The sequence below is a fragment of the Muntiacus reevesi genome, chromosome 9, assembly GCF_963930625.1.
Source record: "Muntiacus reevesi chromosome 9, mMunRee1.1, whole genome shotgun sequence".
Classification (NCBI taxonomy): domain Eukaryota; kingdom Metazoa; phylum Chordata; class Mammalia; order Artiodactyla; family Cervidae; genus Muntiacus; species Muntiacus reevesi.
The window spans coordinates 1,811,249-1,954,529 of NC_089257.1; the positions used below are offsets into that span (position 1 = coordinate 1,811,249).

General features: G+C 48.4%; 3 protein-coding genes and 3 pseudogenes across 7 annotated transcripts; 4 read left to right on the forward strand and 2 right to left on the reverse strand.

Annotated features, from left to right (window-relative positions):
• Positions 1-9,899: 9,899 nt before the first annotated feature.
• LOC136174561 (olfactory receptor 5A1-like) lies at positions 9,900-17,249 on the forward strand (annotated as a pseudogene).
• A 21,331-nt stretch (positions 17,250-38,580) lies between these two features.
• On the forward strand, positions 38,581-42,900 carry LOC136174400 (macrophage-expressed gene 1 protein). Its single transcript, XM_065944565.1, has one exon. The coding sequence runs from the start codon at positions 38,633-38,635 to the stop codon at positions 40,784-40,786; it is 2,154 nt and encodes a 717-aa protein (XP_065800637.1). The 5' UTR covers positions 38,581-38,632; the 3' UTR covers positions 40,787-42,900.
• A 3,646-nt stretch (positions 42,901-46,546) lies between these two features.
• Positions 46,547-84,496, reverse strand: DTX4 (deltex E3 ubiquitin ligase 4). The gene is made up of 9 exons (XM_065944566.1): positions 84,159-84,496; positions 74,366-75,089; positions 68,285-68,346; positions 64,708-64,869; positions 62,614-62,675; positions 61,312-61,464; positions 59,131-59,292; positions 52,680-52,769; positions 46,547-46,831 (listed from the first exon to the last, which is right to left on the reverse strand). The coding sequence occupies exons 1-9, from the start codon at positions 84,367-84,369 to the stop codon at positions 46,598-46,600; spliced, it is 1,860 nt and encodes a 619-aa protein (XP_065800638.1). The 5' UTR covers positions 84,370-84,496; the 3' UTR covers positions 46,547-46,597.
• A 27,344-nt stretch (positions 84,497-111,840) lies between these two features.
• Positions 111,841-114,093, forward strand: LOC136174562 (serine protease FAM111A-like; annotated as a pseudogene).
• An 8-nt stretch (positions 114,094-114,101) lies between these two features.
• Positions 114,102-115,215, forward strand: LOC136174563 (serine protease FAM111A-like; annotated as a pseudogene).
• Positions 115,216-116,110: 895 nt separating this feature from the next.
• FAM111B (FAM111 trypsin like peptidase B) lies at positions 116,111-133,084 on the reverse strand. Of its 5 annotated transcripts, none has more exons than XM_065944958.1 (3): positions 133,002-133,084; positions 131,192-131,307; positions 116,111-122,271 (listed from the first exon to the last, which is right to left on the reverse strand). In XM_065944958.1, the coding sequence occupies exons 2-3, from the start codon at positions 131,270-131,272 to the stop codon at positions 120,148-120,150; spliced, it is 2,205 nt and encodes a 734-aa protein (XP_065801030.1). In that variant the 5' UTR covers positions 131,273-131,307; positions 133,002-133,084; the 3' UTR covers positions 116,111-120,147. The 5 variants fall into 5 exon arrangements, with proteins under 5 accessions (XP_065801030.1, XP_065801032.1, XP_065801029.1 ...); XM_065944960.1 differs by having other exon boundaries at positions 131,192-131,280; positions 133,002-133,070; XM_065944957.1 differs by having other exon boundaries at positions 131,192-131,304; positions 132,944-133,069.
• Between the last annotated feature and the right edge of the window lie 10,197 nt (positions 133,085-143,281).

The window sequence follows — 143,281 nt, forward strand, 5'->3', positions numbered from 1 at the left end:
CCTAAAGAAAATCAGCCCTAAATATTCATTGGAAGGACTGATGCTGAAGCTTAACTCCAATTCTTTGGCCATCTGATGTAAAGAGCTGACTCATTAGAAAATATCCTGATGCTGGGAGAGATTGAGGGCAGGAGGAGAAGGGGACGACAGAGGATGAGAGGGTTGGATGGAATCATCGACTCGATGGACATGAGTTTGAGTAAACTCCGGGTGTTGGTGATGGACAGGGAGGCCTGGCGCGCTGCATTCCATGGGGGTCACAAAGGTCATACACAACTGGCCAAATGAACTAAACTGTACTCATTTAAATAGCTGATCTCATCAGCAAGCTACGACTGAGAACAGTACAGGGGAAAAAAGTAGAAAACCACAAGGGGTGGTTGTAGGAGCAACTCAGAGCCAGAGTGATGGACTGGAGAACCTGGGAGGGTTTGAGGAACAAGAAGTCACCACGAATAGGTTCACTGAGAGCTGCCCAGTAGAAAAACAGGAAGTTTTGGTCAAGGGGAATTTAGGGTTTGAGATTAGAAAACTTAGCGGTCTCCCATTATGGTGAGGTCTAGGTTGGGGCTGCCACATGGTGCTACTGGGGTAGCCTAGAGGTTGAAGTTGGTGGAGATCTAGAGGTCAAAGAGTGCAGCTAGGGAATGTGAAGACATCAACCTGGAAACCATCTGATTTATCTTTCTGGTTGTCCTTGATCAGTTCAGTTCAGTCACTCAGTTGTGTCAGATTCTTTGCGACCCCATGGACCACAGCACGCCAGGCCTCCCTGTCCATCACCAGCTCCTGGAGTTTACTGAAACCCATGCCCATTGAGTCCGTGATGCCATCCAACCATCTCACCCTCTGTCGTCCCCTTCTCCTCCTGCCTTCACTCTTTCCCAGCATCAGGATCTTTTCCAATGAGTCAGTTCTTCGAATCAGGTGGCCAAAGTATTGGAGTTTCAGCTACAGCATCAGTCCTTCCAGTGAATATTCAGGACTGACTTCCTTTAGGATGGACTGGTTGGATCTCCTTGCAGTCCAAGGGACTCTCAAGGGTCTTTGCCAACACCACAGTTCGAAGGCATCAGTTCTTCGGTGCTTAGACTTCTTTAACGGTCCACCTCTCACATCCATATGTGACTACTGGAAAAACCACAGTTTTGACTAGATGGACCTTTGTCAGCAAAGTGATGTCTCTGCTTTTTAATAGGCTCTCTAGGTTCTGATAGAGAGAATGAAGACCAATTTTAGATTTTCAAGACCAAGGAATGATTCAGCAAAATAAATAGATACTTGATGTCCTCCTGGCTCCTCTTTTCCTCTCTCACCTCTTCAAACCATCAACATCCACGTAGACTAAAATGTTCGTTATTCATCTGGCTTTCTTATGGCCTCATAGACGAGGCCTTTCCCACCATCTGGGCTCCAGCTGGAGAGCCCTCTCCAGAGAACATCTATCACCCAGACTGCCTGAATCCAATCCCAGCTGTCTTTGCTCCTTGGAATTCAGCCCACTGACAAACTGCTACTTTTAAGCTCAAGCAAATTCAGAGAGGTTGTACGTTTGCCAAGCGACATCAGCTCTGGGTCATTTTAAGGTCTGTTTTTAAGGGACAACTCCACGTGGCAATACACAGTTAACTGGGTGCATGATTTCTAGTAGCTCCGTGCTTGCACAAGTTCTGTGTCCCAGAGAAACTTCTTTAGGGAAGCCTGGAGGTGGGCTGTCTCAGCAGGGGATACCACAGCAATGTGGCTTCCCAGAAGAGCCTCCATCCTTGCCAGCACTCCAAACAGGACCGAAGGATTGGAGTCTCTAAAAGAATAGACAATAGCTGCTGTGTGTGTCTGAAGGGCCACATCTGCCTGACACATGGAGTTGGGCAACTATTTTCTACATTTTGCCAAGCTGGTTTATAGATCTGTTCTAAGATTGCATAATGGATTTCAGAAAATAATTTCTCCCTTTACCCTGGATCCCCTGAAAATAAACTTCTGTGTTATTTTGGGGGCTTTCTGGTGGCTCAGCTGCTAAAGAGCCTGCCTGCCAATGAATGAGATGCAAGAGACTGCAGGTTCCATCCCTGGGCCCAGAAGAGCCCCTAGAGAAGGAAATGGGGACCTCCTCCAGTGTTCTTACCTGGAAATTTCCATGGACAGAGGAGCCTGGCAAGCTATAGTTCATGGGGTCTCAAAGAGTTGGGCACAGCTGAGGAGGCACGCATGCACACATGCATGTTATTTTCAATGAGCTAAAACAGCTACTGGCAAAGGTTGACAAGGCCAGTTTTAAGCAAAAGCATCAAGTCCTATCACAGTGTCCTCTGAACTGCCTCTTCCCTGTTTAAGCTCCTCCCTTCCTCATTCTGGGTTCCCTGTTCCTCCCATTGCCTCTGTGGTTCTCATCCAACCTTTCTGCGTCTCTCGTGACAGGAGGCACAGGCTTATATTTTGGTTCTGTCCATGACTAGCTGTTCTGTGAGCAGCCATGACTGAGGACCACTGCTGGGGAGAATTCCTCTCCAAGGTCTTCCTTCGGTCTGCAAATCTGTTCCAGTTTCCCCACCTTGAGGATTCTCTCCCTTGACATTGTCAGCTGTGGCTCCTGCCTTCCCATTCCCTTCTCTTCTTTTGCTGCTAAACTGGGATCTCATTCGTTTCCACAAATGGCTTTACTCAAAGCCTCTCTGGGACCCCACTCTAGACACCCCATCTGGGATTGATGGGCTCCTATTGAGACTGTGCCTGGAAGATCACCACTTTCTTCTTGCTCCATCTAAAGGCCTTTCATTAATATTTTTTTCTTTGTCTTCCAGGACAGGTTCCCCAAGCATCACTGGATGGTAAGGGCTTTGAGGATCAGGCTAAGAAACTTGAATGTCATCACGCTATTAGTGAACAGCAGTACTAATGAATATTTTCGGGCAAGACATGACATGACTGGACCTGTGTTTAGGGAGGTCCTTCTTCAGGTTAAGGAGGAAAGGGTGAACTAGAGAGAGTCTGAAGGGAAAAAGAATGCAGTTGGAAAACTTTGGTAAACCGTGAACAATCAGGTTGAAATGGCCTGACAAAAAGGGGCTGGTACGGAGACGCCTTGAAAGAAGGATTTGATTCTATTGATGATCTTCTTATTCTGCAAGTATCAAAAAAAGAGAGTCCTTTCTGAAATTTTGCCTTGAGAAGGAAGGAGGGAGATAGGGAGGAATTTTTTAAAAACACCACAGTCTTCCAGTATTTCATTCTTATACCCTTCACTCTGTGATGAGGAGTAAGAAGCTAGAGGGGTTTGGGGATTTTATTCACATATCTTTTTAATCTAGAAAAGAGTAACTACATACAAACTACTGCATTGGCCATGGTGGTCCTTGCCCCAGTATTAAGCCTTAGAGGGTCCCCAAGAATGTACGTCATAGGCCAAGAGCTGGGAATGTGAGGAAGGGGTATGTTTTTTTTAGCTTCACAGTGGGAGGTTTTGACCCTGAGAAAAGAGCAGCGGGTGGGGTTTGGGAGTGGAGAAAGGAAAAGAGCAGATTTTTCTCCTCTGGATGCAGCTTGAAGAGCTGCCAACAGAAGCAGGGTGCGGCTGCCGTCTCACACACACCCTCGGAAGAAGCCACAGGTCCCATGGGTTTGCACAGTACCCACTTCCTTCGGGGTTGTTTTTTTTTTTTTTTTTTTTTTGCCTGTCCTTTTACCAGACACACAAATAGATTTCAGATCTTTCCAAGTGGGACATTCAATAAACCATAAACGAAACATAGACATGAAGGAAATCTGGTCTTAGTCAAACACCAAAATGTTATTTTTGCATTAAACTCCCTGCATATAGATTTTATTTTTAATGAAGTCTATCAGGTGATTTTCCCCATTGCCATCCTTTTCTCATGTCCTCATGCTGGCAGGGCAGGGATGGCGGGGAACCGTGGGGTATGGAGGGCTGAACATGGATGTTGGATTCTGGAAGACTTTAGTACAAATTTCAGCTTTACCACAACCTCTCTGCATGACTTTGTCAGGCACTTCTCCAAAATTCCATTTTCACATATGAAAGTGCATTTAAGAATCTTTTTCATTGGAAGCTACTATGAGAATGTTACAAAATAAAGGATATAAAAGGTGCCATCCACACAGCCAAAAATGGTAATACCTGTTGGTCTTCTTTCCTCTTCCTCCTTATTGTACAAAATCACAGAGTTTAGAATTTTAAAGAACCAATAAGGTCAACTAATTCAGATCCACTCTGTCCCTCTCACTGGTGGTGTTCAGTTCCTAAGTTATGTCTAACTCTTTGCAACCCCATGGACTGCAACATGCCAGGCTCTTCTGTCCTCCATTACTCCTGGAGTTTGCTCAGATTCATGTCCCTTGAGTCAGTGATGCTATCTAGCGTCTCATCCTCTGTCGTCCCCTTCTCCGTTTGCTTTCAGTCTTTTCCAGCATCAGGGTCTTTTCCAGTGAGTTGGCTCATCAGGTGGCCAAAGTATTGGAGCTTCAGCATCAGTTCTTCCAATGAATAATCTGGAATATACTCTCTCTCATAGCCTATTCATTTTACTATTTTCCAATTTTATTAAGATACAAATGACATATAACTTTGTATTGGTTTAAGGTGTACAACATAATGGGTTAGTATATGTATATACTGTGAATTGATTACCACGTAGGTTTATGTAGTTAGGATACATCGCTTCACATAGTTACACAATTTTTCTCACGAGGAGAACTTTTAAGATCCACTGTCCTAGCAACTGTTAAATATGTGATGCAGTTTCGTTAGCTTTAGTCACCATGATGTACATCTCCAGAAATCATTTCTCTTATTCCTGGAAGTTTGTACCCCTTGGTCACCTCCACCCATTGACTCTGGTGGCCACCAATCTGATTTGTGTTTCTGAGTCTGTCTGTTTTTAGATTCTGCATGTAAGTGAGATCATCGCTGTCTTTTTCTCACTTACTTCTCACGCACATCTAGTGATGGAGAATTTCCTCCATTCCAAAGCTTCCATTCTACCTTTCGACTATCCTGTTGTTTCCTTTTAATCTCTCTGTCTCTTTCTCTCCTTGAGTTTTACCCATTCAGTCCTAACTCCAGCCCTTGGAGTCATCCAAAAGATATTTTTACATTGAAGAAGTTCTGTAAAATATTTGGTGCTGCACAAAGGTGAGTGTGGTTGATGATATAGTTACCTATTTTTGAAGCCAAAAGCCACTCTTGGCTTCCCTACCTCTAGGGAAACCTTATTGGACCCAGATCAGGGACTAGAAATATAATGGAAACAGGGCCAATGGAAATCAATTCCACCCAACCAAAGCTGGCATTCTTTTTTCCTCTGAGCCCAGATGGGCAGCCAAGTGGCTAATCAGTTCTCTCGGGGACCTGTCACACCCCATAATTAGAGACCCAATGGTACCTTGGAGAGTATGGGTCTTGCTTTAGAGTCCTGTTGAGTCCTTCCCTTGGTGGCCAATTTAAAGTAGCTACACCCAAATTTTATTTATCTTTTTGACCAACACCACAGTGCTCCAGGGGCCAGCAGAGATGGGTTTTATCCTCGCTACAAGCTTCCGGTCTTCGCTATCTGACTGAAACTCAGAGTTTAAGGAGTTTTAGGTGAGTCTGCTCTTTGCCTTTCTTTAGAAATGGTTCACAGTGAATCCTCGAGTCTCAGAATAGGAGGGCTGGAAACACCCTTGAAAACAGGCAAGGTGGAGGGGTGCTCTTCCCTGCTGCTCAGACTTTAACTAGAGGAGCTGGGCTTGAACTATTTTACAAACCTGAATTCTACAGATCTCATTTTGGAAAAGTTTCTGCTACTTACTAATGGAAATTAAGACAGGAAGAAGGAAGGAAGGGAAGTGCAGTAGAAAACAATGATCTGAGTTAATTTCTTGTATATGCAGGGGGTAAGAAGATTAAGATCCAGAAAGGCAAATATCTTTTCCCAAGGTCACACAGCCAAAAGGTAGGAGCAACAAGACTCGAATGAGCAATTTTGTTTCTAGCCTATTCTAGACTCATGAATGTGTGCATGTGTATGCCCACAATGTAAAAATATCATCTAGTTTCCTTGGGTTCTCTCCAGGGATCACTGAAACTCCAGGTTTTAATCACTCTCAGACCACACAAACTAATGTGTGTGTGTATATATGTATAAATACTGTGTGTATATATATGCATATTAGTCATATAATTATAAGGCAATTTAATGTATGTCATGTACTCTCTTTCTTTACCTTCACCTTCAGATAATTCAGGTCACAGTAACCAGGTTATCAATATAACAATCCTATAAAAAATTGACAGTCAACATGTATCCCACTCTAAAAATGTAATAGACTAGATATCATAGAACCTTGAGGCTGAAGTAGCATGAATCAGGAAGAAACTTGCTAAAACATAGCTTTGACAATGGCTGTAAGTTGAGACATGAAGCAGGCAGACTAGTTGTCTGGCTAGATGTGGTTTCTTACTGCAGAACAAATGACATCGTTACATCTCCAGGGGTTTGGTTCTCCATCCACCTGTTTAATTCAAATCATCATCAGTTTTCTTGCTGGCCTTGGAGGCAACTTTCCAGTCTTCCTTCGCAGCCTCTTTCACTTTCATCCACCTTCTCCACTGTCTTGGCTCTGCTCTCAGTTATATTGTTAAATATGTATTTGACATCTAGTTCCCTGTATTATAAAGTAATTAGCCTCCAACTAATAAAAATAAATAAAAAAATAAAACAATAAAAAAGTAAAATTTGAAAGAAAAGCAAAAATAAAATGTTCATGCTTTCTATTTTGGCCATAGGGGAAAGGTCAAACTCCTTATCATGATAGTTATTCAAAGAATATGTATTGATGGAGAAGGAAATGGCAGCCCATTCCAATATGCTTGCCTGGAAAATCCCGTGGACAGAGGAGCCTGGTGGGCTTCAGTCTAGGGTGTCGCAAAAGGGTCTGGCACGACTTAGGGACTAAACAACAACAATCCTATATGTGGAAGCTGGGAGTTGAGTGGAAACATTTTCTAGATGTAAAATAACGGCAAATCCTCAAGAACTCATTTATAGAGTGGAAACAAAAACTATAAAACATATTAGTCTAAAGCCACTTGAGAGAAAAGAAAAAAAATCATGCCACTCAGGAATAGTTAAGTAAGTCACTAAATGATTGGCATTCACAATGATTTTTAGTTATCAAGGGTTTCATTGTGTTCAGCATACTCAATTTTAGTAGATGATAAACATTTTTACAAAATTTTAATGAAAGTGATTAAAGTGAAAATAATTTTGGCACTTGAAAGAAGTCAGACTCATTTATAACATACATATTTACAAAGAATACCTCCTCTTATGCTAGGGCAATATAGACACTACTATAATTTTTAAACATTGTTTATTCTTTTGGAGTTACCTAGATTATATGAATTGGTATTATGCTACTTTAAGAACATAATTTTTTATAATATGTATTTTTCACAATTTATAATGATTTTTAAGTTTGTAATTTGGTTATTTTTTTGTACATAATTGAATATATGTCTTAAAATTTAACATTTGAATTTTCTTAATTGTAGGAAATACAAATGTAAAACCTTTACATATGGAAAGAACTGTACAATTGTTTACCTCTGTAAATTGGAAGAAAATGCAAATAAAATTTTAGCTCTATTTTTTCAATCTTTATTATAAATAATTATGTAAAATTTATATATTTTAAAATATCAATATGTTTGTACTTGTTTAAGTGTTTGATCTTATTAAAGTCACAGATTAAAAAAAAAAAAAAAAAAGAATATGTATTGAATACGTACTATGTGCCAAGCACTGGTCTAGGTGCTTGTGATACTTCAATGAACAAAACAGACAAAAATGCCAAAAAATCTTAATCTTCACTGAGTTTACATTCTTGTGGAGGGAGAGAGACCATAGGTAATCAAAAAAGGAATGAAGTATATGCAACATAGAGGGCGATGTATGTGTATGTGCTTAGTCGCTCAGTCGGGTCTGACTCTTTGCGACCCCATGCACTGTAGCCGGCTAGGCTCCTCTGTCCATGGGATTCTCCAGGCAAGAATACTGGAGTGGGTTGCCATGTCCTCCTCCGGGGGATATTCCCAACCCATGTCTCCAGCATTGCAGGCAGATTCTTTACCATCTGAGCCACCAGGGAAGCCCAGTAGAGGTGATAAATTGTATCAAAAGAACAGGGCAGGGCAAAGGTGACAGAAGTCCAGAAATGGAGAGAAGGTTGAAATTAAACATGGACATATGAACCCATATATGCAATAATATATATGTCTACAGTATGTGCTATTATATATGCAATAGGTGCCATTATATATGCAATAAATGCAATTATATATGAAACACTTCAACATATGTCCCCATAATCTTCACTTTTGAAGCCCTTTCACAGTTTGTTCAGCCCCTGCCATCTCTCAAAGGTAGACTTAAATCTCCTCCATTCTGATTACCCTGTGCTCCGGCCATGCTAACATTTTAAAGGTTCCTTAAACGCTATGTTCCCCCATGCTTTTGCAAATGCTTTTTTTCATTTTTAACACAAAGCTCTTGAGTGAACCACCTGTCAACCACTCATACACAAAATTTTCATTCTGGTAACTCCTCCCTCATTGCTGGAACCCTCAAATGCATTTCCTCTGAGAAGCTGTGCCCCAGACCCAGGGCGCTGTAGAAATACTGCTCTTGGCAGGTCTGACACACTGGGGTGTGGCTTGTTTATTTCCTGACTATCTCGTGGAATATGCTGACTATTTTGAACTTAACAGCAATGTTTTATTACTTTCTACATCATCTTCATTTCTCTGTCAAACACACGGTACAAGGTCAGTTGATAACATTGGGTGTAAACATTTCACAGCACTGAACTTTTTTTCCTTACCCTTTCTTTAATTTCTAAAGAGGAAGCCAGTTTTTCATATCCCTAAGTGCTTCATTACTCTGCTTTAGGGAAAAAGAACATCTTGACTCCATAAAGACGGGTTGGAACAGACAATGATGATAAGAAATGCAAAACTGCCTCTCTAGGAATTTCTTTTCAAAACAGAAAAAAATCTAGTATAAATCTGAGTGGCTCAATAATCAAATCACAAAGTTTGTTGTTCAGTCACTCAGTCGTGTCTAACTCTTCGTGACCCCATAGACTGCAGCACACCGGGCTTCCCTGACCCTCACTGACTCCCAGAGCTTGCTCAAACTCATGTCCATTGAGTTGGTGATGCCATCCAACCATCTCATCCTCTGTCGTCCCCTTCTCCTCCTGCGTTCAATCTTTCCCAGCAGCAGGGTCTTTTACAATGAGTCAGTTCTTTGAATTAGGTGGCCAAAGTATTGGAGCTTCAGTTTCAGCATCAGTCCTTCCAGTGAACATTCAGGACTGATTTCCTTTAGGATGGACTGGTTGGATCTCCTTGCAGTTCAAGGAATTCTCAAGAGTCTCCTCCACCATCACAGTTCAAAAGCATCCATTCTTCGGTGCTCAGCTTTCTTTATAGTCCAACTCTCACATCCATACATGACTACTAGAAAAACCATAGCTTTGAGTATACTGACCTTTGTCAGTAAAGTAATGTCTCTACTTTTTAAAGTGTTGTCTAAATTTATCATAGCGTTGCTTACAACTGAATAAAAGGGGAGGGGGTGGTATTTAATCCCAGTGCTATGAATAACTGCCTGTGATAAAGCTGTGATGTGGACAGTGAAGGTGATGATCCAGATAATGTAAGCATGCCAGTCTATTCTGGAGGCGGTCACTTTTGCATAAACAAATGAGATCAGAGTGATGATAATCTTTTGGAAAAACCCAACAAATGCTGTAGAGGGGATTTCTGCATTGGGTGGAGGTAAGACATTTGTCTTTCACTGTCTCTTTGGGCTAGGATTCCATGATAGAACCAAATGGTTTCTTTACCTGGATTTTCATTGCCTCAGGAATCGCATTTTGGGGCTCTGAAGGCAGCAGAGAGAAGAGATGGCACTGGGCTGAACATCAGCCTGATGACCAATTTCATCCTTTTAGGATTTTCAGAGCACCCAGAGCTTCAGGTTATCCTCTTCATTCTGTTTCTGGGGATCTTCTTCATGTCTCTGGCGTGGAACCTGGGCCTTATGGTCCGGATCGCCGTGGAGTCACCCTCCACTCCCCCATGTATATCTTCCTCGGCAACTTGTCCTTCATTGACCTCTCATATACCTCCTCCATAGCCCCTAAGACGCTCTGTGACTTCTTCAAGGAGCAGAAGACCGTCTCCTTCGCGGGCTGTGCCGCCCAGCTCTTCCTGTTGCTCGGGATGGGAGCAGCCATGGCGTCCCATCGGCTCGCCGCCATGTTCCCCTCTGCGCTACGCAGTCCTCGTGACCCCGCGTCTGCGTGCGCATGGCGTCTGCGTGCGCATGGCCGCCGCGGCGTACACCGAGGCCGCCTCACCCGACCGGGCCAGGCCGGCTCCGTACTCCGGCTCCGCTGCTGCGGGCCAGGGTCATTCGCCGCTTCCGTGACCGGCGCCCCGCGCTGGTCTCGTCCTGCTCCGGCCCCTTCCTCAGCCGGGGAGCGAACTGGCTGCTTGTGTGTGGCTGGCGGGACATCAGCCCTTGCTGTCCTGGTTTCCTGTGGATGCACCATCGCTGCGGGCACCAGGATCCGCTCAGCCCCAGGGCGGGCAACAGCGTTCAACACCCGCGCCTCTCGCTTGAGCACAGTGACTCTCTTCCACGGCTCTGGTCTCTTCGGTATCTCCACTCCGGTGTTGGCTACTCACCGGGCCAAAACATGGCGGTGTCCTTCTTCTGTGGCGTTGTCAGTCCCGTGCTGAACCCCGTCATATACAGTTTGAGGAACAAGGAGATAAAAGATGCCTTGAAAAAACTCAAGGAAAAAAGCCGACGTCCACTCTGTGTCTTACAGTTCCCTGAATTAAAAAACAATTCAAGTTTTCCTATATGTACCTTGGCATAATAATAAGCGGTGCTATTATTAGTCATAATAGCAATCTGAGTAATAAGTTAAAGAAGCTATTTCAGATAAGAACCTCCAACCTCCATTTCTGCTGCACAGTTAGGCTCCACAAAGATTTGTTTATTGCTTTTACTCTTCTTGTCATAGACTGATGGGGTTTCCATTTTGATCATTTGCAATAGAAAGTAATGTATTTTTTACTTCAGAAGTTTATTTGTATCATTTCTTTTTAGAGTCCACATATAAGGGGTGTCATACAATATTTATCCTTCTCTGTCTGACTTACTTCACTCAGTATGACACTCTGTAGGTCCATCCATGTGGCTGGATGCAAATGGCATTATTTCATTCTTTTTGATGGCTGAGTAATCTATGTACCACATCTTCTTTATCCATTCCTCTGTCAATGGACAATTAGGTTGCTTCCATGTATCTCTGATGATGCCCCTTAGCTTTATGGCCTTAGGCGTTGCGTGGCTGACACCTTAGAGCCAGCTGCAGCATGGCCTTAGGACCACAAACATTCATTAGAGACCTCTTTTCAAAGTACAACTCATACCAACCCATTCACGACTTGGGAAAATGTTTTGCTCCCCTTGCCTTGGGTACTGATCTATCCAAAGGTTGATCCTGACCAGGAAGGCTGACTCCAGATTAGGAACCTGAGAGCCTCACTGAGTTGGATTTAGCAATGGTTACTCAGAGCCAGCAAAGCAATAAGATACATGTAGGCTGTGTGTGAAAAGAGATTAAGGTCACATCTGTGGGGTCATGGGGTTCCCGTGGGGCTAGAAATAGGGATCTAAACCAGCAGATCCAAAGCTGTGAGCACGTCACAGTGAGCAAAGAGCAAAGATAAAGCAGAAGCTCTGAAGGAGAGCAGAGTGCCATGTGGTTGATGCTCATGGCTGGAACCACCGAGTGACTGGGTGGGACCTGATTTAAGAAACAGTCAGAGGAGAGAGACTGCCTCCGGGAGCTCTGATTCCATGTCTGTTCCCTGGACCAGTTCTCACTCTTGACCTTGTATAGATGTTTGGTTTATCCTCTGTTCTTACCTCATCTCCAGCTGAATTTCCCTGCATGTACTAGAGTTTGTATCTTTTCTATTGTTTCTCTGGAGTTTGACCACAGCCCGGAACATGAATCTGATAACCCTCCTGTCATTTTCATGAATTGCTTCAGAAGGGGCCGTGTGCTATGACGTGGTCTGAGATAGGAAAGCCAACTCAGTGAGTCTGCAGCAGAACTGAAGTGGATTTTAATTTGTCTTTGATCCTATTTTACAAGATGATTCTTGAGCAAAGGACAAATGTTCATGAAGTCTTGCTTCTTTAGTGGTTGTGTGTACAGATCGTGGTGAACTATGACAGTCATCCTTAAGCTCCTTTAACTTTGTCTATAACTCTTCTGCCTCAGCCCTTCTTTTAATTCATGCTGGGATTTGATCCATTCTCTGACCCCTTGGGTTATTAGCAGTTTATACACAGGAGGTGGCTTCCCTGGGTGCTCAGCCGTAGAGAATCTGGCTGCCAATGCAAGAGACGGGGCTTTGATCCTTGGTTCAAGCATATGCCCTGGAGAAGGAAGGGGCAACTCACTCCAGTATTCTTGCCTGGGAAATCCCTAGTACAGCAGAGCCTGGTGGGCTACAGTGCATGGGGTCATAAGAGTCAGACACAATTTAGCGAGTAAATAGCAACAACATAGACAGGAGAGGCTATGACTTTGAAGTTCCTCTGTGAAGCCTTCCTTGGTCCCTGACTCCTTCAGATGAAGTTACGAGTTATATTCCCATAGCGTCCTCTATTTCATCTATCAGCTCCTGTGAGACTGCAGTTTTTTCTTTTTTACTTATCTGTCTTCTACCCAAGTTGTAAACGTCTCTCTACTGTTTCCCTGAAGCATAGGATGTGACTGGGATAAGCTCTGTGTTAATAAGTATTTGCTTAATTAATGAATAAATCTCAACTAACTTGGCAGATGATTTAAAAATTTTATGTCAAAGGAAGGAATTAACACTTATTAGAAGCTTATTATATGCCAGGCTTTGTTCCCAAAGCTATTAAAGATTGTATTCCAACTCTATGACATATGCAAAGATTGTCCATTTAAAAATATTAGAACACCATAGGTAAGAGAATGTTTCTTTTATTTTTTAATTTTTAAGGAAATATGTTTTGATATGGACCATTCTTTGGTAGAGCCTCTATTTAATCTATTACAATATTGTTTCTGTTCTATGCTTTTTGGTCTTTTGGCCAGGAGGTATGTGGGATCCCAGCTCCCCAACCAGGGGTCAAACTGGTACCACCTTCATTGGAAGGCAGTCTTAACCACTGAACCACGAGGGAAGTCCCAGGTGTTTCTTCTAAGCCATAACCCTCAATTTCAATCCCTTCCTGCACTCCCCAAGAGGTAATTATGGCTTATGTTGGCATGTAAATTTATTCTTTTTCTGCTTACTAATATTCATATATGTACCAATCAAAAATTTATAATGCTGTTTTATGTGGCTCTATATGTATTCACATAAGTGAAATTCATATTGAATGATTTTTCAATATGCTGATTTTTAAAAATTCAATCATTACTTCCTGGACCTCTTTCCATGTTATACATATAATTCTACCTCAGTCTTTTCCACTGTTTTGTAGAACTGACATGCCAAAATCTATATACCTATTCCTCCCTGGACATTTAGGGAGTTTCCAGTTTTGGCTAATTTATTACAAAGAGTGTTGCAACATACACGTTTGTATACACCCTTCCTGCTAATATGCACTTTTTTGGTAAAACTGAGAAGTTGAATTGCTGCCTATAGGACATGCATATTTAAAAGTTTTTATAGACACTGCCAAGTTCTCTCTAGAGTGGCTACAAACGGAGCCTCCCACCAGCAATGTAATAGGACAGCTATGTCATACCCTGGACAAAGGGTGACCACTATCAATATCACACTGACTTTTCCCTCCCCAATGTTTCTTCAAGTGTACTCTTTTAGTCCTTGAAATGGCCCTGTTAGACAGGATTGTTTATTGCCCCCATTTACATGCTATAGAAAGTCTCTAGTATACACAATTTTTTTTTTAAGTTCTCACAACCAAACTATGAGACAGTGGTTCTAATCGTCTTTATCTAAGAGAGAAAGTATGTAAGGCTCAGGAAGGAGGTTATATAACATATCTGAAAACACGCAAGCTAAGATCTTAAGTGTATGTCCACATGATACCAAGTCCATTAATTGAAAATACATATTCTCACACGTATGCTTGGCATCATCCAGAGATGAAGAAAATATTAAAACAAATTCTGTTAAAAAAAGAAAATACTAATTTCTCAAGTCAGGTATGATTTCAGTGCATAAAGAGAAAGGAGGACTGACTGGCTTCTGTTAAATAGCTAGGATTAGTTTCAATAAGATCACCATTAAGTTCTGTACAAGGAGTTCTAGACCAGGAACTTTATTTTAAAACAGCAATTCAAAAAGTATTATTCAAAAGTGGATTTGTTAATGGAACAATCTTATAAATGGTTTTATTCCCAAATAACTGTGAAACAAGGAGAAATCAAAGTGTTAAAACCAAAATTGAAATAATATGAATGAATAACGCTCCTCAAAGATAACAGTAGTAGTGAAGTTCCAACCCAAGCTTCCTGGTGGTTTAGAAGGTAAAGAATCTGCCTGCAATGTAGGTAAGCCCAGGTTCAATCCCTGGGTTGGGAAGATTCCCCTGGAGAAGGAAATGGCAACCCACTCCAGTATTCTTGCCTGGAGAATTTCAGGGACAGAGGAGCCTGACAAGCTATAGTCCATTGGGTTGCAAAGAGTTGTACGCGACTCAGTGACTAAGACTTTAGCTTTCTATATTCAGGTGAAGCAAGGACCAGCTGTGCTGCAGGCTCTGAAGTAGGAGAACAGTCTAAAGAGCAATGTATCAGGATATCAGGGTTAGGGGCATAATATTATGGCAAGCAGGGCTGCTGGTGGTGATGCTTTTAAGTCTCCCACTGGATTAAGTCAGACAAAAAAGAGTGATTAAAAAAGAGTTTACAGACAACATTGTATCAACATCCAGAATGAATGGTTTATATTGGAGGACCCCAGAGGAATTTTACACTCTGATGGCTTTCCTATCAGTGATTTTACTGTGATGATTCTATTAACATTGTGAACATGTAAACACGAGTTTTTTCTATTTTGATCGCTGAGAAGTTTTGAGTTAAATCTGTGACGTCTGTAGCCAGAATTTAGGTCACTGTGATGAGCGCTTTTATTCTTATTCCTGACTCTGATCTCTCTTTTTCTTCCACCATTCTTTTAATCTGCTATTTCGTGTTATTTTGTGCAAGCTGCTTGCTCAAACATTTTGGAGCCAAGTAGATTAGAAAGATGACCTAAGAGTTTGCTTTGCCCACAGGTTGGTGCATTAGGCAGTGTCTGGGCCATTTATAGCTCTAACCTCAGCTAAAATCACATCGCTCTCCCCAGTCTGCAGTCATCTCAGATGCCCCGTGCATCACTGTCCTCTTTCTCTTTATGTCTCTGCTTCTCTTCTGTCTCTTGTCTGTCTCTTTCTACCTGCGTGTCTCACTGTGACTCTGTCTCTATCTCTCTCTGTCTTGGAAGACCACCCTGACCCTCTGGTCCAAGTTGGGATGTTCCTCTCTGGTTACTTGTCACTGGTACTTTCTTTTTCACATAATGCATCATTGTTTGGTGCCTGTCCTCCTGTTATGCTGTAATCCCCATGCAGAGCATGTGGTGCCTGAAACATAGCACTTGAACACACAATTTTTGTGAACATATTAATAATTTTCTCCATCTCAGGACAGTTTTAGCCATCAGTAAGCTCCTAGGACTAACTTGTTCCACTCCCCTCTTTTCACAAAGAATTGAGGCTCTAAGGGGTGAAATAATTTGCAGATGAGTCACAGCTGGCTATTGAGAACGCTACTTTACAGCCCGGCAATCTTCCCACGTCTACACAACAGCTGGCCAGTGCTGTCAACTGTTCACCCAGAAGGAGGTGAAAGGTTCTTTAAGAAAGAATGTGGTATGGTCTAAAAGCCCTGGCCTCACAGTTTGGCGGCTCTGACTTCCTGTTTTCAGGAAAATCACGCCGCTTCAGCTCGCCTTGTGAACTTTCCCCCTTCTAATCGTAGTTATAAAACCTCAGCTGGGAGACACTGAAGAGCTTGTACACAGACTGGCAGTTTCCAGACTGTGTTCCAGGGACCCCATGAAGCAAACGAAGCTGCTGGGCCTGGAGGCTAGTCCTCGCTTGTCGGAGGCGGCGGCTCTCTTACACGTTCTGCGGACTGGTGTCCATGAAGGCCTGCACTGGAAAGTAGGCGTTCCACCACTAAAATCACGTTTACCATCTACAAACCTGATGCAGTCCTCTAACTTGGAGAATTAGAATTAGGAAACGGGAGTCCAGAGAGGAGAATCAACTTGCCAGAAGAGAGGCTAGGATTCCACCTGAGTTCTCCCGACACCGTGTGACTTGACCATGCACCTGTCTCTACACAGGCACACACACTCACACACACACTCACAAACACACACACACTAACGCATATACACATCCACACACACACGTACACACACTAACACAGGTACACACAACCACACACTAACTCATCCACACTCACACATACACACATATACACACTAACTCGTCCACACACACATACTCACACATGCACACATAGATACACACTGATAAACACACACTAACACATACACATTCACACACACACTAACACATACACACATAGATACACACACACACAAACACACATACACTGACACAGATACACACTCACACACTCACTAACACATATACGCATTCACATCCACACTCACACACACACTAACACAGGTACACAGAATCACACACAGTAACACACACACTCATACTCACACATACACACACAGGTACAGGGTCACAAACACTCACATACATACACACACAACTCACACATGCGCACAGACAAGCTCACACCCGCACACTCACAGACACACTCGCCCTCACACGCACCACACGCCACGGCGTGTGAAATGAAGGGCAGGCTGGGACGGCAGCCCGGCGTGCTGCGGTCCTTGGGGTCACAGAGAGCCGGACACGGCGGAACGGCAGCAGCATCCTACTGCCTGTGAGCTGGCTAGCCCTTCTCCCCCAGGACCCCAGCTTTCTCCCTCTCGCCCCCTCTCCTAGTCAGCTGGACCGCCCCCCGCCCCAGCCCCCGCCCGCTCTCAGGAGACAGTCGTTCTCGCCGCTTCGTGAGCAAGCTGTTTTCCATCTTTCTCCAAGGGCTGCAGGGAGAGAGAAAGCAGGTCTCACTGGAAGCCCAACTCGCCCTGTGGAAGCAGGGCTGCCAGCTCTGGAGAAGCGTCTCAGGTTCAGGGGAGGGGGTCTCTTCCTGGGGTAAGGGGTGGGAGAGCGGGAAAGTTTGCCTCCCAAGCCCCCCTGCCACACTGTACGCGCCACGGCCCCGCTGGATCTATGGAAGAGGCAGCTGGACCCAACGGGCACAGCAGGAGAGGACTGGGCTGACCGAGCCCACCCAGCGAGGCTCCCCTTCCCCGGAGGCACGGGTGCTTTTCTGCAAACACAAAGACTGAAGCTGAAAACCCAGAAAAGGTGATCCATGGGTGCTGGAAAGAGAGAACTCAAAATCAGAGCAGTGAGAGCGTGCGGAAGCCTTGTGGTGGCGGGACGTTCTGAGCCAGATGCGGACCTCAGAGCAGGGGTTTGGAGTTTGGGGGGCTCTGGGAGGTCATCTCGGCCACTGGTCCTGAGTGCAGTGTTCATGGGGGTCAGGAAGGGCTGCCTGCACCTGTGGGTGAGGAAACCTCCACCCACACGCCCGTGGAAAATGACAAGGATGCCTGCCTCTTCCCAGAGATCAGAAAACCCCACGAGCTGATCTGTGGCAACAGGCTTATGTTGACACAGATGTGAGGTCTGAGGTCACAGAGACTCTGAACCAAGCAACTAACACAAACACTGGCCCTGGGGTTATAAGGCCTCAGCAGGACACAGTTAAGACCGTCTTGGAGGGGCAACTGAGCAAACCGGGCAAACCAGCCTCCCACAGCAAGCCCCCATGGAAAAGGAGCTCAGGAGTCACAGATGACCAACCGCACAGGGAAGTAAGTCACCAAGAGGAAGCATCGGCAGGGGCAACCTGTGGGCGAATGTACATGCCTTGGCCAGCACGAAACAGAACCTTAAACTTTTCCAGCTGAAGATCACAGCCACGGCTTTCAAGTTGAGGCAGGTTGGGACTGGATTGCAGACTCACACAGACGCTGGAAAGGAGTTCAACACACCCTCTTATTTTACAGATCGGGAAACAGTGGCTCAGAGAGGGGACCTGACTTGTCTGTGGTTGCCAGCACAGGTTAGGTCAGAATGAGGAATAGAATCCAAATCTCCAGATTTCTAACTCTGGGCTACTTTTACTGCCCCATGTTGCCCTAATTCCCCAAGGTAGAAATGAAAGGGACTTCCCTGGGGGTCTAGTGTTAAGAATCCACACGCCGATGCAGGGGACACAGGTTCGAGTCCTGGTCTGTGAACATGCTGCAGTGCAACTAAGCCCGTGGGCCCCAAGTACTGAGTCCATGCACCCTAGAGTCCATGATCTGCCTCCAAGAGATGCTACGACAATGAGAAGCTGCAGCCACAACCAGAGGAAGTCCATGCATAGCAACAAGAGACCCAGAGTGGTCAAAAATTTTTAAAAATTATAAATAAATAACAAACTAAATCCTAGTTTTAAGAGAAGGCCAGGAGGAAAGGAGGACAAAAAGGCCTACTTAAGACCAAGGAAGGGAATTCTGTGGTGGTCCAGTGGCTAGGACAATGCCACACTTCTGCTGCGGTGGGTGCAGGTTCCATCCCTGGTTGGGGAGCTAAGATCCCTCATGCAATACAGCTAGGAAAAAAGGGAAAAAAAGACCCAGGAAAACCCCAAATCAGGGCTCTGACCTATATTAGCAAGACTCAAGTTTGGTGTTTTTATAATGAGAATTTTTCAATAAGCCCCTCCTATCTCCACTTTACATTACACTGACTTTTTTTTTTTTTTTTTCCTATTCTTTGCCTATTTTCCTTAGTCCTTCTCTTGACTGTCAGCTGGTGGACCTGTTATCAGACGGGGCAAGTCAGCTCTGTGATCCTGGCTCCTCCTCTCTCAACCTCTGCCCCACCCTTTAGGCAAGCTGCTGTTTGCGCACAGTGTAAGAGGATTAGGCTCGATCCCTGGATCGGGAAGATCCCCTGAAGAAGGAAATCGCAACCCACTCCAGCATCCTTGCCTGGAGAATCTCATGGGCACAGGAGCCTGGTGGGCTGCAGTCCATGGGGTCGCAAGGAGCCGGGTATGACTGAGCGACTAACACTTAGTCTGGATGAAAACCCAGAATCTTAGCCACCAGACCAGCAGAAGCAAGAGGCTATTTTCTCCTGGATCTTTGCCCCCACTGACAAATCCTTTTATCACAGAGGCAGAAACTGTAAACTGTTAGAAACATAGCGTCACAACAAATGGGAGCACGCACAGAGAAATGGTTTCTTTAGTTGAGACAGAAGCAAGGCAGAGATACACACCCAGAGAGAACGAGTGTGGGTGTCCCCCCAGTAGGAGTGCAGTAAAGAGGCGCCTTTGTTTACCATTAGCCAGTTATCTGGTTTCTTTTTCCACACTGACCTACCTGGGGACCCTCCCCTGGGTGTGCACAAATCCCCCAGCCAAGGTGGGTCTTGGAGTGAAAGCTTCTGGGAGGAGCAAGACTCATTGTGGCCTGGGGTCATCCCCGGACAGTGGCCCACAGGAGCCTTTCTGCACAAGTGTGGTCTCCTTTTCCCAGAAAGGGTGGGGGGAGTGGAAATCCCTTAATCCTTTACTCTTGGTCCTTGCCTTGACTATTGCCATGACTATTAACTTCAGGTGTTGATAAGAGACAAGGACTAGCTAATTACCCCGTGTCTGTTACTTCCCTTTCAGACGGCAAACAGGAGGCTGGTTGTCAAAGCCTTAACGGGACCCCACCTAACTCTTGCCTCAGGAAATGCTAAGGTTGTAAGTATCCAGGCTGAAGTCCACCTCTGCACGCCCCATGAAATGTGGACAGGAGGCCAGCTGTAAATGTCTGATTGGGAGCCCATGTATCTCCTGACTCAGATTCCTGAGCTGAAAGACAGACAATTGCTGAGTCACCTATGTGTCTTCCGACAGAGCAGAGGAAACCACCAGTCTTCACCGTAGTCCGCTGGAGGAGAAAGGAGGAACAGATCAGGTGCCAGCTCCTCCTGTCTGTCAGTGTTCACCAGGACACAAGCCCTCTGTATTTCTGGGTTGTGTTCGCCAGCGTTCTCTGACCAACTACTGGAGGAGCCACGGCCCACATGTGGTGGCCTGGGGCTTCGCTTGAGTTCAAAAGTGAGGAAGGGGCCAGAGTCTCTTCAGATCCAGTTGTGTTTATTTTTTAAAAATATATGTTCATCTACTTTCGGCTGTGTGGGTCTTTGCAGCTGCTCTCGGACACTCTCTAGTTGCAGTAGGTGGAAGCTACTCTCCAGTTGTAGTGGGTGAGATTCTCTTGCTGTGCCCACAGGCTCTAGGGTTCATGGGCTCAGTAGCTGTGGCTCATGGGCTTAGATGTCCCTGGCCTGTGGCATCTTCCTAGACCAGTGATCGAACCTACATCCCCTGCACTGGTAGGTGGAATCTTAAACGCTGGGCCACCAGAGAAGTCCTCCATAGTGTTCAGAGTCTCCAGACACAATAGGGTACTCAATTAAATTCGGATGTCATTTATTGTTTTTTTAAGTAATTGATTTATTTGGCCACGTGGCTTGTGGGGTCTTTGTTGCCCGACCAGAGTTTGAATCTCAGGCTTATGGCAGTGAAGGCACCGGGTCTTAACCCTTGGATCGCCAGTGAAATCCCAAATTTGAATGTGAGATGAACAGTGAATATTTTTCTTGGTATAAGTATGTCCCCAATGGTGCAGGGGACATACTTCTACTAGAAAATTATTTGTTTACCTGAAATTTAAATGCAGTTAGGCATCCCGTATTTTCATCTGCCAAGTCATGCAACCTTCCTCTTGTGGGGCAGGTGGAGACCACGTCAGAGTCTAGACCCCCTCCTGGGAGAGGTAGAGTACCCTTGGAAGTGAGGGGTTGGAGGACGACTCAGCACTCTTCACAGGGGAAGCGGTGGAGGGCTGGGGTGGCTGACGCAGCTGGAGATACCTAGAGAGGCAATAGATTCACCTGGTACAACCTGAGCCTGTGGGTTCCGGGAGGCCTTCAGAAGGAAATCATGTTTAAGCTGAACTATGAAGAACTGGCAAGAATTCGCCTGGAGAATTTGCGGAGCAGTTCCATCTGAATAAATAGCACCCACCATCCAACCAGTCCATCCTAAAGAAAATCAGTCCTGGCTGTTCATTGGAAGCATTGATGCTGAAACTCCAGTACTTTGGCCACCTTATGCAAAGAACTGACTATTTAGAAAAGACACCGATGCCGGGAAAGATTGAAGGCAGGAGGAGAAGGGGACAACAGAGGATAAGATGGCCGGATGGCATCACCAACTCGATGGACATGAGTTTGAGTAAACTCCGGGAGTTGGTGATGGACAGGGAGGCCTGGCGTGCTGTAACTCATGGGGTCGCAAAGAGTTGGACACGACTGAATGACTGAACTGATCTTGAAGAAGGAATTCATAGGGCCTGGACTCCATCTCAGGCCTGTCCGTGCTGATCGTGCTCGGCTGCCTCTCCAGTGGACTCTGAACTCTCTGTTTAGTGCCTGTGGGAACGACAATGGAAGGATAAGACCCCCTTCGGACAGGGGAACCTTGAAGATCATATCCAGGTTACTCATCGCCTAAGAGAAAACAGACACTAATCACCCCTGCCTCCGGACACTATCTATCAGAATGTAAGCACAGGCTTATCGGTTATTAACTGTTTGGAATGTAACTGCGGGCTGATTGATTATTGACTGTTTGAACACAAAACACGGGAATGATGGGGTTATTGTAGTTGTATTTACCCTGCCTTTGTTTATGTAAGTCTCAAGGGAATTGAGGTGGTGGGTTTGGACACGTACACATGGGGTATAAAAGATTTTCACAAATGCTGGATGGGGTCCTTGGCTAAGAGGAGACTCTGCCTTGGGCCCGCCGGTGTAATAAACTGCACTCCACTATCTGCATTGTCCTTCTGAGTGAGTCTGTTTCCCGGAAAGCGTGGCTATAACATTTGGTGCATTGGCCGGGAAACTCCTCGCTTTGAGGAGACAGGTCTCATTTGAGGCCACCCCGAGGCTTTGTAGCTTGAATCTCCTAGAGGGGGGAAGGCACCTCGCCCCTCTGGAAGGATTCTGCTTTTCAACGCCCGGACCTTTCACGTCAGCAGGTAGTGGACGGCAGCAGGGAAACTGAGCGCTCAGGTGAGGAGGAACCCACCCAGCAGGGTGGAAGAGGGGGCCTGATCACCCCCCTGGGAGGGACTAGAAGGAGCGGGGACCCACAGGAGCCTGGAATAGGCAGGTGGCGATTGCTTGGTACACAGGTCGACGAGCGTGCTAGGGTTTAGGAAGGAAATTTTTGAAGGACATTTAGGAGGTGTGTCCATGCCGTCTCGGGGAAAATTATTACTAAGCAATCGCCAGGGGATTCTTAGGATAAGAAGCTGGTCCTTGTATGCTCGTATTCTGCCCTCCCCCAGGAGGTGTCCCGTCTGCTGTGAAATTCTTGACCCCCTCGGAATTGTTAGGCTAGAAGGAGGGGGATACAGAAGTGAGTATGAATTGGTTTTTCCGGAGATGGCCTGGGACATGAGATATTTAACCCATCTGTGTTTTCATCCGCACCTGATCAAGCCCACCAAGGCAGAATGGACTTTAAGGGAGAAACAGTCTCGGACCATGTGATGTTCTGGTTCAGCTGTGCTGACCGGCAGGTGAAGACACGCCGATCCCCCTTCTCCCTCTGAGGTCTGGCAGGTAAGGCTCTTCTCTTCCCAATTAGGAAGGAGGCAGAATGGCAATTTAAGTGTCACTGAGTGGAAATATGAGAAGTACATAGGGTACTGAGAACTTCGTAGACAGAACGAAAAGGAAAAGTAGAAGAAGGTCCGAGAAGGTAAGCAAGATGGGGGGAAGTGAATCTAAGGCAACTGTATTGGAGTGCATGATTAAAAATTTAAAGAAGGGATTAGAAGGAGAATATGGGGTGAAGATGAAGCCTAACTGCCTCCACATACTCTGTGAGGTCGAATGGACCCCAATGGGAGCAGGATGGCCACCAGAGAACACCATGAACTTAAAAATAGTGGAAGCAGTCTATACAGTAGTCACAGGAGAGCCAGGACACCTGGATCATATCCATCTATTGACTCATGGCTAGGGTTAGCTAAAGACCCTCCTCCTTGGACAAGATTCTGTATCCAGAAGGGAAAGGGAAAAATATTAATGGCACAAAAATTGACTGATGATAAAAAAGGAAATTCTACAGGATTTGGACGGGGATGACCTGACCCCTCCCCCATGCTGGATAATGACGCGCCTGCCTCCCAGTGCTTCACCAGGACCGGAGGCCGCCTTAATGCCTGATCCAGGGCCAGGTGAAGTTTCTGCAACAGCCACTGCTCCTCCGCCAGCTTTCCTGGAGTTCGTAGAGCCGCCGTTTGGGCAGGCTCCGATCCTGGTAACAGAAGCCTCTTGCCAACACTTCCAGGATCCAGCTCCAACCGAACCGCCCAAGCTATACCCGTCTCTCCCAGTGAGTACTGACAAGAAGGAGAGGGAGACGTTGGAATTAAGCAGAGACTGCGCTCTGCCAGAGAGCCGGAGGGAACAAAAGAGAACAGACAAGAGACTTACAGTGCTAGCTGCTGCTCTGGAAAAGTCTATCTTGGGCCCTCCGGAAAACCTCATCTGCCCCAGGGACAGGACAGTCCTTCAACGGTCCCAAGGGAGGCCCTGGGCCCGTTACAGCCAAACCATTGTGCCCGGTGCATGCTTTTGGCCACTGGAAGGATGAATGCCCTAAGGCAAGGAAGGAAGAGGAAGCTCCCGCAGTTGTGGGGCTTGCTGACTTGGAAATTAACTAGGGCTGCCAGGGCTCAGAGATATCAATCAGGTCCCTGAGAGCCCATGGTAACCGTAAAAGTGGGGGACCAAAACATTGACTTCATGGTGGATACAGGAGCAGAACTGTCGGTAGTAACAAAACCTGTGGCACCACTGTCCAAAAAGACTACCGCTGTAACTGGGGTGTCGGGAGAAGAGATGATTAAATCGTTTTGCCAGCCCAGAAAATGTCAGATGGAGGGGGGACACCAAGTGACATTCCTGAGTGCCCAGTACCCCTGTTGGGAGGAGAGCTCTCCAAACTAGGAGCACAGGTGACTTTCTCCCCTGAGAAGAGGCCCACCTTCTGGACGGACTCTATGACTTATTTGCCCTCTCTCTCAGTGCCAACCCGAGATGAGTGGAGGTTGCATGAGTCCCTGAAGGCAGAGCTGGGTGGGCCGGAAGAGCATGAGAGAGCTAACTCAATTGTTCCCTGAGGTCTGGGTGGAAGACAACCCCCCCTCCCCCAAGGCTGGCTGAACATCACGCCCCAGTGATAATGGAACTCAATCCAGGTACCATCCCGGTTAGAGGGCACCGGTACCCGCTATGGATGGAGCCTGAACCGGCATATTGCCCTACATCAATAGATTGAAACAAGCAGGTATTCTAGTAGAGTGCCAGTCGGCTTGGAATACGCCAATCCTGCCAGTCAAAAGGGAAGGAGGACAGGACTATAGGCCTGTACAAGATCTCAGGCTAGTCAACCAGGCTACTGTGACTTTACACCCCACTGTTCCAAACCCCTATACCTTGCTTAGCCTCCTCCCACCGAGGACTAAAGTTTACACTTGCCTAGATCTCAAGGATGCCTTCTTCTGCGTACACCTCGCCCCAGCATCACAGCCCATTATTGCCTTTGAATGGGAAGATCCAGTCGGGAGCACCAGATAGCAAAGGCTAACTCCACAGCCGTCTTTGGGGAAGCCTTGGCTACGATCTGGACTCATTCCATCCGGAAGAGTATGGATGTCAGCTCCTACAATACGGGGATGAACTGCTGCTGGCTGCCTGAGACCAAGGAAAAATGCTGAAAAGGGACAAATGCACTGCTCCAGCTGTTGATGGAAGCAGGTTACCGGGTGTTGAAAAAGAAGGCACAATCTATAAAGAGGAGGTAAGGTATCTGGGGTTTGTTTTAAAGAAGGGCTCGTATACTGATGGCACTAGCCTGATAAAACAAAGACAACAGCTGTTGGGTTAGCCAGAGCAGAAGGGGCCATCAAGACTGAAAAGAGATGGTGGGAATTGTCAGGTGACAAATTATTGGTACCAGAGGAGCTGGCACACACTCCGGTAAGCCAAACACACCAAGCGACCCACCTAGGCCATGCTGTCTGCTCACAGGTTAATGCTGCCTCTCGGGTATTCAGACAAAATCCTCTGGGTATTCAGCTGAAAGGCATGCTGCCCCTTGAACACCTGGGAGTGGACTTCACTGAAATGAAGCCTCACCGACACTACCATTATCTGCTGGTCATGGTATGTGCATTCTTGAGATAGGTAAAAACTTTTCCTACCTGGACTGAAAGAGCACCAGAAGTAGCCTGGTGGCTGCTTAGGGAAATGGTTCCCAGATTTGGATTTCCTACCAGCATTGGATCAGGCAATGACCCGGCTTTTGCAGCTGATTTAGTACAACAAGTAAGCAAAACTTTAAACATCAAATGGAAACTGCACACTGCATATAGCCCAGAGTTCTGAGATAGTGGAATGAACCAACCAGACACTTAAAGAGACTGACTGCTCCTGAGTGGACTTGCTTCTGACGGCTCTGCTCAGACTCAGGATGACCCCACAGTCCCAAGGCTATTCTCCATACGAAATTGTGTATGGGAGGCCTCCTCCCATAATAAAACAGGTGTCAACAAATTTGCCTCAGGTAAGGGGGGATAGGATTTCACAGCAGATGGAACTGGGTAAGGTAATAAATTTGGTAACTAAGTTTGTACAAGAAAGGGTACCGTTCCCCCTTGGGGAACAGATTCATGAGTTTACACTTGGTGACCAAGCATGGGCCAAAGATTGGGAACATGATTTGCTAGCCCTTTGGTGAAAGGGCCCTTATGTTATTCTAACTACCCCTACTGCAGTTAAAGTTGCAGGTATTGTCCCTTGATCCATCACACCAGAGCAAAGAAGGCATACCACGCTGACCCGGAGGACGCCAAGTGGACCACCCAGAAGGACCCCACCGACCCACGGGAAACCAAGATCATTCTGAGGAGGGAGAAGAAAACGAGGTCCTGGACGAGCCCTCTACAGGATGGAGCTGGGTGAACGACTCCTGCTGCTCGGCCTCACCGATGCAATTCTGAACCTGACCACTGCTCCTGCACAGGACAACGTCTTCATCTCGTGGGCCACAACTCTGCCAACTGTTGGGTGTGTGGGGCTATGCCCCTGTCAGTAATGGACAGACTCCCCTGGTGGGTATCGCCACTCTGTTCCTCTCTCCAACCATAACCTTTCTTTGCTCTCCTGGTGTAAAAAGAAGCCATCAATGGGCCAGGGACATAGGGTTACATTTAACATGAACACCAGCCTTACAGAAGTAACAAAGGCTTATACCTCATATGTGAAAAATAAAAAGGAGAAGCGTTCTTTTACAAAAGGGGGACAGGCCTCCCGGTACCTTGAGCAATACTACTAGGTCTGGGATGAACATTTCTGGATGACTCCTGAGAAAGGACAGTTGATTACCCCTGCTACTATTTGCTGGGAACAAAAAGAACAGAAAGTTGGATTTGGAGACCACCCCCTAGACCCAAAAGAATTAAAATATATGGGTTATTTGCCCCCTGAACAATGTAAACAAATCTTGGAAGTTACCTATCACCCCAATCAGTCTGTTCAGTGGCCTGGTTCTGACTGGAAATATAATCCTGGAATGTGCTGGGTAGCCCCCAATGGGACCCAGTGGCTCTGTGGGCTTAACTTATGGCCATGGTTACCAGTTGGCTGGGTGCGGCATTGCACATTAGGATTTGCTTTCGCCCATGGCAGAATTAAGCCTAGCCTGCACCAGCCTCCAGTAAACCTGCCTTATCTGCATGCAAGATGGACACGATCTGTGTTCCAATGGTATGACTATCTTGCTGCCTTGTTTGTACCCTCTGTAGGGACAACGGATATCATGGTTAAGGTAGAGGCCTTAACTAATTTCACTAAACAGGCCCTCTTAGACAGTACAAAAGCCATTCAAGCTTTGAACGAGGAACAAATTCAGATGAGGAAGGCAGTAATTCAAAATAGGATGGCATTAGACATACTCACAGCAGCCCAAGGAGGGACTTGCACCGTAATTAAAGTTGAATGTTGTGTGTATATCCCTGACCTGTCTGGAAATGTATCTACTGCCTTGAAGGATATGCAAAATCAAGTGAAAACCATGTCTAATGAAAATATTCCCTTTTGGACTTCAGTTCTCTCCTGGGTAAAGGGAGACTGGTGGAAAATCATTGTAACTGTTGTTATAGTAATCTTAATCATACTGCTCTGTGGGCCCTGCTTCCTATAATGTCTTGTGAATTTTGTAACCCAGAGGTTGATAGCATTCTCTCATATGGGTGGCAGGAGGGCTAAGGTACAATATATCTCAATGAATGATGCTCGTTATGGAAACTAAGAGCATCAAGAGGGGGGAATGAAGAAGGAATTCATAGGGCCTGGACTCCATCTCAGGCCTGTCCGTGCTGATCGTGCTCGGCTGCCTCTCCAGTGGACTCTGAACTCTCTGCTTAGTGCCTGTGGGAACGACAATGGAAGGATAAGACCCCCTTCGGACAGGGGAACCTTGAAGATCATATCCAGGTTACTCATCGCCTAAGAGAAAACAGACACTAATCACCCCTGCCTCCGGACACTATCTATCAGAATGTAAGCACAGGCTTATCGGTTATTAACTGTTTGGAATGTAACTGCGGGCTGATTGATTATTGACTGTTTGAACACAAAACACGGGAATGATGGGGTTATTGTAGTTGTATTTACCCTGCCTTTGTTTATGTAAGTCTCAAGGGAATTGAGGTGGTGGGTTTGGACACGTACACATGGGGTATAAAAGATTTTCACAAATGCTGGATGGGGTCCTTGGCTAAGAGGAGACTCTGCCTTGGGCCCGCCGGTGTAATAAACTGCACTCCACTATCTGCATTGTCCTTCTGAGTGAGTCTGTTTCCCGGAAAGCGTGGCTATAACATTCTGAACTGTCCAGCACCCAGACAGTGGACTTCAGGTTTGTATAACTGCCTTTAGCTGTAGTTTGGCCTGCACCTCAAAAGGCAACTCTTCTATTTGAGTTTGTCTCTGCAATAGCCCAAATAAATGCACATTGTCAAGATTTTCTTGTGGCCTCACACCCTCCTTCCTCTCTGCCCCAGTCCCTTTCTACTTTCTATCTTTATGAATTTGCTGCTTCTGCGCATTGATGCCAAAACTCAGCCTCTGAGCTTCGGCGCCAAATTGCATCTCAGAGACAGAGTTTTGGGTGAAGCAGAAAAGAACAGCAAAAAGGGACACAAGGCGTCAATTGCCGGACCAGCCGGGAGATTTCAGCGAGCAACACGGTGCGTTCCTTTAGGCTAAGAAATAAAGACACAGAACAGATGGGGTCGAGAGGATCGCTGCAGTCAGCGATGATTCTTTATTTCTCAGGGTTACATTTATACTACACCAAGAAGAGAATCTTAAGAAGAGAAAATATTTTTTCCATCACTTTGAGATAACAATCACCAGAACTCTCTGATAACGTCAAGGGATAAGAAGGGCATCCCGTTTATCTTAAGGGTGGTCGTGAAAGGCTTATCTATCTGCATCATGTGTGCATTCAAGGCTTACTAGTGTTCTGATTAACTTTGGATTCCAGGAGAAGGGTGGCGGGACAGAGAGCTATGTCCTTGAAGGGACCCTTGATAATCAATCAAGGCAGCTCCCAGAGTCAGCTCTTTCAAGCCGCTCCCCGCAGTCAATGTCCTTCCAACTGAGCGATCCAACCTGGGGGATTTGGTGAGTTTTACAGCAATGAAAACTGACCTTTTCCAGTCCTGTAGCCACTGATGAGTTTTCCAAATTTGCTGGCCTATTGAGTGCAGCACTTTCACAGCATCATCTTTTAGGATTTGAAATAGCCCAACTGGAATTCCATCACCTCCACTAGCTTTGTTTGTAGTGATGCTTCCTAAGGCCCACTTGACTTCGTATTCTGGGATGTCTGGCTCTAGGTGAGTGATCACACCATTGTGATTATCTGGGTCATGAAGATCTTTTTTGTACAGTTCTTCTGTGTATTCTCGCCACCTCTTCTTAATATCCTCTGCTTCTGTTAGGTCCATACCATTTCCATCCTTTATTGAGCCCATCTTTGAATGAAAAGTTCCCTTGGTTTCTCTGATTTTCTTGACGAGATCTCTAGTCTTTCCCATTCTATTGTTTTCCTCTATTTCTTTGCACTGATCGCTGAGGAAGGCTTTCTTATCTCTCCTTGCTATTCTTTGGAACTCTGCATTCAAAGGGGTGTAACTATCCTTTCCTCCTTTGCTTTTCACTTCTCTTCTTTTCACAGCTATGTTTAAGGCCTCCTCAGACAGCCGTTTTGCCTTTTTGCATCTCTTTTTCTTGGGGACGGTTTAAGGGCAAGATTGCTGATAAGGAGCAGGGTGTGTGCAGGGCCCGCACTCCTCTAATCTGGCCCCAGATGGTCTCCTGACGAGCTTCTGTGGTTCTAGAGGTTATCGAACTGTGACTTTCTCTCTGGAATGAAGAACCCTCCATCAAATAGTTAGCATCTTCCACGTGCTGGGGGCTCTAGTTCTGCAGAGGAGCTCAAAGGCACTGCTGTGTGCAACCCTTGAGTCAGAGCCAGCACCCCGCCCCAGGCTGCACAGCTGCTTCTTGGCTGCTCTTGTCTTGTCTCTCCATCCCCTTGCTTTCTTGATTAGTAACTGCATGAACAGTTTGTTCCTTTGTAACTCAAGGTAGGTCTTGGAGGCCAAAGCCTATTTCCGACAATCAAGAGACAGGGGAACAGAAGATCTGTGGTTCCCAGGATCACCCCCGGGTCTTGCTTGGTTTCAGCACCTCCTGTAAGTGGGAATCTCATAATGTTTGTCCTTTGCCATCTATCTAGCCCCAGTCTTGACAGGCCTCAGGCATAAAACTACTTCTAGAATGTGGATTGTCAGCTTCAAACATAAACTAGGTGCTCTTTCTAAATGAAATGTCTTGTCCTTTTGTTCCTATTACCTTGGGGCTTGAAGCCACTATTGACTATTTTTGAATCTTGCTAACAGAGCTCTAAGATTGCAAAGTTTTTACATCCATCCGTTTCTTCAGTTACTCTTTCCAGCAAATATCTGTTGACTACCTAGTGGGTGCCAGATGCTTTTCTAGGGAAGGCTGGTATTTATGGGGACAAGTTGTAAGAATAATGAAATATTTTCTCCTTATAAGTTAAATGTGCTTTTCCAAGCTCACCAAACTGTGGTACTTTTGAACTGTGGTGTTGGAGAAGACTCTTGAGAGTCCCTTGGACTGCAAGGAGATCCAACCAGTCCACCCTAAAGGAGATCAGTCCTGAATATTCATTGGAAGGACTGATGCTGAAGCTGAAACTCCAATATTTTGGTCACGTGATGTGAAGAGCTGACTCGTTGGAAAAGACCCTGATGCTGGGAAAGATGGAAGGCAGGGGGCGAAGGGGACGACAGAGGATGAGATGGTTGGATGGCATCACCGACTCGATGGACATGAGTTTGAGTAAACTCTGGGCATTGGTGATGGACAGGGAGGCCTACTGTGCTGCAGTCCATGGGTTTGCGAACAGTCGGACATGATTGAGCGACTGAACTGAGCTGAACTGAAGCTCACCAAGGACCCTATCCATCCTGATGCTTGCCCTGGAAATCCCTGAAATTCCCCACAATCCAAAGTTGAAGGAAGCTTTTAAGACCCTTGCACTAAGCATGGTCTTTATCCATTCTCATTTTGTCATTTAAATAAGATAGAAATAGTCACACACCCCCCCCCCCCCCAAGGACCTCTAGGCTGGTGAGTAAGTAAGTCAGCCACCTTCTCTGGCTTGCATCACCGCCAAGATGGCCACATCACAGAAGTATGACCTCAGCCACAGAGATCACAAAGACAACTTGGGCTCAGCTGAAGCAACAGCTTTTTAAGAATCAGAGCTGTCCAGAGACAGTAGGTAGGGAGCCACCCTGCCATGGAAGCATCCAAGCGAAGGGTGGATGACCACCTTTGCAAGACAGTACTGGAAGAGGCTCAAGCGTTGGGCTGAGAGCATGTGTCCTTTCTAATCATGAGATTCCAAAATTCTATGATCCTAAACTAGATGTCAGTAAGCTACAGATCCCAGGAAAATCTAAGCTTCCACCTGTTTTTGTAGAGATTTATTGGAACACAGTCATGCTATGCATTTGTCTATCATCCACACGTAGTTCGCACTCTGATGGCAAAGTTGAGCAGTTATCACAGACACTGCTGCAAAGCCTAAAACATTCACTAGCTGGCCAGTTATAGGAAAAGCTTGTGAATCTCATTCTAAGAGACTCCTGGGATGAATTATTTGATAAAACCTCCAATTATTTCCAATTTGTCTGTGCCATTAATCTATGTGGCAGAGCTACTAGATTGTTTTCCTTAAAGATATGCATGTCTTTGTTTAGGATATTAAAAAATATTCAAGTGCTCCCTCTGAGTCAGTATAACTTCCTTATCAATGCTATCAAATGGATGAGAAGAAAAAAAGGCTCCTGAGATGCTCTAATATGGCTCTTCTTCCACTCCTGTTCTTCGAGAATTGAGCTGCAGAGTCAGCCTGAAGCCTGCAGCAACAAGCTTGGCAAAGCTGAAAGCTGATACACGTTGGGCTTCTAGCTGGGTTGTAAAGAGCTTTACATGGAGAGTTTCAGTCAATCCTCTTAACAACTTCATCTACCGCGTAGAGGAACGTCACAGCTGAGGACATGGAGGCTTAGGGAGACTCCAGAACTTGCCCTGAGTCACATATGGAGCCTGGATGCTGCTTATATTTCAATTCTGAAACCTCTATTTCACATCTACATACATCAATCTAGCTGTTGAGATATTTTGAGTGACTGTACAAAGAACAACAACGTCTAGAGACTGAATAGACTCACAGCCCAGCCCATGTGCTTAATATTTAGATCACAGAAAAGTAGTCATGACAATGGGAATATTTCATCGGAGGACCCGAAGCTCCTGATTCCGCATAATTCCATGGCAGAACCACCTCCCCAACTCACTTGTTTTCATGGTTATTTCAAGCAGAAAGAAAAATGGTGGCGATTTTCACTTCATCTCTGCTTGACGTCTGTCTGAAAATCCTGCAGCTAAAGAGGGAAAGACGGAATGTTAGATGGGTTTTGTGTTATCCAAAAATAAAACAAATATAAAAATATGAACTCCTGCCAGCAGTTAACCCAGATAGGCCAGATGCCACCCAATCACTTCTTTCGTTCAAATCTTCCTCTAAGAGGAATTTACATGACAGGAAAGACTCTGGGACCAAGAGACAAGCGCATAAGAGAAATCCCAGTTTCTGATCCTGTGGTTTACAAGGCCCTCTGTTTGTCTTCAGCTGAACAAGAATGCAAGAGGCGCTCTTCATATTAGACTGGAGTCATTAGGAAACCTAAAAATTGATCGGAGGGGGAATATGGTTGGTCTTAACTACTCAATCCAGTGGAGCTTAGCTTCAGTTCAACTCATTTTAGTTCAGTTCAGACACTCAGTTGTGTCCAACTCTTTTTGACCCCATGGACAGCAGCATGACAGGCCTCCCTGTCCATCACCAACGCCCAGAGTTTACTCAAACTCATGTCCCTTGAGTCAGTGATGCCATCCAACCATCTCATCCTCTGCCATCCCCTTCTCCTCCTGCCCTCAATCTTTCCCACCATCAGGGTCTTTTCCAATGAGTCAGCTCTTCGCATCAGGTGGCCAAAATATTGGAGTTTCAGCTTCAATATCAGTCCTTCCAATGAATATTCAGGACTGATTTCCTTTAGGATGGACTGGTTGTATCCTTAGCTTGGAGAGTAGAAAAAAGGAAGCAGTGATTCCAAGGACTCACCTGGTCAGCTAGACTCTTAAAAAAGCATTAAGTTTCACCTTGGCTACTCCAAAAATGGCATGTACAAAGGGTACTTGATGAATAGATGCTCAATAAGTGATTGTTTAAAAGGTGGATGAGATAGGCTTCCTGTAGAATGTCTTGGGGAACTGTATTGAGAATGATACTTGAGGCAGCCTCAGATCTCAGTGGAAGTTAGTGCTGTGATTGATGAGTGATGATAGCTATGACTGTGTTGTAGGGAAGTGGTGTCCTAAAGATGAGATCTCTGACACAGTATGACTTCCTTCTTCTTTAGGGCAGTGGAGGTATCACTTTAAATCACAGACTTGTGTCCTACAAACCTAAATATGGACACGGTACAGAGGAAAAAAAAAAAAAGAGCAAAATAGGGAAAGTTGATAAGCATAAAAAGAATTAGAAAAATAATGTGAGGGACACATGTTGATAGAGAAAAGAAATTAAATCACCATAAAAAGAAAAGAAATGAAATGGCCAAAGCTACTACTTTCTGGTCTATTTAGTGGGAATCTGCAGAATTTCACACGGTTCTCCTGTTTTTACCCACAAGATGAAAAAGAATCAAGAAACCACTGTGTTTTGGTTCTTGTGGTCAGGACACAAACAGTCCTGATGGAAAGAATGGTCTCTGAGGAGAAGGAGCTGACAAAGCAAGGATCAAAACACCAGGTTAGCCATCAACTGCTCAGAAAAGAAAACACTGTCATGTTGTGACTAATTCCTCCTCGATTTTCCAGAACCAGGTTTATTCCAGAGTCTTTAGAAGTCACAATTCTTTGATACATTTAGACTATTTGACTGTCAGATTTCAGAATCCTGATACATCCATAGACTTCTGCTAAAACTAAGAAAGGGGGTGGTCACTCCAGACACAGCCAAATGTTTGTCTCTATTTCAGACCACAGGTGAAATGCAGAAATAGGGGACACCTGGGTCTGCTCCAAGCCCACACAGAACTGAACCTCAGACGTTGAGTCATGGGGTGGCTCTGCATGAGCTGGTGTCAGAAAGCACGTGTTCACACTGAGGAAGAAAGCGGACCTGGGACTTCCCTCTTGCCTCCTTTTGGAGGAAGTGAAACCACTCTGCTGCAAAGCAGATGCCCAGCTTTTGCAGAAAAGTTGCCTTTTTCTTTTTAGAAACTCAAGTCTAGCTTTCAGGCACAAGCCCTTGAGAGCAGCCTTCTGGAGAGTTTGTGGAGTTGCCTGGGCCTTTCAGTACAAGCCAAAATGGGAGAAATCACTGGTGAGCAGAGTAAAGCAAGAAAGGATCGGGTGAACCGCTCTGGTCAGACCCTTGGAGCTCACCTCCTCCTACCTGATCATCATGAGCAGCAGTTCCTGCTGGTGGCATGCAAATTTCAGTTGAGCTGAAATTCCCAAATTTGCACTTCTTCTTTCATTGTTTCTCCGCGAATTGAGAAGAGAACTTCCTTGAGCATAGCAAACACAGTCATAGGCTTCGGATCATCTCAGGTGTATGGAAATTCCGGAACTACTTGGCTTCGTTTGGCTTATAAATGTATATTTGTTGCTTATTTTTCTGAATATGAAAGCAATGATTACTCATCCTTGCCTTTGGGACTTGGTAGATTCTCAATAAAGTTTTGTTAAATGAGTAAAAACACACTCATTGTTGAAAACTCAAAACATGTAGAAGAGTGGAAAGAAGTAAATAATTCATAAAACCTACCTACTAGATGTAACTACTGTCAGTTGGTGTATATTCCTCATTATATTTGTACATAGTTGAGATCATATTGAACATTTGTCATGGCTTTTCCTCTTAACATTATGGCATAAGAATTTCTTATGTTATTAAAACTGTTTGAAAATATAATTATGATGGATACAAAATATTTTGTCATATGAATGCAATGTAATTTCACTCTTTTGGCTCTTTTAGCTACTTCATTTTTTCTTTTTGCTATAATAAAAATGAAGATGAAGGTGGTAAAAACGTAAATGACAATGACTAGGTGTTTAGAGATGTAGGAATGCCTAAATGTAGAATTATCTATATTCACCTTACTTGTATTCTCATTGAAGAAAAGTGAGATTCCATCAGGATCTATTACAGCCAAAAGAAAAAATAAGAAATTGTCAGCATGTCTTCGAAACAGGGTGAGTGAGTTTTCTGATCCTGATGAACTAGCCCTGAAATAGTTTGAAGAGAAGTATATGGATATTTCTGCAGGCTTATTGGAAATACACAAGGCATTCGGTTTTAACTTTTCCAGCTCTAAATCTGTGACCACTGTATGGAGGCATACATTTGTAGCCCGGGTAGAGGCTTGCTTCTCTAGCCAAGCGGAAACCGGGTGCCCGTTTGCTCAGGCGCTCTCTGCGACCCCAGGGACTGCAGCCCTCCAGGCTCCTTTGTCCGTGGAATTTTCCAGGCAAGAATACGGGAGTGCGGTGCCATTTCCTCCTCCAGAGGATCTTCGTAACCCAGGGATTGAACCCACATCTCCTGTGTCTCCTGCACTAGCAGGCAGATTCTTTACCACTGAACCACCTGGGAGGCCCAGAAACTGGGTACTGGTTCATAAACTAAACCCTCTTGAGTGTAAGTGAATTCCCCAGAGTATGGTAACTGAGGCATTAACAGACCCAGGATGTGATATTTCTGGGTTCACAGGACACCATCAAGGTTTTTTAAATTTTTTTTTATTAAAGAGTGGTTGATTTACAATGTTGTGTTAATTTCTACTATACAGCAAAATGACTCAGATACATATATATGTATTCTTTTTCATATCTTTTCCATTATGATTTATCACAGTATACTGACTATAGTTCCCTGTGCTATACAATCGGGCTTTGTTATTTATCCTTCCTATATATAATAGTTCATATCTGCTAACCCAAGACTCCCAGTCCATCCCTCCCTCACCCGCCTTCCCCCTTGCCAACCACAAGTCTGTTAAGTTCATTTGTATTTTCTTTAGATTCCATAAATAAGTGAAATCATATGATTTTCGTCTCTCTCTGTCTGACTTACTTCACTAAATGGCATTATTTCATTTTTTTTATGACTAGGAAATATGGAGAAGGAAATGGCAACCCACTCCAGTGTTCTTGCCTGGAGAATTCCATGGACAGAGGAGCCTGGTGCTACAGTCCATGGGGTCACAAAGAGTCAGACACAAGTTAGCAATTAGTACACAGTATTCCATTACATCTAAATCTATATGGGCTTCCCTGGTGGCTCAGTGGTAAAGAATCCTCCTGCCAATGCAGGAGATTCGAGTTCAGTCCCTGGATTGGGAAGATCTGCTGGAGGAGGAAATCTCAGTCCACTCCACTATTCTTGCCTGAAAAATCCCACTGACAGGGGAGCCTGAAAAGCCATAGGTCATGCAGTTGCAAAGAGTCGGACATGACTGAGTGACTGAGAATACACACAAAATCCGTATACTTTATCCTTTCATCTGTCGATGGGCACGTATTGCTTCCATGTCTTGCCTATTATAAACAGTGCTGCCATGAACATTGGGATGCATGTATTATTTGAATTAGAATTTTCTCCAGATATATGCCTAAGGGTAGGATTGCAGTATCACATGGCCACATAAAGCAGGCGTTTTGGTTTTTTTTTTTTTTTTATTGTGGCAAAGTGTTGGTTGCTCAGTCATGTCTGACTCATGGCCACCACATGGACTGTATCTTCTGTCCATGGAATTCTCTAGGCAAGAACACTGGAGTGGGTTACCATTCCCTTCTCCAAGGGATCTTCCCAACCCAAGGGTTGAACCCAGGTCTCCTGCACTGCAGGCAGATTCTTTACTGTCTGAGCCACTATGGTGTAGTCACAGAACATGAAGCATACTACTTTAACCATAGTTCCCCGTGCAGTTCAGTGGCACCAAATGCATTTGCATTGCTGTCAGTCTCACCATCATCTATTTCTGGAATGTTTCACCTGCCTAAACTGAAGCTCTGTCCCCAGTAAACACTAACTCCCCACCCCCCTGGCATCTATCAATGTACTTTCTGACTGTGAATTTGACTATTCTAGGTCCCTCATATCAGTGAAATCCAGCAGTATTTTTCTTTATCTAATGTACATTGGAACTCATTTTTAAGGTTAACTTGATACATGTCCTACAAACAGACTGTAACTTTTCTTTTTCCCTGGGCTCTTCAGTTAGTTTTCATTAGTGATCCACTTCATACACACACATGTCAGTCCCAAACTCCCCGTTCACCCCATCCCATTTTCCCTCTTTGGTGCCCATGCATTTGTTTGCTATGTCTGTTCTCTAAGCAAGCAGGTTCATCTGTATCTTTCTTCTAGATTGTGTCAAAGTTTTAACAGCAACTAGTGATGCTCTGCCTGTGAAGCTAGGGAACAGGCCTCATTATTTCTGAAAACACCTGTCAGCTGCCTCAGTAACAATCCTGCGGTAATTCAATTCTTTGAAATTGCCTTTCCAGAATGCAGATGGGCAGCCTGTGAATTGAAACATGGCTTTTGCAATCTCAGTCCTGCATCTGGTTCGTGGTGTAAGGGTGCAGTCGGGAGCCATCAGGGCGACATAAGGGTGCAATTGGGAGTTTCCATGAACTCCTCTGGATTTCCCGGCTTCTACTCAATGTGCTAGTTGTCCCACAGAACCGACAGAGCTGAGCTTCAATCAAGCCTGGTTTTAGGTCAATGGGACTGAAAAGACTACTTTAAATGATGAGGTTTAGTAGACTTAGCATTAGTACACAAATGCAGATTCATGAAGTTATCTTCTCCTTATAACACAACAAATGAATTACTGCTTTAAAAAACTGAGTGGTGAAGACCACATTCATTTTTACACATCTGTCTAAGTTACATGCACTTATCTATGGAGTGAAAAAATTAAAGTTAAAAGAGCAGGTACCAAGTTATTGCTAACTATACACAGAGGAAAAGGACAGTGATATTGAAGTCCCAGCAGAGAGTCGTTAGGGGAAAGCAGAACCATCAAGAGAGTGAGCAAAAAATGAAACCAAAGCTTTCTTTCAAAGCTGGAATGCTCTCATGGGGGTAACGGTAAGGTGTGTGGTTGTATTTTTTCTGAGTGCCCACTGCTGCTGCAGAGTAACCAGCTGGGCACTGGGGGAGGTCAGGGGCAGTTAGGCTAGCTAACTGTTCAGGATACAGGGCTGGGTTTGCTATCTAGGGCCACACAATTTTTTAAAAGTCCTGATGGACATTAGTGTTCAAATCAACTCTCATTTCCCCATTTTGAGATTAGACTAGCCCAAAGAGGAACTGGTGGCTTTAGGAGAACTGCTGAACTTTTGTTTCAGCAACGGCTTTCTTTCCCACCGGCTCAGTCTGCCCCAAGCCTGCTGGCTGCAACTTAGGACCAGTGGGTCAGGCCGGGGCTATCTGAGCCATGAACAGCTTCAGGGGTGCCTTTCTAATCTTGGCAGTGGCAACATGGGCTAAAACGGACACATCTTGGGGAGCGACCGATGAGGCTGGGTTTCAAAATTGCAAGAATGCCTTAAAATTGCCCGTTCTGTCCGTCTTACCTGGAGGCGGCTGGGATAACCTGCGGAATGTGGACATGGGACGGGTGATGGACTTGGCTTACACCCACTGCAGGACCACGGAAGATGGGCAGTACATCATCCCGGATGAGATCTTCACCATTCCCCAGAAGCAGAGCAACCTGGAGATGAACTCCAAAATCTTCGAGTCCTGGGTGAACTACCAGAGCACCACCTCCAACTCCATCAACATGGAACTCTCTCTTTTTTCCAAAGTCAACGGCAAGTTCTCCCCTGAGTTCCAGAGGATAAAGACCCTTCAGGTGAAGGACCAAGCTGTAACTACCCAGGTTCAGGTAAGAAACCTGGTCTACACGGTCAAAATCAACCCAGATGCAGAGCTAAGCTGGGTGTTTAAGAAGGAGCTCATGGACATCTCGGAGCGTCTGGAGAACAACCAGACCCGGATGGCCACCTACTTGGCGGAACTCCTGGTCCTCAACTACGGTACCCATGTCATCACCAGTGTGGATGCAGGGGCCGCGCTCATCCAGGAGGATCACATCAGGTCGTCCTTCCTGCAGGACAGCCAGAGCAGCCGCAGCACCTTAACCACGTCCGCTGGAATCACCTTCCTGAACATTGTCAACTTCAAATTTGAGGAGAACTACACCTCACAGAACGCCTTCACCAAGAGCTACCTCTCCAACCGAACCAACTCCAGAGTTCAGAGCATCGGAGGACTTCCGTTTTACCCAGGCATCACCCTCCAGGCCTGGCAACAGGGCATCACCAACCACCTGGTGGCCATGGACCGAGCTGGCCTGCCTCTGTATTTCTTCATCAACCCCGAACGACTGCCTGACCTGCCGGGGCCCTTGGTGAGAAAGCTGTCGAAGACGGTGGAAGCGGCTGTGCGCAGGTATTATGCGGTCAACACCTACCCCGGCTGCACGGATCTCAACTCACCCAACTTCAACTTCCAAGCCAACACCGACGATGGCTCTTGTGAGGGGAAGATGACCAATTTCTCCTTCGGGGGAGTTTATCAGGAATGCACCCAGTTCTCAGGGAATGAGGTTGTCCAGCTCTGCCAGAAGCTGGAGCAGAAGAATCCGCTGACCGGCAGCGTGTCCTGCCCCTCTGGTTACTCCCCAGTCCAGCTGCTCACCCAGACCCACGAGGAGGGGTACAACCACCTGGAGTGTTCGCGCAAGTGTACCCTCTACATCTTCTGCAAGACGGTGTGTGAAGATGTGTTCCGAGTAGCCAGGGCTGAATTCAGGGCATTTTGGTGTGCAGCCAGTGGGCAAGTACCTGAGAACTCGGGGCTCCTTTTCGGCGGGCTCTTCAGCAGTAAGAGCATAAACCCTCTGACCAATGCCCAGTCATGCCCAGCCGGCTATTTTCAACTGAGACTTTTTGAAAACCTCAAGGTATGTGCCTCTCAGGACTATGAGTTGGGATATAGATTTTCCGTCCCCTTTGGTGGGTTCTTTAGCTGTGTGGTGGGGAACCCCTTGGTGGATTCTGCTACATCCAAAGATCTGGGGGCGCCTTCTCTAAGAAAGTGTCCGGGGGGCTTCAGCCAACACCTAGCCCTCATCAGTGATGGGTGCCAAGTGTCTTACTGCGTCGAAGCCGGGCTTTTTACAGGAGGGTCTCTGCCTCCTGTCAGACTTCCTCCTTACACCCGACCACCGCTCATGAGTCAGGTGGCCACCAACACTGTCCTGGTGACTAACCCCGAGACGGCCAGCTCCTGGATTAAAGATCCCCAGTCCCACCAGTGGCGGCTGGGGGAGCCCCTGGAGCTTCGCAGGGCCATGCGAATCGTCCACGGAGACGGTGGGGGTCTGTCTGGAGGAGCAGCCGCGGGGCTCACCCTGGGGGTGACCATCGCCCTGGCAGGGGTCATTGCCCTGGCCATCTATGGTGCCCGGAAGTCCAGGAAAAAGGGATACCAGGTGCTCCAGGACGAGAAGCAGAGTTTGGCTGCAGGCACTGCCGTGAATGGAGATGCCCTTGACCAAGAGCAGGCACAGAGTCCTGCTTAGACTCTCCCAGGACACCGTTTCTCTCCTCCCTGGTCAGGCCTTCAACTTGTCTTTCGTTTCTTTTCCTCTCCACTTCTGCCCTCCTAAATAATGCTGTGTCAAGTGCAACAGCAGTCCTTGTGGGACTGACTTTCTAAGTCTCTGGGCCAGGAAATAAACAGAGCTCCATGGACAGAGTTGGGAGAGGGATTGGAGGGCAGCTGTGGCTTTATAAGCAAAACTCATCCTAAAACTTGAGGGGGTCGTCTCTTCTCGATGTGTCATTATCTTCACCTGAAAGCTTGTGTGTAATAAGGACAAGGGAGAATGTTCATATTCAGATTTGAAGATGCATTTAATCTGAGGTCAGTCATGGTTTCCAATTCATGAGCTCTAAGGATGTCTTTAAATGTTACCCTCCCACTATTTTGTGTTTTTTTAAAGCAGTCTGGATTTCACACTCCCAGAAGAGCCCCCAGAAGATGCAGGAGGTCCTGCTTGGCTCTCGCATTTCATTTTTGACTGTGTCATCTCCTCTGGACCATCTCAATGTCCTCTGAACCAGGAGAGGGTGCCTAGACCAAACCCACTCTTTTTAAGCTCCCCACAATTAAGACTTAGTGAGATCAGGCCACTCTTGGACTTCAGACTAGCGTCATAAAGTCCTCAGAGAACACTTTAACATTTAAACCTCTCTTAGGAAGGTCAAGGGAGAAGAGATGGTTTAGAGACCAGCAGTGAGTGAAGAAAGGGTGAAAGCTAGAAAAGATTCTGGTGCTCTTGGGGAACTGGAATTCTTACCCACAACCAGCTGCCTGGTTTCATCTTCTCAGCTTATCATAAGTGGGGCAAAGAGAAGAGCTGAAGGTTTGGCTAGATCAAGCATGATGCTCTCATGTTCTGTTACCCAGGTACCATCCCTCCCTCTTCCATAGATGACCATCTCCCCTTTCTATTCTCGAATCATGTGGGAGAATCACACCCCTCTCAATACACACGTACACACACCTCACATTCTAAAAATTTTTTCTGGGGATGGAAGACAAGAAAGATGCAAGAAGTCAAAGTAAACCCACATCAAATTATCACTTCATACCCAAAATCTGAATAAGATAGAAAAACTCCTATTATGTATCCTGTCCTTTTCTTTTCTCCAGCAGAAAGGAGGTTGACATGATCAAATCAATGTGAAATGAAATGAAATGAAAAGACACCCAACATCATTTGTGGCACATTTATTTCAGTCCCACACTGACTCCCCTGGGACACCTCCCAGGATGCATGATTGTCACCTGGCATTTGACGTTTTGCCTAATTTTAATAATGGTCTCACCTAATTGTAATTATTAGGATGACTCTGTTAATATTCAGCACCATTTTTTTAAAGCTATGTATTTCTTCACCAAATCGAATGTCATGGATGAGTTATCTTCTATGAAGGATAATTTGTCCTGTCCTCATTTAACACCTGCAGTCACGAGTTTGGCTTCTACCAGGTCCTTCTTCTGGGAGCTTGAACTGTCCCAGATAGTGGGAAGACAAGAGGGAGGTCATATAGTCACTCCCATTGCAATACAGAGGAGTGACTCAGAACTGGAGCTGTGCTCTCAGTCAGATGAGATTTCTACAACCTCTGTACTAAACCCCTGCTTCTTAAGCATTAAAATGCCTTCCCTCACCTCTGGGGATTTGTGGGTATGTTTCAGCCAAGCTAACCACTTTCCTGCCGATACTGACTTCCCTGTAAGTTCTTTGAAGATCATTGAGTCAGATAAATAAAGTATACCTTTAACCTGTGAGACTTTTAATGTACTAACAGTCCACTGAAATGAAAAGTTCTTCACCAACTCATACTTCTAACAACGTTGCATGTAAATTTATATTAAAATGTGTACTTAAGGAATGTGTACTCCGTTCATCCCCAGGAAATCAGAATGAGACAGCCTGAGGTTTACATTCATCAAGTCACTTTACAAAATCCGAACCCTGATGGGTGCTTCATAGGTTCCACTCTCTGAGGCCTGCTTTCTTGACTGGCTAGCTCAGGCTGGAGTCTGTGGAAACACTGATGCAGACGTCCAAGAAAACCACACTCCATGGACTGTCAGAAACAAGGACACATTTGGGAGGCAAAAGCCCCTTTGCAATTGCATTTTATCTTTGTGTTCTCATCTGAATCAAGATTTGAAAAACTAGAGGAGGAAATGGCAACCCACTCCAGTATTCTTGCCTGTGAAATCTCATGGGCAGAGGATCGTGGTGGGGGAGAGTCCCTGGGGTTGAAGAGTTGGACACCACTTGGCAATTGAGTACATCTGAAAAACACAGCTATTGAAACATACCCGATATTGTGGTCGAGTGAAGGGAACTTTAAGAAGCAAACACTCATGGTTTTTAAGATGGTCTTTCCCCTACTGTTTCACTTATTTCCTCCTGCCAGGTCATCTGTTTCTTTAGAGGAACAAGAAGTCAAAGTAGGTTACTTGGTCAAATGTGTGGGTAAAGAAGACGTAAAAAAGAGCAGAAAAAGGGAGTCTCCCATTCAGTGGAAGGACTTGCGGTTGCTCACGGGCTTGGAGAGGTGCCCCACGTCCTCACCGGTAGGCGCACTAGGGGACAGAAAGCAGGCTGAGACAGTTTGCGGTTGTTGTTTGCCATTTATTGTTCCGCACGTAGACCTCATGAGCACCAGGTGGCGACATCCACTCACAGAGCAACACCAAGGACTTCAAAACACACCAGTTACAGTGATTTACAACAGGACACTCACCTGCTCTCCCCCAGAACCACCCCCGCCCCACCATCAATGTCAGGGGCCACAGACCAGGAGAAGAGGACAGGGCCCTCCCTTGTACCACACAGGACCTCCCCCAAACATCTCATGCCCACACCACCAGGACGAGCACTTTGGACCAGGCGTGAAACCACAGAGAAGTCCAGGCATCAAAAGCGGGATGAAAACACAAAGGCGACTGCACACACACTCACACGATCCACCTTTCAAGGGATGAGCACTAACAGGGTTTGTCTCCAGTCCCACGTGTCCTCCCTGGAGACTCGGGAGGGGAGCAACGAGGCTGCTGGTGCTAAGACGATGAGCGGACAGGCGTGGGGTTCCCTGCACGGGGCAGGGAACCCAGGAGGGCTTCCGGCGGGAGGACTTCTGCGTCCCAGTGATGGATGCGCAGCACCTCTGCCAGCGGGGGCTCTCGCCCGACCCAGGGCTGTACCTTTCCAGGTTGGCATGAGGGAGAGAGCAGAGGCATGCCCCTCCCACCCCCCTCGCCTGGCACAGTGTTATAAGGGACACGAACGGCTCCTTCTGCCCAAAAAGTCCCACTAGAAGAGCAGCAGATGAGGTAGCCCCTACGAGTATCTCGGGAAGAGACACAGGCCATCAGTACTGTCAGCATCCTGAGAGCGGGAGGCTGGAGGGTGTGAAGACGACTCTCAAAGGGTCACCGCCTGCCTGCCTTTCCCCTGCAGCCTCTTCTTTCTGCCCTGGGCCCGGCTCCTTCTCCACCTGCACCTTCTTCCGCCCGACCCAGGGAGATCAGTCTCCCTGCCAGTTACCAGTCTCCCTTATTTCCCCACCTCCCGCCACAGCGCTCTGTCTACCCGCCGACTCTGGGTCTGTTCCCGCGTTCCTGTGAGTGAGGAGCCCGGAGATCCCGGACAAGGATGCCAAAGGAGGGTGGGGGTGTGGCCGGGCTTATGATGAAGCCCGTCTCTGGCCCAGGGTGGTCCGGCAACGGGCTTGGGCTGACAGCAAACGCTAAGGGACGGCTCTCCCGTTGAGTTCGGATATTTCCTTCCCGGCTGCGGCAGGAAACTGCCTGGAAGTGCGGTGGGCTGGGGGCCAGTCTCCTGATCTGCTGGTGAGATAAATGACCGATGGGTGAGGCTGCCAGCGCGGCCTTCGCTGGAGCTAACTAATATCCCCAGAGCAACTTGGCGACTAACACTTTCACGTCTTCCGCCACGTGGAACAGGAGGACGAGCTCAGCACCAGTGCACCCCAGGAACGGGGTGACACCCGAGCGAACCCCCTGGCTGCCCCCCGTCAGAATGTCTGCAGGCCTGAGAGCAGGACACTCAGAGCCGGCTCTCGGAGAAGCTTGGCTGCCGCTTCTAACTTCAGTACCGCGTCTGAAGCCTTTTCCATTTCCATTTCTCCAGCATCAAAAACCTTCCAAATACTATGAAATATATGTGTGTGTGTGTGTGTGTGTATATATATATATATATATATATATATATATATATATATATATATATATATATATGTCAGACCCCCAGACACGAGGTATATAAATTTGAGTCGGGATCCAGAGGAACTTCCCCCAAACACAGAGTTCAAAGAATCCACTTTCAAAGGGGGCAGAATTGGGGTTCCCTTCTTCACCCCCCGTCTCTCCTCCCTGACCCCCAATTGTCTCCTTCATGGGAGCTGAAGGGAATGTGGGGGAGGGGACAGGCAGGGTCTTGGGACATAACCCGGACACAGGTTGGGCTGGACCCCAAGGTGGTCCTGACCCTGCTGGAAAGGGCTGGAGGCTCCCTCCTGCGCTGGGCCAGCCGGTCACTGAAGAGGGAGATGAGGGTCCCCGCACCCCCTCCAGGCTCATTAGACAACGTGCACGGAGACCCGCTGAGGTCCTTGTGGACCGGCTCAGATCCGGCCTGTATATCTGAGAGAGATATACACAGGGGTCCGTCCACCCTGCACCCTACGCATCCCCCAAGCACAGCTCTGTCTCGGTCTGGGTTCACGTTGACTATGGGACGGATGTCAGACGGTGAGTCACGTCCACAGACCGCCGCCTGGCTGTTTCATTCCCATCAGAACTGGGGTCCGACGGTTTGCAGAACCAGAGTGTGAGATCATGATGGGACCCTCCGCCACCCTGGCGGAGCGGCGGAGCCTGGTCAAGCGGTGTGCACAAGTGCATGTGTGCACACACAACGCCCACAGATGGCGCGAAGGCCATCCTGGGCCCCACTCACAGTGACTGGATGAATCACACGGAATCTCTGAGCTGGTCTGGGATGAGTTGGAAGGGCTGGGCTCCTCTCCCTGAGGACTAATTCAGACGCTAAGTGGGACGCAGGCTCTGTTCTGATCAGAGAGGGGCGGGAGACATGGCGCCCCAGAGAGGAATCCCAGAGTCCCTCCGTCTGCATAAGAGAATCGGATGCCTCTTTGGACAGGGCAGAGGGGTGGGCGGGAGGCGGGAGCAGCCAGGACCGCGATGGGAGCTGAGATGCTCCCGGAAGCCCTCGCTGCTCCGACCGTCTTAGCGAGCAGCACTTCCCCGCTGCACATCGAGGCATCGGTTGCCGATGTCGCGGCAGTTCAGCGGTTCACGCCTTTGCCCCCTCAGTCTTGCACAGTGAGAGCTCCTCACCTCCAGGGGAGGAGAGGAAAGTAGAAACTCCGCTCTCCAAGCAGAGTGGAAGCAGCAAGAAGCCGGCCGAGACGGGCGCCTCGGACTTCACAAGGCCAGGGTAAGGGGTGCCCGTACCCCACGTGTGCTGACTGTGCCCCCTGCTGGGGGGGTGAGGGGAGGAGTCGCTGCCTACCCAGCACCGAAGCTCCACGGGAACAGACGGAGGGCGGCCCTCACCCCGTCCCGCGGCCCCTGCATGTTGGATGAGGTTTGTGAATGACATCCCCTTATTCACTCTGGCTCCCCCCTGTGCCCGGAAGGACGGGGCTGGAGCCCGCACAAGGGGCTCGGGAGGGCATGGCACCAGCTTCCACCCTGACTCCCCCCACCTCTTGCCCTGCGGCCCCCACACCCCTGCCACCCCGAAGCCCCGCCCCCCAGCTCAGTCCTTCTCCGGGGCAGCGCTGTCCTCGGAAATGCCCTGGGCGGCCAGCTCGGCCAGCACGTTATCCAGGTAGTTGGCGTCCGGGTAGCCGTGGCCGGTGAGGTTAGAGCCGAATTCTGTCTTGTGATGGACCTCGTTCCAGATGACGGTGTCTGACTCGCCCGTGGTGCTGGACGTCCCGATGGCGAAGATGAGGCGGCGGTCCCAGGCCACGAGCAGCAGCTTCAGGACCTGAGCGAAAACGGGGGAGATCAGCGCCAGACACGCCGCTCTGCTCAAAGACCGTCCGAGGGGAGGACGGGCTCCCCGCCCTGGGGTCCCAGCCCTCCCCGCACGACAGTGCTCCAAGCAGCACAGGGAATGGACAGCAGGTGGGAAGTGGAGCCAGGGACCGGGCCAGTTCAGTCTCGACTGTCGTGGACCAATCGTGAAGCCTTGGACAAGTTACATGATCTCTCTGAGCTTTCAGTGGTACCACTTACCCCCAAACGTTGTGAGCATCTTAAGGGGGCCCTACACACAGAGCAGTTTCACAGCAGTGCCTCATGTATCCACTCAACTAAGGTTAGGGCCCAGAATCACGCATGCTAAGTCACTTCAGTCGTGTCCAACTCTCTGCGACCCCATGGACCTTAGGCCATGGGGCACCTCTGTCCATGGGATTCTCCAGGCAAGAACACCAGAGTGGGTTGCCACGCCCTCCTCCAGGGGATCTTCCCGACCCAGGGATGGAACTCGTGTCCCTTACATCTCCCGCACTGGCAGGTGGGTTCTTTACCGCTGGCACCACCTGAGAAACCAGCATCATAGCTGCATTTTAAAAGCTGGGATCTAGGAATTCGAGGCTCTTAGGAACAACCTGAGATCTTCTGAGCCATGTCCACCACCCCCGGCCATGCCCTCTTACACCAGGAGATGTAAGAGATGTGAGTTTGATCCCTGGGTTGGGAAGATCCCCTGGAGGAGAGCATGGAAACCCATTCTAGTATTCTTGCCTGGAGAATCCCATGGACAGAGGAGCCCCATGGCCTACAGTCCATGGGGTCGCAGAGAGTTGGACATGACTGAAGTGACTTAGCATGCGTGATTCTGGGCCTAACCTTAGTTAGGTGGATACGTCAGGCTACGGTCCATGGAGTCACACACACCAGCGGAGTGTGGCATTAACTGATTCACAGCTAAAGTTGTGCAGTGCTTCTCCAGGGACATGGTAGAAGCGTTTGGCTTCGTCCAGGCCATTTCATAGTTATTTTTTCATCCGATCCTCACAACCACCCTTGGCTGTGAGGGAAATCCTCTCGCGAGGTCTGGCAGGGGCTATCATTACCTCTGAGTTATGGGTGAGGCTCACAGAGGTGCCAGGACTTGCAGAATGTTTTAACTCAGCTACACTGAAAAAGAGTCTTGGTTGGGGAATACAAACGCCTGACACCCTGACCAGTGTGAAGAAGGCACCTGATAAAAATGCAGTGGGTTCTAAACCGAACGACTGCAAACATGGTGTGAGCTGGAGGTGAGGAATCTTAAAAGTGATCAGACTGGCAGGGGCTTCCTAGTGGCTCGGTGGTCAAGAATCTGCCTGCCGGTGCAGGAGATGTGGGTTCGATTCCCGATCCAGGAAGATCTCACAGTCCTCGGAACTCGTGAGCCGTGATCATTGACCCTGTGCTCTAGAGTCCAGGAGCCACAACTACTGATCCCTTGTGCCCCAACAGCAGAAGCTCCTGCACCCCAGAGTCCGTGCTCTGCAATAAGAGAAGGCACCGCAGCTAGAGAAAAGTCTGTGAGGTGTAGAGCCAGCATGAAGACTCAGCACAGTCAAAAAAGAAAGAAAAGACTGGAAGATGCTGAAACTAAGAGCCACCATTTCCTGAGTGCTTACTTACCAGTGCCAGGCTCTGGTTCATCTAATGGTCCTAACAGTTGGCTACAACAGGATGCTCATTATCCCTTCTCTGCGGAAGAGGAAACAGGTTCGGAAGATAACAGATAGGTCTGGGTCATGCAGCTTGAAAGTGCCAGAGCAGGGCCCTGACTTCAGGACTGCCTGCCTTTACATTCTGGTCTCAGTCACAACTATGCTGACCCGCAGGTGGGCGTCAGGATAGAATTCATGGAGGGGATGCTTGTGAGCTGAGTCTCAGAGAGTGGGTAGGATTTGAGGTGTATTAACAGAGAAGAACGTACAGGTGCAGGAAAGACATATCATCCGAAGCATAGCTCACGGCCGCCACCACACTGGGCACTTCACAGATACTTATTGTTGTTATTACTTAGTTGTTAAATTGCATCCGACTCTTCTGTGACCCCACGGACTGCAGTCCGCCTGGCTCCTCTGTCCATGGAATTTCCCAGGCAAGAACACTGGAGTACATTGCCATTTCCTTTTCCAGGGTATCATCCCAAACCAGGGATCAAACCCACGTCTCCTGCCTTGGCCAGTGGATTCTTTACCACTGAGTCACCAAGGAAGCCTTTCATCAATGCTGTATATGCTAGTCGCTCAGCTGTATGCAACTCAGCAACTCCTAGACTGTAGCCTGACAAGCTCCTCTGTCCATGGGATTCTCCAGGCAAGAGTACTGGAGTGGGTTGCCATTTCCTCCTCCAGCAGATCTTCCTGACCCAGGAATTGAACCAGGTCTCCTGCATTGCAGGCAGATTCTTCACAAATGTGAAGAAACTCTTCACACACAAAAAAAATTCTTCATTTAATTCTTACAACATCCTGTCTACAGAGCTAGAAATGGTCACACTCTTTCAAAGACTGGGAGACTGAGACTTATATCAGCTTCATGTCCATTTCCCACATGTGGTAAGCAGCAGGAGTAGGATTTGAAGCCAGGCTGGTCTGGATTCAAAGCTTATGCTCTATCACCTTGCTCTGCAAAGGAGTCCAGAGGGAGGGTCTGAGAACAGCAGGCATGAGGGGATAAAGGCGAGGAATTGGTGGGAAGGGACAATTCAGACCCAAGTTGTGGGAGATCTCGTCTACTGAACTGAGAAAACGATCCTTGTAAAGAAGGAAGGGAAACCATCCTAACAGTTTTGTGTTGTTTTCTCTCACTTTATTTCCATTAAACAAAGGAGACTGACGTGAGAAACTGTGTTTCAGGATCACTATTCTGGTGACAGAATAGTTTGGAGGATTAGGAAAAGATTCAAGTGGTCCGGAGGGCAGTGCAGGGAGGAATGTGTGGCTCAAGGTCAGAATCTATGATGTTCATTCGTCCAACCTGGTTCCAGGGATACAGAACATAGTAAGTCACCTAGATATGAATGAGTTCTGTCCAGATAGCGCATCCATAAGTCCAATGTGTTCATAAATCCAACCCAACTAACACAAACAGCTATATAGTACTGTACCATAATAGTAGTTTATAATACTTTTCACACAAATAATACATGAAGAACAAACAAAAAATAATGAAAACATTTTTAATCTTACAGTACAGTACCTCGGATGTAAGAGTTGGACTATAAAGAAAGCTGAGCACCAAAGAATTGATGCTTTTGAACAGTGGTGTTGGGGAAGACTCTTGAGAATCCCTTGGACTGCAAGGAGATCCAACCAGTCCATCCTAAAGGAGATCAGTCCTGAATATTCATTGGAAGGACTGATGCTGAAGCTGAAGCTCTGATACTCTGGCCACCTGATGGGAAGAACTGACTCATTTGAAAAGACCCTGATGCTGGGAAAGATTGAGGGCAGGAGGAGAAGGGGATGACAGAGGATGAGATGGTTGGATGGCATCACTGACCCCATGGACATGAGTTTGGGTGTGCTCTGGGAGTTGGTGATGGACAAGGAGGCTGGCGTGCTGCGGTTCATGGGGTTGCAAAGTCGGACATGACTGAGCGACTGAACTGAACAGAACAGCACCTTGAAAAGCCTATGGTACGACAGCTGGCACACAGGGGCTGGCATCGAGTGGACAGGCCAGAAGAGTCGCTGATTAGAGGAGGGAGAGGACGTGGGAGGTGGTGAAGCTGAGGGACCGTCAGCAACAGGAGACAGGGGAGCTGCAGCGTCACTCACGCCTGATGCTGGTGGAACGCATGCGCGCGTCTTCGAAAGTTCACAACCTGAAGGTTGGCATGTAGGGGACTTACTGTATGTCATTAACACAAAGAAGGACCTGGTGGAGAAACAGCTCTTCGCAAGAGGATTCCAGTTTTAACCACGGGACTTGATGGTGGGGTCGTTTAGCCAGCAGTTGGGGCGGCAGGTCTCAGGTGTAGAGACTTGTTGGCTCTGGGCAAAGGGGTACCAGGACTGGCCCTGACTCACACTGCACTGGGCACCGCTTCAGGATGACGTGGTTGATGCTCTTGTTGTCCCAGAGTCTCTGCTTCTCCCGCCGTGAGAGACTCTAGGTACACTCTTTGCCAAGGAGCCTCCTGGTAAGCAGGACACCAGCTCCTGGTCTGGCTCACTCGTGACTTGCGGGAGCCTATGAAAGGTACGGGGCTTCCCTGGTGCTGCAGATGGTAAAGAATCTGCATCCCAATGCAGGAGACATGGGTTCAATCCCTGGGTCCGAAAGATCCCCTGAAGGAGGCAATGGCAACCCGCTCCAGTATCCTTGCCTGGGAAACCCCATGGACAGAGGAGGCCGACGGGCCTCCATGGTATCCACGGGGTCACAAAAGAGTCGGACACAACTTAGCACAATGTTGAGCAGCTAAACACCCTGAGCAGAAGTCACAAGCTTCAGGGGGAAGCTCTGGTGGGACTGTACACTCCACTTGGCTTCTCCTCGGTCCTCTGCCCCATTCCACCGGGAGGGGATGGGTCAGGGAAGCAAAACTCTTTCTCCCTGAATTTTAGAACCAGATCCGTGAAAGCTAACCCACAGCAGCCACTGAGCCACAATCAGTAACACGCAAACTGTATGAGAAATAAACGTGGTGGCGGAAGCCACCGAGATTTACAAGCTGTTGTGTTACATGCCACAGCCTAGAGAATGCTAACCAAGACGCATCTCTTGGCCAATAAATCAACAGTTCTTTTCGCTTTCGAGATCAGGAAAGGTTTTTAAAAACCCAGTGATTTTTCTGGACTTACCCACAGAAAAAATGAACATGAAGTTGTAATTTTAACTTTCGAGTTCATGGAACCACTGAAGCCTCCCCAGGAATCACTAGCAATCCAGAAACCCAGCGATTTTCCCTCTGCTGTTTCGGGGAAAGTCACAGTGTTCACTGACTGAGTCCCTAGTAGCTCAGTGGTAAAGAATCTGCCTTCCAATGCCAGCAACTTGGGTTGAATCCCTGGGTCGAGAAGATCCCCTGGAGAAGGAAATGGTAACCCACTCCAGTGGGTTATTATTATTATAATTATTATTACTCTTGCCTGGAAAATCCCATGGACAGGGAAGGTTAGCGGGCTACAGTCCCTGGGGTCACAAAGTCAGCCATGACTTAGCAACTAAATAACAACAAAAATATTCATTACAGAAAAAAGTAAAATGCCACAAATTAAGATCCTTGCCCCAGAGCAGTACTTCCCAAGCATTCAGGTGCTGTCAGGCCACCTGAGATCTGGTTAAAATGAAGTAGGTTCTAAGGTCCTGTATTTACATCGAGCTCCCAGGTGTTGCTACTGCTGCTCTTCCCAGGACCTGCCATTAAGCAGCAAAGCACTAGAGAAAGATTTTTAGAATAGATGAATTATTGCCCGTAAAATCAAGGAGAGAAAAAGGCCAAAAGTCCAGCCCCCACCATCCTACAAAAATAAAATTGTAATCATATCTTTTCACACCTCTAGCTGACTGGACTATGACTTGGGACTTTTTTATTTTGACCCAGACCATTTGTAAAGTCTTTATTGAATTTGTTACAATATTGCTTCTGTTTTCATTTTGGTGATTTGGCTGTAAGGCATCGGGGATCTTAGTTCCCCAACCAGGAACCGAACCTGCACCCTTGCATGGGAAGGCAGAGTTTTGACGCTGGACCATCAGGGAAGTCTCTCTATGGTGACTTGATTACAGGGGCACCTAGAGTTCAGAGACCTGGCTCTGTTCAGCACCACGGGGAGCAGAGCTGGGGCCAGGATGCTGATACCTGCCCTCACCTTTCTCCCTTTCTCGCTGTCCGGGAGGTAACAGTGTCGAGGGAAGCCACGGGCGCTGAAGCTTTTCCCAGGATTTGGGTGTTCTGGTCCCTGAAAGCAAAAAGACAGCAAAGAGCATTTTAAAAAGTCTTTCAGATAAGGGTTGTGATTGACCCAAATACTAATGGATCCAAATATTATTATCGAAATAATAATAGCCATCGGGTCTAGACAGAGAACAGACCCAAAGAGCAATGGGGCTGTGGTTTACCACATACTGGAGTTCTTGGACCTGGGTCAAGACTCAGAGCTGGGGCCTTCCAGCTATGTGAGCTGGAGCTGCCGTCTCTGGGGCTGTCGGTGTCCCAGCCCTCAAGGGAGGAAGACGGGTGATGCTCACCTTGTAGGACGTCATGTTAGGTGAGCCTAGGGCACTCTCAGAGCCCAGGAGCTGTTTATATCATCTTTGTCAGCATCTCTTCCCGCTCTTTTGTTTCACAAAAGAGGAGATCTGCAGCCTCAGAGGTTAAATGACTTCCGTAGTGTTAACAGCTTTGCCAAAGCCTCTGCCCAGGTTTCCTGGCGCGTACTCTGGATTGTTTCACCACTGAACTGCTCAGAATGACCCAAGTGCTTCTGAGCTCTGAGCCAAGGACTGAGAGATCAGAACGATCCGAATGACTCTCGGGGATTTTCTCCTCGGTCCTCATGGGTTTTGCTTTCTTTTCTTATTGAATGATATGCCTTGGCATCTGCATGACTAAAAAGCTCCTAAGATTTCAACTGTCACCACCCAACACCCCTGTGAAGCAAGCTGTCTCAGGCCACCAAGTGGGAAAGAAACTGAATCACAGTTTAGCCAAAAGCCAGTCTTCCTAATCAGGGTTCAGAATGGTCTACAGGCCCATTTGAGAAGCTCATGAAAAATGAGGGATTTCCTCCCAGTATCAATACACATATTTCCCCCCTACACACACATGCTTGTCTATCATTTCTGAGCAGCCCAGCCCCTCCTCAGAGGGGATGAAACTCTGTTTTAAAATCCCTTCTAGACAAAGCCAATATAATATGGATGATTCCACACTGCTCCTGGCACAAGCTCTCACACAGGAGACCAGTATCTCCCGGCTGAACAAATGAATGAGTGAGCAAATGAGTCATAACCAAACTGCAAGAAAACACAGATTTCCCATTTTCCCTTACTATACATGACAGTTCCAAAATGATTTAACAATCATGTGATTAAAACAAACATGAATGGCGTGATTCAGACTGTCTATAATTTTACAAACTGAGCAGTATGTGTCCAGTGAGGCCTCAGGGAAGGAGAGATTACAGGGGTCAGAAAGAGGCAGCAGTGTCTTCTGGGAGGCGCAGGAACAGATGCTTCTAAATTTCACGTTCGCATGAAAGCACATTGACAACACTCCCGCGGCCAAGGCTGTTTCTAAGCCAGGCTGGATGACTGGTGGCCAGTTCTGACCGCGGCTCCGCTCCCCTCCCACCTGGGCATTGCCTGTCGTGTGGTCAACGCAGATGCCTGCCTGGCACCAGCTAAGCTCAGCAGTCACGATATGCCCTGGGCCTGCGCACAGCTTCTCCCCTGGAGAATCATCTCCTGCAGGGAAGGCAAAGCTTACAGGTCCTCACTTCTCATGACAGCCCAAGTCTGCATGGCCCTAGGAGTCTCCAGGGATGGACGTAGCACGGAGGATATAGCCACTGACTCTCGGGGGAGGCCTATGGACTGGTTTTCAGGACAGTGCCCTTCGACACAAGCCTGGGTTTTCCTGGGAGAACCATGGCACCTACAGAGGCGGCAGGTGGGCACCTCTGGGCCCTCATGCGGGCTCTCCACTCTCTGGTCCTGAAGCCCGGAAAAAACCGGAATCCTCCCAGGTGGTTTCCCCACCCCACACTTTGCCCCCTGCAGTCTGTCCTGCTTTCCACCAAGGACACGGGCTGTTTCTCGGGATTCCCATATTTCCGTTCATTTTCCCATCAGCCCCCTCGGCAGCCCCAGAGTCACCCCCGAAGTCTCGTTTGTCCTCATATCCAACTGCATTGCCCTGGTCCAGAGCTCTCCTGGGGTCAAGCAGTGGTCCCCTAAGTGGGCAGTCAGGTCATCTCGACTCTTTGGCCAGACTGGCTTTGCTAAAGTATCATCCCAACCAGGTGACCTCCCATGACCCTAACTACCCACCCAAAGATCTTCAAGGACCAGATGCGCCCCCGGCCTGCTGAGGAGAGTCGGCGGTCCCCGCCCCAGAGGTCAGGGCCTCCCTTGACCGGGTCACTGTCTCCGCCCCCTGCCTGCTCCCTCCTCCTCCCCACCACCCGGGCAACTCAACTCAAATTAAATTTCTTCACAGGCTTCATACAGCCCTCCTGTCTCTCCTCGGAAACCCGCTGTGCCTGCCAGCTAAAACATGGTCCTCCTTCCTGGTCGCCAGAGGGAAGGGCTAGTTCGGGAGTTGGGAGTGGACATGCACACACTGCTGTGTTTAAAATGGACAGCGCAGCAGCTGTTCAGTGCTACGCGGCAGCCTGGAGGGAGGGGAAAACGGATACGTGTGCACGTGTGGCCGAGTCATTGGCTGTTCACCTGCAACCCTCACAGCACTGCTAACCGGCTGTACCCCAGTGTGAACTAAAAAGTCAAGCAAACAATGTAACACTAACAACCTTCTCTTCCATTTCTTCATGTCTTTGTCCTACTACCAAGGGCCCTGCCCCAGAAAGGTTCCTCTGACTATCCCAGACAGACAGACAGACAGACATAGGCCCTCTTCCTTGCCCTGACAAGTAGGATACTCAAAAATGATGGGGGCCAGGTACTGAGCACCTTGGTCCTGTGCCCGGGACCTTCATGTGCACACTCAAATATTATCACCCATCTTTACAAAACCCCTGCATATTGGCTTCCTGGTTGTGCAGGTAAAGAAACACGGCTCAGGAGAGTCAAGCGGTCAAGGTCTAAAATCCCCTGCGAAGGAGAAGATCATCCAAGGATCAGAACCCGGGTCCATCAGACTCTGAAGTCCTTGTCGTATCTCTGTCCTTTTGTCCACCCTGCTTTCCACATCTTTTACCAATGGTGCACATCAGTTTTTACTCTAGAGCTTAGTGACATGTACGTATTTCTTCTTGACTAGTCGCTAAGTCCTTCAAAGAAGAACTGTGTTTTCTATTCAGTTCTTCTGCAGGCTGTTACGTTTCCGTTTTATTTCTTCCTAGCCCCAGTAGAATGGGGACTTGGGAGGAGTAAAGATTGTGTCTGTGTCACTCACCACTCTTCCTCTAGCACCTAGTTTGGCCTACAGTTGACACTCAAATATTTGTTAAATAAAAGATAAAAGGGAAGAAGGCAAGGAGGAAGGAGGAAAGGAGGGTAAACTGATAAATATTTGGTAAATAAAGGAATCCAGGGAGCCCCCAGAACATTTAGAAAAAGCTTCAGTGTGTGAAGGAAGGGGCACATTTGTGTCTGGTGTTGTTCCGCCGCTGGTCCTACTCTTTGCGACCCCGTGGACTGTGGCCCACCAGGCTCCTCTGTCCATGGGACTCTCCAGGCAAGAACACTGGAGTGGGTTGCCACGCCCTTCTCCAGGGGATCTTCCTGGACCAGGAATGGAACCCACATCTCCTGCCTTAGCAGGTGGATTCTTTACCACTAAGCCACCTGGGAAATCCCACATCTGTATTTACTGCCAGGGAAATTGTTCAGTTTCTTCCTCTGGGCTGTCCTTAGAAGAATCCCAAGAAGAAAGACATGCCCACAAAAGTCAAGGACTATCAACTTACACGTGCAAATACCGTCTGACAAAAAAGATTCCACTTCTAGGAAATTATTCTATGGAGATACAGGCGTGAGAGGTTATTCATTATGGCATTATTTGTTAAAGCAAAACATTGGAAACAATCCATACGCCCATCACATGGAGACTGCTGAATACAAATTATGGTCCCTTTATACAAGGGATGATTATGCAAAGCGAAGCAAGATTGCGGAAGTTCTCTCTCTATGGACATGGGAAGATCTACAGTCTATACTGTGCATTGAAAATACAGCTTGCAGAACAATGTGGTGGGTACGTCACCCTTTGTGTGAAGCCAGGAGGAGTGGAAGAAGTCTTTGTTGCAAACGCACAAAGAACCCTGGAAGGATGCTTAAGAAAGTAAGGATGGCGGTGGTGTGGGGGGTGGGTGAGACAGGATTTAGGGGCTCCAGGGTGGGAAGGAGACTCACCACAGCGTAGCATCGTCTTAGCAGCTCAGGCTGCTCTAGAATGACAGCAAAAATAACAGAAATTCATTTTTCACAGTTCTTGAGGCTGAGGAGTTTAAGACCAAGGTGTTGGCAGATTCAGTGTCTGATGAGACTCTACCATGTAAATTGTTTGCTTCCAGAGCTTCACAGCTGGAGACTAAGTGGCCTCAGGATGAATTATACCTTCAGTCTCATCTCGCTGTGGTTTAGATGATATTTAAAAAGACTTTGGACTTAGATTTTGAAGTGCAAGCTGGGGCCCTTCCCTGGAGGTCCTGGGGCTAAGACTCTTCACTGCCAAAGCAGGGGATCCGAGTTTGATCCCTGATCAGGGAACTAGATCCCACATACCACAATTAAGACGCTGAGCAGCCAAATAAATAAACAAACACTTTTAAAAAATAATTAAAGTGGGTGCTGGACTGTGCTAAGACTTTGAGGACTACTGAGATGGGATGAATGAATGTGTTTTGTGGGTAGGAAGGACACAAACTTTCAGAGGCCAGGGGCAAAAAACTATAGATTGAAAGTCTGGGTTCCCACCAAAATTAATATGTGGAAATCTCACCCCCAATGTGATGGCATTAGGAGCTTGGAGTGTCCCTCGGGGGGCGATGAGGTGAAGCCATCATGAATGGGGTTGTGTGTGTGTGTGTGTGAGTCAGTCACTCGTGTCCAACTCTTTGCAACCCCATGGACTGTGGCCCTCCAGGCTTCTCTGTCCATGAGATTCTCCAGGCAAAAAGACTGGAGTGGGTTGCCATTTCCTTCTCTGATGAACGGGGTTAGCACCTTATAAAGTAGACCTTATAAAGTAGACAGCTCCCTCACTCTATGGTCACATGAGGACACAGTGAGAGGATGGTCTATGAACCAGGAAGAGGGTTCTACCAGACCCTGAGTCTGCTGGCACTTTGATCCTGAACATCTCAGCCTCCACAAGTATGGAAAATAAATTTCTGTTGTTTAAAAGCAGGAGATGGGGATTGACATATTGCACCACTATATACAAAGTAGATAATTAATAAGGAACTACTATATAGCACAGGGAACTATACTCAGCACTCTGTAATGACCTATATGGGAAAAGAATCTAAAAAAGAGTGGATATATATAAATATATAACTGCAACCATGAAATTAAAAGACACCTGCTCCTTGGAAGTGTCATAGCTTTTCTAGTTATGAGAAACCTAGACAGCGTATTAAAAAGCAGAGACATCATTTTTGCCAACAAAGGTCCATCTAGTCAAGGCTATGGTTTTTCCAGTAGTCATGTATGGATGTAAGAGTTGGACCATAAAGAAGGCTGAGCGCCAAAGAATTGATGCTTTTGAACTGTGGTGTTGGAGAAGACTCTTGAGAGTCCCTTGGACTGCAAGGAGATGCAACCAGTCCATCCTAAAGGAGATCAGTCCTGGGTATTCATTGCAAGGACTGATGCTCAAGCTGAAACTCCAATACTTTGGCCACCTCATGAAAAGAGCTGAGTCATTTGAAAAAATCCTGATGCTGGGAAAGATTGAAGGCAGGAGGAAAAGGGGACAACAGAGGATGAGATGGTTGGATGTCATCACCGACTCAATGGACATGAGTTTGAGCAAGCTCAGGGAGACAGTGAAGGATAGGGAGGCCTGGCGTGCTGTGGTCCATGGGGTCGCAAAGAGTCGGACACAACTGAGCAAAGAACAACAGCAACAACTGAATCACTCTGTTGTGCACCTGAACCTAACACAACACGGGAAATCAACTGTACTCCAATAATTTTTTTTTAAAGTCTGTGTTTTTTGTTCTCGTTTTAAATTTTATATGGGTGCATGTGTGCTAAGTCACCTCAGTCACGTTCGACTCTTTGTGACGCCATGGACTGTAGCCCATCAGGCTCCTCTGTCAATAGGATTCTCCAGGCAAGAATACTGGAGTGGGTTGTCGTGCCCTCCTCCAGGGCATCTTCCTGACCCAGGGACTGAACTAGGGTCTCCTGCGGCTCCTACACTGCAGGCGGATTCTTCACTGCTGAGCCCCGGGGAATAGTTGGTTAACCATGTTATGTGAGTTTCAGGTGTACAGAAAGATGGGTTGGACATGAACACATTCTGTGTTTTTCCTTGGTTACAGCGGCCTAGGTGAACTAAAGACAAACACCGACCTGCAAACATTTAAACGTGAAGTCATAAAAGCCAGTGGCCAAGGGTGGGCTGACCTGAATGCCGGGGGGGATGCTGTAGATGATCCGGATGGTTCTGCAGTCCGGATGCCCAGGCAGGGAGTGGGGGATGACGTGGTACTCCATTTTCCCTGGAGGCTGGGTGCCCGTCTTCACCCCGTAAATGGTCTTACAGGTCGGACACTGCAAACTCCCATCCTGAAGAGACAAGGCCCGAACTTCTAGTGTGGGAAACAGCTTTGGTCAGGACCACCCCACCCAACTTGGAAAGGTACCAGAGATAAAGGGCTGGTGTGTGAGTCCCTTTGTTGTGTCTGACTCTTTGTGACCCCATGGACTGTAGCCCGCCAGCCTCCTATGTCCATGGGATTCTCCAGGCAAGAAGACTGGAGTGCATTGCCATGCTCCTCTCCAAGGGATCTTCCCAATCCAGGGATGGAACCCCAGGTCTCCTGCATTGCAGGCAGAATCTTTACTGTCTGAGTCACCAGGGAAGCTCCCAAAAGTTGGGGTCAGGGGCAAAATGCACCCACACCAGTACTCGATCTTAGCTGCTCCCCTGCCTGGCCACTGAAAGCTGAAGTTTTCTCCAAAGCAACAGGAGGAGCACTCTATACCAGCCCCATGCTCCATGCTCAGGGACGTATAAGACCTCATCCTTAAGAGGGAGAAGGAAATGGCAACCTACTGCAGAATTCTTGCCTGGAGAATCCTACGGACAGGGGAGCCTGGTGGGCTGCTGTCCATGGGGTCGCGAAGAGTCGGACACGACTGAAGTGACTAAGCAGCAGCAGCCCCATCCTCAAGAAGGGGACCAGGATTTGCCCTGCTCATCAGGGCCCTGGGGGGCTTCCCAGGTGACTGAGCAAGTAACATCTCCACTTTCAGGGCTCTGCTGGGGCAATGGCGGGGGACTCTGGGTTCAGGGAGGTGAGGAGTCCTGCTTTCACAGTGGGACCTGGTGAAGTGCTGCCTGGGGGGACAGCCTGGACAGTAAACCCTATTCCCAGGCTTGAAAACAGACAGGGGGTGAGGAGGAGCCCGTGAGTGGGCAGGGAATGACATGTATGCAATGTGCTGTCACACAGCTGGGACCAGAGCTCTCCAGGACATCCGGGTCTCCTCGGGGAAGACTGGGATCCGCGGCGGGGCTATTTAAGGATGCTTCAACTCCAACTCTACTCAGTTAAAGAAACAGCTTGCATTCAGCTTGTGTTCATGTGATCACAGGGTGGGAAGCCAAGGTCAGGGTCCCACTCTCTGCTCTGGTCTTAACTTGCTTCATGACCTTGGATGAATGACCCCATTTCTCTCTGGGTCCCTCTCACCTCTTTTAAAGAAAATAAAAAAGGCATGCTTCAAAGTGTTTAAGTGCGAAAGAGGATAAAAGATCATATCCGCACCCTTTTTGAAGCACCATGGAAATAAACACAAAGGTATGAGATTATTCTTATATGCAGTTATCAAAAGGAGAATGAAGGTGCTAAGAAACCCCTTTAAATCCAAAATAACCTTTTCAAAGGCCAAGTCCCAGTGAAACCTTTTATTGCTGGGTCAGGAAACTGAGCAGGGAATCCAGAGACACAGTGTCCATCAATAACTGAGCTCTCTGAGACACAGAAAGACCCCAACACTGGCACTTTGGGAATTTCAACCATAGGGCTACATCAGGATGAAGAAATAAAAAAAGTAGTCACAGTACAAAGGAGGTGTCAATTTGAATAAAAAGTGTTGAAAGTATTAGTCACTCAGTCACACTGGACTCTTTGTGACCCTACAGACAGCAGCCCTCCAGGCTCCTCTGACCATAGAGGATTCTCTATGATTCCAGCATCAGGGATACTAGAGTGGGTAGCCTTTCCCTTCTCCAGGGGATCTTCCTGACCCAGGGATCGAACCCGGGTCTACCTGCACTGTAGGTGGATTCTTTACCGTCTGACCCACCAGGGGAGCCCCTTTCCCGTTTTCTTCTCACTTTCAGCATGTTAGGAAGTAGGGATTGTTCTATCTCCATTTTCCAGATGGGAAATGAAGTCTCAGAGACATTGACAGTCTTGCTGCCCGAGGTCATTTGGCTCCTCAGCCAGGGTTTGCGCTTGGGTCGGCCGCCTTTACTCTTTTCCCCCAGCAAGATATGGACAGGGCAGCCCCTGAAGGCCAGACACACTTTTGGATGGATAAGTGGCTGGTAAAGTCACCCCCTGAGCTGGCACCCACCTTGTTGCCGTTGTTGTACATGGCCACCAAGCAGTAGACGTGGTAGACGTGGCCGCACCGGGACAGCTTGCCCACCAGGTCCGGCTTGACCGTCGGCTGGGGGCCCTTGTAGCCCGACGGGGCCGTGAGGCGCTCCATGCAGATGGTGCAGTCCTGGGGCAGGAAAGGGGCAGAGGAGAAAGACCATCAGTTCCCACTCAGGCTGGGAGGCCACAGCACCTCCACGGTCTTCCAGCATGATCTCAGGAGCCAAGGGGGCTGTTATTGCTCCTCTTCCAGAAAGCCCACAAACCAGAGAACACATGCCTCTGGGAATCTAGACAGAATTCTGTTTTCTTTGGCACAGCAGAGTAACTCTTGAACTAATACCTGATGGTGATACATGCTAATTTAGGCTGCCATACAGAATGATAGCCCCACCTTGGGGGCTGTGACTGTCCTTCCGTGGGGTCCCTCAGTGGTCTGTGGAGGAAACCACTTGCTGATTTGACCCACTGACCATTTACTTATTTAAGTGGGACATTTGTAAAGGAACTGTATTTGAAGTGCCCTGGAGAGGCTGCAGCATGTTTTAACATTAGGGGCTGGATAACTCTCTGCTGAGGACTTCCCTGGTGGTTAAGAATTCACCCGCCAGTGAAGGGGACACGGGTTTGATCCTGATCTGGAAAGATTCCATACGCTGCAGGGCAACTAAGCCCGCATATGGCAACTACTGAAGCCCTGTGTTCCAGAGCCTGTGGTCTAGAACAAAGGAGGAGGCGGCAGAGAAAGAGATGGGCAGAGAGATCGCATCACCAGCTCAATGGACATGACTCTGGAGCCTGGCTGGCTCCAGTCCATGTGGCTGCAAAGAGTCAGCCATGACTCAGCGACTGAATAAACAGTTCTTCACTGTGGGTCCTGTCCTGGGCCTTCTGAGCAAGGTGGTGGGTTCAGCAGCATCTTTGGCCTTGGTTTGCTGGATACCACCAGCATCCCCCCTTCCCTCCAGTTCTATAAAATCGCCTCTAGTTGAGAATCTCTGATCGCCATCAAGTCCATTTTTAAGTTGGTTCCCATAACTTATCACACTGCTTTGCTTAAATTCACGGTAAGGTAGTTGAGCATCAGTCAGCAGTTTGCTGAACAGGCAGGTGTGAGAGGTTAAGCCACAGCTGTGGCCCAGGACATCCACTCCGACCAGCTCTGCATCAGTCGGAACCCAGAAAGCAGCGCCAGCCGCCTCCTGCAGAAAACTGGCCGAGGAGATGACTCGGGGGGTGGGGAGGGTGAACCCCGCCCCGGTGGCTCTGGACTCACCTCGTCTGGCGGATGCCGGACTTTCTGCAGATACTTCTTCAACACTTCTTCTGGGGTTTTCCCTGTGGGGACAGGATGGTCAGTGGGTCGCCAAGACAAGTTGGACATGCCAGAGAGAGGGGCGTTGTTAGCCAGGCTCAGAGCTTTCAGAAAAGATGAGGAATCATCTCACAGTTGGATTTAAGAATGGAAACGGGACACAGGGGTGGAGGCGGGAGCTAGGTGGTCTGAGGTGGGAGGTGTTTACGTCTGCCTTATCTCCTGCGGTCACTGCCCTGACACCAGCCTGCCTAATTGCAACAAATCCACTTTTTCACTGTCACGGGCCGCGTGGGCTTCCCTTCCCCACCATCAAAGAGCCTGGACCTGCCCACAGGCTGCATCGAGCTAACAGTAATGAAAGCACTCTGTAAAGAGTTGCACGTTTTCAAACACTGGGCCAGTTTATGGCATTTGCTTCACGATGTGCTAAGGACCGTCTTGATCTGTAACGTGGCGTCAAAGCGCCATCATTTTTATGGGAAACTGGGACTTGACGACTGCAGCTTTCTGACGGTCTTCCTCCTGCCGATGGTGCGGGCGCTCTCTGCCCAGCCGTAGGGAGACGGTGATGCGTCCTGGCAGGGGCAGTGACTCTGGGATCTGGGGGGAGGGGAGTCAGGCCCCTGAGAGGCAGCCTGGACTAGGAGTAGGGGTTGGCATGAGACAGCCGTGCCAAGGGGCAGAGAAGGAATAAAGGGTTGGAGCCCCCTTGGCCTGAATGTCTCTGAGCTAGCTTGTCTTTCTCACCTAGACAGCGGGCAAGAACAATAGCACCTGCTCGGAGGGGCGCTCCGACAGTTAAACTCGCTAATGCACAGGCAGCCCTGCCGCACGCGGCCGGCTGAGAGTTGGGTAAGTGTTATTAATAGTAACAGGAAGAATGGGAAAGCGCAAAGTCCTGTCATTTCCTATGAGACCGCCAGGAAGGCAAGCGAGTTCATTTAATCAGAGAAAGTCGATAGACTGCAAAGGTAGGACAGGGTTTCACCAAGTGGCTCCTCCAACGTCCAAAAGCTGGGGTGCAGGCCCTCCCTTCCCACTGCCCTGCTTCACTTACAAGAATTAAGCTTCTGTCGACTGAGAGCCTATTGCTTGCTGAGCTAAGTTATAACACACATATGATCCCACTGAAACGTCACCAGTTTGCAAGGGGAGGGCTTAGGGCTGACGGTCGAATCATTTAGAAACTGATACTAGAGACCAGGGGTTTCCCAGGTGGTGTGTTAGCGGTAAAGAATTTGCCTGCCAAAGCAGGAGATACAGCTTTGATCCCCGGGTCGGGAAGATCCCCCGGACGAGGAAATGGTAACCCACTCCAGGATTCCTGCCTGGGAAATCCCCTGGACAGAGGAGCCTGGCTGGCTACAGTCCATGGGGTCACAAAGAGCTGGACAGGACTGAGCGACTGAACACACACACACACACACGCACGCACGCACGCACGCACCCCAGAGCTAGAGAGAGTGGCCGCAGAGGTCAGGCTGGGTCATCGGGGCCCAGGTAGGCACAGGTATTGACCTCTTAGCTGCGGGACTGTGAGGAGGGGGGATGAGCTCTTGAAGGAGGGTCAAGGAGCCAGAGCTCCTGGAGTGCCCAGAGGGACACGAGACAGAGGTGACTCCCACTGACTCCCAGGACACACCTGCTGGGTACCAGCTGTGTCTGTTGCAAAGGGGAGAAAACTGAGGCTGGCTGGGGTCTCATGACTTGCAGGGGACAAAGCTGGGATCTGAATCCAGGCTGTTCGAGTTCCCATGGCGAAGTGCTCCATCTATCTAGTGTATATTCTTTGTGTCACACGCTGTATCTTTATGTGTCTATATTGTTGCCCTGAATTTCTCTGTTTCTCAAAGGGTCTCCATCAGATCCAAGCCTATCCACTTTGGTGTAATCCTGAGAGTGGAGACTAGTTAGTCCATTTAGCAGATGCAGAAACCGAGGCACAGAAGGCAGGGGTGCGACCCTCAGTGGTGGAGACAGAGCCAGGCTGGGAGCCTAGTCTGTGACCTCCCCCCCCACCCCCAGGACTCCTTTTGACAAGGAGGCTGATACCTTTCTTGGCTTGCTTCTTGGTGGTCTTGCGGCTTGTGTTGGAAACCCCGGGGATGGATTTAATTTCGCTCTTGCTGACGGGGGGTGGGTGAAGGACCAGCTTTGGTGGCCGGGTGAGACACACGGGCAGCCCTGCCGCGCTCATGAGGATCCCAGTGATTCCTGGAAGATGAGGGCGCCAGGGAGGAGGGCTGGAGGGTCAGCCCTCAGCTCGCTCTACACTCCCCTCCTGGTAACTAACCCTACACTCCCCTCCTGGTAACCCAACTGTACAGTCCCCGCCCAGTAACCGACTCCACAGTCTGCTCCCAGTAACCGCTCTACACTCCCCATCCAGTAACCGCCCAGTGACCGACTCCACAGTCCCCGCCCAGTGACCGACTCCACAGTCCCCGCCCCCAGTGACCGGCTCCACAGTCCCCGCCCAGTGACCGACTCCACAGTCCCCGCCCCCAGTGACCGACTCCACAGTCCCCGCCCCCAGTGACCGACTCCACAGTCCCCGCCCAGTGACCGACTCCACAGTCCCCGGCCCCAGTGACCGACTCCACACTCCCCGCCCCCAGTGACCGGCTCCACAGTCCCCGCCCCCAGTGACCGGCTCCACAGTCCCCGCCCAGTGACCGACTCTACAGTCCCCGCCCAGTGACTGACTCCACAGTCCCCGGCCCCAGTAACGACTCCACAGTCCCCGCCCAGCGACCGACTCCACAGTCCCCGCCCCCAGTGACCGACTCCACAGTCCCCGCCCCCAGTGACCGACTCCACAGTCCCAGCCCCCAGTGACCGACTCCACACTCCCCGCCCCCAGTGACCGACTCCACAGTCCCCGCCCAGTGACCGACTCCACAGTCCCCGGCCCCAGTGACCGACTCCACACTCCCCGCCCCCAGTGACCGGCTCCACAGTCCCCGCCCCCAGTGACCGACTCCACACTCCCCGCCCCCAGTGACCGGCTCCACAGTCCCCGCCCCCAGTGACCGGCTCCACAGTCCCCGCCCCCAGTGACCGACTCCACAGTCCCCGCCCAGTGACCGACTCCACAGTCCCCGGCCCCAGTGACCGACTCCACACTCCCCGCCCCCAGTGACCGACTCCACAGTCCCCGCCCCCAGTGACCGGCTCCACAGTCCCCGCCCAGTGACCGACTCCACAGTCCCCGCCCCCAGTGACCGACTCCACAGTCCCCGCCCCCAGTGACCGACTCCACACTCCCCGCCCCCAGTGACCGACTCCACAGTCCCCGCCCAGTGACCGACTCCACAGTCCCCGCCCAGTGACCGACTCCACAGTCCCCGCCCAGTGACCAACTCCACAGTCCCCGCCCAGTGACCGGCTCCACAGTCCCCGCCCAGTGACCGACTCCACAGTCCCCGCCCCCAGTGACCGACTCCACAGTCCCCGCCCAGTGACCGACTCCACAGTCCCCGGCCCCAGTGACCCACTCCACACTCCCCGCCCCCAGTGACCGGCTCCACAGTCCCCGCCCCCAGTGACCGGCTCCACAGTCCCCGCCCAGTGACCGACTCTACAGTCCCCGCCCAGTGACTGACTCCACAGTCCCCGGCCCCAGTAACGACTCCACAGTCCCCGCCCAGTGACCGACTCCACAGTCCCTGCCCCCAGTGACCGGCTCCACAGTCCCCGCCCAGTGACCGACTCCCCAGTCCCCGCCCCCAGTGACCGACTCCACAGTCCCCGCCCCCAGTGACCGACTCCACAGTCCCCGCCCCCAGTAACGACTCCACAGTCCCCGCCCAGTGACCGACTCCACAGTCCCCGCCCCCAGTAACGACTCCACAGTCCCCGCCCAGTGACCGACTCCACAGTCCCTGCCCCCAGTGACCGGCTCCACAGTCCCCGCCCCCAGCAACGACTCCACAGTCCCCGCCCAGTGACCGACTCCACAGTCCCCGCCCAGTGACCGGCTCCACAGTCCCCGCCCCCAGCAACGACTCCACAGTCCCCGCCCCCAGTAACGGCTCCACAGTCCCCGCCCAGTGACTGACTCCACAGTCCCCGCCCCCAGTGACCGGCTCCACAGTCCCCGCCCCCAGTGACCGACTCCATAGTCCCCGCCCCCAGTGACCGGCTCCACAGTCCCCGCCCAGTGACCGACTCCACAGTCCCTGCCCAGTGACCGGCTCCACAGTCCCCGCCCCCAGTGACCGACTCCACAGTCCCCGCCCCCAGCAACGACTCCACAGTCCCCGCCCAGTGACCGACTCCACAGTCCCCGCCCCCAGTGACCGACTCCACAGTCCCCGCCCCCAGTAACGACTCCACAGTCCCCGCCCCCAGTAACGACTCCACACTCCCCGCCCCCAGTGACTGACTCCACAGTCCCCGCCCCCAGTAACGACTCCACACTCCCCGCCCCCAGTGACTGACTCCACAGTCCCCGCCCCCAGTGACTGACTCCACAGTCCCCGCCCAGTGACCGGCTCCACAGTCCCCGCCCCCAGTGACCGGCTCCACAGTCCCCGCCCAGTGACCGACTCCACAGTCCCCGCCCCCAGTAACGACTCCACAGTCCCCGCCCCCAGTGACCGGCTCCACAGTCCCCGCCCCCAGCGACCGACTCCACAGTCCCCGCCCCCAGTGACTGACTCCACAGTCCCCGCCCCCAGTAACGACTCCACAGTCCCCGCCCCCAGTGACCGGCTCCACAGTCCCCGCCCCCAGTGACTGACTCCACAGTCCCCGCCCCCAGTGACTGACTCCACAGTCCCCGCCCCCAGTAACGACTCCACAGTCCCCGCCCCCAGTGACTGACTCCACAGTCCCCGCCCCCAGTGACTGACTCCACAGTCCCCGCCCCCAGTGACTGACTCCACAGTCCCCGCCCCCAGTGACTGACTCCACAGTCCCCGCCCCCAGTGACTGACTCCACAGTCCCCGCCCCCAGTGACTGACTCCACAGTCCCCGCCCCCAGTGACTGACTCCACAGTCCCCGCCCCCAGTGACTGACTCCACAGTCCCCGCCCCCAGTAACGACTCCACAGTCCCCGCCCCCAGTGACTGACTCCACAGTCCCCGCCCCCAGTGACTGACTCCACAGTCCCCGCCCCCAGTGACTGACTCCACAGTCCCCGCCCCCAGTGACTGACTCCACAGTCCCCGCCCAGTGACCGGCTCCACAGTCCCCGCCCAGTGACCCGTCCTCATTTGTCTCAGTCACCACCGGATTCTCCTTACAAACGTCCGTGACACCTGCTGCTTTTGCTTTTCTTGTTTTTCGCTTCTTTTATTTGTTGTTAAACTTCTCCTTTTGTATTGGGTACAGCGGATGAACGATGTGGCGACGGTTTCAGGTGAACTGCGTTTCCATGCGTCCGTCCCCCTACAAACTGCCATCCCGCCCAGGCTGCCATGACTGAGCTGAGTCCCCGGAGCTGGGCAGTAGCTGCTTGTTAGCTGTCCATTTAAAACAGACCGGCACGGACGGTACAGTCCACGGGGTCGCAAAGCGTCGGACACGACTGAGCGACTTTCACTCCACTTAAGAGCGTTGGCGTCCAGCCCAAAGGCCCTCCTAGTCTCGCCCTTCTCTCCCTCCACGCGGGGCCTCCTTACCTGCCAGCGCAGGGTTGACAGGGCTGGACCCACTCAGGTTCTTCACGGGGACAGTAGGCACCCTGCAGAATCACAGAGCAGACACGTCACGCGTTTGACAAGCGGGAAAAAGGGCCACAGCGCTGGGAGCCCCGGAACGTCGCCCACTGAGGGGTTCCCCTCTCACAGGAATCACTTGCTCCTACTAAAGCCGCAGTCTGCCCACAGCCAGAGCCGAGCCCTTCAAACCCCAGCAGAGCACGTCACAGCTCCGCTCAGAGCCTCACCGCTCAGAGCGGCCCAGGGTTCGCTCAGAGTGCCAGCGAGGCCTGTCCCGCCCTGTAGAGCCATGAACACCCCTGACCCAAGCACCCCCCGCCAGCTCCCCGGTATCCCGAGTCACTCATCTCCTCTCGGTGATGTTGCTGTTCCTCCTGCAGGCTGGGCACACCCCAGCCGCAGGGCCTTTGCACGTGCGGTTCCCTCTGCCTGAAGCGTTTTTCCACCTGACCCACGCTGGGCTCCCTGCTACAGATCCTTCAGTCTGGGCTCCGACGTCCTCTCCTCAACGACCGAGGCCATCTCATTTAACACTGCCCCCACCCCACCCCCCATCCCCCCCAAGACGCCAAGTCCTCCTCCTTGGTCCTTTTAGCTTTTTGGCCACACAGGTCGACCTGCAGGATCTTAGTTCCCCGACCAGGGATTGAACCTGGGATCCCGGAGGTGAAAGCGCAAAGTCCTAACCACTGGGCCACCAGGGAAGTCCCACTTACGGTCTTTTAAAATAAATTGTTACTTCTTACCTCCCCTCCCGAAATCTATGCTCCATCAGGACAAACACTGCTGTCTCAGTCAGAGCCTGACACTTAGCAGCATTTCACGAATATCGGTGGAAGCAATGAAAAAAAAAAGAAGCGAGTTCAAACCCCGGGGAGGGGTGGGGTACAGTCACCTCAGAAGCTTCTGGAAGGAGAGCCCCTTGCCTGAATCAGAAGCACCAGCTGCAGGGCGTGAGCATCTGCACTTTGCAGAGCTTCTGCTGAGAGGTGGGCAGAGGGAGCCCACCCCCAGCCCAACATGCGGGAACCATCGCTCTAACACCTGCCACCTCTTTACCCAGACATCACTTTGCCAACAAAGGTCCGTCTAGTCTAGGCTATGGTTTCTCCAGTGGTCATGTGTGGATGTGAGAGTTGGACTGTGAGGAAAGCTAAGCGCCAAAGAATTGATGCTCTTGAACTGTGGTATTGGAGAAGACTCTTGAGAGTCCCTGGGACTGCAAGGAGATCCAACCAGTCCATCCTAAAGAAGATCAGTCCTGGGTGTTCGTTGGAAGGACTGATGCTGAAACTGAAACTCCAATACTTTGACCACTGGATGTAAAGAGCTGCCTCATCTGAAAAGACCATGATGCTGGGAAAGATTGAGGGCAGGAGAAGGGGACGACAGAGAATGAGACGGTTGGATGGCATCACTGACTCAACGGACATGGGTTTGGGTGGACTCCGGGAGTTGGTGATGGACAGGGAGGCCTGGCGTGCTGCGATTCATGGGGTCGCAAAGAGTCGGACACGACTGAGCGCCTGAACTGAACTGAACTGAACTGAGAGGCTGCCAGGAGAGACTTCCTGATGATTCGCACCCCAGAATCTGACAACCCAACTTTGGGGGCAGTCTCCCTGCTGGGTTCTGCACCGGGTCTAGTTCCCCTCCAGCTCTCCAGGGGGTGTGGGAGGGCCTGCTCCCTGGATGCCCACCAGGGGGCAGGCACGGCCCAGCCCTGCACCTGCCTACCCCCCTCACCACCTCCAGCCCCCAGTCAGGCTGATAAGGAGCTGCGATCTGCAGGACAAAAGCCACTTTTGTTCCCTCAAACTGGCCCGGCTGGTTTACTGGTCTGGAGAAGGAGGAAACAGTCCAGCCTCCCCCGAGGGCACACCCAGGGCGGCCTGAGAACTGGGGGCTGGGGGCAGGGTCTGGAGAGACAGGGAGGGTGTGCCCCCCATCCTGGCAGGGAGGTGGGCGTCCCCACCAAAGGGCTAGTCGGGCGGCGCTGGACGCTGGGAGCAGGGCTCGAGGAGGGGGTACATGCTTATGAAATACAGAAGGGTCCAGGGGAAGGGCCCGCCAGGGGGTCGGGAGGCCTGGCTTCCGGGCCACCCCGCGGGGCCTTTGTGCGTCGGGGAGATCCATGCAGTCTCTCTGCCATTCTCGGCCATGTCTGAGTTACCGCAGCAGTGAACAGGGCGCCCCAAATCTCAGTCCCCAGGAGGAATTCGGATCTGGGTCGCATCTTCTGTAAGCAGCCCAGCCCTGTGCAAATCTGGGTGATCGTTTACATTCTTGTTTCCCAAGGGTAAGAGGAAGTGGGCTCCAGAGAAAGCCTTTTCCTGCTTTGTGGTGGTTTAGTCACTCACTCTGTTTAGTCCGACCCTGTGACCCCAGGGGCTGTAGCCAGCCAGGCTCCGCATTCTCCAGGCAAGAATTCTGGAGTGGGTTGCCACTTCCTCCTCCAGGGGATCTTTCTGACCCAGGGATCGAACCCAGGTCACCTGCATGGCAGGCAGAGTCTTTACCAGCCGAGCCACCAGGGCAGCCCCTTTTCCCTCCTCAGTTACTGTCCCAGTTTTCTCAGCTTCTTGAGGGGGTCAAGGGTAAGCATCAAGCTGAGTGCTGGGCAGACTGTGGAGCTGGAAACGCCTGGTCACCCTCCTGCAATGTTCCTGGTGGAGGTGAAAACCGGGAGAGCAGCCTCCAGGGTCCACAGCAGTCACTGTCCAGGGGGGCCCCCCGGGTTACAGGCGCCTGAACCCTTTGTCTCAAAATCAGCAGGCCAGACAGAGGCTGGCGAGCATCGACCCACCTCCTCCAGGGAGCGCGGCTCAGCTAAGGCTGCGGGACCCGACCCCCTGTTGGCCAGTCGTCGGGGACACTCCCACCACTCCTCCCCGCGTGCTCATTTTAATTTCAGTCTCGAGAATACAAAACGGAGAGACCAGTGGCAGGGTGGCGGGGAAGGAGGGCTTGGTGCGGGGAGAGTCCCTTTGCAGACGCCACGGGGACGGCAGTGTTTCTTCTGGGGGTTCTGAGCCAGCCCCGGGATGGTCAGCAGAACCGCATTCTGATCTCTCCAGTGACAGAGGTCTCACTGGAGATGGAGCCGTCTGCGTCCGGAAAAGAGGGCCGGAGGGGGGACTGCCGCCCTCAGGGGCACAGCTCCCCCCCTCTTTAGAAACTGCCCCCCCTCGCCCCGCTTCTGTCTCTGAATAATTCACGGGGTCTTTTGTTCCCCCCAGACCCTTCTCTCCAGGGCACCTCTCCCACCCTGCCGGGTCTTCCTTTTTCCGTGGGGAAGTTGCTGGGAGAGGTCACGGGCAGAGAGAGGAGGGGCCGGGCCGCTGGACGACAGCAGGTCGATGGCAGAGGCAACAAAGGGGATCAACATGCTCCTTAAGTGGCCGTGGGGGTGAGGGAGCTGGGGAGAGGCGGGGAGGAGAGGGCCGGGAGACGGGGAGCACCGCAGAGGGGCCTCCCGTGTCGGGGAAACAGTGGAGAAGGACCAGCTCATTTCTATAGCCCTTTTCAAACTGCGCTGCCCAGAACTCCGCCCTCCTCGGTTCCATCGGCCCTGCAGACACTAAAGCAGAGAGACAGAAGCTGAGATTTAAAGTGATCTGGGCTTCCTTACCCTCAGTTATGGCTTGGAGGCCACCTGGCTTTTGCCTAGGGCGCCAGAAATGAAGTGGTGGAGTCAGCTTAGATTGGACCTCAGCAACTACAGAGGGCCTAGCTCAGACAGTTCCTAGCAGTAACAATAGCAGCGTCTGAGCAAATTCTCATCACATGCCCAGCATTATGGTAAATCTCACTGAAAACCTCCTGTAATCCCCATGGCAAATCCTATAGGCAGGGAACTGTTCCTTCCCCCGTTTTACAGACAAATAAACTGACGATGGATGCTGCACAGCTTGCCCTGAGTTTTGCAGCCAGAAACCTGGGTCCCAGCCCGGGCGGTCAGTCGTCTAGAGGGTGAGCTCTTACCCCATGCGAGCGTCCCTCTCCCACAGTGGCAGGCGCCAGGAACTCCTGCGAGAGGCCCCGGGATGCTGTCTCATGCCAGCGTGGAGACAGGACCAGTGGCATCACCGGGCCCTGTCCCTCTGCCAGACATTTCTGCAGGTCCAGAGGGAGCCATGGGAAAAGCCCCGGCACCTGACCAGCATCTGACCATTTATAACTTGCCTTCGAATACAATGAGGAGCTGGGCTTTAGCCAAAAGAGCACTGATCGGACGAGGAGGCGAAGACCTGGCCCCGGCCCCGCCTCGGTAACACGTGGAGTGTGCAGCTCCCCCTGCGGAGTTCCCTCATGGCTCAGGGCCCTTGTCTGACCCTTGGAATGGGTTCCTGCTGGCAAGTGCATCTGGGCGGCTGTGAAGGAGTGCCCTCTCTTCGCTGAGGGTCACACGCTGACTCAAGGGGTGGGCAGGGCAAGCCTGCTACCCCCAGTCCACACAGGCAGGGCGTGGACGTGTAGAGTCTAGGGCCTGCCCAACGGCAGAGGTAGGGGTAACCCGGGCACCTCCTAGGCCACAGCATCCCCTCGTCTTCTCTCCGCCCAGGGCCGAGCCCCCCGGTGCAGACACCCTCCTCCAGGCAGCCCGATCTTCGCAAGCTGGTGTCCACCCTAACTGTAAGCCTTCCTGAATATCTGGGGCGAGGACTGTCTGCTGGGTCAGGCTCCTCCAGAGAAAGGGAAGACTGGCAGTTATAAGAGGCCCAGTCTCACATGAAATCTGCGGCCGGCAGACAAAGGTGGGGGGGGGGGTACCACGTGGACCTGGGTCTCTCTGATTTTATGATCAGGAAGACTAAGAAGGTTGATAAACAGGAATAACAGAATGGACAACACCCCCAAGTTATCACAAGGAATGACTGACATGCACGTAAAGAAGTCACTCAGTCGTGTCCGACTCTTTGCCACCCCATGGATGGTAGCCTACCAGGCTCCTCTGTCCATGGAATTCTCCAGGCAAGAATACTGGAGTGGGTAGCCATGCCCTCCTCCAGGGGATCTTCCTGACCCAGGGATCAAACCTGAGGCTCCTGCATCGCAGGTGGATTCCTCACCATCTGAGCCACCAGGGAACCCCCGTGGTAAGCGCTTGCTAAACATGGGCTGTTATTCCAATCTGGAGTCACTAGAGGCGAGGAAGTAGCTCTCACGGGACACCGACGGTGTGCTGGACACCGCGGTGTGCGACTGCCAGGGAAGCCGCGAGGCAGAGTCGGAAGGAGTCTGGGCTCAAACTCCCCGTCTCTGCTGATAACCAGATATGTGCCCTGGAGCGAGTGAAACCTCTCGGGTCTTCCAAGGTAAAATGGGACCAAAAACGCCTGCTTCATAGACTTGCAGGGATTAAGTAAAGCGATAAGGCCTGCAGACTAGAAGGTGGTGGGAGTCCACGAATGATGCCTGCTCTTCCTTGGCAGGCATGGTCTCCTTTAGTCCTCACTGCAACCCTAACACCATGGCCAGTATTTACAGATGAGCAAATTAGGATTCCATGATGTTAGGGAACCAGCTCCTATCACAGGGCCGCTGCTGCCGCTGCTAAGTCGCTTCAGTCGTGTTCGACCCTGTGCAACCCCACAGACGGCAGCCCACCCAGCCTCTCCGTCCCTGGGATTCTCCAGGCAAGAACACTGGAGTGGGTTGCCATTTCCTTCTCCAACGCATGCATTCATGCTAAGTCGCTTCAGTCGTGTCCGACTCTGTCCGACCCCATGGACAGCAGCCCACCAGACTCGTCTGTCCACGGGATTCTCCAGCAAGAATACTAGAGTGAGTTGCCATTTCCTCCTCCTAGTAAGAGGCAACGTCTCCTTCAGAATCCAGACCTGCAGGGACCCCAAAAACCAAAAGGCTCCCCTCCACACCACAGCACTGTGGGCCTTCCCCCTGCAACCAGGGGGTCTGGGGAAGCCGAGGAGGAGCTTAAGCCAGGGCAGCCCCTGGGTCCTCTCTGACTCAGGCGATCCTCCGGTCTGAGGCCTGGGGCTCCGGACGCGCTCCAGGTGTCGCCGCAGAAGCACTTACCCAGAGGCGATCAGCACCCGGGACTGGGCGAGGGCCAGTCGCTGCAGGCTGGTCCGATTCAAGGTGGCCAGGGCCGCGCGGCCGGCCTTGCCGTTGGCCCCCGGGGGGCTGGCGGGGCAGCCTGCGGGGGCCGCCCCTGACACCGCGCTGGAGGCTTGTCTCCGAATCGCCTGCAACGACGGGGCCGGCTTCCCGGGGCCCCGGCCAACGCCCGTGCTGTCCGGCGGCGTGGCCCCGGGGCCCGCGGGCGGCGGCGGCCCCTTGACGGCCGCGGGCGGGGCGGCGCTCCTGCGGGCGGCCGGGGCCGGCGGGGCTGCCGCGGCCTTGACGCTCCTCACCAGGACGCACTGCGGGCAGGAGCAGGGCGGCGCGCGCGGCCCCGCGGCGGCGGCGGCGACCCCGGGGGCGGCCGGCCAGGACGCGGCGCGGCCGGCGGCGCCCGTGACCAGCGGGTAGACGAGGTCCAGGCGGCGGCGCACGCGGCGCTGGCGCTGCGTCTGCCGGTTGATCTGGCCCATGGTGCCGAAGTCAATGACGTAGCCGAAGCCGATGGGGCTCAGGTCGATCCAGGGCCGCTGCTTCTCGAAGGCGTGTTGGATGGTGATGCCCACGTCCATGTCGTAGGGCGTCCAGGAGCCGTGGTCGTTCTCCCACTCCCACACCACGCCCTTCCCGGGCGCCGAGGCGGGGTCGTAGTAGTTGCGCCGGACTGGCCGGAGGGTCCCTGCCGGAGAGAGACGGAGGCGGCGGTCAGGGGCCACCCGGGGCTGGAGCCCACGGGTGCTACCTTAAGAGGTTCCGGGTAAGCGAGTCCTACTGGGTGGCCGGCACCTTGGCTGCCTTGGCTTTGAAGGAGGCTCCTTCCTGTCGTGAACCGGGAGGGTTCAGGGGTGCGGGCCGGGGCGGCGGCAGGGTGGGAAGCTCATGAGCTGCAAGGGAAGGATGTGGGTGACGCCGCAGGGTACCCCAAAGAGCACTGCCTGGCTTGGAGTCCGGAGACCCTAAATCTAGTTTGCAGTCACATTTGTTTGCTTCATATAAGGAGCCCACAACCTCCTTTTCTCCCCCAGCAGAAATTCGATAATAGCTCCTTTGCAAAGTTTTTACCATAATTAAATGTTGCTCTCTCACTCAACATGTATGTATTTGTGCTAAGTCCCAGATTTCTCAAGCACCCTGTCCTTTGCACTAAGGCACATAGCCTTGGACACATAGAAAGTGCTCTTAAATAATCTCTCTTCTTCTGTGACTCTCTAAAGGCCTAAGCCCCTGAGGGCTGAGAGGAAAAGAACACAGGTCAGGGAAACCTAGAGAAGGGAGAAAGACTCTGTCCCCACCCAGGAAGCCCACCCAGGTGGTGATGGAGCTGGCTCTCTGAACTTTTATGGGTGTGGTTAAAAAAAATAAATAAAATATCAGGGTGAGAGAACTCTCTCATATTTCCCAGCATTAAATCTTATATCAACAACAGTAATAGTGATCCTAAGAATAGCTTTCTATTTATCTAACATCTTTTATTTAAGAAGCTCAACCATCCTAAAGACAGGGTTGTGGCTGTTTAGTCAAAAGTTGTGTCTGACTCTTTGCAACCTCATAGACTATAGCCCACCAGGCCCCTTTGTCCATGGGTTTTTCTGGGCAATAATACTGGAGTGGGTTGCCATTTCCTTCTCCAGGGGATCTTCCCAACCCAAGGACCGAGTCTCTTGCATCTCCTGCACTAGCAGGCGGATTCTTTACCTGCTGACCCACCAGCAAAGCCAAAGATAGGGTGAAAGTGAAAGTGTTACTTGCTCAGTCCTGTCTGACACTTTGCGACTCCATGGACTGTATAGCCCCCTAGGCTCCTCTGTACATGGAATTCTCCTGGCAAGAATATTGGAGTTGAAGAAGGAATTCATAGGGCCTGGACTCCATCTCAGGCCTGTCCGTGCTGATCATGCTCGGCTGCCTCTCCAGTGGACTCTGAACTCTCTGCTTAGTGCCTGTGGGAACGACAATGGAAGGATAAGACCCCCTCCAGACAGGGGAATCTTGAAGATCACATCCAGGTTGCTCATTACCTAAGAGGAAGCATACCGTAATTACTCCTGTCTCCGGACAGGTCATAAACTTTTCCCGTATCTATCAGGATGTAATCACAGGCTTATCGATTATTAACTGGTTGGAATGTAACTACGGGCTTATTGATTATTGACTGTTTGAACACATGACACCTGAATGATGGGGTTATTATAGTTGTATTTACTCTACCTTTGTTTATGTAAGTCTCAAGGGAATTGAGGTGGTGGGTTTGGACACGTACACATGGGGTAGGTGGTGGATTTGGACACGTACACATGGGGTATAAAAGATTTTCACAAATGCTGGACGGGGTCCTTGGCTAAGAGGTGACTCTGCCTTGGGCCCGCGGTGTAATAAACTGCATCCACTATCTGCATTGTCCTTCTGAGTGAGTCTGTTTCCCAGAAAGCTTGGCTATAACCGAGTGGGTTGCTGTTGACTTCTCCAGGGGATCTTCCCACCCCAGGGATTGAACCCAGGTTCCTGCATTGTAGGAGGATTTTTACCATCTGAGCCATCAAGGTAGTCTCATTTAAACTGCCCAATGAGACAAACTGTAGAAATACATGTCAAGGATTTGCGTCCAGATGTGTGTGAGTAAAGATCATGTTCTTCAACCTTAGATAACTCTGCCTGCTTCCTGAATAATAATAAAAAGAGGTCCTGTAATTATAAACAAAAGATAGGGTAGTGTCAATCTGGATAATCTCGGGGTGGGTGGGTAGGGGGTGGCAAGGGCAGGGAAGAGATCCGGTTCCTGCAGGGGAACAGTTAGAGTGAGATGAACCTGCAGGACTGGCGGGGAAAACAGCCTGTAACTGTTGCCTCTTTCTCCTCTACCTCCCGGAACCCTGAATGCAGACCCATGCCCAACCCAGGCTCATTTCATGGGTATTAAGCTCAAGGCTGAGGACGCCTGGCTTAGGGCAGGAGGGGGAGACTGGGAGAGCTCCAAGGATGCTGGAATCTCTGCATCTGTCGGCTTAGGCTCCATCCATCAGAGCGGTGGGAAAAGGCTCCCCTCCGCTGGCCCCTGACCCATCCCCTCCTCCAAGCCAGAAGGAGATACCAAGACTGGGGACAGAATCCCATTCAAAGGGGGAAGAAAAGGAACAATGACTATTGAGGCCTTTGCCAGGTCGTCACCCGCCCTCCCGCCCAGTCTCCAAGCCCCTTAATGACCCAGAACATCAATATGCAGAGGCTGGAGGGAGAGACAGAACAAGCCCCCTATTCAGGCCCGGGAGCTCTGCTGGGGGACGTGGGGGGCGCGGGAGAGGAGGGAGAAGGGGCACCCAGGAGGCCCGCGTCCGCCGCCGGCTCCCCGCTAAGGAGTCAGCTCGCTGGAGGACAAAGTCGCGGCCTTCGGATCCAACGGAGCTTCCGGCCGCATCAGCCGCTCGGTCCAGCCTCCTTTGCCCACCTGTTTGCTCCCTCGCGAGTGCTCCCTGACTCCCCCACGCCCCCTAGTCACCAGGGCTGGCCTCTGGGACGCCCTCCTTTGCCGTTTTCATCTACTGAAATGTTCCTTATCGTTCAGCTCCTGCGCCACTTGTCACCCGTTTCTGGACGTGCCCTCCCGGTCCGGGCGCCACCCGCAAGGAGCCCGGGGAGCACTGCCGGGCAGCAGCATCCCGGCCTTTTTCACAGCACCGCCTGCGCGCAGCTCCCTGCCCTCCCGCGCCTAAAGCAGCGGGCGCCACGGACGCGCCTCTGGGGACGCTGGCGTCTGATCCCGGATCCCCTGTGAGTGTGTATCAGCGGCTGTGAGGACGGCAGATTCGGGCGCTCCTCGAGCGCCTGGAGTCTAAAACCAGGCCAGGAAGTTAGGAGACAGAGGCTGCCCCCAGAAGGGTGCCAGCCGCGCAGTGTGAACAGGAAACCGCACGCCCTGGGAGCTCCGGTCCCGGCAGACTTCCTCGGGGGTCAGGACGGAGACCCGCGCCAGCCGCCGCTCCGTGGCCGCCTCACACCCTGGTGCTGTCTGCCCACACTTCCCTCCCTGGCCGCCGGCACCCTCTTGGGTGCCCATCCTTCAGACCTCAGTTCATTTTCTCAAGGAAACCTCTCTGGGCCGTCCAACTGGCTCAAATTCCTGCTCCTATCATCATCATTATTATTATTTAACACCCATCTGGAGGTGTAGTCACACATTTCTTGGTGAGACTCATCTGACGAACGTCCCTCTAACCCGTGGGGCTCCCATCTCTCAGGACGGGCATCCAGGAGTGTGCTCACGGCGGCGGCCCCCATGCCTGGCATGTCCTAGGACTCAGTACCCATCCATGGAACAAATCAAGGAATAACCATTTGGAGAAGCTTTCAAGAAGTGGAGAGCATGACCGAGAGCCTAGGGCCGGGGCAGGGGGGATCTCAGGAGGTGAAAATGCTGAAGAAGGGCATCTCAGGAGAGGCGAGCTGCTGCAGGGTTGCGGGGGGCGGTCCCAGGGAATGCCTGAATACAAGGCTCGCCTGTCTGGCAGGACTATTGGAAAGTGTGGGCAGAGAGGAAGATAAACCTGGCAAGGTGTGTGAAACCAGGTCACAGGTGCTTGGAAGCGCTGGGCCATGAGGGTTTTTATTTCCAGGTCTGGTGGAGCCACTGAGGCTTGTGACACAGAGAGCTGATGGCACCGATGCATCCATGCTAACTGGCCTCAGTCGAGGCTGAATGTGCCAGCCCATGGACCATAGTCCACCAGGCTCCTCTGTCTGTGAGGTTCTCCAGGCAAGAACACTGGAGTGGGTTGCCATGCCCTCCTCCAGGGGATCTTCCAGACCCAGGAATTGAACCGGCGTCTCCTATGTCTCCTGCTTTAATGGGTGGATCCTTTACCGCTGAGCCCCTGGAGAAGCACAGGCTCCCTAGAGCTGCTCAGTTTATTGAGTACTGGGGTGGGGGTGGTGGTGAGGGGATGGAGGTGGGAGAAGGTGCTGGGAGCAGAAATGAAAAGCAGGTGATAGACCACAGACCCTACAGAGGGGCTCTGGGCAGGGCTGAGCCTGAGTAGCTGAACGCTTTCTAAGTGATCCAGGATCACCTCCTTCTGAGTCTCCTGGGGAACAGAGGAGTCACCAGGGGTCGGCCTGGCTAGGGGCCGGGCCCAGAAACCTGCACTCGAACCTCTGCCATGTTCATCATGACTGCTCAACTTTCAACTTCCTCATGTCTGTGTAGATGAGGCGCCCAAATACAAAGCTGAAACGAGTCACAGACTCCTGAGGCTTCTATCATGGGCAGGTGGTAAGATGGTGATGCCATTCACCAAGCAGAGAGGTGTCACAAGGAAGAACTGGGTTTTGGAGGGAAAGATGCTGGGTTCAGTTCAGCCCTGGAGGGCAAGTTAAAAACAGGAGGTGGACCTTGGAACCAAAGTCGGGGGACAAGAAGGATGGTGGGATTGCATTCTCTGAAGATTTTCAGAGACTGCTCCATCAAGAACAGGCGGGTCCTGGACCTGTCTGTAGTCAGGACCCTGAGCTAGATGATCGGAGGAAATCCACTGGGTCCCAAGGTGCAGTGGCTGAAGGACAGGGATAAAGGATTACACAGACTAAGCAGGAAGAAAGAGAAAGAGAGGGGAAAAAAATGTTTCCCTGGCAACTCAGACCCCGACACCCCAAAGCACCACCCAACCTGCTCTGGCTCCTGGGAAACGAGAGACAACACCTTCCAGGAGTGATCCTAGGATCCCAGAGCATTCCATCCTCCTCTGTGGAGCTCTGTGCTCAGGACGTCTCAAGCTTCTCTGACCAGCAGCCCTCAACCACACTCAAGCGTTCCCTGAGGGTGTTTGCTGTTGCAACATCCCCCGAGCCTGGGACCGGGTCCGCATGAAGCAGGTGGTGTGCAAATGTTCCCCAGAGGAGGCAGGGCACGTGCACTTGATTGGGAACCTCAGCTCTGTCGTGCACGTGCTAGAAAACTTTGGGCAACGTCATCTTTTCCAACTTGTTTCCTTCACTATGAAACCAGAACAGGGGGTCCTTCACAGGAGGACCGAGGATGGAACCAGATACTATGCGCGCGGTGCCTGCTGCCTGCCCCACGCCACAGCATCCTGTGGTCACACGCGGTGGGGAATATCGAGGGGCAGCGGGCCTAAAAATCGGCTTCTAACAAACCCTTGATTCACGCTCCATCCGACCTTTCTCACTGTGTTAAAGACATAGAAGTGGCCAGCGTTGCCTGGAAAACGCTCCCTCACACCCTGTTACTTCTCATCAGCATCTTGGGTGGTGCAGGCTCCAGACTCATCCACCCGCTGACCTGCATGGTGGGAGGCAGGGAGCCAGAAGGAACCGCAAGGCTGCCCTTCATTCTACGGATGAGAACGACGCTTAAGCAGTCAAGGGACTCAATGGTAAGGATCGGGTCCGCTGAAACTTACAGGGGACAATGATGCTGGCAGATACAGGGGATGAAGTTCCAGCTGCTGCCTACAAACAGAAACAGGTCAGCCAGGTCAAGGCGAATGGTCAGAGGGTAGAGAGGACCCAGCCAAGGCTTTGGGAAGCAGAAAGACTCCTTCACCTCCACCTGCCTGTTTCCTCCTTCTCTCTCCGCCTCAAGGAAAACTGACTCTGAATGCAAATAAGGTCAGAGTCGGGGAAGAGAAGGGCCCAGGGCAAACAGAGGCGGGCGAGGTGTCTGGGGCCCCCAGCTCTCTCCTTGGAGACAGACTGGATGAGGCTGGAGCTGGGGGAGTGGAAACGCTGAGGACTTGCTTGGCAGCAAGGCAGGCAACTTCTGAAGGAAAAAAAACAACAAAGCTCCCATGTCAGGAAATGTCCCCACAGAGGGGAGGCAACAACAACAACAACAACAACAAAAGAGGAATCGCCTCTGGGCAAGGGGCTTCCAGCTCCCCTTTGTTTATGGAGATGTGTCTGGTTCCCAGCTTCATACTGTGGCTTGGGAACAGTCGCTGCTTTAATTAAACATCGCCAGGGCTTGGCCGAGGTTGCTGGGGAGCCGCCGGGTTCCAGGTCCTACCCCGTCGTGGTTTCATCCATGAGCTGTATGGAGAGGACCTGTGTGCCTGTTGGCGGAGAAAACAGAGGAGGGGGGGCTGCAGACACCCCGGGATGCTATTCTGCTTTGGCGAGCTCCCCGACAGACCCAGCACTCCTGGGAATCCAGCCCAGGGCCTTCTGTGCCGGGTCTGGCTCGGAGGATGGTTTGGCCGACCGACCCTTAGCATGAGTGGGTGAAACCAAAGCAGTCTCTCAAAGGAAGAGAACAATGGAACAAGTAGCCCAAGGCAGTTAGAAGGATCCAGGGCCAGCTCAGGTCTAACCTGTGGGGCGCCCGAGCCTGCAGCGTCCCTGCGCACCCCCGGGCGGTGGTCAGCGTCCCCGCGCAGCACCGGGCGGTGGTCAGCGTCCCCGCGCGCCCCCGGGCGGTGGTCAGCGTCCCCGCGCGCCCCCGGGCGGTGGTCAGCGTCCCCGCGCGCCCCCGGGCGGTGGTCAGCGTCCCCGCGCGCCCCCGGGCGGTGGTCAGCGTCCCCGCGCGCCCCCGGGCGGTGGTCAGCGTCCCTGCGCGCCCCCGGGCGGTGGTCAGCGTCCCTGCGCGCCCCCAGGCGGTGGTCAGCTGGTTGTCAGGGAAGAGCGGTCAGCCCTGGGGAAGGAGGGTCTGTCCATCCACCTAGTTTCCTCCAGACTTCACCTCTGTACAAAGGACCCATGCCAGGCACACCTCAGACATCCCCCTGAACAGAGTAAGCTTTCCTCTTTTCCAAACGTGGGGCCAGGCCTGGGACCTTTATGTCACTAAGATGTCCCTCCACCTGCTAAGATTTAATCTGAAACAGGCCATCTCACAGGCCTCCCCGGTGGCACAGTGGTAAAGAACCACCCTTCCCATGAGGAGACGCAAGTGTGACCTCTGGGTGGCGAAGATCCCCTGGGGGAGGGCAGGGCAACCCAGTCCAGTGTTCTTGCCTGGAGAATCCCACGGACAGAGGAGCCTGGTGGACTGTAGTCCATGGGTTGCAAAAGACTCAGACATGACTTAGTGACTCAACAACGACAACTGAACAGCTAACACCTGCCCGTGAATTCTGAGCAGGACTGGAGTCCCCTGTTGGGTAGGGGTCTTGACCGTCAGCCCTGCTCTGGCCCCACCGACAGAGCTAGACCTCTCCAGCCACTACCCGAAGTCCACAGTTAACTTCTCCGGATCCCCCCAGGCCACGCGATCCTCCGCCCCAGTCTCCCCGCCTCCCTCTCTCTCAGTCTCCCCACTCTCCTCTGCCCCAGTCTCCCCACTTCCCTCTTTATGCCCTCCACCCCCCAGTCTCTCTCAGCTCCTCCCTCCCCCCTCTCTCACCAAGGCTGAAGCCGCCCCAGATGCTAACACTTCTGGAATCCTTTCCCCAGAAGGCTTCCCTCAATAGGCGAGTGTCTGCAAAGTCCTTGGCAGCGAGCTTGTTGGGAGTCATGGATACAGATGAAGACGGGAGCGGGGGTGGTGGAAAGACACCCCTTTCCCATGACCATCCTAATTAACGCTCAGGACATGGGGGCTTTCCAAGGCGGGCGGACATGCCCTGCGGGCAGCTGTTCTCTGACCCTCTGGGACTCTCCCGTCCCCTCTCCGGTCCCTCCTCCCGTGACACCTGCCTTTCCGGGGGGTCAGGGAGGCCTGGGAGGCTGCAGTCCATGGGGTGGCAGAGTGGGACACTACTGAGCAACTGAACTGAACTGAGCAGTCACACTCGCGGGGAAAGCCCAGCCAGAATTCCAGAAACGCCCCCAGAAACACCACCACCTCCCTGGAGAGGCTATTCAGGGATAGATGCGTCCCAGACCAGATGAGCCCGGCCCGGGGGCTTCTCAGAGAAGCAGGTCTCCCCAGCTTCCCCGCCCTCGCGCCAAGGACCTGGCGCCCTGATCGCCATCCTCACTCGGGCTGGGAAGCCGGGTTGGTAGTGGCCTCAGCGGCGACTTGCTTCTCACCAGTAGATGGGAGTTCATGTGTCCCCCATCGGGGACCTTTGTGGGAGGAAGCTGGGGACAGTTTCCTTGCAGGAATGCGCCGCCCGGCCGCCTCCGCCCCCAGGGACAAACACGCTCGGCTGCCCCGCCGGCATTCCGGAGCGGCGGCCCTCCCTGTCCCCTGTCCATCTGCGCGGGCCTGTTGCTTCCACCCTCGGAGCGCCTGAGCAGAGGCGCCTACCGCCCCGCGGCCGCCAGGCTGTGCCGGGCCCTGGCAGCTCCGCAGTCCATCGGTCTCCCGGGGAGGCCTCTCCCTCCGCAGGCTCGACCACAGCGCCGGCCTCCCGGGGATCTCCACCCTCCCCCGCGCCCGGTGCCCACCCCCAAGACGCGGCCCTGGGGAGGGCATGCCCCCGGGAGGGTTCCAGGCGGTCAGGTGGGCGACCGGGGGAGCGGGTGGCAGGCCCCAGGGTGCCCGAGGCAACGGAGGCTCAGCCCACGTGACGCTGGCGAAGGCGGGCAGGGAGACTTGCCCACCGGCCGGGATGCTGCCGCGGCCCCTCGGTTCCTACAAGAGCGGACTTGGGTACCGAGCGTTTAAAGGGGCGGGCGTGAAGGGCTTTCTTAGGGCCGAGGGTAAAGTCAGCCGGCCTAACCAGAGCTGCACGGACGTTTACTGCGGGAGGTCTCACAAGAGGATCGCGGGGCGGGGGCGCATCGCGCCCCCTCCTCGGCCGCCTGTGGGGGACCCCGCGGTCCGGAGGGGCCCCGGCGGGGGCGGCCGGCTCACCCGTGTCCTGGCGAAACTGGTTCATGGAGTGCAGGTCGATGATGTAGGGCGCGAGCCGGCGGTCCACCTGGCCGAGCACCACGCTGCCGCCGGCGCGAGGGCCGGCGCGCACCACCGCCTCGATGTGGTGGCTCACGGCGGGGCTGTAGGGCCTCCAGCGCCCGTGCTCGTTCAGCCATTCCCAGACCACCACGGCCGAGGCCAGGAGCATGGCGCGCCCGGCCGCCCGCGGGCCCCGGCCCCGAGAGCCCGACCGCCGGGCTCCGATCACGCGCCCCGCGGGGTCGCGGGGCCTCACGCACACGGGCGCGCGGCCGGGGCTCCAGCCCTCGCGCCGGGCGCCGGCGGGATCCTGCGGGCGGCGGCGCTCGGGGCGGCTGGCCGGGCTCTACTCCCCGCCCCGCGGCCCCCGCCGCCCCCCCGCCCGCCCGCCGCGCGGGCCGAGAGCTCCCCCTCCCTGCGGCTTGGCGCCGCCGCCTCGGGAAGGAGCCGGCCCTCCCGAGCCCGCGCCGGGGCAAACCCGCGCCTGCGAGGGGCTCCGCGCTCCGGAGACGCGGAGGAGCGACCCCCCGCCCCCTCCCCACACACCAGGACACGGCCCCGGGACCGCCGCTGCCAGCATCCTCAACTTGGCAGGCTCCCTCCCCAAAAGGGAATTTTTTCTTTTTTTTTTTCAGTGCACTGTGATCGCTGTCCGCGCCGCGAGCTCCGGGACCCGCAGCGCCTGGCACACTCACAGTCTGCACGCTCTCGCCGCTGGGGCCGTATTCCCGCATCTTCGCCGGCATCCCCCGCTGTCAGTCAAGGACGCGGGGCCACGCCCCCGGGTTCGGGCCGGAGCCCCACGCCCCCTGCCGGCCCCGCCACGGCTCAACCCCGGCCCGGCCGCCCGCCCGGGTGTTCCTGCCTGGAGGACCCGGGGACAGAGGAGCCTGCGGCCTACGGTCCACGGGGCCACACAGTCGGACACGACTGAGCGACTCAGCACGTACCAGCCTCTCTGAGACCCCGTGCGAAGGGCTGCAGCGATTGGAGAGGTGACAGCAAATGCGGGTTTTCTGGCCTGCTTAGACTACCTTGGGCTGCCCTGGTGGCTCCGATGGTCAAGAACCCACCTGCAATGCGGGAGCCCTCGGTTCAGTCCCTGGGTTGGAAAGATCCCCTGGAGGAGGGAAAGGCTACCCGCTCCAGTTTTCTAGCTGGGAGATTTCCATAGACTGTATAGTCCATGGGGTCCACAGAGTCGGACACGACTGAGCGACTTTCACTTTAGACTACCTTACAGAAATAAAGAAGGCTTGCGTTAACTTGATTTTATTTTGCAGAATTTCTGTGACGCAAATAATGAGACACTAGGTCTTCCCTGGTGGCTCAGGTGGTAAAGAGTCTGCCTGCAATGCAGGACAACCGGGTTCAATTCCTGGCTGGGGAAGACCCCCTGGAGGAGGGCGTGGCAGCCACTCCAGTATTCTTGTCTGGAGAATCCTAAGGACAGAGGAGCCTGGTGGGCTACAGTCCATGGGGTTGCAGAGAATGGGACACTTCTCAGGACAGACAAAAGTTAGACTTGCTTGTTTTGGTCAACAGTCAACATGGAAAATAGTCTAAAATGGATATGTGCTGACTAAAAGATTAGACTGCCATCAGGATTATGTATTAATCTTTCCAGAAAGCACAAAACTTGTTTTGCTAAAGCTGCAACCACATGAAACAGTGCATCCATATGATCAAGATCCAGGATAGGATCTGGAGATATAAAAGTAGGTTACGACGTATTAAGAATGCAGATTAAGAAACTTTCTGAAATAATCCCTTTCTGCCAAAACATCATAAGATCTCTTTTGTTTTGGAAGATTTGCGTTCCCTGAATTACATCTGTCCTTTCTCCCACCACCAGTGCTTCCCCATTCTTGTTCATCCTCTACCCTTACCTCCCTCCTCACCGAGTTCTAAGTACGAAGTCAACGAAAAAATACCAAACATTCTCTTCTACGGGCTTCTGAAAGCACCAGACTTGAGGCTACCTCTGAGCTTTGTTCCTGCTGGTCCCCTTGCCCAGAAGTCTCCCCAAGGTCACCTCCAGAATCTCCAGTAAACCTCTTCCCCAGGACCAGTCTCCCAATCAACTCAATCAACGTCATTCATTAAAACAAACAATTTTAGAGTTTGAAGGACAAAAGGAAAAGGAGTTAAAAGGATACCAAAATCCCACCAAGAGTCACTATTATTCCCATTTTATAAATGACACAGTTTCGGGAATTTGAGCAGTTTGCCCCAGTTACATGTTTAACAGAGGGGAAACTGACATTCAAAAATTCAATGGACAAAAAGCCAAATCAAACCAAGACAAAAAAAAAAAAGAAAATCAAACCCCATGTTGTTCTGTGACACGATACATGATGAGGAGATGGTGTGATAAGAGGCAAGACACATAGTGATGTGAAACTGCCTCAGTGTGAAAGAAAGGAAGTGAGATAAAGAGGACAGAATGTTCTGGAAGGATGAAGTAGAACTGAAGAAAAACGAATATAAATTTGTATCAAGCTATTTTTACTTTCAGTCATGAGACCAAGAGTATGGAGACCCTCAGAACTTTCCTATGGCCTGGGAAGGCAAAGATCCAGAAATTAATAAGAAAATATCGGTGACAATTTAAGGGGAGGTTGGAAGTACCAGAGAAAAAGACAGCATCTCACCAACTAAATGAAAACTTCCCAGGTAGAAAAAGCCAAACCCTGATACGAGAGGTAAGTTTTGTGGTGCGTACATGGAGCATGTATCCTCTTGTTGAGTGGAATGTTCTACAGATTTTCATTAAATACTCTTGGTTGATGACTTTATTTAGTTCTTCTTTTCTGAGGCTGATTGTATAGTTGTTCTATAAATTATTGAAAGCAGCGAATTGAAGTTTCTAGCTGGAATTGTGAATTTGTCTATTTTTCCTTTTAGTTCTATCAGGTTTTGCATCACTTACTTTGCCACTTTGTTGTTTATGCTTGCACATTTAGGATTACTTTTTTTTCTTTTTGATGGATTCACCTTTTTATCATTATATAGTAGCTCTGTTAGTGGTAATTTTCTTTGCTCTGAAGTCAACTTTATCTGGTATTAATATAGGCACTTACGCTTTCCTTTTATCAGTGTCTTCATGATGTGTATTTTTTTTCCATCCTTTCACTTCAATCTGCCTAAAAAGGTATATTTGAACTGAATTTTTAAAGACAGTTTATAACTAGGCTATGTTTTAATCTACTCTGGCAATCTCTGCCCTTTAACTAATATACTTAAACCATTTATATTTAATGTAGCTATTAATATATTAGAAGTTAAAGAAAGAGAGATAGAGAGAGAAAGAGTGAATAGAAAAGCCACAGATTGAGAGAAAATGTTTGTGGTGTTGGACAGACGTGGGGAAAGCAAACATCCTTGCCTTGTTTAGAAGGAAAGCATCTGGTTTCTCACTATGAAGTGTGATATTGGTTATAGGATTTTTATAGATGTTCTTTATCAAGTTGAGAAAATTGCCCTCTATTTCTAGTTTGCTGATAGTTTTTACAAATAGGTGCTGGATTTTGTCAAATGATTTTACTGCATCTGTTGATACGATCATATGGCTTTACGTCTTTGCTCAGTTCATGGGATGAATCACATCAGTGAGGCTTTGGATGTTGAACCAGCCTTGCACACCTAGAATAAGTCATATTCATTTGCTGATTCTAATCTGTATTCTTTCACTGTAATAAACCATGGCATGAGCATAACGGTTTTCTGAGCTCTACTAATCTTTTAGCAAATTATTGAGCTGAAAGGTGGTCTTCAGAAACTTTTTAACTTATACACTATAACAATCTTGCCCAACAGGAAGCTTAGGAGCTAAAAATGGTCAATCAAAAATGCCTCACAGTTACCATTTACCAAATAACATATTCATCAGTTCAGTTGCTCAGTCGTGTATGACTCTTTGCAACCCCATGAATCGCAGCACGCCAGGCCTCCCTGTCCATCACCAACTCCCGGACTTTATTCAAACCCATGTCCATCAAGTCAGTGATGCCATTCAATCATCTCATCCTCTGTCGTCCCCTTCTCCTCCTGCCCTCAATCTTTCCCAGCATCAGGGTCTTTTTTAATTATCTTTGATAGAGCTGACTAATATGATGGTCTGTGGGAATTATACATCATCCACACTCTCTAACAAAAGGAAAGTGTATTAATACAGTTTCTTGGGGCAAAACTAAATAATATATACTGTTGTCTCTTTGTGTGAGTTCAAATGTTTCTGATCCCCTTTTCTAATAGTGAAAGGAAAAAAAACACATACTCATTCAATCAGTGACCACAAGCATATATCCGAGACACTGTTCATTTGCTGTTCAGATGCTATGCATCTGGCATAGAGGCTACAACCGGACCTGCCACTTGACTGACTTGGAGGAGACCGTCATTCTTCAGGACTTACTAGGTTTCTGCAGGGGATACAGTGACAAATCAAAGGCCTATGTGACAGAGGCCATTCCTTCTGTGCTCTTCAGATCCTTAAGGCTTGCACTGGTCTCCAGGCTCCCCTCCCACTCCAGCGGGGGTAGGAAAGTCAGCGAAAAGTCTCTGCAAAGACTTACAGTGCTGACGAGATAAACACTGGGGCTCAGAATTTGACAAGGGATGGGACATTAATAAACATCCCAGGCTCTTGGCTGGACCCCTGGAAGGTTAGGTTCTAGAGTGGAGTGGACCAGAGGTAGACAAATGTAACTCCATTTCAAGTCAGTTTCATCTCTGACAAGATGAAGATGATCTGATTTCATGCTATCAGAAGACAGAGTGACCTCTCCCTCCAAAAACAAAAACATCCTGATGGGGAATGAAGTGGGGGAGAAGTTTTCTCCCAGAAAGGCAACTGCCATTTTTTCAGGTAAAATCCAAAGTGATGCCTGTGCTGGGGGCTGATGGAGCTCCTGAATACACAATTTGCATTTGACTGCTGGTGTCTTTGGATCCTTCCGTTGATGGTCCGTGATTCAGAGTTGGACAGCTCCGCAAAGCAGACAGCAGATGGAAATTCCCCTGGTCAGTTTCAACGTCGTCTGGGCTGCAAGAGAACCGCCGCCTCGGTTTTGAAGGTGTGCTTTTTGCGACTCTGTCCAGCAGGTGGCGATGTGGTACCGGGAAACTCTGAGCGTGCAGGCCAGCTTTCAGTGTTTTTAAACTAAATCGGCAACTCCCTTTCTCCTTTTGGGATTCTGGATTAATTTTTGCTGGAATATCCAGACAGGACAGGGAAATGGTTTGGAGACAGTCTGCATGTCTCACGTGAACTAGTTCCTGAGAAATCTGTCTGGTGCTTATGAGATGGGAGTGCAGGAGTGCAAGGCATCCATTCCACAACAGTTCACAGGCGGCACTAGAGGTAAAGAATCCACCTGCAGAGGCAAGAGATGCAGGTTCGATCCCTGGGTCGGGAAGATCCCAGAGGCGGAAACGGCAGCCCACTCCAGTACCCTTACCTGGAGAGTCCCATGGACAGAGGAGCCTGGAGGGCTGCAGTCCACGGGGTCGCAAAGAGTTGGACCTGACTGAGCGTGCACCCGCACACACACACCAGACAAAAGTATACCGAGTCCATCCAAAGAGCCTCTTCCAGGAGTTCACATTTCCTTCCTCACCTCATATCTCACCTAACCCCACCGAGTGAATTAGCTGCCTTTCCTCCTACAGAATCACAGTGCAAATCAGGGGACACAATTAAAGTTGCCCCGGGAAGTTCAGGGTGGTGGGGAAAAGCTGGAGGTGGCCGAAGCACTGGAGCTTCAGTTTCAGTGTCAGTCCTCCCAATGAACATTCAGGGTTGATCTCCTTTTGGAATGACTGGGTGATCTCCTTGCAGACCAAGGCACTCGCAAGAATCTTCTCCAGCACCACAGTTCAGAAACATCAATTCTTTGGTGCGCAGCCTTCTTTACGGTCTAACTCTCACATCCCTGCACGACTGCTGGGAAAACCGTAGCTTTGGCTGTGCGGATCTTTGTCAGCATAGTGATGGCTCTGCTTTTTAATATGCTGCCTAGGTTGGTCATAGCTTTCAATTCAAGGAGCAAGCGTCTTTTAATGTCATGGCTGCAGTCCCCGTCTGCAGTGATTTTGGAGCCCAAGAAAATAAAAGATGCCACTACTTCTGCTTTTCCGCCTTCTGTTTGCGGTGAGCTGATGGGAAAGTCCAGCTCGGGTGGAAAGGGGAGGGCAGTGGAGATAGAAGAGAGAGAAGTGAACTGTTAGTCTCTCTTCCTCCGTTAGCCCCTTTCTGCAGGATTATTGCCCAAGTGCCAGCTGGCTCCTCTCTCATGTACCTCTCAGCATCTGGTGCAAACCAAGTTCAGGGACTTCTTTCTGATTCCACGCATGCCTTCACGCCATCCCTCAGTCTTTGGTGCCTTGGACTGCCTGCACCTGGGCCAGAGTCTTTCCCCCTCTCAGGGCAGCAAAGGGACTTGGGTGCCTGGATTCAACATAGCTGGAAGTTTAACTCCTCCCCTCCCTGAAATCCCCAGTACATTCACACAAGGGTGTACAGTCTTTGGTCCCCTGGGGGGACAGAGAAGTCTCAGCTCCATCTCTAAGTCTCCTCAAAGGCATCTGAGGTTGAGGGAGAGAGGCAGCGAGAGACCAGGAGTGATGACATACATTTATTTCTGTCTTTGTGTGGCTGGTGGGTAGTTTGGGTTCAAGCAAAAGACCTCCTGCTTCAGTTTACTCAAAGGCAGACAGCGAATAGTAAGGTTTAAAGGCTGACACTGTCCATCTCAGCTCCGGGGACTCCTGCAGTCAGAGTCATGTGGCTTTTCTGTGGCCACGAGGCTTGCTGCCCCACTGTTGTGAAAACCTTCCTTCCTGCTCCTGTCTAGATGCTTAGTCACTCAGTCATGCCAGTCAGGTCTGACTCTTTGCGACCCCATAGACTGTAGCCTGCAGGCTGCTCTGTCCTGGGGATTTCCCAGGCAAGAATACTGGAGTGGGTTGTCATTTCCTCCCCCAGGGGATCTTCCCGACTCAGGGAACGAGCCCTAGTCTCCTGTGTCTCCTGCATTACAGGCAGATTCTTTCCTGCTAAGCCATCATCGGGAATGTTCCTGCCTGGAGGAGAACAGCCTGAGTAACAACAAGGAACCATTGGGATGACTTGTTTTAATCCTTCCTCTTGCCTCCCAGACTCGTTAAGAAGCGGGCCTGCAGCGAGAGGGAGAGACGAACACTTAACCCTCCCCCTCGCCCATCAGCTGGGGGATAGCATTTGCTCCAAGATGGCAGAGAGTCTTCTCATAACCCTAACCCATCCCATCCAGATCTCCTTCTTCTTCTCCCAAAATACACCTTGAAAAATTAGGTCGCAAGACACTGAAGCATAATATTTATTGCACTGAAACGTAATCATTTATGCTAGTAATAACTTAAATTTACCCAGCACGTTTGATTTTAGTCATTAAGTGAATGATGAGAGACACATATGACCTCTAATGGTTGAAGGGGAAGCTGGGACAACGAAAATGATTTTTTTCATCCTGAAGTCACAAATTAGCAATGAATACAGTGAGAATCAAAACCCCAATTGTTCGTTTATTCCTATTCCCAATAGATTATGTGGTTTTGAATGGATTTTATATTATCATTTGCATTTGCAAGAGACAGGCTTTCCCAAAAAGGTGAAGTAAAAAAGGTAAGTTTAAGCAACAGAGAGTAAAGGAAACAGAGCATCTGATCACTCAATCGTAATGTATGTTTCCCCAAGTCATCTTCAGCTGACACGTGTGGGAGACCAAGCCGTGGCCCCTGAAGACGCAGCCATGTCCTAATCCCCAGGACCTGTGAATGTTGTCTCGTACGACAAAGACTTTGCAGGCGTGATAAATTAAGGATCCCGCGATAGGAAGATTATCTTGCATTATTTGCATGTGTGCTAAGTCACTTCCATGGTGTCTGACTGTGCGACCCCGTGGACTGCAGCCCGCCAGGCTCCTCTGTCCCTGGGACTCTCCAGGCGAGAACACTGGGGTGGGTTATCATGCCCTCCTCCAGGGATCTTCCTGACCCAGGGATCGAACCCAGGTCTCCCTCATTGCAAGCAGATTCTTTACCACCTAAGCCATCTGGGAAGCTCTAATTATTGGGTGGGTCCAAATGTCCTTGGGCTTCCAGGTGGCTCAGTGGTAAAGAGTCAGCAGCCAGAGCAGGAGACTCGGGTTCGATCCCTGGGTTGGGAAGGTCCCCTGGAGGAGGGCGTGGCAACCCACTCCAGTCTTCTTGCCTGGAGAATCCCATGGACAGAGGAGCCTGGCGGGCTTCAGCCTATGGGGTCACAAAAGAGTCAGACACGACTTAGCGACTACAACAACGACCATCTCATCTGCCTCCCCTTGCTTGTAGGTTGCCCCTGATGCACCTTTGCAACCTCCCTGTAAGATGCAGACGGTGACCTGCTGAATGGGGGGCACGAGCCACCTGGGGCCGGCAGGGGTTTCCTTCAGCATCCAGGCTCCCACCGTGGGGAGTGAAGCCCACGGGGCCACTTGCATCGAAGGCAGAGTTGCCATACACCCACGTGAAGGAAACAGAATCACAAGGCTGTTTTACTTACAGATCCCGGAAGCTGGGGTGAGGAGCCAGGGCAAGGGTGGTCCTCTATCTGAAATCATGAGTGAGCAGGGAGGCAGAGGGCAGGGAAGCCAGCACCCAGTACTTCTCAGGGGGTTGAGGCGATGGTTCTTAGACTGAAAACTGGCCCCTGTACACGGAGGGCAGGGAGGAGGGCAAAGAAAGCTGCAGACCACTCCAAACTGATGAGTAGCAGCTTCATAAGCGAGGGCACAACATGCATGGCTTGTGTTGAGAATTCAAAAGACAGGGGGGTCTCTGCATCCTCCCGCCAGGACTTTTTATTGAAATATAGTGAATATACAATATGGTGTTAGTTTCAGGTGGATAGCAAAGTGATTCAGCTGTATCTTTCAGATTAGACTCCGTTACAGGTTATTACAAGATATTGCATACAGTTCCCCATGCTGTAGAGTGAACCCTTGGTTCTTATCCATCTGTATCTGTGAGTCTATCCTCCTAACTTGTCTCTCTCTTCCTCCCTCACCCTTGGTGACCGTACGCTTGTTTTCCGTGTCTGTGAGTCTGTTTCTGACTCGTATTGATACATAGACTCCCTTGCATTCTTTTTTAGATTCCAAATGTAAGTGCCATCAGTCGGTATTTTAAAGTCAAGGGTGTGCCCTGGCTTTACTACTCCCGCTGTGGAAATGGCAGGCAGCGTGTCCCTTCCAAGGACAGAGGCGCCCCCAGTGGCCAGGTCCAGCTCGAGGGCCAAGAGGTGGTCACGTCCTCTAGATGTTCTCCGCCGGCACTCCACGCTTTGTGACCGGCTCTGACGATCTCACACGCCTCCCCTTCCTCAAGGTGCCTGGGGTGGTCACCGAGAGGCTTCTCGAGCAGGAAGGTGGCTTAGGGGGCCGCTCTCTGGCTGCCCTGGAGGCAGACGTCACAGCATCACAATGATGCACCCAGATGCCAGGGAACACACAGGTTAGGGTGATTCCCAAAGTAAGCAGCAGTCGTCCCCACCAGGAGCCCCACGCGCTGGACCCCTGATTCACTGAGTCCCCTAGGCTGGAGCATGGATCATTCGGGATGGTCCCTTGTGTCCTCCTGTGGTTTAATAAACAAAGAAACATTAGTCGACTCACCAGGTATGAAGACAGACGGCGGCCTGGATGATGGCACGGGTGTCTCCTGGCAAAGGCAGTAATAAATATCCAAGCCCATCCTGTTTCAGAGCTTTACTCCTTAGAGACATTTCGGTATTGGTCAAGACGGGGCTTTGCCCACTATCCTATCAACCTTGCTGGGTACATTTAGTAACGACTTGCTTATGTACTGGTTGTCTCCACACAGGTGGATTCCAAGTGAATTACCTAATTACTCCAGGAGTATCTACATTAGGAAAGGAAGCATAACTCCCCACTCCATACCTGTGGGTTGTGCACAATGAATTCCTTCCAAAGAGGACGTTAGACAGAGGAGAGAGAAAAGAGCAACTTCACAGGAGAGAAATCTGATAAACACAACTTTGCTCAGGTGGGCAAGGCCAACTTCAGGCCACAAAGCATGTTGGTAGTATGCACCTCTGACACGATATGACACTATTTTTGTTTGTATTTCCTGATATTTATTTATTTTTATTATTTATGGAAGTATGGTTGAGTTACCATATTAGTTTCAGGTACAAAACAGTGATTCAATATTATTATTATTATTATTATATAATTATATATTTACTATAATTATAATAATTATTATTCAATATTATTATTCATTTGATTTTAATTGACGTATCATTGATTTACAGTATGTAAGTTTCAGGAGTGCAACACATCATCGTGTATATATATATAAACATATCTCTATGTATATATTCATGTCTCTATATATGTATATACATGTCTATGTAGATATATACGTGTATGTTGTTGTTTAGTCATTAAGTCTTTTTTTTTTTTAATCAAAAAGTCTTTTAATTGGGCAATCGCTCCCGGGCAGAGCCCCCAGGCGTGAGCAGGGGGAAAGCGGGGGTCTGCAATCTGCGGGGAGGCGGAGCGACACCTATATACCCCGGCGGATACGGAAGTGGCGGGACCAGGGTGCTGATTGGAGTTTTAGGTCCCGTGTCGGTGATTTGATTGGCTGGAGTCTTGGCGCCTTCGCGTCCATCAGTCCGCCTGGCAGCGGGCTGTTGATTGATGGGTGTCTGTCCCTGGGACTTTCCCGCGGGGGCTTCTCAGCATTTTCCCGCTGGCGTTTTCCCGCCTGCGGTCAGCGTGACCTTTCATCCTGGCCTTTTTGGTGTAGGACAAGGGGCGACGTTTGTCTTCTGGCTACTTCCTGCTGAACGGGGGCGACGTGGGGGTCAGGGCCGGTCGGGACGAAAGGTCAGCTTATGCAGGATTGTGAGGTGGGTCTATGTCTTCTTGATTGAGTTGAGTGTAAGCTGTTAGTATCATGGCCCGTCCGGTCGCGGCCTGCGCTATTTCTTGGACCCTGTGAAAAACAAGTTGGAGGAGGCAGGGGCCTATGATGAGGCTCATAACCAGCAGGAGCATAGGGCCTAGAAAGGGCAAGAGGTATGGGGGTAAACCATTGAGTCCGGTCCAGAGGGGGCTTTCCTGGAGCTGTCTGCGCCTTTGTTCCAGGTCGTCCTGTAGTTCTTTAACCTTAGTCCGGACTGTTCCGGAGCGGTTGGCATAGAAACAGCATCTTTCCTGTAAGAAAAGGCATATGCCACCCTCTCAGGCAGTGAGGAGGTCTAGCCCATGTCTATTTTTGCTGACCTGGGGGCAGGGGTTCTGGGGTCTGGATGGCGTTAACACATTGCCATGAATTGGCTTTTCCAATGTGTGAGTATCCATTTGAGGAAGACTCGTATCCCGACCCTATAAAGTTGTAAGCCATTTTGTCCCCGCAGTTGACTGATTGGACTTGCCTGACGCTTCCCTTGGGATATTGGGAGACAGCCCCCCGGCGCAGTTGCAAGGCTTTCCCATTTGCCTGGCCAGGATTTGCCTCGCCTTAGCCGGGTCATCAGATCCCCCGTAGGTCTGACCAAGGAGAACAAGCAATAGGAGGGTGCCTGTCATTCTCTGGCCGCTGGTGGAAAGGGGGTCCGGGAGATTTTTAGTTTTGTGGGCCCCGTTAGAGAGGACTGGTATGTGTGTCCTGGCGAAGCCTTTGGACCTGAGTCTAAGCCTGGATCTCTTTCTGGAAGGCCGGGAGGGGGCGGGGGGGCTCATTTGAGCCTGGTCACGTGGTACCAGGGTTCGAGGCCTGAGAGCTTGGCTGCAGTGGGGGTGGTCAGGACTCCTGTGTAAGGACCCGTCCAACGAGGTTGGAGGGGCCCGGGAGACAGGGTCCTGAGTAGCACCTGGTCCCCGGGCGACAGCAGTCTGATGGAGCCGTCACCTTCTCCAGGTTGTGGCAGGACCCGATCTGCGTGTTCCCTGAGTAAGGCACGCAGGAGGCTGAAGAGGGGCAGATAATTGGCCAGGGGAGGTGGTTTTTCTGGGGGCAGATGGGTCAGCAGGTAGGGCCTGCCGTACAGCAGTTTGAAGGGGGTCAAACCTGTCTTTGAGGGCGGTGTTGTGCGGATGCGGGTGAGAGCCAAGGGGAGGAGGTCGACCCAGGAGAGCCGCACTTCTGAGGCGAGCTTGGCGAGGTGGGCTTTGAGGACCCCGTTGGCCCGTTCTCCCTTACCCGATGACTGGGGTCAGTACGGGATGTGAAGATGCAAGGTGATGTTGAGGGCTGCAGCTACCTGCTGGGTTATCTGCGAAACAAAAGCAGGTCCGTTATCAGATTGGAGGGAGCTAGGGAGTCCGAACCGGGGGATGATGTGTTTGACCAGCACTTCGGATACTATTGCGGCCGTTTAGCAGGAGGTGGGGAAGGCCTCAACCTATCCTGAGAATGTGTCCACGAGCACCAGCAGATAACGATAAGCCTGGTATCTGGGCATGTGAGTGAAGTCCACCTGCCAATCTTGACCAGGCAGATGTCCTCTCAGCTGGTGGGTTTCCTGGGGGGGCCGGAGCCCTCCTTGAGGAGAGATCGTTGCGCAGGTCAGACAGGAGCGATGTACGGTCTGGAGTCACTGAGGTCAGAGAGGAATCTGGAAGCCAAGAGGTCACTGAGGCGGTGAGGGGAGAAAATGGTTAGAGGTTGATTTTGAAGTAACTTTTTTGCGTCCGTGTAAACCGCTGCTGCCGCTGCCAGTGCCCGTAGGCAGGGGAACCATCCCTGGCAGTGGGGTCTAGTTGTTTGGAGATGAAGGCGACAGGCAGCAACTCAGAGCCCACCGGCTGTACCAGGGCCTCAAAGGCTATTCCCCCCTTTTCATCAGTATAGAGATGATATGGGTAGTTTGGATTAGGCACGGAGAGGGGAGCGGCGGATGTCAGGGCAGACTGTGACGTGAGGAAGGCTCGGGTGACCTCGTTCTGTGAGGAGAGCGGCCCCTCTGGGGTTTCCTTCGCTGCTGTATGGAGGGGTCTCGCCAGTGTTTGGATCAGGCAGGGAGAGGGGAGCGGCGGATGTCAGGGCAGACTGTGACGTGAGGAAGGCTCGGGTGACCTCGTTCTGTGAGGAGAGCGGCCCCTCTGGGGTTTCCTTCGCTGCTGTATGGAGGGGTCTCGCCAGTGTTTGGATCAGGCAGGGAGAGGGGAGCGGCAGACGTCAGGGCAGACTGTGACGTGAGGAAGGCTCGGGTGACCACGTTCTGTGAGGACAGTGGCCTCTCTGGGGTTTCCTTCGCTGCTGTATGCAGGGGTCTCGCCAGTGACGTCAGGGCAGACTGTACCGTGAGGAAGGCTCGGGTGACCTCGTTCTGTGAGGAGAGCGGCCCCTCTGGGGTTTCCTTCGCTGCTGTATGGAGGGGTCTCGCCAGTGTTTGGATCAGGCAGGGAGAGGGGAGCGGCGGATGTCAGAGCAGACTGTGACGTGAGGAAGGCTCGGGTGACCTCGTTCTGTGAGGAGAGTGGCCCCTCTGGGGTTTCCCTTGCTGCTGTATGGAGGGGTCTCGCCAGTGTTTGGATCAGGCAGGGAGAGGGGAGAGGCAGACGTCAGGGCAGACTGTGACGTGAGGAAGGCTCGGGTGACCTCGTTCTGTGAGGAGAGCGGCCCCTCTGGGGTTTTCTTTGCCTTTGTATGGAGGGGTCTCGCCAGTGTTTGGATCAGGCAGGGAGAGGGGAGCGGCAGACGTCAGGGCAGACTGTACCGTGAGGAAGGCTCGGGTGGCCTCGTTCTGTGAGGAGAGCGGCCCCTCTGGGGTTTCCTTCGCTGCTGTATAGAGGGGTCTTGCCAGCGAGTCATAGTTGGGAACCCAGTGGCGGGAGAATCCCGCCAGGCCCAGGAAAGACAGGATTTGTCTCTGTTAGTTGGAGGCTGGATAGACCAGAGGAGTTGGCAACGGTCGGTTGTGAGGGCCTTGGTGGTGGGGGTAATTTCTAATCCCAGGTAAGTAACTGAGGACTGAGTGAGTTGGCCTTTCCCTGTGAGGCCCAGTATCCTTTGGAGGCCAGGAAGTTAAGGAGAGCTGTGGAGTGTTGTTTTGAGAGATGTTCGGAAGGGCTACATAGTAAGAGGTCATCTACATACTGGAGCAGGGTACCAGGGCTAAGAGGGCAGAGGGCCAGGTCCCGGGCCAGGGCCTGGCCGAAGTAATGAGTATCTTGAAGCCCCTGAGGCAGGACCGTCCACGTGAGTTGAGTGGCCTGTCTGGTGTCGGGATCAGTCCAGGTGGATTGGGATGGAAAAGAATGCGTCTTTGAGATCGATTACCGTGAAGTGGGTGGTGCCCGTGGGTATTTGGGACAATAGAGCATAGGGGTTGGGGACCAGCGGGTGTGCAGGGACAACGACCTTGTTGATAAGCCGGAGGTCTTGGACTAGTCGGTAGGCTCCTGAGGCCTTACGGACCGGAAGGATGGGGGTATTACATGGGGACGAGGTGGGGACCAGTAGGCCCTGTCCCAGGAGGCGGTCAATGATTGGCTTAAGCCCTCGAAGGTTGGGCTGGGACAGGGGGAACTGGGCCCGAGCTGGAAAGCAGGTGGGGTTTTTTAGGTGGATGAGGACTGGGGGTTGGTGTTGGGCAATTGTTGGGATCTCGGTGATAGAGATCGGCCCAAAAAAATAAAGTTTGTTGCTGTTTCCACTGTTTCCCCATGTATTTGCCCTGAAGTGATGGGACCAGATGCCATGATCTTAGTTTTCTGAATGTTGCTGCTGCTGCTGCTAAGTCGCTTCAGTCATGTCTGACTCTGTGTGACCCCATAGATGGCAGCCCACCAGGCTCCCCCGTCCCTGGGCTTCTCCAGGCAAGAACACTGGAGTGGGTTGACATTTCTTTCTCCAATGCAGGAAAGTGAAAGTGAAGTTGCTCAGTCGTGTCTGACTCTTAGCGACCCCATGGACTGCAGCCCACCAGCCTCCTCCGTCCATGGGATTTTCCAGGCAAGAGTACTGGAGTGGGGTGCCATTGCCTTCTCCGTCTGAATGTTGAGTTTTAAGCCAACTTTTTCACTCTCCTTTCACTTTCATCAAGAGGCTCTTTAGTTCTTCTTCACTTTCTGCCATAAGGGTGGGGTCATCTGGATATCTGAGGTTATTGATATTTCTCCTGGCAATCTTAATTCCAGCTTGTGTTTCATCCAGCCCAGCGTTTCTCATGATGTACTCTGCATATACGTTAAATAAGCGGGGTGACAATATACAGCCTTGACTTACTCCTTTCCCAATTTTGAACCAGTCTGTTGTTCCATGTCCAGTTCTAACTGTTGCTTCGTGACCGGCATACACATTTCACAGGAGGCAGGTCAGGTGGTCTGGTATTCCCATCTCTTTCAGAATTTTCCACGGTTTGTTGTGATCCACACAGTCAAAGGCTTTGGCATAGTCAATAAAACAGAAGTAGATGTTTTACTGGAACTCTCTTGCTTTTTCAATGATCCAGTGGATGTTGGCAATTTGACCTCTGGTTCCTCTGCCTTTTCTAAATCCAGCTTGAACATCTGGAAGTTCTCGGTTCACATACTGTTGAAGCCTTGCTTTGAGAATTTTGAGCATTATTTTGCTAGTTTGTGAGATGAGTGCAATTGTGCAGTAGTTTGAACATTCTTTGGCATTTACTTTCTTAGGGATTGGAATGAAACTGACCTTTTCCACCCTGTGGCCACTGCTGAGTTTTCCAAATTTGTTGACATATTGAGTGCAGCACTTTCACAGCATCATCTTTCAGGATTTGAAAGAGCTCAACTGGAATCCCATCACTTCCACTAGCTTTGTTCATAGTGATGTTTCCTAAGGCCCACTTGACTTCGCATTCCACAATGTCTGGTTCTAGGTGAGTGATCCCACGATCGTGATCATCTGGGTCATGAATATCTTTTTTGTATAGTTCTTCTGTATATTCTTGTCATCTCTTCTTAACGTCTGGTGCTTCTGCTAGGTCCATACCATTTCTGTCCTTTATTGAGCCCATCTTTGCATGAAATGTTCCCTTGGTATCTCTAATTTTCTTGAAGAGATCTAGTCTTTCCCATTCTATTATATCATGCAAAGAGCATTGATCGCTGAGGAAGGCTTTCTTATCTCTCCTTTCTATTCTTTGGAACTCTGCATTCAAATGGATATATCTTTCCTTTTGTCCTTTGCCTTTCACGTCTCTTATTTTCACAGGTATTTGTAAGGCCTCCCTGCCTCCTGTACAATGTCACAAACCTCTGTTCATAGTTAATCAGGCTCTCTGTCTATCAGATCTAATCCCTTGAATCTATTTCTCACTTCCACTGTATAATCATAAGGCATTTGATTTAGGTCATACCTGAATGGTCTAGCGGTTTTCCCTAGTTTCTTCAATTTAAGTCTGAATTTGGCAATTAGGCATTCATGATCTGAGTCACAGTCAGCTCCCAGTCTTGTTTTTGCTGAGTGTATAGAGCTTCTCCATCTTTGGCTGCAAAGAATATAATCAATGTGATTTCGGTGTTGACCATCTGGTGATGTCCATGTGTAGAGTCTTCTCTCAAGGTTAGTAATTGGTAGTTTCCAAGTCTTAGAAGCCTCCCAAATACTGTAACTCCAACTCTAGGAAGCTTAATTACCCTTTGTAAATGAAGGTTCTAAATTTCACGTATGAGACAGGAGAGGTTTTGAATTCAACTGCTATTGGAATTTAGCAACATGAAAGATTAGTCTCAGAATTCTTCTGGTGCTGGTGGAATGGGTATTCAAACTGATCTTCCCACCCTGCATACACACAGGCACACTGAGTGACCTGAAAGTATAGACAAAACAGTAGGAAACGCCTGTGTGAAGACATCTAAGGGTTATGCGATTAGGAAGCACAGGACCAGCATTCAAGTGAGAAAGCAGGTTCAGAGGGCGAGCTCTGCTGTCCGTGTTGCTTTTACCTTAGAGGCACCTGCCAGTTTCAGAGGGGATGGTTGAACATCTGATTCGCTAACCAGACATTTGAAACAAATCATGAAGCTGAGGGAAGCAGAGACAGAGGTTAGAATTTAAGGCCTTTCAAGTGGTGGCGGTGGTGGGGGAGGCCTGGTAAACAGCGTGCAATTTTATTTGGGAACAAAATGTTACCCGTCAGTATAAGAATGTCCCCCAAATATCTCAACTTTCACAGGGACTCAAGTCGGAAAACCTTCTCGGAAGGTTTTCAAGTCGGAAAATCCCAACTAAGTTAGGATGATCTAACCTGGATGACCACTGATGACTCAGACAATGAAGGATCCGCCTGCAGTGCAGGAGACCTGGGTTCGATCTCTGGGTGGGGAAGATCCCCTGGAAGAGGGCATGGAAGCCCACAGCAGTGTTCTTGCCTGGAGAATCCCCGTGGACAGAGGAGCCTGGCGGGCGACAGTCTGTGGGGCGGCAAAGAGTCAGACACGAGCGAAGCAGCTAAGCGCGGCACAGCATGACCTCGGCTAGGTCGGTGACTCCCGCCCCGCCGCCTCCCAGAGTGAAGGGCAGGTGTCCTTGGAGGAAGGTCGTATTATCCTGAGTCTCTCTCTCTCTCTCTCTCTTTTTTTTTCAACAAGAGAAAATTTGCTACAGAAAAATGAAATCTTAAGACTTGAAAGCTTTCATGGGACATCTATCAAGAAAACTGGCAGAGAGGTAGACTTGATGAGAAAAATGTGATGATATTCTTCAATCTAATACCAATATGTGAAGACTTCCCTGGTGGTCCAGTGGTTAAGAAGCCGCCTGTCAATGCAGGGGACACAAGTTCCATCCCTGATCTGGGAAGATCCCACGTGCTGCAGGACAAGAAGCCCGTGTGCCCAGGCCATCGCAGTGAGAGGCCCACACCCTGCAACTAGGAAGCAGCCCCCGCTGCTCACAACCAGAGAAGGCTCACACACACCAACAGAGACAGGGGCAGCCAATAATAAGTAGTGATAATAACGTGAGATGCACAGGATAATTACCTCCTGGGTTATAAGTATTAATAATCCGAGAGCCCAGAGTACTTATTCCACAGGCAAGCCTTCTTTCCTAACAACTACTTAAATAACAGAGAATTAGGTTCTCTCAACATCTGACTCATTCTTTCTCTGCCAGGCAATGTGGACTGTCATTTCCTGTTTTAGTATTTACTGAAACTGAAGAGAATAACTTCGCAACAAAAAGTGCGTTATAACTTTAACCAGAAGGACACTTTAAGACATTTCATAGAAAGGTGGGCCCTCTTGCCAAATCCTGGAAGCCCACGGCTCCTCCTGCTACAACCACACTCAAAGATTTCAAAGCACATGATCCTGATGATGCAACCAAATCCACCGAAGATTATTCATGGAAGGTCCAAATTAGCTGAATCAGACCCTCAGACTTATTTTTCTGTAACTAGTACACAGTTGAAGACTGCCTCTCTCCGTGTCCTGTGCACCTGCCTGCCTTGTGACCACTACCCCTTCCTCTGAACCAAAGATGGGTCCAAGCGAGTGGGCCAAACAAACAGTGGTTCTAAGTGGTTCTAGTAACATTCTCCATGGAAACTGTAGGTGTAGCTCATCAGCAGGTTATACAGAAATCAGACACACAGACGCTAGGATAGTTCTTAGACACAGGTCAATGAGAGATGTGTGACAGCTCACCCATAAAGCGTGCTCATGGGAATCCTGACCCAAGAGAGAACTACTGGAACCATGTCATTGCTGTTCAGTTGCTCAGCCCCAGGGACTATAGCCTGCCAGGCTCCTCTGTCCATGGGACTTCCCAGGCAAGAATACTGTAGTGGATTTCCATTTCTTTCTCCAGGGGAATCTTCCAGACCCAGGGAGTGAACCCAGTCTCCTGCATTGGCAGGCAGATTCTCTACCACTGAGTCCCTGGGGAAGCCCCATGTAAACCAGCTAAAGATGAGGCCCCTATGGTGGGGTCCCTCCAGCACTGTCCTTCCTGTCTTTGCTGCACAGTCCTTAAGGACTTCATCCAACCTTGCAAAGGGCAGCAAAGAAGGAAGATCAGAAAGTGGCTCACACCTTGCAGGTGAAATACATGTCCATCCAGCCTCATTGAGCATATTGGCTTCAGCCCTTTCTGTTTGTTTGGCCGGCTGGACAATTAGGTAGAACTAAAAGACCGCCTCAATGGACATGGGTTTGCGCAAACTCCAGGAGACAGTGAAGGACAGGGAAGCTTGGTGTGCTATAGTCCATGGGGTCGCAAAGAGTCGGACACGACTGAGAAACTGAACAACAATAAAAAGACATCCACTCACCATGAAATCTGGCTATTGAGTCTATCATTCCAATCATGTGGTTCAACTATTTCCACTATTGCCCGCGAGGGAGGAGAGGGTGGTAAAATACATTAATTGCCAGGCTTCAGGGCATAGAAATGAAAGTGAAAATCACTCAGTCGTGTCCAACTCTTTGTGACCCCATGGACTATACAGGCCATGGAATTCTCCAGGCCAGAATACTGGAGTGGGTAGCCTTTCCCTTCTCCAGGGGATCTTCTCCACCCAGGGATTGAACCCATGTCTCCTGCATTGCAGGCAGATTCTTTACCAGCTGAGCCACAAGAGAAGCCTAAGAATACTGGGGTGGGTAGTCTATCCCTTCTCCAGGGGATCTTCCCAACCCAGGAATCAAACCAAAGTCTCCTGCATTGAAGGCAGGTTCTTCACCAACGGAGCTACCAGGGAAGCCCTCCGGGCATAGAAAATGTCTACAATTGGCTTTGACGCCAGCCTGCCTTTGCTGTTGTTGCTCCTATAAAAAGGCTAGGACAGAAAGCTAAGGTCAGTGTTTTGTTGCCCATTTGCTTTGTGCATGGAAGTTTTAAATCAGTACCTTTTAATGGAAACAGCGTGGCCAAAAATTTATTACAGAATTTGGGGACCCATTAAAACAAAGTTTAAGGAGGAAAAGAAACTTCCTAATAGGTAATATATAACTTAAAATGTATCTAAGGTTTCAGCCCACTCTTTCCTTTTCAGGGCCAGAAATACTTTGCAGGTATTTGGAAAGAAGAAAACACAGTCAGTCCTGTGTATCTGCATATCCATAGATTCAACCAAAGGATGGAAAATATTTGGAAAAAAAATTCTGTGAAATTCCCAAAAAAGCAAAGCTTGAATTTGCCACTCATCTTCAACTATTTACACAGCACTTAAATTATATTTAGGCTTCCCTGGTGGCTCAGACAGTAAGGAAGGAACCTGCCTGGGTCAGGAAGATCCCCTTGAAGGAGGAGACGGACAGAACTGGCTCCATCTTGAAAACAGGACTCTGTCTTGGGCCGGACTGTGGACTTTGAGCTCTATGCCCAGCATCTATGGAAACAACATACCCACTGGAAAGCCAGGCCCCGAAGGAAGAGCCCCAGGGCTTGTACCTAGACTCTCCCTGGCCTAAAAGAATACCCTAGTTATCTGTGTAACAAGATAGAATCGCAAATTCCATTACGCTTACTGGGGTATGACCACAGGCCTATTGATAATTGTCCATTGTTAACTACCCAGGCTGAAGGCATATGAATCACTGGTTATCTTTGATTCTATGTTTCTTTTCCTTTGTTCATACTAGTTTCAGGGAATTGGGGGAGGTGGGTTTGGGCACGTACACTTAGGGTGTATAAGGTTTTCAGGAAAACTGGTCAGGGTCCTTGGCTAAAATGAGACTCTGCCTTGGGCTTGCCAGTGTAATAAACTGCAGTCCACTATCTACATTGTCCTTCTGAGTGAGTTTGTTTCCCAGAACACGTGGCTACAACACCCTGGAGAAGAAAATGGCAACCCACTCTAGTACTCTTGCCTGGAAAATTCCATGAACAGAGGAGCCTCGCAGGCTACAGACCATAGGGTCACAAAAGTGTCCGACATGACTGAGCAACCAACACTACTAAGTTAATGTAAGTAAATTCCTTAATTCTGATCCCAGAATCCCTTTCCATTTTTACAGTAATCCAGGGTATCATTAGTGATTGAGAAACAGGTATTTAAGACCTCCGCCACCTACCCACTGGATGGACTGGAGCTTGAGCAAGCTCGGGAAGTTGGTGATGGACAGGGAGGCCTGGTGTGCTGCAGTCTATGGGGTCGCAGAGAGTCGGACACAAGTGAGTGACTGAACTGAACTGAACTGAACTGAGCTACCTAGTGAAGGTGAGGCAGGTCATAGTAAACTGGAAGGAGGCTGAGCCCCAGGAGGCCAAACCAATCCCAGGTCTAGCACCTGCAGAGCAATAGAAGGATCTCAAAAGAGCAGGTGATAGAACATCCCAGATCTCCCACTTCACAGCTCTCTGCTATCCTCTCCAGGTCCCAGAGAGGGAAAACCAGTTTCTGGAAGGCTTCAAGCTCTGCCGCAGAGACCTGAGGCTTGGGAAGCCATCTCTGCAGTGTTGCCATTGGGCGCGGGGGATGTCATATCTTCGCCCCAGCCTTCTACAAGCGGGGCTCCGCCCGGGGTGAGGAGACACCCTTGCTCGGGGACTTTGCCGGGAGGGAGCTGTGAGCGCTGATCTCATCGCCTGCTGAGAGTGTCGTGGGGAGAGGAGTGCCCGAGGTGGAACAGGCTGGATGGGAAAGGGCTGAGGTGAGGTGGCGTCCTGGAGACTGAGCTAACAATAGAAAGGAAGCAAGCTCTAGAGGCGAAAGCCTTGGGGCCGGGTTCTTCCTCTGCAAAATGGGGTGCTAAAAGTTGTCCCCACTTTGCAGGGGTGCTGTGAGCATTTAAACATTGTTAAGAACATAGAATGGTACCTGACATAGAGAGCAGGGCAACATTTGTTAAATTGGCAGCTGGCTTTAAGGATGATGGAACCCACAGAAATTGCTGCAGTATTTTTTTCTGGCTCTGTCTCCTAAGACAAAGGAAACACAAGCAAAAAGAAACAAATGGGACTCAATTAAACTTAGAGCTTTTCCACAGCAAAAGCAGCCATTGACAAAATGAAAAAACCAAACCCTACTGAGTGGGGCAAAATATTTTTAAATGATATGATTGATAAGGGGCTAGTATCCAGAATATTTAAATAGCTCATATAACTCAGTTACACACACACACACGCGCACACACACACACACACAACCTGACTTAAAAATGACAGAAGAACTGAATAGACATTTTTCAAAAGAAGACATACAGATGGCCAATGGGCACATGAAAAGATGCTCAGCATCAGTAGTACTCAGTAAAATGCAAATCAAAACCACAATGAGATATCACCTGGTACCTGTGAGAATGGTTATCATCAAAAGTCTACAAATAACAGGGACTTCCCTGGGGATACAGTGGGCAGGAATCTGCCTGCCAGTGCAGTTCAGCCGTTAGCACCTGAACTCCCGTGTCCCACAACTACTGAGCCCGCCCTGCAACAAGAGAAGACACCGCAGTGAGAGGCCTGAGCACCTCAGAGAGAGCAGCCTCCACCTGCTGCCACTGGAGAAAGTGCTCACACAGTCATAGATAAGTAAATGCATGATTTTTAAGTCTGCAAATAACAAATGTTGGTGAGTATGTGGAGAAAGGGGAACCAACTTGATGGACATGTGTTTGAGCAAGCTCCAGGAGTTGGTGATGGATGAGGAAGCCTGGCATGCTGCAGTCCATTGGGTCACAAAGAGTCAGACATGACTGAGCGGCTGAATTGTACATTATTGATGGGCATCTAAATTAGTGCAGCCACTATGGGAAACAGTATGGGGTTTCCTCAAAAAAGTAAAAATAGGACTACTGTGTGATCCAGCTGGGTGTATATCCAAACAAAATGAAGACATTAACTTGAAAAGATACAATATGTGCATTACCTTGAATTAACAATATGTACATTAACTTGAAAAGATACAATACAGTGTTCATATCAGCGTTATTTACAATAGCCAAGGTATGGAAGGGACTTGTGTCTGTCAACAGACAAATAGGTAAAAATGTGGTGTATATACTGAAATATTACTCAGTCATAAAAAAGATTGAAATTCTGCCATTTGCTACCACTTGCATGGATCTGGAGGGTATTATGCTTAGTGAAGTCAGACAGGGAAAGACAAACCATATGATATCATTTATATGTGGAGTCTAAAACATAAAACAGTGAATATAAGAAAACAGAAATAGACTCATAGGTACGGAGATCAAACTAGTGGTTCCTAGTGGTGAGAAGGATGGTGGAAGGGGCAAGGTAAGGATAGTTCAAGAAGCACAAACTACTGTGCATAAAATAAATAAACTACAAGGATATACTGCAGAGAATAAGGGACAGTCTCTACTATATTATATATACAATACCATAAAACAGCCAATGTTTTATAACAACTTTAAATGGAGTAAAATCTCTAAAAATATTGACTCATTATGTTATATACCTGAAACTAATATAAAATTATGTCAACTCTACTTCAATAAGAAAGTAAAATGAATAAAGATGATCTAATCCAGAATTTTGCACTAAGGTGATATATTTTTTCATATTTATTTGTTTATTTGGCTGTGCTGGGTCTTAATTTCAGCACGCAGGATCTTTGATCTTCATTGTAGCATGCGAGATCTTTAGCTGTGGCACTCAGTTGCTTAGCTGTGGCCTGTGAAATCTACGTCCCTGACCAGGGATCAAACCTAGGCCCCTTGCGTTGGGACTATGGAATCTTAGCCACTGGACCACCAGGGAAGTCCGTCACCATGGCGATATGGAAAAGATGAAGACTATCAGACCTCACTCAAGACTTGTTGGGCCATAATATACTGTGCAGGCTCTGTGAATTTGCATTTCTAAAATGACTGTCTCAAGTATTTGTTGTAGACACTAAAGTTGCGGAATCTCTGGCCTGGGACAATATCTTAAATTGAAAATGGAGGAACTGAAAGGTACCTAATCTCTCCGCAGGATTCTAGAAGGTTGTGAGGCTCTGAGAGTTAAAACCTTAAAACTCTTCCCTTCCACCTGGTTCCATGGCCTCTAGAAAACCTACCTGATTTCTTTTCTGTGAAATGGGCAAAAGGCAAAAAAAAAAAAAAAAAAGAAGAAGAAGAAGAAGAAGGGGGGGTGGAACCACAGGAAATGACTCACATTTGCACACATTCTCAGTAGACTAACTGGTTGTATTTATTACCATCAGACATCTTCTTACTCTACATATAGTGGTTTCAACCATACCAGTGCTTGTTTCAAAAAGGACAACTTCACTCATGTTCATAGCATTCTGAGATGCATTTCTTAATTTCCAGGCAATATCTCAAAAGTCAATCAAATATTAATAAGTCAGATCGAGATCGGGATGCTTAGAAGTTTAGAAGTCATCAGGATAGCTCAGCTCGTTCAGCAATTTCAACCCTAGTTTTCTTTATGGGTGGCTTAGCAGTAAAGAATCTGCCTGCAATGCAGGACAGATGCAGTTTCGGGAAGATCCCATGGAGGAGGAAATGGCAACCCACTCCAGTATTCTTGCCTGAGAAATCCCATGGATGGAGGATCCTGGGGGGCTACTGTCCATGGGGGGTCACAAATGAGTCAGACACTACTTAGCAACTCAAGCAGCAACATTCTTTACTATCTTTTACTTGTGGCTGACATGTTTGCTGCTTCAGAATCCACAATAAAAGAAAGAAAGAAAAGAATCGGCTGGATACTAATTCTCTGGTGATTATTGCACTCTCTACTCTCAGAGATCCAGAAACCTCTAATGGTTCAGAGGAGGACAGTAAGGCTGGGAACTTTTGTGCAAGTTGGTTTCCTTGTTGCTGTTGCCCTTTTAAAAGTTACTCTATCCAAACCCCAGAGGACCCACAGAAGAAGTGGCAACAAACTACTTGCAGTGTATTGAATGCACGTTAAGTCCACTTCTCCCAAATCACCACACAGCTTGTAATCACCAAATACACTCTTCAACCCTGCCATGTTATATAAGGCGGAGACTCCTCTGTCAAACTGCATGCAAGTTGTCAGCTTTGCGACTTCGATCCCTTCTCAAGCACAGGGTGGAATACTGCAAGCTTGCTCTCCGCGGAGCACGCCGAGCTTTGCAAGCGCTTTCGCACGGAGATGTGTGACGGCCGCTTGGAGAGGCACAGTCCCGGCAAACGTCCGCACTTTCGGAGGCACGTCTGGAGAATCGATTTGTGACGAGGTCGTCCACGCCCCCTGCATCCGCGGTTTCTTCCTAACTGTCCTCATCGTGGGTCGGATCCCGGCCGCAGGGAAGGACTCCCGGGAAAGTGCCCGGGAGGCCCCGGCCCCGCCGCCCCACCCAGCCGCCGGTCCGCTGTGAGCTCCGCGGGCGGAGCCGCGCTCAGATGCTCCGCTGTGAAGTGTCTCCAGGAGCCCTGTTTCCGCTTTCCCAGTTGTCAAAAGAATAGCAGAACCCGGAGAGGCAGGGGCGGGGTGGGCGGCAGGCTTAGGCTGAAAAAAGCCAGGAGGAAATGAGAGAGAGTCCAAAGGGGCCGCTGAGCAACGGGTCAGCAGCTCCGAAATCGGAGCCCACCTCCCTCCCAGCCCCCTTGACTGCTCTTCTGAGCAGGGGAGGGAGCGCGCCTGCGGAGCTGGGGAGGGGGAGAGGGGGAGGGGGGGGAGAGGGAGAGGGAGGGGGAGGGGAGAGGGAGGAGGGAGGGGACGGGGAGAGGGAGGAGGGAGGGGGAGAGGGGGAGGGGGGGAGGGAAGAGGGAGGGGGAGGGGAGAGGGGGAGGGGGGAGGGAAGAGGGAGGGGGAGGGGAGAGGGAGGAGGGAGGGGACGGGGGAGAGGGAGAGAGGGTGGGGGAGAGGGAGGAGGTGGGGGAGAGGGAGAGGGAGGGGGAGGGGAGAGGGAGGAGGGAGGGGACGGGGAGAGGGAGGAGGGAGGGGGAGAGGGGGAGGGGGGGAGGGAAGAGGGAGGGGGAGGGGAGAGGGGGAGGGGGGGAGGGAAGAGGGAGGGGGAGGGGAGAGGGAGGAGGGAGGGGGAGGGGAGAGGGAGGAGGGAGGGGACGGGGGAGAGGGAGAGAGGGTGGGGGAGAGGGAGGAGGTGGGGGAGAGGGAGAGGGAGGGGGAGGGGAGAGGGAGGAGGGAGGGGACGGGGGAGAGGGAGAGAGGGTGGGGGAGAGGGAGGAGGTGGGGGAGAGGGAGAGGGAGAGGGAGGGGGAGGGGAGGAGAAGAGGGGTGAGGGGAGAGGGAGGAGGGAGGGGACGGGGGAGAGGGAGAGAGGGTGGGGGAGAGGGAGGAGGTGGGGGAGAGGGAGAGGGAGGGGGGAGGGGAGGAGAAGAGGGGTGAGGGGAGAGGGAGGAGGGAGGAGACGGGGGAGGGAGAGAGGGTGGGGCGGGGAGGGGGAGGGGAGGAGAAAAGGGGTGAGAGGTGAGGGGAGAGGGAGGAGGGAGGGGACGGGGGAGGGAGAGAGGGCGGGGAAGGGGTGGGGAGGGGGAGGGGAGGAGAAAAGGGGAGGGGGAGGGGAGGGGAAGGAGGGGGAGGGGAGACAGAGGAGGGAGGGGAAGCCGGGCAGAAAGGCAGCCTGAGCGCCATCGCTCACCTTGCGAGCAGTGAGCTGCGGCTCAGAGAGGCGGAGGGAGTTTCTTGGTCAGCGCAGCCCCGTAAACGATGGAGCCGGCGCGCAGGCTCTGCTGTGACAGTGGGTAGAATCAGCACAGCCTGTAGGCACCCTCTTGACCAGAAGCGCAGGAGATGGAAGCTGAAGTCAGCGCTAGGGTGAGGAAGCCGCCCAGGGGGTGACCCACCACAGCGTCTCTGTTTTCAATAAACCGTCTCAATAAACCAATGCTGTTGCTTTTTAGAACAGGACAGACTCAAAAATTAAAAGCAGCTTATGTATCCTTCAACGGCATCTTGGTCTGAGTAAATGAGTTTTGTGATGATATAAGAAAAAGTCCGAAATTTTTAAAGAGGGAAAGCGGCAATTAGGGAGAACATGTGGTGATGTTTCTAACTGTAAATTAATGTAGTAAAACACAAGGGGGATGTAAACAAGCAAAGGAAAAGGGCACGTGACCCTGTGCTGTGAGTATGCAGAGGCTCCTTGTACCATTCGGAGAAGGCGACGGCACCCCACTCCAGTGCTCTTGCCTGGAGGATCCCATGGATGGAGGAGCCTGGTGGGCTGCAGTCTACCGGGTCGCTAAGGGTTGGACACGACTGAGCGACTTCACTTTTAAATGGAGGCCAAATTTTAACATCGGTGTATCTAGAACACTTTTCAATTCTCCAAGAGAAAATCCATCTGTAAGGTATTTATCTCGGCATCTGAATTCCATCTCTGCTTTGTAGGTCTTGCGCAAGTCATCTAAGTTATACTTTCTGCACCTGCAAAATGAAAGTATACCTACGCAGTATATACACGAAGGTATACCTACGTGGTATAACTGCACTGGCAATTAGAGATAATTTTTGTAAAGTCTTTGGTGTGCTGCTCTATAAAAAGGAGCTTTTATTGTTCGGGTCATTGTAATTAGTGGATAAACTGTCTACATGCTAAATTAGCATCTCTAAGGAAAGTGAAGGTGGAGCTGAAGAGGACAGGTGGGTTAGGGGGTCCCTGTTAATCTTAGTCCCAATTAATGATAGCCATGAAGATACTGCTGTAACTTGACGCTTTCTGAAGCACGTTTCAGCTGAACCGTGTGTTCATCTGCAAGTCATCATGAACTCTGAGCAGCCCGAGTCACAGAAGGACCCAGATGAGAAGAGGAAGACCAGTAGTGAGCAGTGCTTTTCTAAGGTATGTTTATAAATGCTATTTGCGGAATATACCAGCATTAAACTTAGCCATCCTTGAAACTGGGCTTCATAGACCTTCTTGCCAATAAATGACTTCATTGTTCGTAGGAAATAGTAAATAATTTAAAATCTGTCTCATCCATTTTATTCTTCTTGTTTTAGTTGGATGGTGGGAGGAAGATGTTTTAATAAAACTCTTTGCTAGATCAAAGGAAACTTCAACCAAAAAAAAAAAGTTGCAATACTTCCTGAACAACAGCCATAAAATCCAATATAACATATTAAAATAAGCCATAGAGTGAAAATAATATGAATGCTATGTCATAGCATGAAAATATATGCCGTTCCCTAACATGGCTGATCTATTCAGTAACAGGAATAATCTATATATGCATAGTGCATCACAGTTTATAAAACAATTTTTAAGATGTTTGTTCTTACTATAAACTTGTTAGGCGAGAAGAGAGAATTTTATTTTCCTCAATTTGTTAATGAGAAGTGAAAAAAAGTGAGTTGTTGCCTAAGCCAGAATGAAGACTTGGCCTTAAGTTTACAGACATTAAGTCATGGCTCTTCCTACTAACTGGACTCTGTTATCATATCAAACCATCATCTCTTTTTCTGAGTCTACAGTGCTCCTTGAATTTTTCAACAAGAAGACTGAGAATTTTTTGGTGGAAATCATCACTATGCTCAAAAAAAAGTAAAAATTTTGTAGTTGAATATTATAACCAAGACCCAAGGTAACAAACACTCTGAGAGCTGGCAGATTTAAGTATCTCTGTTTTTGATGCACTTGGGGAAAAGTTGCTTTTCTCCTTATATTTCTCCGAAAACACTGTATCGGTATAGCAGTGTTAAGAACTTATCTAACTGATAAGATAGGAAATTCGGCTTATATGTTGGATCCCAACTCAAATTCTGATTTAATTATATTCACTGGCCTTTTCATATTCATTCTGAGTTTCCATGAAAAACTTTGTGAATGGTATGCAGCAAACAGAAATAAAAGACTATTGTTGCATTCATAATTTTAAAGTATTTAACATTTCTGTTTAGGTCAGTGAAGACCAGCAGGATAATTCCAATACTTCTCAAATGAAGATGGACGCTAAGACAAGTTCAGAGAGTATAGACAACACCCAGGCTGAAGGACCCAGAGACCAAGCTGTGTCCCCAGAAAAGACAATTTATGTTACCCTCGATATAAACATCAAGCAAAACAACGGAAGGAACCACCGGCTCATATGTAATGATGGGGGAGCTTCTGGGAGGACCTCAACACTCTCGGGGTTGTCAGAAAGGCGATAAAAACTCATTCTGGCAAAGAAAAGCTGGGATACGGCGCAGAAGGAATTGACAGATTCTTAGACCTTGGAATGCCTCTCAGGCGTTTCCCTGAGAACTGCCACGCGAGTTACCTTTTCTCGAAAGAGAAGTGAGACAGGGAAAGAGGAACAGGTATTTGGTCGGTTTGACAACACATCAGCTGTCTGTGTCAACGTTTATATTCATGCAGTTGGGAAGACCAGAAAAGCTCTTCTCAAACGCAGGCAACTTCACAAAAACGGGTACAGACTCGGTGTCCATGCTTTCAAAGGAGAAAGCATGAGAAGGCTGTGTCTGCAGATGGCGGATTTCTTTCCCTTCTGGAGAAGATGATTGGACCCTCATTGAAAACCTGAGCGCCGTTTAGGACAGCTCACAGTTAGCCGATGATTTAGAGGGCAAGCTCTTTCAGACTGAGGTTAAAAAAAAAAAAAAAAACATGAAAGCCGGGGCACCAGCCACTGGGAATTCTCAGGTCGAGGTTGAAAAAGCCACAGATGCCAGGGCACCAGCTGCTAGAAATTCTGAGTCACAGGAAATAAAGCCTTGTGTGTTGAAACAGTCATGGCAGACAAACACCCTAGTTAGGAAAGAGAAAGTGATCAAATTAGAAAAAACCTTTGAGAATAATTTGGATAAAACACAGGGGAAAATATTGTTTGAAGTGCCTAAAACAGACTTTGGGAAACTGACCGGAAACCGTGCTCGGACTGAGGTGCACACACTTCTTTCTGGGCTCGGTGGCTCGGTCGGGCACCTTCCACGGCACAGCGGGAAGAGTGTGGGTTCTGCCACTTGCCTTGTTCTGAAAGGTTGTACATTTCCACTTGTCGGCATGTAACATACTGGACTGTGGGAGAAGACATAGAGTCACGTGAGTGTGCATGTACACTTGGTCGGTGTGTTAAGGTGACATTTGCTTATGAGAAGGCTGAAGATGAAAATAAGCACTGCTTTTCCGTTGAGCGTTGGTTTGAGACACCTGATGTAAAGCTTGATTACCCAGTTCTGAAACTGAAGAGAAACGGACAGCAAGTACCTGAGAGGTTATGCCATGGAAATGATCCTGAACCAGACAGCAGACGGGCGTTGGCCATCCAGATGGAGAGGTGAAGTATACTCATGCCTGTGCTGTGATTCCTCAAGATCAGCGGGAAGAGACGTACTTGGAACACATTCGGGCTAGAGCTGCAGACAGGCGTGGGGCTTGTACGCAGTACATCCACATGCACACACAAAGAAGCTTCCAGGAGACAGTCCCCCAGCCTGATGTGGTGACCCATAACACCGCTTTTTACTTTGGATCTTCCGGCTTCACAGTGTTTGATTCTGAAGGCTCGTTGGCCAAGCACACTGCAGGCTTCGCCTGTAAGTACCCACAAGGAATTTCCAGCATCATTGAATTCAGCTGTACCCTGAAGTCCATTATCTATGCTATTAAAAAAAAAAAAACATAGAATGTGGTAGGAAAGACTATATCTAAACCTGCCGGATGCAAGAAAGGTGAGTGTTAAGGATGAAAAAGAGTGAGAAGTCAGTCTACATCCCAGCTGTTCAGGGAATCAGCTATGGAATTGTTACTCCACTGGCAATGATGACAGGTTTCTAAATTCTGTAATGGCCAATCTCATCAACAACAATAATGTTACTGACTACTTCCTATGCATGTAGCATTTTTCTAGGCACACGAAGAAACTGGTTTTAACATATCTGTGAGGTGGGCTATTATACCTATTTTAAAGTTAAGCAATGTGAACAAAGATTAATAATACTCAGTTTTATGGCAATAAAAGTAGCCATTGCTTTTGTTTTTTCATCTTCCCTATCTCCCCCTAAGTTCACTTGCTTCAAGGCAGGATCCAAGACTTTTTCTTCTCATTATCCACAATGTCTGACACGTGGAAATTAAGGGCTTAGAAAATATGTAGGCTCATCAGTAGCAAAACTTTGGGCTGCAGTTAATCTTAGGTGTGTGGGTCAATTGCCCAGTCGTGTCTGACTCTTTGCGACCCCATGGACTGTAGCCCACTAGGCTCCTCTGTCCATGAAGTTTTCCAGGCAAGAATGCTGGAGTGGGTTGCCGTTTCCTTCTCCAGGGATCTTCCCAATCCAGGGATCGAACCTGCATATCTTGATCTCCTACATTGGCAGGCAGATTCTTTACCACTGTGCCACCTGGAGTGGGTTACTAAATGCGTGGTTAGCAATAATCTCAAATGAAATCTTTTAGAATTTCCAAAATCCTCATATGATCCAAACTGTCAGGATATATGTTTCCTGAAATTCAGAGGGAAATATCCATCTTCCATGTATTTATAGGCTACTGGGGGGCTATCTTAAATACCATGTTACTTTATAGAGATTTCCTAGTGTTTTGCCTGAAATCCTTTTCCTGCTCCATTGTTCAGTCTGCTTAGACTTCTCTTGCTTGTGGCAGTTTCTCAGACTTTTCTTGTATTTTATGACCTTGACAGGAAGTGTACTGGTCAACTATCTTGCAAAATGCCTTTCTATTGGAATTTGTCTGATATTTTTTTCTAATACTCATTGGACTGGGGCTGTGGGTTTTGGAGAGTAAGATCACAGAGGCAAAGTGTCATTTTGTAGCCAAGAGATGGAGGCACACTAAATGTCCATCGGCAGATGAATGGATAACAACGATGTGGTACATGCATGTGATGGAATATGACTCAGCCATGAAAAGAATGAAGTGACACCATCGGAAGCAACTAGGAGGGACCTAGAGATTGTCATACTAAGTGAAGGAAGTCAGACGGAGACAAATACATGATATTGCTTATCTGTGGACTCTAAAATAAAAAATACAAATGAATTTATTTCCAAAATGGAGAGAGACCCACAGACACAGGAAACAAACTTATGGTTACTAAAGGAGAGAGGGGGTCTCTGTTCAGTTCAGTTCAGCCGCTCAGCCGGGTCCGACTCTTTGCGACCCCATGGACCGCAGCTCGCCAGGGCTTCCTGTCCATCACCAACTCCTGGAGTTTGCTCAAGCTCCTATGCATTGAGTCAGTGATGCCACCCAACCATCTCATCCTCGGTCGTCCCCTTCTCCTCCTGCCCTCAATCTTTCCCAGCATCAGGGTTTTCAAATGAGTCAGTTCTTTGCATCAGCTGGCCAAAGGATTGGAGTTTCAGCTTCAAAATCAGTCCTCCCAATGAACACCCAGGACTGATTTCCCTTAGGATGGACTGGTTGGATCTCCTTGCAGTCCAAGGGACCCTCAAGAGTCTCCTCCAACACCACAGTTCAAGAGGGGCTCTAGGGAGGCATAAATTAGGAGGTTGGAATTAGCATACACACAGTGCTATATATGAAATAGATAACTAACAAGGATATAAAGGGGACTATACTCAATATAATCAATATTTTGTTTTGTTGTTGTTGTTTGTGTTTTTTTCCAATATTTTGTAATAACCTGTAGGGGAATCTGTAAAAGAATATATATACATATACACATATATAGGAGAAGGAAATGGCAACTCACTCCAGTGTTTTTGCCTGGGAAATCCCATGGACAGAGGAGACTGGCAGGCTACAATCCATGGGGTCTCAAAAGAGTCATACAAGACTTAATGACTAAACAACAACAACATACACGTATATATCTACATAGACATGTATATACATATATAGAGACATGAATATATACATAGAGATATGTTAGAGATGAAACAGCGGCATCCAGAATGTAGAATATTCTACAGGACACATATGACCCAGTTTCTCCAATAAATGTCTGAAAGAGAGAGATAGGAAGCAGGAATTTACACATTAAAAGCAACTTAAGAGACTTATATGACCAAATAGAATGTGGAAACTGGATTCTGATTTGAATGATCCAGATGTAAAACAAACAAAAATTAACAAATTAAGGAGAAGTCAGGGGGAAGTACACACTGAGTGAAATTATCACTGTAATTTTGTAAGCATGCTGATAGCAGTGTATCTATATTAAAGATGTTGCTTAGCTTTTCAATTGGGTAGTAGTCACTTGAGCATATGCATTTGTCACAATTCACAGACCTGTACAGAAAAAAGATGTATTTTACTGTACATAAACCTTAATAAAACTATGCATTGCAAAGAGAAGGAAATGGCCACAGGAGACAACTGACAGGAAAGAACACCCTGAAAAACAAAATCTGGGGTTTTGAGGGACAATGGACAAGGGTGTTTCAACTTCGATGAGCAGTAGCCAAGAGTTATAACATGAACTAATCATAACTCAAACTCTCTATTGGAGCAGGGCATCCTGGCAATTCCTGCAAAACAGAATTTGATCATTGTTAATGGGGTTATTATAACTGCCAAATTGTCCATTATCCTCTTTTTTGAATAAAAATTTAAGTTCCTGTATTCTGGCCATACTCCACTCTGGTATATCAGCTGTGTGAGTAGCATGGGGAGAAATGGGCTGATGTGTCTCTGGGTCATGAGGAGTGGCATTCAGGTGTGAAACACACATTACCCAGAAATGCTGGACTATCTTGAAGAGTGGGTAGGTATGCTTTCTTTGTGGAGGAAGTGTATATAAGGTACTAGGGGGGCTAAATGGGTAGGACTGTGATTAAGGTTGTTTAGTTCAGTTCAGTCACTCAGTTGTGTCCAACTCCTTGTGACGCCATGGACTGCAGCACGCCAGGCTTCACTGTCCATCACCAACTCCCAGTTTACTCAAACTCATGTCCATTGAGTTGGTGATGCCATCCAACCATCTCATCCTGTGTCATCCCCTTTCCTCCCTCCCTCAACCTTTCTTGGCATCAGCGTCTTTTCAAATGAGTCAGTTCTTCACATCAGGTGGTCAGAGTATTGGAGTTTCAGCTTCAACATCAGCCCTTCCAATGAATATTCAGGACTGATCTCCTTTAGGATGGACTGGTTGGATCTCCTTGCAGTCCAAGGGACTCTCAAGAGTCTTCTCCAACACCACAGTTCAAAAGCATCAGTTCTCCGGTGCTCAGCTTCCTTTATAGTCCAACTCTCACATCCAGACATGACCACTGGACAAACCATAGCTTTGACTAGACAGACCTTTGTTGGCAAAGTAATGTCTCTGCTTTTTAATGTGCTCTCTAGGTTGATCATGACTTTTCTTCCAAGGAGCAAACATCTTAATTTCATGGCTGCAGTCACCATCTGCAGTGATTTTGGAGCCCCCCAAAATAAATAAATAAGGCTGCTAGTTTACCTAACATCCATTTTCCTTTTCTTCCACAGTATCAGAATTTAGGCTAGGCATCTGGTCAAGTAGAACAAACACAACAGTTCACAGTCTGATTATAGTATTAAAAATTTTATACTGTTTTAAAGGTTACACTCCATTTACAGCTATAAAATACTGGCTCTATTTCTTGTGTTGTGCAGTACAGCCCTGAAGTCTACCTCACATCCAGTAAGTACTGCACCACCTAAATGAAGTGTTTTAAGTGATGCTTGAGATCGCTGAAAAGGAAAAAAGCCAATGAGAGAAAAAAAAAATCAATGCTCATTTGAGCTCTAATATGTGTTTTGTACATCCACATGATTCTCTGAAATTTTTTTTATAATTGAGAAATAATATTCATTATACTTTAAAGAAACAGCCCCAAATATTGAGTTGACCAAAACTTTTTTTTTTCATTTTCACCAAGATCTTTATTGAACATAGTATTTACTGTTTTGTTCTACTACCTTTTACCATTTTTCAGGCAACTTCATAATTCCATCTTCCCAATACTTTTCATCTTTTTGAGCAAAGAACTGTTCCAGATCCCTTTTATATGCCAGGAATTGAATTTTTTCCTTTAAGAGAACTTTGTAAAGACCAAAACAAATGGACATCTGAAGTTGCAATGTCTGATGAAGATGGTGGATAAATCAGAACTTCTCAGCTAAACTGTAAGTATTTTTGCCTGGTTATCAAAGACACATGCAGTCTGTGTCATCCTGATGTGAGAGTATACATTTTCTGTTGACTAACTCTGGATACTTCAAGCAAGTGCTGCCTTCAGGAGGCCTAATTCAGAACAGTACTTATTGGAATTAATTACTTGGTTTTCCAGAAGGAGCTCATAATAGAGGACTCCCTTCCAGTACCACCATATACACACATCAGCTCTTTGGACAAAGACTGGCCTTTAGTGAGGCTGGTGGCAGTTTCACTTGCCCCATGATCTCTTCCATTCCATATTATTGTACAGTATCCACTTTTCACAAGCCATTATAATTTGTTTTAATGGAAAGTTTTTGTTAGGTGTCAGTAGAGAATTCCATGTGGAAATGCAGTCAAGAAGGTTTCTCTTGCTTAACTTATGTGGAACCCAAACATCAAAGTGATCAACATAACCAAGCTGGTGCAAATGATTTTCAATGCTTGATTTGGATATTTTGAGTATGTCAATTATCGCTTGCATGATATAATACTGACTGCTCTCAGTTAATGTCTAGATTGGATTGCTATTAGCATCAACTGGTCTATCAGATCATGGAGCATTGTCCAGTGAGAAATCTCCAACACACAAATTCGCAAACCGCTTTTGACACATATGATCAGTCACAGTACCGTCTCCATACACTGCACAAATCTTTTTCTTTTAAATTTCAATAGAGTTTTTAACCTTTCTTGAAATAATAAAGCATAATATGCCAACAATGTTTCCTTCCATCTTCAATATTAAAATGGCTACACAAAAATTCACTAATTTTGATGTTTTTTTAAAAATGCCTGCTGATACAACAGCTGCCACAATATTATTACAATCTAATGAAACTGTTTCAAGTGAAGTTAAGACAACTAGGCACTACTACCGTCATCATTCAGAAAAACCCAAGCCAACCTTTGCCCACCCCAATACTTTAAATCACTGGCATGTTTTTGAAAGCAGCAGCCTTTCCTTAAGATTGCATGAATTCAATCTCATGATCTTGAAGTGACAGTTCTTGTTCATCGTTCTCTTCATTGTGGCTCTCATTTTTCTCTTCTTGTAATGCTTCGTACAACTTCTCATCTTTCTGCTTAATATCACGAAGAATAGATTCCATAGAATAGCCATATTCAATAAGGGCATAAGCCTTTCTTCCACGGCTATAAAAATGTCCAAAGGAGTGCATAGCAACCAACATGCCAGACGCGTTAAACACTGGGGAGCCAGAGGCCCCAGAAGAAAAATAAGTATCATAACTAAGTGTGTCAGTGCTCCAGACCTCTGACAGGAAACTTTTCTGGGTGAACATAGGGAGAGCATTATAAATGTCTGAGTGGGATCCTGGTACTATCCCATCTGGATAATGTTCTTTGTACCTCTCTAACCGTTGCTCTAGAGAAATCACATAACAACCATCTATTTTCTTGATCTGGCCTTCTGGGTGACCAATTAAATAAAGTAAACCATTGGATGGTTGAGGCAAAATCTGTTTTGATAGGCCTGGAGGAAATCCATTTCCATTTTCACTTAGTTTTAAAATGGCATAATCTAGACTTTCATCAGACACCACAAACCATGGCTTGATGGAAAACCAATCATCATTCTTAGGGCAGAACTCTTTAAAAGCAAAAGTGACCTTTGCACATGTGCTTATTGTATCTGGCCATGACTTTGGATCTGTACCTTCTCCCACGATGAGATGAAAAACATGTCTACAGGTGAAAATAATATTATTGTTGAAAATAAAGCAAGTACCACTGCCTTTGTTTCCATTATTGTCCCATTTCAGGAGCCCAACTGACTTACTAAGATGAACAAGACGTTCACAGATTGCAACTGAAGTAGAATTTTCAGTCACTTTTCCAAAGTGCTCTTTATATATCCTGAATTGTTCAAACGGTGACAGTTGTAATCTCCTCTGTTCTTCCCGAAAATACTTTTGTATCTGACATGCCTCTTTATTAAAATTTGGATACTGATGCATCATAACTTTGTTCAATATTTTTAAATTATTTATCCAGAGATCAGTTGTCTCCCTTTGGATTTCCTGAATAGCATATTGCCTACCCGGAGAGAGCCTTCGCCTAACTGCTGGGATTTTTCTCCTAAAACATTTATATTTACTACTGTAAAGTTTACCTTTGGAAAAGGACCAGTATGTCTTACGTTTAGTATCAAGCCCTAGACTCTGAGATGGGAGAATTTTTTCTCTGTTGTTTTCTACATCTTCAGTTTCTCCATCTTTCTCTGGTTCAAGGACTTTGGTCTTAGACTGTGTTAAAGCCTGTGGACTGATATCTTCAGTGGCATTTTCATCTTCTGGTTTAATTTTTTTATGGGTATGTTTCTTGACAGACAGTGTTTTAAGAATGTCCAATTCTAAGATTTTTCCAGATACTTCATCCACCATGGACTTTTTTCCATAAATTTTCTTGTTATCTTCTATTACTCTCCATTCAACTGTGTCTAGGTCTGAGCGAAATCGGCCATCATTGCAAAGGGCTTCTTTGATAGTCTCACCCTTCAAGGCATAGACATAAACTGTAGTTCCTTGCTCATGAAGTTCCTTAATCTTAAGAATCTTCTTTATGGTCTTCCCAACAGCAAAAACGTGAAAAAGAATGCATTCAGCGTCTGGATTTTTACATGGGCGTAATAACTGGTCATCTTCCTGGTTACTGCTTTTTTGACCAAATGTTATTTTCAAATGGGAACCACTAGGTAGGCATCTGAGAGGCATTCCTAAATTTATATACGCGTCTATTATTTTTTCTTCATAAGCAATGATGTTCTTATTTACATGTTTCTCCATCCTTTCACTGAAATGGTCATGAGCACTCAGAACTGAATAGATATTCTCACTGGGTCCCCCAAATGCTGTAAACACACTACGGTCTGACTTCCTGGAATGTTCTTTCAAACTGAAGGTGAAACGACATCTCTCTGTGGTGCTCACGTGTGGGTTCTGTCGTTCAGAGGATGTTTCATGCTTGCTGACTTCACTTTTAACTTTAACGGTGCTGTTACATTCTCGTGTATCAGACAGAGACTGATCAACAGGCATGCCAGAACATGCCTCCTCCACGACAGTACCCTTAGAAAAGGAAAGATTGAAAATTTAGTAAGGATCACCTTTAGTAATAATGTTCCATGCCTTTTGAATTATAAAATCAAAATATACCATGCTGCATATGAGTCTGTCAGTGCTTTTGCATATCATTTAACGACTTTTGAAAACACAATTTGAGGGGCTATATGATAGTTCACCGTACAATAGTTTTTAATCCATTTAAAAACTACAACTTCTCATCTTTCTCATGGATATTTAGATTACTTCTAATTTTTTTACTATAAATATGACAAACTTTTCTATACACAAAACATTTTGTTTAAAGTCTGAAAATATTTTCCTACGCTAGATTCCCAGCAGTGGAAATAGATTCTAAATGTACTTCACCACGTACAGTGCCAAATTGCTTTCTCAGAAGGTCACATCAATTCACCCTAACCGTTCTTTCCTACTGCCCAAGGAAATCAGTATTACGGTTAATTCTTCAAAAGGATTTGAGTACTACTATTTCAAAAGTTTGGTAATTGGGAGATATAGCTTGACTGTTTTTTACATTTATATTTATTTACTTACTAACAAAGCTGGTTTAACATATCACTTGGACATTTGAAGTACCACCTTTTAAAAAATTCCTATGAAATACTTACTGTCCAGTTTATTCTGTATATGGTATCAACAGCACTAAGGAAAGATGCTAACATGATTAATAAATCACAGGATTGGATAGATATACAAATCCATATTCAAAACATATTATACATATACAATCAGTTGGCAATAGCCTAGGAAAAAGTATTTTGATAATCTGCTGGCAACAGATTCTCCTCTGTCCATGGGGATTCTCCAGGCAAGAATACTGGTATGGGTTGCCATTTCCTCCTCCAGGGAATCTTGCTGACTCAGGGATCAAACCCAGGTCTCCTGCATTGCAGGCAGATTCTTTACCCTCTGAGCCCCCAAGGAAGCCCATATCCCAGGCAGAGGAAACAGCAAATACATGGCGCTGAGATTTAAACATGCCAAGTTGTTCCAGGAACAGCGAGAAAACCAATAAGGCTACAGTTGGAAAGGGAGAGAAGTACAGCAGTGTGAAGCTAAAATGACTTCACACACTACTTTAAGTTATTGAACTTTAATTCTGAAAGAGATTGGAAAGCATTATAGGATTTGAACCAAAAGTGGCATAATCTGAATTCTTTGAACAGAATCACTCTGGTAGGTCTGTAAGGTACTTGAATTTAGCAAGATAAAGATGAAAATTGCAAAAGAAATTATAGGCTATTATATTATTCCAGGTAAGAGAATATGATTGCTTAGACCAAGGTGGTAGTGAGAGAGATAATAAAAAATTGTTCAATTTTGGATATATTTCAAAAGTAGAGCTGACTGGATTTACTGATACATTGCATATTGATGGTAGAGAGCGGGATCAATGCTGACTCCTGTTTTTGAATAGTGATACAAAGAATGATGGGAAAGGAGCAGATTCTTGGGACAAAGAGAAAAAGAAATCATCATTAAGTCTGAGATTCCTTTTGGCCATCCAAGTAAAGAATTGCATTAACAGCTCTGATACAGAAGCCTGGAGCTCAGAAGAGAGGGCCAGATACCTCAGTTCAGTTCAGTTCAGTCGCTCAGTTGTGTCTGACTTTTTGCGACCCCATGGACTGCAGTACGCCCGGCTTCCCTGTCCATCATCAACTCCCGGAGTTTGCTCAAGGTCATGACCATTGAGTTGGTGATGCCATCCAGCTATCTCATCCTCTGTCATCCCCTTCTCCTCCTAGAGAGAGGATGTCTCAAATTAGATTAACTTGAACTTTCTTAGGCTTCCCTAGTGGCTCAGTTGGTAAAGAATCTGCCTGCAATGCAGGAGATCTCCTGCAATGCTAAAGACCTGGGTTTGATCCCTGAGTCAGGAAAATCCCCCAAAGAAGAAAATGGCAACCCACTCCAGTATTCTTGCCTGAGAAATCCCATGGAGAGAGGAACCTGGTGGGCTACAAACCATAGTGTCACAAGAGTCGGACACGATTTAGCAGCTAAACCACCACCATTAAATCTCTTGGAAATTTCTGATGGCTCAACATACATGTGTAATATTAAGTCCATCACATTAAAACACCAAAAGGAGCTTTCCTTGTGAGTCAGTGGTAAAAACAAAAAACAAAAACCTGCCTGTCAATGCAGGAGACACGAGTTCAATCCCTGATCCAGAAAGATCCCACATGTTGCTGAGCAACTAAGCCCATGTACCCCAACTGCTGAGTCTGTGCTCTAGAACCTAGGAGCCAGAGTACTGAGCCCACGTGCCACAGCACTGAAGCCAGAGCCCACGAGAGCCCAGGATCTGCAACAAGAGACGCCTCCTCAGTGAGAAGCCCTCGAACTGCAGCTGGAGTAGCCCCTGCTCGCCACAGCTGGAGAAAGTCCACGAACTAACGAAGACCCAGCACAGCCAAAGATAAACAAGTCAATGAAATTTCTCAGAAGTATCAAAGAAAGCATTTAGACAGACTAATACTAGATTGCTATAAGGTCTAAAAAATAAAGAGATTTAGTAGCAAAGGGAATATGGGAGAGGAGGTTACTGCCTCCTGAGATAGCTGACCTGTCCGAGGACACAGAGAGATTTTGGCTAAACAAAGGAGGTAAAGAGAACTTTTGAAGGAAAGGTTAACGGAAACTATAAAACTCCTAGAGGAGAACATAGGCAACACACTCTCTGACATAAATCTCAGCAGGATCCTCTATGACCCACCTCCCAGAATATTGGAAATAAAAGCAAAACTAAACAAGTGGGACCTAATGAAACTTAAAAGCTTTTGCACAACAAAAGAAACTATAAGTAAGGTGAAAAGACAACCCTCAGATTGGGAGAAAATAATAGCAAATGAAGAAACAGACAAAGGATTAATCTCAAAAATATACAAGCAACTCCTGAAGCTTAATTCCAGAAAAATAAATGACCCAATCAAAAAATAGGCCAAAGAACTAAACAGATATTTCTCCAAAGAAGACATACAGATGGCTAACAAACACATGAAAAGATGCTCAACATCACTCATTATCAGAGAAATGCAAATCAAAACCACAATGAGCTACCATTACATGCCAGACAGGATGGCTGCTATCCAAAAGTCTACAAGCAATAAATGCTGGACAGGGTGTGGAGAAAAGGGAACCCTCTTACACTGTTGGTGGGAATGCAAACTAGTACAGCCACTATGGAAAACAGTGTGGAGATTCCTTAAAAAACTGGAATTAGAACTGCCATATGACCCAGCAAGCCCACTCCTAGGCATACACACTGAGGAATCCAGATCTGAAAGAGACACGTGCACCCCAGTGTTCATCGCAGCACTGTTTATAATAGCCAGGACATGGAAGCAACCTAGATGCCCATCCGCAGACGAATGGATAAGGAAGCTGTGGTACATATACACCATGGAATATTACTCAGTCGTTAAAAAGAATTCATTTGAATCAGTTCTAATGAGATGGATGAAACTGGAGCCCATTATACAGAGTGAAGTAAGCCAGAAAGATAAAGATCATTACAGCATACTAACACATATATATGGGATTTAGAAAGATGGTAACGATGGCCCTATATGCAAAACAGAAAACAAGACACAGATATACAGAACAGACTTTGGACTCTGTGGGAAAAGGAGAGGGTGGGATGTTCTGAGAGAACAGCACTGAAACAAGTATACTATCAAGGGTGAAACAGATCACCAGCCCAGGTGGGATGCATGAGACAAGTGCTCAGGGCTGGTGCACTGGGAAGACCCAGAGGGATGGGATGGGGAGGGAGGCGGGAGGGGGGATCGGGATGGGGAACACCTGTAAATCCATGGCTGATTCATGTCAATGTATGGCAAAAACCACTACAATATTGTAAAGTAATTAGCCTCCAACTAATAAAAATAAATGAAAAATAAATAAATAAATAACAATACTGTGGTGTGTTGCCATGCCCTCCGCCAGGGGGTCTTCCCAACCCAGGGACTGAACCTGGTCTCCTGTACTGCAGGCGGATTCCTTACTGTCTGAACCAGCAGGGATGCCCCGCTTTATATACAGCAGAGTGCATATGTGCCACTCCAAATCTCCCAGTTTATCCCTCCCCTGAAATGGCTTCTTATTGGTGGTTTTATAAGTTTAATAACCTCTGCCTGTTCATGTCTTTTACCCATCTTCCTATTGGATTATTTTTTCTTTTTATTATTGAAAGTACTTTATACACTTTACCGTCCAAGCCACCATGGAAGTTTTTCAACTCTTAACTGTAATTTTAATTCCAGAAGTGTGTGGGCTCAGTAAGCCATGCAGAATGTGGGATCTTAGTTTCCCATCCATGATCAAATCTGCATCCCCTGCATTGGAAGGCGGCTTCTTAATCACAGGACCACCAGCTGTGTGCTAAGTTGCTTCAGACATGTCTAACTCTTTGTGACACCATGGATTGCAGCCCACCAGACTCCTCTGTCCATGGAGTTCACCAGGCCCGAACACTGGAGTGGGTAGCCATTCCCTTTTGCAGGGGATCTTCCTGACCCAGGGATTGAACCTAGGTATCCCACATTGCAGGCAGATTCTTTACTCTTGAGCCACCAGGGAAGCACTTGAATCACCAGGGAAGTCACTTAATTGTATTTCTACTATTTTTCTTATTTTATTGTACTGTACTGGCTAAAATCACCAGTACAGTGTGACAATGATTTTGTAACCACCAGCTAAAAGTAAGTATTCCTCCATTCTCCCTGATTGTAAACAAAATGCTTCTAATGATTACTTAGCACAATATTTCCTGTAGAATTTTTGAAGATGCCCTTAATTAACATTGTTGTATGTCCTTATTTATATTTTTAAGAATAAGAAAGCAGTGAAGATAGATTAATCCTAATATAGCCTATTCTTCTCCTAATATAGCCTATTCTTCTTATTATTATTAAAACCTCTGGAAAGAATACAAAAAGCAATGCCCTGAAATCCCACTCTGGCCAAGATAGAGAAAAATAGACCTAACTTAAATTATTCCTTGAAACAACTGGATAAATGGATAAAATTATGAAATGTTTTTCAAGGCATGAGATATTAGGCAAGAAAGGACAGTGATCCTTGAGAAACAGAAAAAAGAAAAAAAAAGAAGCAAACCATATAAGTGCTCCAGATTATTTCCTGAAGACAGATTCTGGTTGCCAGGGGTGGGCTGGGGTGGGGGTGGTGAAGGAAACGGGCCAAGCTGGTCAAGAGCACAAACTTCTAATTATAAGACAGAGACCTAATGTACAGCATGGTAACTACAGTTAACAAGATTGTATTGTATATTTGAAAGTTGCTAACTAAGAGAGTAGATCTTAAAAAGTCCTTATCAGAAGAACAAAATTTAACTTTGTGAGGTGATGAATGTGGTTATCATTTCATAATATACCATAATATACACATATATTCAATCATTATGTCATCTATCTTATATTCAATTAATTTTTAACAAAGATGTAAAGGCAACCCTTTTAAGAAATTGTGCTGGAGCAAATAGATAATATATGTAAAAATCAATCAATCAATCAATTAACAAATACTAATGTGTGGATTTGGAGAAGGAAATGGCAACCCACTCCAGTATTCTTGCCTGGAAAATCTCATGGACAGAGAAGTCTGGCAAGATACAGTCCATGGAGTTGTCAAGACTCGGACACGACTTAGCAACTAAACCACCACTGTGTGGATTTACTCTTAATATTGTTCAGCCTAAACATTGTATTGTATCACTACTGTAATAAAACATACGGTATTACTATTGCTCAGTCTATACACTGCACCATAAAAATAATAAACTCAAAGTGGATCATAGACTTAAACCTAAAATTATAAGACTTCTAAATGAAAACCCAGAGGAAAATTTTTGTGATCTTAGATTTGGTAAAGTATTCTTTGGTATAAAACAAAAGCACAATTTTTAAAAATGGATAAAATGAACATCATCAATGCTGAAAACTTTTCCCCACTAAAGACAGGATTAAGAGAATGAGAAGAGAGAAATAATGAAAAGACAAGCCACAGACTGAAATAAAGTACCTGCAAATCTTTGACAAATCAAGCATTTCTAACATATATAAAGAACTCTTGAAACTCAGCAATAAGAAATGAAAGAAGCCAATATAAATATGGTCAAAATACTAGAAATTTGACCAGAGAAGATATATGCAAGTACTGGGTGGGTGGAGGACAAGGATGAGCAAAAGGGAATTATTTAAGGTGATGGAACTGTTTTGTATCTTGATTCTAGTCACGGTTACATGACTGTGGGCATTGTCATAACCCATAGGACAGTACGGGCTTTCTTGGTGGCTCAAATGGTGAAGAATATGCCTGCAATGCAGGAGACCTGGGTTCAATCCCTGGGTAGGGAAAATTCCCCGGAGATGGGAATGGCTACTGACTCCAGTATTCTCGCCTGGAGAATCCCCACGGACAGAGGAGCCTGGCAGACTACAGGTCCGTAGGGTTGCAAAGAGTCAGACACGACTGAAGCGACTTTGCAAGCATGCATGCATAGGACTGTACACTAAAATATTCAACTTAAAATTTAAGCTAAATGCTTCTTCGTAAATAATACAAGGATAAGAATCATAAATACTTCTTTACTTACATAATAAAATCCAAATACCTAAACATGAAGTTCAAGAAAGTGAAAGATACAGCAGCTGTTCTCCAAAAAGCTACTGTACCTCTGTCCAATTTTTTTCCATTGGTCATAAAGATGTATACAAATAATTCATGCCAGTGCAGGAGCAGATCTTGATTCCTCAATGTGCCTGATTAGCCAAAAGGTTTTGGGCAGGAAGGTTCAGCTACCAAAGTGAAAAGTGAAGTCGCTCAGTCATGTCCAACTCTTTTCGACTCCATGGACTGTGGCCCACCAGGCTCCTCCCATCCGTGGAATTTTCCAGGCAAGAGGACTGGAGCGGGTTGCCATTTCTTTGAGCCTGAGACCATTAGAGGGCAAAGAAGCTGCCCATGATAGACTCAACATCTGGATGCTAAAATTGAAATTACTGCAGCTATATTGTCACTAAGCAGAAAGCCAGCCAGAAGAGTGCATGAAAAGCAGAGTACAGAGACTGAAAACATAAATAAATCCTTGGAAACACTGTTGTTTTCAGGCACTCAATCGTGTCCGACTCTGCGACCCCATGAACTGCAGCACGCCAGGCTTCCCTGTCCATCACCAACTCCTGAAGCTTGCTCAAACTTATGTTCATTAAGTCAGTGATGCCATCCAATCATCTCGTCCTCTGTCATCCCCTTCTCCTGCCTTCAATCAATTGTGTATTACTGAATTAAAGCTCAGTTGACATCTGAGCTTTCCCGATGTGTGAACCAATGAATCCATTTATTTTTTCCTTCAAGGGGCTCAAAATGTCTTGTTTTGAAACAAGATTACACAAGCTAAATAAATATTAGCAAACAATGCTGATAAGAATGATAGACTTCACCACATAGAATCTTCCAGTGGAAGGGTATTTCAGAATAGTATTTCTTACATTTTAACGTGCAGAAGAATCATCTGGGTATCATGTTAAAATGCAGATCACGTAGATCTAAGAAGCTATTAGGTGGCATCAATGCTGCTGGTATACAGACCACACTTTGAGAAGTAAGGACAGAGTTCCTTAACCTAGAGTAGCAGTTTGCAACTTTCTGCAATGATGGAAATGTTCTGTATCTGCTTTGTTCAATATGGCAGCCATGAGCCACATATGGCTTCTGAGCACTTGAAGTGTGGTTAGTGCATAAAGAAAATTAATTTTAAATTTCATTTACCTTTAATCCAATGAATCATTTTTGTTATTTCAAAGTTAGATGATTTTCCCCTGACAAAATGTTTTTACTGATATAAAGCCTACTGTGATGTTGTACCAAATCATCTTCCCAGTATTACTCGTCTACTATGTTCTTGAATTCTCCTTACATACCATCAAGTCTAGCTATACTATTCCTCAAATAGATTTGCTCGTCTACATGACTTTACCCAGACTATTCCCTTATACTTGATCCACCTACCTTGTGAAATTGTGGCCATTCTTTAAGATATTTCTCACGTGACATAACTTTAATTTCTTGAGTTTGAATTAAACACTCTTCTCTCTGCACTCTAAAAGCACTTGTTTATATTTTGATTTAGTATTACCATTTTGCATACTTTGAGTAAAACCGTGTGTTGGTCCAAAATTAGGTTCTGAAGTCTGATTGCCTGGGTTCGAATCCTTGCTCTGAAGTCCATTACTTTCGCAGTTTTAAGAAAAGGGTCAGTTTCTTAACTGAGGGTCAGTTTCTCTATTTAGGGATGATAATATCTATTGCAAAGAGTTTTATTAAGTGTTAAAGGAGATAATCCATAGGAAGTGACAAGCCTAATTCCAAGTACTCAGTAATTTCTCAGTACACATTAACTACCTTATTATTTTTGCCCATCTATATTTCCAATGATACTAAGTGTCTATACTGTCACCTTGCTGTTTAACAAGGTATTCTTTGCTTTGTTAATTTATATACTATCATTTTGTTTTTACACACTTATATGTATGATCTCCCTAAATACATTTTAAACAATACATGAGAAGGGGTTATAATTGCCATTCTTTATACACTTATCCCCTTCAAGGATCCTAAGACAGTGCTATAGTTAGAGTGCCATTCCAGCAAAGTTGTTTAAAAGTACACACACCTGGTCACAAAGAATCAGACATGACTAAGTGACGGAACCGACTGAATGTAGCCTGATCCATCATACATTTATAGTTTATGCTTTTGTGTGCATATGCACCTTATTTACAAAATCCTTCACTACCAGAATCATAAAGGTATTCTCTTATATTTTTTATTAAATTTTGAAGTTTGGACTTTCAAAAAAAAAAAAAAGTACACACACCTTTGCTGCTTCAGGCCTGGTACTCTGGTCATTTCCTGTAGCACTGAATGACGTATTCTCTTCAGTCTTTAGGAAATTCATGATGAGTCCTAAGAGAATATGACTTTCTTCCACTACTGGCCAAGACAGAGAAACAAGGGTTGAATTTACCACCCCCTTAATGACTAAAATAATAAAACACAAGATATATGAAACAATAAGTTTCAAACACTGTTTATCAGGCAGGGTACAACAGTGATCTCTGACCCCTAAGAGAGAGAGAGAAATCACAGGTAGGACCTAGGGACATCTAGCCTCCTGTCTGGGGAGCATCTCCAGGCTGCATCTCAGGGAAGGGAGACACAAGCAGAGCCTGGCAGTTGCCCCGAGCTGAGAAGACCAGCTAAGAGTCCTGTTGGGCCCAGGAGGCTGGAGTTTGTAGGGCTAGAGTACTAGAGAGCTACAGCTGCACAGAGTGTCAGAGATCTGCAGTGGGTACCCCTGAAACTTCAGCTAACTAGTGGTCTGTTTCCCACACTCAGCTGAGAACACTTTCTGTTTCCCATACTCAGCTGACAGTAATCTGTGTTTCCAAAAGTCAAACTGGCAAACTTCATAATTCATAACATAGTAGAGGACAAAGCCTCTAAAGTGGGATAAAATTAGCTGTAGACCAAAGGCTGCTCTGGTCCCACCTGACAAAATTTAAAAGCAAGCTTTGGAAGCGTAAAACTTTTCCAGTAACACAACTAGAACAAAGCTCAAGAATACTGATAGGAATAGAAATATTTCTAGCACCCGTATATGTGAAATTGACAAAGTTTGATATACAGTACAATTCTGAGGCATAAAAAGAAGCAGAAAAATAAGATCCACAATGAGGAGAGAAATTAATGAACAGAAACATATCCAGAAGTGACTCAGATGATAGAACTAGTAGACAAGAACATTAAAACGGTTATCATCTTGGATTTCTGGCCAAACAAAGTGACAGGGACCCGACTTGCCCTTCAGTCTGAAAACAAAAAAAAAAGAGGACAATAAGCTAAACAGATGGAACAGGAATTTGCAAGGAACTAGACATCATGCAATTCGGGGCAGTGACAAATGAAGGGCTTCCTGTGATGGCTCCAGCTGACTGCCTTAGGAGATTCCAGGCCAGGGTGCCACAAGAGGCAGCCAGGCCGGGCCCGTTGGCACTCCTGCCTTGAGGAGACAGAGCTGAGACCAAGGTGGCAGGAGTTCAAAGGACACAGAAGAGAGAGATCTGCACAGAGGGAAGTCTGGATATAGGAACACTCTGAGGCATTCAGCTGAGAACTCATCACAACAGCAATGGAAGAAATACCTGGGGCCAGGAAAGAACCTCCGCAATCCATCAAACCTTCGCGAGGTGATACTCCTTTTAGAAATCTGTTTCCTCATTCGTAAATTAAGGAGCTCGGCTCAGATCAAACTTGTATTGGTCCTGAGAATTCTCCCCTCGGAATTTTTTTTTTTTAAAGAAGAAGATACCTGAATCCCATCCTCACTACGCTTGGGATGCAGTTATGGGAATCTCCACTATTAAATCAACTTTAACCACTCCACCCTTCCACGCCCAAGGCACACAAACGTTAACAGGAATAGCTCCCCAAACTATCCGAAAGTGTCTTTCCAGGTCTTTTGACCTGGGAAGGGGGTTCCACCACAACAGAAAACTGCTTATGCCCCTCCCTCCAAAACCTTCTTGGATCTGGGCTGAGAACCTCCTAACTGGTGCCCTTGACAAACCTGTGCCTCGCCTCCCCAAGAATTCCACGTCCTCCTCAAGATCAGAGGAGCCACTCACAGAAGCGGAGAATCTGCCCCAACGGTGAGGGTGACGGAGGGACAAGGATCGGCGATGGCTGCAAGGACGGCGCTCGGCGGGAACTCTTCCTTCGCGAAAGAGGAACCAATTATCCCCAACCGTCTGGCCAATGGGAGGCCAGGTTGCGGAGGTCGTCTGCCCTCATTGGACAGCAGCTCGCCCCCTGCAGAAGCCGATTGGCCGAGCCACTGAGAGCCGCGACCGGAAACGGTGGGTGTGGACCCGGTGGCGCGGCGGTTCGCGCGCTGGGAGACGCGCGCCCAGCCGCCCTGCTGAGCCTCATGACGTCACCTCCAGCCCGTCCGTTCGCGCGAGACCGGCACTCTTGCCGCCGTCCGCGACCTCGTTCCGGGTCGGGCTTCGAGCCGTCCTGTCCGTTCACCCAGCCCGCGCGTCCGCTGCTGTCAGGAGCGGGCGGAGTCGACGCACTCACCGGTCCCCGCGGGTTTCGTTACACTGCCTGTGCGCGGAGCGGGAGGCGAAGCGCGCGGCCTCTGGAGCCGAGAGGCCCACAGTCCGGCTCGGCGGCGCGGGGAGCTCGGCCGTCACAGCTCTTCGGCTGCTGCCTGTCGGGCGGCGACTGTGGACTGGCCTCTGGAGAGGCTCCCCACCCAGCCCATGGGGACGTCGACGCCGTGAGCTTCATCAGCTTCCAGAGCAGAAATGGCCCAAAGCTGGCAGCCAACTTTCTGGCCCTAACGAAGGAGCCAGCTTAGCCTCGAGCTCGCTGCACACGGATCCTCCGGCCAGGAGGAAGAGACCTGCTCCTGCCCTCCTGGTTCGCAGGAGTATTTGCAGATTTTTCCAGTCCCAAGGGACGGCTCCAGAGTTAGGCATTTCCAAACTGACAGCCAGAGAAGGGGCTTGAGAAAATATCGTGCAGTTTAAGGAACAATAGGAGGGGATGCCTTCAGTATTGGGTGCTATTTTGGAAAAGCTGGTCAAAGAAGGGGAGAACGCAATTGATACGTGAAGATGACGACAACTTGTTTGAAATAGCTGTTTATGTAAAAGTTGATGATATTGGAATAGTACTGAAAGCTTTTCCTAACTTGGCTTAATGTAAAATATATACAGGGAAACTATAATCACTGCTTAAATTTCAGGTACTCAGTGGGGTTTGGAGAGAGTAAACTTTAGAAGTATAACTTAAAAACTAGAAGAAAAGAGAAAAGCTATGAGAGTTTCATCAAATCGCTGTTATTCCTTAAATCTTCTTAGAGCATACAGGTGACTGACAGTAACATACGTAGATGGAGAACAAATTATTGCACAAGGGGTTTACAGATTCTCTTATCTTTGTAGACCCTGGAGATGTTAAAAAGTTGTAAAAAGGAAGAAGCGGTAAAGAATGGTGCTATTGAAGTTGCCTGATATTTCTAGGGACAGAGAATTTGTCCTGGAAAGGAACATACCATAAGGAGCACATATATTTGTCATTGCCACTGAGCACCTTGTAGGCTGGATTTTATTATAAATTGAAGATTTATTCTAACAAAGTTTGAAGCAAGGGTGTACTATAACCTGACCTAAAAAAAAAAACAACAACCGCTGACAGCTGTGTGGACCCAAAACTCTAGGGGACAAGAGTGGATGCAGATGAAAAAAGCAATTAGGAGGAGACTCTTCCAGCTTTCTATCAATGTGGGAGGCACAGCTTGCAGTGGTAGTGGTGGAGGTGTGAATACTGGTTTTGGATTCTACATGTATTTATTTTTTTGATTTTTATTTTTAGCTGCACTTCAAGGGGAATCTTAGTTACCTGACCAGGGATTGGATCCATGCCCCTTTCAGTGGAAGCCTAGAGTCCACTGAATAAATGGAGGAAGTCCCTGTATTTATTTTGAAAGGCAAACTCATGAGCTTTGTATATGGATGGGAGGTTGGGGGTGGGGGTGGGTCAAGAAACAAGAGAAAAAGAGGGTTCAATAATGATTTCTGGGTTTTTGACTTGAGTAAATGGAGTAAGGATAAAGTCTCTCTTAACTGGTGTGAGAAATCCAGGGAAGGAGCTACTGCTGATGTGTGTGTCTGTGAATTCTACTTTTGATACATTGGCTTGGAGATACTCATCCACTCCAACTGAATGATGAGTGAAGTGAAAGAATTTACACTCAATATATGATAGTGAATACCTAGGGAGGGTCAGGAAGGGGCATAGAACTGGCCATGGCAAGGAATAACAGACTAAAGTGAAAGAAGGACAGAGATGTAAAGAAAGACAGAGAAGCTTCAACTTCATGATGGTAATGACGTTGGCCTTTAACTAAGAACATTTGAGATGCAGTGAAAAGGCAAAGGATAAGAGGCTTATGGAAGCTTCCTGATGGGAGAGACAGGGGGAAGTGGGTCGTGTTTTGATGGGCAGTGCCATGCTCAGTAAATCTTTTTTTTAATTAATTAATTAATTTTAATTGGAGGCTAATTACTTTACAATATTGTAGTGGTTTTGCCATACATTGACATGAATCAGCCATGGATGTGCATGTGTCCCCATCCTGAACCCCCCTCCCACCTCCCTCCCCATCCCATCCCTCAGGGTCATCCCAGTGCACCAGCCCTGAGCGCCCTGTCTCGTGCATCGAACCTGGACTGGTGATCTGTTTCACATATGATGATCAGTAAATCTTTAATTCAATCTTCTATTGATGGATGGGGCTGTGTTCCCTCCCTGTTGTTTGACCTGAGACCAAACTATGGTGGAGGTAATGAAGAAAATGCGACCTCCTTCAAAAGGTCCCATGTACACACTGCTGCACTCAGTGCCCCCGACCTTGTAGCAGGCCACCACCGACCCACACCTCTGCCGGAGACTCCTGGGCTCTCCCAGGCAAGTCTGGGTTGGTCTCTTGTGGGGTCATTGCTCCCTTCTCCTGGGTCCTGGGGCACACAAGGTTTTCTTTATGCTCTTCAAAAAGAAGCAGGACAAAGGCTAATAGAGTTTTGCCAAGAGAAAGCACTGGTCATAACAAACACCCTCTTCCAACAACACTAGAGAAGACTCTACACATGGACATCACCAGATGGTCACTACTGAAATCAAATTGATTATTCTTTGCAGCCAAAGGTGGAGAAGCTCTATACAGTCAGCAAAAGCAAGACCGGGAGCTGACTGTGGCTCTGATCATAAACTCATTATTGCCAAATTCAGACTTAAATTGAAGAAAGGAGGGAAAACCACTAGACCATTCAGGTATGACCTAAATCAAATCTCTTATGATTATACAATGAAAGTGAGAAATAGATTCAAGGGATTAGATTTGAAATACAGAGTGCCTGAAGAACTATGGATGGAGGTTTGTGACATTGTACAGGAGGCAGAGATCAAAACCATATCCAAGAAAAAGAAATGCAAAAAGGCAAAATGGTTGTCTGAGGAGGCCTTACAAATAGCTGTGAAAAGAAGAGAAGTGAAAAGCAAAGGAGAAAAAGAAAGATGTACCCATTTGAATGCAGAGTTCCAAAGAATAGCAAGGAGAGATAAAGACTTCCTCAGTGATCAATGCAAATAAATAGAGGAAAACAATAGAATGGGAAAGACTAGATCTCTTCAGTAAAATAAGACATATCAAGGGAACATTTCATGCAAAGATGAGCTCAATAAAGGACAGAAATGGTATGGACCTAACAGAAGTAGACGATGTTAAGAAGAGATGGCAAAAATATACAGAAGACCTATACAAAAAAAGATCTTCATGACCCAGATAATCATGATGGTGTGATCACCTACCTAGAGCCAGACATCCTGGGATGCGAGCTCAAGTGGGCCTTAGGAAACATCACTATGAACAAAGCTAGTGAAGGTGGTGGAATTCCAGTTGAGCTCTTTCAAATCCTAAAAGGTGATGCTGTGAAAGTGCTGCATTCAATATGCCTGCAAATTTGGAAAAAGCAGTGGCCACAGGACTGGAAAAGGTCCGTTTTCATTCCAATCCCCCCCCAAAAAAACAATGCCAAAGAATGTTCAAACTACCACACAATTGCACTCATCTCATATGTTAGCGAAGTAATGCTCAAAATTCTCCAAGCCTGGCTTCAACAGTACATGAGCTGTGAACTTCCAGATGTTCAAGCTGGATTTAGAAAAGGCAGAGGAACCAGAGGTCAAATTGCCATCATCTGCTGGATCATCAAAAAAGCAAAAGAGTTCCAGAGAAACATCTACTTCTGTTTTATTGACTATGCCAAAGCCTTTGACTGTGTGTATCACAACAAACTGTGGAAAATTCTGAAAGGGATGGGAATACCAGACCACCTGACCTGCCTCTTGAGAAACCTCTATGCAGGTCAGGAAGCAACAGTTAGAACTGGACATGGAACAACAGACTGGTTCAAAATTGGGAAAGAAGTAAGTCAAGGCTGTATATTGTCACCTTGCTTATTTAACTTATATGCAGAGTACATCATCAGAAATGCTGGGCTGAATGAAGCACAAGCTGGAATCAAGATTGCCAGGCAAAATATCAATAACCTCAGATACACAGATGACCCCACCCTTATGGGAGAGAGTGAAGAAGAACTAAGGAGCCTCTTGGTGAAAGTGAAGGAGGAGAGTGAGAAAAGTTGGCTTAAAATTCAACATTCAGAAAACTAAGATCATGGCATCTGGTCCCATCACTTCATGGTAGATAGATGGGAAAACAATGGGAACAGTGACAGATATTATTTTTTTTGCACGCCAAAATCACTGCAGATGGTGACTGCAGCTATAGAAAGCAAATACAAGAGAGAAAAAGGCCCCAGGAAAGGTATGTGAAAGCATTATCAGCCTTGCTGACCAGACACCTCAAGACAGATGACTATTGGATTAAGTCCAGAGGGAAAAGAAAAACATCTTGAAAGCAGGATGTGTGCCTGGAGGTGGAAAGCCATCATCAGACTGTTCCATGACCTGGTGTCTCTGAGTCAAATGTTTTTCACATCTGGAGCTTTGTTATTGAGACAACAACCAAAATCATTAGTACAAGTAAATCTTTCTTAGTTCATCTTTATGTTACATTCCTAGACTATCTTAACAGCCTTATGGCTCCATATGCTTCTGACAGCACCTTCTCCCTTGCACGTACTCCCCTGCCTGAAAACATGTAAGAAAGCTGACTTGATCAGTTTGGGCACCTTCACCTCGGAGCGGTGTTGGTCTCCTGATCCTTGCTTTCAATTCTTGTGTCTTTCTCAGTCTTTCGCCTTATTGCACTTTCCGGAAACCCTGGCTTGTTGAGCCGGACTCGACCAGTGGCACCGGAACAGGGACCTGAAAGCGAAACCAGCCTAGGAGGCTCAGCTCTGAGCGGAGCGACGGAGAACGCAGGGAAACCAGGCCGGCGCAGCAGATGATGAAAGTTCTTGCTAAGTACACCCCCGTGGATTTGTCAATCAGAGTAACAAAGGGCAAAATCCTTCTAAGCATGCAGAATGTATGCAAGGCTTAAAGACTTTGTTGAAAAGCTCGGGAGTGCAAGTCTCTCAGTCTGCTTTTAAAGACTTATTTTGTGCTAATGAAAAACATTGCTATTGGCTTGATCCGGCTAGAGGAACTTGAAAGTATAAAGAATGGCAAGAAGTAATGCGTTGCTTGCGCGGAGCTAATCGAAGTGAAGAACAAATACCCTTGTCAGTGCAGTCATAAGGAAATCTCATTGGCACGGTTTGGGTACACTACAATTGGAGGTTTCGGAGTCTGATGATTCCACTTCTCAAACAGAGGCAGAGTCAGAAGAAGAGTTGCATATATATGACAATAGTGACTCAGAGGAGGAGAAAAAACCTTTAAAAGCAAAAATTTTTAAAGGGAAATGTTATGAAAGTAATGAACAAATTTTGTTTGCTAGAACAGCTTGCCCCTCTGCCACCCTGGGTGAGCCTCCTCCTTTTGATCCGGAGACTCCTTGGGATGATGGTTTTATGTTAAAGCCACAAGTAACTCTTCCCAACATGATCGCTCCCTTTCATAGGGGAGTTCGTGTGGCTCACTTACAAAGTGATGAAGATGCATTATCTCTTCCTGTAATAGTGACATAGGTTCCACCCGGAGCTCAATTCCCAAATGGAGGATTAAATTATTATAACCCTTTACCTTTCAAAACTATTAAAGAGATCAAACAGGCTTGTACTCAAAATGGAACTAATTCTGTCTATACTATGGCTTTGATTCAAGGTTTGTCACAGGCAGGATTGATCCCTCATGACTGGGAGTTGGTTGCTAGGACTTGTTTAACTACTTGGGAATTTTTACAATTTTGGACGTGGTGGCAAGATAAGGCTAGTCCGCAAGCTCATAGGAATGCCGTCGCTAATCCCCCCATTAACATTTCTTTAGAACAATTGATGGGATCTGGTGCATATTTTGGAGTTCAGGCCCAATTACAATTTGATGATCAAGTACTCGTGCAAATAGGAATGATATGCTTAAAAGCATGGGAAAAAGTCAATCCTCCAGGACAGGCCACTCCACCATTTACTCAAATTAAACAATCTAATGGAGAGCCATATGTAGACTTCATTGCACGATTACATCAAAATTTGACCCGAACTATTTCTCAGCCAGGACTGAGAGATTTGTTATTACAGATTCTTGCTTATGATAATACCAATTCAGAATGTCAAAAGGCTCTTCAGCCACTAAAACTCACGGTGCTGCCTTTGAAAGAATATTTAAAGGTTTGTCATGATATTGGGTCGGAGCCACATAAATGCAATTATTGGCTCCAGCGTTTTCCAAAGGGAAAAGAGGAAATGACAGTCAGTGCTGTCAATGTGGAAAAACTGGATATGTTAAGAGAGATTGTAAAGAAAAAAGATTTTAAAATGCTAAACAAGAAAATAAGACTCCAGACTTATGTCCAAAATGCAAAAAAGGAAATCATTGGGCAAATCAATGCAGATCTAAATATCATAAAGATGGTGCTCCTCTGTTGGGAAACATAATGTGGGGCCCTGCTTGAGGCCCCAGAAACAATCCAAGTGCTTGGAACACTGTCCCTTTTGTGTTTACAGCCCAGACACCCCCCCCCCCAAAAAAAAAAAAAAAACAATCTATGACCTTTTCCTAGCTACATCAGGGAGCGCAGTGTTAGACATGGGCAGATTCAACAGTTCTCATTTTTGTGAATGACTCAACTTGGCTTCCTGGCCCCTACGATCAAAGTCTCCCAGATAAACCGGAAGAAGAAGGATAGATATTAAACAATTACACCATTGGGTCTGAAAATACCCTTATTTGCATTGGACATGGAGCTGCTGCTGCTGCTAAGTCTCCTCAGTTGGGTCTGATTCTGTGAAACCCCATAGATGGCAGCCCACCAGGCTCCTCTGTCCCTGAAATCCTCCAGGCAAGAATATTGGAATGGGTTGCCATTTCCTTCTCCAAAGCATGCATGCATGCTAAGTCGCTTCTGTCATGTCTGACTCTGTGCCACCCCATGGATAGCAGCCCACCAGGCTCCTCTGTCCAGGGGATTCTCTAGGATGGAGAGATCTGTTTAAAAACAGATTATCAAAAATGGTTATCTGTTTTTAAATCTACTAAAGATGATAAGACTTCCTTTTTTCTTTTAACCGCGCTTAAGTTTTTAGAAAAGGAAGATTGGATGCAATGGAATTATTGTAAAGAAGTGGAAGGCTATCTATTGATCAATACTATTGAAGGTCCCATAATTGATTGGGGACCCAGAGGGACTCCAAAATTAAAAGACACCAAAATCCCCAGTCCGTGGACATAGCACAGTGGGACAGTACATTTGGTAATGGATCCTTGGTTTGGCATGGGGTAGGATTTACCCCTCCCATTCCACATCTAGTTCATCATCCTATTCATAATGAGATCTGGAAAATACCTATGGCTTTGAAAACTCTTGAGGCATGGAATGGTCGATAGACCGAATATATTTTAAATTATCCTAAAGCAACTTTTATTTTCACAAAAAAACTCTACTCATAATATCCAAGCTTGTATTAGACTTCCTTTTGTATTGATTGTCAGTCCAGCTAATTATGATAAAAATACAGGGTTATAAATTGTTTACAGTGTTCCTTTTACGCATGTTTAAGTAATACTGTCCCATTCAGTGACAGCTGGCAGAGTATTTACATTGCAAGGAGATCCAATCAGTCCATCCTAAAGGAAATAAGTCCTGAATATTCATTGGAAGGACTGATGCTGAAGCTGAAACTCCAATACTTTGGCCACCTGATGTGAAGAACACACTGATTGGAAAAGACCCTGATGCTGGGAAAGACTGAAGGCAGGAGGAGAAGGGGACGACAAAGGATGAGATAGTTGGATGGCATTACTGACTTGATGGACATGAGTTTGAAAAAGCTCTGGGAGTCGGTGAAGGACAGGGAAGCCAGGCATGCTGCAGTCCATGGGATCGCAAAGAGTTGGACATGATGGCATGAGTGAACTGAAAAGGCAAAGGAAAAAATAATTGAAAGGAAGATGGATTGGCAGAAGATATAGAAAAAGCCTGTCTTGTTTCCCCAAGTGCTCTGCTTCTGAGGTGACATTTGTATTTTTACCTCTCAGTGGACTTCTGCCCGTTTGCAATGGCATCGCAATGGCATCCCAACCTGGTTCCTGCCGATCCCACAGCATCTTGCTTTCTTGAGCTACCTGCTGATGAGTCACTCTCTGTTTACTGGTCATTGGAATAGCAACTGAACCATATGTTTGGAATTGTTGGAGGCATTTAGGAGGCAATCTTCCATTTCAACCTTACGCTGACCCTCATTGAAAAACTAACAGCCTAGAACTGGCCGAATCAGGACCTCTAGGCCCATGGCAGAGCTCCAGTATTGCTTCTCCTCTTGGAACTGTGCCCTGACAGCTCAATGCAAACCCACCACAACCAGGCAGCAGTGACTCTTAGGGACTGCTCAAGGAATCTGCTGAGCCACCGAGACTTCACTTGCAGCTTATGTGGATAGGATGTTGTTGAAATTCTCCGACATTCCTGAAGACAGGGTGTTTACCTTTGATAGGACCACGCACTGCATAGCCCCTTGGATTAAACACCTTGCTGGCCATATGCAGTAAGTCATCTGCATTTCACTATAAATGTAACAAGAATAAGTCTGGCCAAGTCTTCTCTTGTATCTCAGTTGGTGAAGAATCCACCTACAATGCAGGAGACCCAGGTTCAATTCCTGGGTTGAGAAGATCCCCTGGAGAAGGAAATGGCAACCGGCTTCAGTATTCTTGCCTGTAGAATCCCATGAACTGTAGCCCGCCAGGCTTCTCTGTCCATGGGCTTTAAAGAGTCGGACAGGAAACACTGCAATTAAAACAAATAAGAAAGTTACATGACAACTGAAAGTTACATGACAGTTGTCACGACAAATGACAACTGAGCAATGACACTCAGGGTCTGGAAACCTGAAGTCTCTGGACAGACATGGGTGTAAATCTTGGGGCATCCTGCATATTTCTTTACCACCTACCTCAAACAATATGGCAATCAGCATGTTAAAAGAATGTCCAAATAAACCCACCTAAGGCTGGACAATCTTGTTTCCATAAAATATTTTTATCTTTAAGGACATTGGATTGCTCCTTTTCATTCTTTTTTCTGTTCAGTGGCAGTGATTTCCACTGATCTGCTCCTTTGCATCATTTAGTCTACTATTGATTCCTTCTAGTATATTTTTCATTTCAGTCATTGTATTCTTCATCTCTCTTTGGTTGTTTCTTATATTTTTAACTCTTTGTTAAATATTTCCAACTTCTGGTTTTGTGTGTCCACTCTCCTTCCGACTCGCTTGATCATCATTACAGTCACTACACTGAAGTCTTTTTTAGGGTAGATTGCCTATCTCCATGTCACTCAGCTCTTTTTCTGGATTTTATCTTCTTCCTTCATCTGAACCATATCCCTCCACTGCCTCATCTTGTCTAACTTACTACTTGTATTTTTATGTATCATGCAAATGCTAGGCTGGATGAAGCACAAGCTAGAATCAAGAATGCCAGGAGAAATATCAATAACCTCAGATATGCAGATGACACCACCCTTATGGCAGAAAGTGAAGAGGAAATAAAGAACCTCTTGATGAAAGAGGAAAGTGAAAAAGCTGGCTTAAAAGTCAACATTCAAAAAACTAAGATCATGGTATCCAGTCCCATCACTTCATGGCATAAGGATGGGAAAACATTGGAAACAGTGACAGACTTTATTTTCTTGGGCTCCAAAATCACTGCAGATGGTGACAGCACCATGAAATTAAAAGACTCTTGCTCCTTGGAACAAAAGCTATGACCAACC

Coding starts and splice junctions, on each gene's coding strand:
- LOC136174400 (XM_065944565.1), top strand. CDS start 38,633: ATGAACAGCTTCAGGGGTGCCTTTCTAATCTTGGCAGTGGCAACATGG.
- DTX4 (XM_065944566.1), bottom strand. CDS start 84,369: ATGCTCCTGGCCTCGGCCGTGGTGGTCTGGGAATGGCTGAACGAGCAC. Junction 64,870..68,284: donor TGTCAACCCTGCGCTGGCAG/GTAAGGAGGCCC, acceptor CTCATCTTCCAG/GAATCACTGGGATCCTCATG. Junction 62,676..64,707: donor CAAGAAGCAAGCCAAGAAAG/GTATCAGCCTCC, acceptor CTGTCCCCACAG/GGAAAACCCCAGAAGAAGTG.
- FAM111B (XM_065944958.1), bottom strand. CDS start 131,272: ATGAATTTCCTAAAGACTGAAGAGAATACGTCATTCAGTGCTACAGGA. Junction 122,272..131,191: donor CCAGGCCTGAAGCAGCAAAG/GTGTGTGTACTT, acceptor TCCTTTTCTAAG/GGTACTGTCGTGGAGGAGGC.